At 40.4% G+C, this 115,638-nt stretch overlaps 3 protein-coding genes across 27 annotated transcripts in view; 2 read left to right on the top strand and 1 right to left on the bottom strand.

Annotated features, from left to right (window-relative positions):
* The window catches only part of alpl (alkaline phosphatase, biomineralization associated), a 16,037-nt gene extending 13,059 nt beyond the window's left edge, over positions 1–2,978 (bottom strand). Inside the window, exon 1 of one of the 3 annotated variants that reach the window (XM_022220018.2) lies at positions 2,812–2,978. The gene's annotated coding sequence lies outside the window, so the exon portion shown is untranslated. Of the gene's footprint in view, positions 1–1,739; positions 2,018–2,811 lie in introns of those variants that run through there. The other 2 variants (XM_051947816.1, XM_022220019.2) reach the window with 2 other exon arrangements.
* A 23,051-nt stretch (positions 2,979–26,029) lies between these two features.
* On the top strand, positions 26,030–43,416 carry ece1 (endothelin converting enzyme 1). Its single transcript, XM_022191204.2, has 18 exons — positions 26,030–26,583; positions 28,460–28,598; positions 31,176–31,388; positions 31,542–31,666; positions 31,796–31,942; positions 32,394–32,459; positions 32,777–32,965; positions 33,354–33,496; positions 33,698–33,812; positions 38,609–38,719; positions 38,804–38,902; positions 39,061–39,138; positions 39,265–39,368; positions 39,688–39,798; positions 40,487–40,554; positions 40,691–40,881; positions 41,494–41,589; positions 42,531–43,416. The coding sequence occupies exons 1-18, from the start codon at positions 26,455–26,457 to the stop codon at positions 42,705–42,707; spliced, it is 2,301 nt and encodes a 766-aa protein (XP_022046896.1). The 5' UTR covers positions 26,030–26,454; the 3' UTR covers positions 42,708–43,416.
* Positions 43,417–48,983: 5,567 nt separating this feature from the next.
* Positions 48,984–111,797, top strand: eif4g3a (eukaryotic translation initiation factor 4 gamma, 3a). Of its 23 annotated transcripts, none has more exons than XM_051947789.1 (35): positions 48,984–49,589; positions 58,641–58,713; positions 61,403–61,570; positions 63,629–63,721; positions 65,226–65,258; positions 70,197–70,217; positions 72,468–72,647; positions 74,956–75,067; positions 75,252–75,412; positions 76,603–76,737; positions 78,202–78,457; positions 80,046–80,828; positions 81,698–81,786; positions 83,873–84,155; positions 84,390–84,514; positions 86,269–86,388; positions 86,759–86,914; positions 87,241–87,438; positions 88,347–88,493; positions 88,661–88,897; positions 90,615–90,719; positions 92,802–92,940; positions 93,254–93,366; positions 96,316–96,406; positions 97,135–97,252; positions 97,372–97,598; positions 97,960–98,072; positions 99,215–99,387; positions 102,473–102,598; positions 102,892–102,973; positions 103,485–103,583; positions 107,842–107,988; positions 109,542–109,623; positions 109,768–109,914; positions 110,771–111,797. In XM_051947789.1, the coding sequence occupies exons 1-35, from the start codon at positions 49,426–49,428 to the stop codon at positions 110,950–110,952; spliced, it is 5,478 nt and encodes a 1,825-aa protein (XP_051803749.1). In that variant the 5' UTR covers positions 48,984–49,425; the 3' UTR covers positions 110,953–111,797. The 23 variants fall into 23 exon arrangements, with proteins under 23 accessions (XP_051803749.1, XP_051803750.1, XP_051803757.1 ...); XM_051947790.1 differs by having other exon boundaries at positions 97,375–97,598; XM_051947797.1 differs by having other exon boundaries at positions 75,309–75,412.
* The last annotated feature ends 3,841 nt before the right edge of the window (positions 111,798–115,638 follow it).

Genomic DNA, 115,638 nt, shown 5'->3' on the forward strand with positions numbered 1-115,638 from the left:
TGTACTTATATTGAACAGTGTTGGAGTAAAATACTGGTGAGCCTTGACTTTTAATGTCCAACTTGACAATGAACTTTCATCTTTTGCTTCTAAGTTCCCCCATAATAAAGAATCTTATCAAAGAGGGAAGCAGAAAAGCACTCAGAGAGCACAGTACGGTACTCTGCCAAGGCTGCTCAGTTGTTGTATGATTTCTGACAGCTGAAATCTTTAAAAACTTTGTGGATCCAGACTACAAGCCGCATCACTGCCAAAATCTAATCACTTGGTCCTTGTGTCGACAGACAGACAGACAGACAGACAGACAGCGATCGTCACATAACTCCGTCTCCTTGGTAGGGTAATAACAGTTAGCAGATCTTTGGTTTGGTTTGGTTTGACTGATTTTCAGATCCAATATTCAGCATTTTTGCAATTATTTAATTTCTGTTAAAATAAGGTTATATAAAAATGTCCTGCTTTGTCTCTGATGCAGCCACCTCTCTCTGTTTGCAGTCTGATCAGCAGCAGTAGCCAATCAACACTGAAAGACAAATGTTTAAAATTAATCTTTTTACTCCAACATGCGTAGCACCTAAATTTTGTGTTGGAAATTGTATACATCTAAATTGTGATACCAAGATTATAATTTTTACTCCAAATGTATGTCACTTCCAAATATCGATGACTGATCTTTACGATAGCTAATAATTGACATCAGTATCAACTCTGAAAAAATGTAATCAGTTGACTCCTGGCTAATACCAATCAAAAGTTGCCCACAAAATTAACAATTGGGCATCCATCTTTGAGTAAACAAGAATGTATATCATCAAATATCACAGATTCATGTCACATAATTAGTTTTAGTGGCTGCTTTGCATGCATGCTGCTGGTCTCATCATCATAAATATATTGTTTCGAAGACAAAAGAAAAGAGTAAATGCTAGATTACATGTTACCCTGGTTTGTCTAAGCTTTCTCAACAAACAGCAGGAGGAGGCAAAAAGCACAAGGAGAATACAGCTATCTGTTTACATGTCATCAACAAGGCATTAACAAAAGAAGTGTATTTCATTTGTTCACCTCATTTGTTTAAAAAATGGGACAGTTAGCCCCTGAACCTTTGGCAGTAGAAACAAAAGAAAAGCTGGGTAAAGTTAAGCTTGAGGTCTCACTGTGATTCTAAGTAGTCACAACAGGGACCCTTATAGGTCCTGGCCAGTCAGGATTTCAACTGTAATTATCCACAACCTCCTCCTTTCTTCCCCGTGCTTATGGTCAAGGTCATTTTAATGGGATTGAGCTCAATAGCAGTGAGAGGTTTAAGAGCCATAACAAAGCCGATTAACACCAAATGATTGACTGAACACATCCACACCCGAGCAAAGACCTCAACATAGTAATGATTTATCACAAAAATCAATAACATGTGCACTTACGCCAAAAGGGACCCGAATCTTTTTACACCCATAAGACCAGACCCTCTTAACGACAGCTATTAAGTACAGCCCTGAATGGATTAGTCATTCTACTTTGTTAAGCTCTGGCAATGAACTCCTTCTTTCCTACTAGCTCCAATATAATTCCAAACCGTTTACAGAGATAACATCATCATCACCTCCAAAATCTAGCTCAGACTGGAAACTGTGCCAGGGTTCAAATATGAAACAGGCAAGTTTCAACCAGTCAGGATATATAAAAGAAAACGCCAGAACCAACCAGGCAGAAGATAAATGTTAGAATAACAAGGCTAATACCAGAAGGCATTTCCTGGGATGCAGCAGGCAAAAACAGTAGCTGGCAACCCTAGAAGCGACCAGGTCCACCAACAGGCAGCGAACCAGCCAGTCTGCAGGTGAAGTAGCAGAGCAAAGCCACTACTGCCACCAGCAGCAGGCCAGTTAACACGGTGGTCAGTATCACATGAGATCCCACTTCAGTCATGGTGTCTCCAAGCATTATAATCTATCCAAAGTGGTTTCAGAAGAGGTGAAGGTTCCTCTCAGGCTCTCTTCCTGAGCAGCTACTGAAGCCCGAGGCAGGACACACAGCCACTTAAATGTGTCACTCAGGCAGGTAGCAGCTCCGAAGCGTGGATTAGACTTCTAATTAAGCTCAGGAAACAGACAGCTGACAGATAAAGGCTTCAAAATATTCCGTCTATGGCTGTGTGCTGTGCCTGGTTTTCAGACAGAGAAGATTATGTTATCTTCTCTGTCTCTGCACACCCTGCTTGGCAAAGACACTAAACACTATCGCCACTTTTAAATGGGCAACTTGTTTTCCTACTCACACCAGACTGCCTCATCCAACCTCTTGTATGCACACAGAATAACTAACATTTCAGCTGAACTGCACACACACATGGGCACACAATTGCACTTTACTGCAACCTACTATGTATTTAGGGGATTGGCCATAAATCCACTAAATGCACTTTTAACAATCTGAGTGGCTTTCTGGACTTTGCCAATAAAAAATCCTGTATTCATTTTTTATTTTTAAATGAATGAACTATGCTACTGAAGCCTACCAAGGACTTCGTGTTGGTGAAAAATTGGATAAAACTCAGCTATTCTTGGTGCAACAGTTGACAAACAACCTATTTTAAAAAATAATCAGAATGCATCAGTTCATGTTTACCGCAAAAAAAACAAAAACAAAAAAAAACTAATAGGAATATCCTATCAGATGAAAGAGGCACAAAAATGGTGGGAAAAAACACGCAGATTTCAGTGTACACTCCGGCAGCGTGGCTTCTCCTAAACCTGTTATGTGTGAGGAAAACAAAGCAGAAAAAAGAGAAAAGTTTATTCTAGTTTTACTCACTGCCGGTGTCTTTCCGGGGACAGAAATCTACGTCCAAGTGTGCGAGCAGTCCATTCAGTGCTTCACCTTGAAATGTGTGTCCTTGTTGCTGCTTTCACGGTCCTTTTTATGAGGCCACACTTGCTCGATCCGGCTTCTGGCTCTGAGAATAGCGGTCTGTATCCCACGGGGGGTGGGGGAGGAGTGGGGGTGAGACGGACGACATAACGATGCCCTGCTGCTGCTGCTGCTGTGGGAGAAGATGGACCGAGAGCTCCGCCTGCCTGACGACCCATGCGCTGCTTCAAGGACACCATGGGATAATTCAGTATCCACACTTCAGCAAATGATTACTTTAAAGGTCCTGCATTCTGACACACAAACATATACAGATTCTGTCAGTAAAATGTGTGACAGTTTACTTGCAGGATTTTTGATTCAGTTAGTGTTTTACTGGTACTGTCATTGTCTTATTACCAATTCATTATTGCCAGAGATCTAATGTTTTTGTTAATGTTTAATTAAGTTCAAGGGAAAGACAACAGCAACAAGAAAAAAGAAGAAAAAAGATGCAAAACAATGCAGAAAAAATATGTACATAAATACAAATAATAAAGCAAAATTAATATAAAAATCCTGGATAAGGACTAAAACCATTCATGGGTCATTCTAGAATTGGAGGACATTTTACATCCCACCCGTCAAATTTAAAATAATCCATGCACAAAATACTAAAACATGAAATTGTTGTTTAAATATACTTATCCTGAGATCAAATCTAAAAAAAATAAAAAATAAAAACTAGGAGAAAAGACTGTTTGAAAATATTTTTAAAGTACCAATGAAGTCTTGAGGTTCCCCCTAGAATGCCATTTTTCTCTAGTCCCACCCCCTCTGACCACCAAGTTGAATCTCAAATAAAGCAATTAAAATGAAATTTAAATCTCCTTTTTTGATATTAATTATTTCATTGTGTGTCAACATGAACACAACCCTGTTAGCATAACCTTTGTAGTTGGTAGAATTAGAAGAAAACAGTGGATTACACGACACGCTGGAATTAGCATCAACAAACAGTTTTCCAAAAGAATGGGTAGAGCAAAGCTATGTTCCCTCTTCTATTTTTCATATTTTCATAACACTGTCAGCCTTGATTGAATGTCTCACTCTACCTCATGCAACCTTGTTCTGCATATTTTCAGGATAAGACAAATTCTTTTTGCTTTTTAATTTAATTTTTCCATCAGTAGGTTCTTCCTCTTGGTCAGCAGTGATAAGCTAGCTAAATATCTAGCTTCTACTGCTGAGAAAAAGCTAACATTAGCAAGGATTAGCAACCCTGTTACAGTGATTAGAGTAGGGTTAGCAAACAACAAATAAAACATGGAATAGAGATTCTACCACTGATGTGTAAGCTAAGCTAATCAAGCCTTTGATCATTTATTATTAATGAAAAGAAGGCTTATTTTTTCCAAATTTTTGAAGGCCAAATGTCTTCCAATTCTACAATGACACATGACCAATTAACTACTGCAGAGATCTAATGTTTTTGACAAATGTTAGTTTTAAGGGAATTTAAGTTTTAACATTTAAGTTTAAGGGGAAAAAATAGGTGCAAAACAGTGCAGTAAAAAAATGAAAAGGAATACAAATGATTAAAACTAAATTCATAAAAAACTCCTGAATAAGGACCAAAACCATTCAGTTATCTCTGTTTTATAAGATTTTAAGTGCAAAATCTTTATTTGTAAGGTAAAACATCTGCGATCACATATAATCTGAATAAAAGTGCAATTTTCCTTTTTAACCCTCGCATGCATAAGTGGGTCAAAAATGACCCAGTGAAGTTGCTTTCTTGCATTATCTTTGTAATGAAAAATTTCATTTTCACTTCATTTTCCTGCTATTCCCCAAAAACATGTTTTTAAAAAAAAAAATATCATTCCATTTAAATTTTAAGTTACCTTTTATACTTTTTAAAGAAATTGTATTATTTGCATTACTACCACAAGATCTTTATCAATGATAATATCATACAAGAGGTGATGAAGTACACAAAAGAGCAAAAAAAAAAAAATGTCAAGAAAAGGAATGCTGACATTCTGCTATTGTTGTTCTGTGTAATATTCTTCTTTTGCAATTATCAAAATGTTCAAAATCTGTTACATAGTGAAAAATAAACATATTTCAAACATGAAATCATTCTTATGTGGACAAAAATACAACACAAACACTCATACAAATAAGTATTTTTAACTAAAATAACAAAATGAAAATACACTGATTCCTATATGGGTCATTTATGATCCACTTATGGAAAAGTGTAGAGTCCAATCACTCATGCATCTAAAGGTTGAATCAAGTAGAAAATTGGTGTATCAGATTATAAGTAATTGCACAAATTATTTATAGTGCTGCTAATTATAGAATATAATCTCATCAGTTGCCTCTATATTGGAATTTGATGTCAGTTGCAGGTCTACTTGTTCATGAAATATTATTTAATCTTAATTTTTGGTCTATTAAATCCTTAGACAGTTTAAATTTACTGCAGTAAGGGTAATCTACACTAGAACATGCATTTTTTTCTGCTAGATTTTTATATTTTCTGTTTGCATATCTACTGTACTTCTAAATATCTTGTCTGATTTTGTAAATGCACTGACAGGTTGGCTGTGTCATGTGCAGTGACAATAAAGGAATTCTATACTGTGCTGTGGTTTATTCTGGATGTTCCTGCTGTTTGCTGTGAGCTCCTTTGGATGTCGCTATAAGACCTGCTTCATCCACATTTCTGTTGGTTTTACCAGGTTTAGGTGAAGCTCAAGCACAGCATAACATCTCCAACTTAAGCCTTGTTTTCTGTGCTTTACTGATTTTTTTTCATGTTCTACGCTCCTTACATCTTTCCAACTCCATTAGCTAATTAGCCTAGAATTTACCAACCAAGCATCAAATAGCCCAAGCACATGAGTTTGGATGGGCTTTGCTCACTCTCCTATGGGCTATTTTAACCCACTAGTGTGTTTTAAAGCCCAATAGGATAGATTTTTTTTTTTATGTGTGTTGCCTGCCAACACATTTCGATTGCTTTTAAACCCAACATCACCCCGTGTTCTTCCAGAGTATTTAATGGTGTCTGCCTGGAAAATCAATATTTACAGAACAGGAGCAGATCCTCTAAGGCCAATCAAGAGCTTTCACTGAGCACATTGGAGCTTCTGCTTTTTTAACCCCAGCTTTGCTGGCGCTTCTTCTGAGAGGTTTGGTTTATCCTAAACTTATTTTACAGTTTATTTGGTATTCAAAGCGTTGGGAAAATGCTGGAACATAGCTAGCTAAGGTAGCAGCATGGTGGCTAACATGGACACAGGCAGCTAACGGTCAAATCCGAATTTGTCAAGTTGACGACTGTAGGCCTCGTCATTTATGTGAAGATTAAAGTAAAATAATACTATGTAAAGACCAGTAATTTAAAGATAAATTAACACTACTCTGAACAACAACCATATTATTGAATCACTAGGTAAGGCAACTAGCAGTTCAGTAAATGTTACTCGTTTAAAATAATTATCTCAGGTACAGTGTTTGAGGCACTGTTAGTTAGCTTTATAATTATCATAGGAAAATTATAAATCAAATGGACTATTACCATACTAATGTCATGCTAGTCATGTTTATCTCATTACTACAATGGACTGTAGTTTACTGTAGGGTAAACCGAGGTAAATGCCCCCTGTATATACATAGACAAGCTTTTTTCACTTTTGACATGAAAGCCCTTCAGGGCTGTCTAGTAGCCATATCTAGCATCATAGCTAACTGGTTGGAACAAAAAAAGAAATAGAAGAAAAAAAGCAGTATCTGGCAAAAAGGCCTTACTAACTGATTTTAATTCAAAATATAACTGTTTTCCTATACTAGCTTGGTCGAGCAGTGAATAATGTGACATTATTTTTATGTCAGGAATTGAAATATTAGTGATAATCAGTGAAAAATCAGTGAAAGCATAAACATATAACCCCTCCAAATGTGGTTCGTCCTTGACCTATCAACTCTAAACTAACAGGCAATAATCAAACTTTTAAAAAGCCATTTCAAAAAATAATTATAATTATATGTGTTGTGTAAGGGAACGTTAGTGAGGAATCTGTTGGGGTAACACGGGGGGATTTGAGTGACGGGATGTCCGGTTCTAGTTGGAAAAGTAAACAGTTGAAAACAATCCGATCTCTGTCGTTTCTATTTAGATAGAACCCACAGTGAGTTACAGGCGTTGTGATGTTATGGCATTTTATTGTGAAAGGTTACATGTGCAGCTATTCCCCGGAAGTGTTGTTGACTCTAGTTTTACGGCTATGTTCTGGCGTTACATTGACAGACGAAACGCTAAACGATTTGCAGATGTTATGCAGCACAATAAAGAAACTTCAAGTTGAACAGGTATGATTCCTGACTCTGCATAACACCACAGGCGTAACATAACATGGTGTCAGATCAGTGGTTGTCCGGTAGAAGAGAAAGATAAATAAAACACCGGAACCGACGAAGGACGACGAGAGAAAAAAAAAAGAGTCTAGAAGACCAACAAGTCCTGCTAGCGGCACCGTTAGCACAGCCACAGCTAGCCCAAGCGGCGCTACCTCAATACTTCCCACCGACGAAGTTTGATTTCACAAGACCCGACGAATGGCCGAGGTGGTTCAAGCGTTATGATCGCTACAGAATTGCATCAGGGCTGGACAAACAGTCTCAGGACTTTCAGGTCAATGCTTTCATGTATTCGGCGGGGGAGGAGGCTGAAGACGTTTTGAATGTGCTGCCGTTAACGGAAGAGCAGAAGAAATCATATCAAGCCGTCACGGAGGCGTTCGGAAAGCACTTCGTGAGCAAGAGGAGTGTGATATATGAAAGAGCCTGCTTCAACCGTCGGAACCAGCAACCAGGTGAGAGTGTGGAGTCTTTTATTACTGCGGTGCACACGTTAGCTGAACACTGCCAGTTCGGAGCTCTGAGGGAGGAGCTGATAAGGGACAGAATAGTGGTGGGAATTCTAGATGCCAGGCTGTCAGAACGTTTACAGCTGGATGCAGATCTCACCCTAGAAAAAGCAATAACCCAAGTCAAACAAAGTGCAGCAGTAAAGAAACAACAACCGGTGCTGAGGAGAGCCGAGCAGACAGCAGGACTGATAGAAGGCATAACAAAGAAACAGAAGGGACGTAAATTTGTGTATGACAAAACAGACAGTCAGGCAGAAAGGTGTGGCAAGTGTGGGAATATGAAAAAACACCCATGGAAAGAATGCCCGGCACGGGATGCTGAATGTCGAAAGTGCCACAAAAAGGGACATTATGCTAAAACATGCAGGTCAGCAAAAGGGGTGCACAACATCACGCAGGGATACATGAGAGAGGAGGAAGATTTTGCTTTTTTGGGAGAAGTGAGGTCCAATGGAGAGGATGAATGGGTCGGCGTAGTGCAGTTAAATGGGGAGGAGACGGCATTCAAGCTGGATACGGGGGCTGCAGTCACCGCGATTCCCAGCAGCACCTACTCCAGCCGAGTCCACGGGGCACTGCAGCAGCCAAAGAAAGTGCTTTATGGCCCAGGGCACCACAGACTTGAGGTTGAGGGGTGTTTTAAAGGGAGTCTGACATTAAAAGGCAAAACAACTAGACAAGAGGTGTATGTTGTTAATGAACTGTCCAGACCTCTGTTAGGCCTCCCAGCAATCAGGGCCCTCAATCTGGTGCAGCGCGTCTGTGCGGTGGAAGCACAGCAGAAGGACTTTAAGGCGCTGTTTCCCTCGGTGTTCAACAGGCTAGGGAAATTAAAGGAGCCCTACACTATCGCTTTGGATTCAGATGCTGTCCCACATGCTCTGTCTTCTCCACGTCGAGTGCCTCTCCCCCTTCGTGACAAGGTAAAAACTGAACTGGATCGCAAGGTCAGCATGGGGGTCATCTCCAGGGTGACAAAACCCACACCCTGGTGTGCCCGGTTGGTCATAGTGCCAAAACCCAAAAGCAAGATAAGGCTGTGTGTGGACTTAACACCGCTAAACAAGTGGGTTCAGAGGGAACGTCACATCCTTCCAGCTGTTGACCACACCCTGGGGATGCTGGCCGGGGCGAAAGTATTCACAAAGCTGGACGCCACCTCCGGATTCTGGCAAATCCCACTGGCAGAGGAAAGTAAGCTGCTGACGACCTTCATCACCCCGTTCGGGCGGTACGCGTTCAACCGCTTGCCGTTCGGGATTTCCTCTGCACCCGAACACTTTCAGCGGCGCATGTTGCAGATGCTGGAGGGCTGTGCAGGCACAGTGTGTCACGCCGATGACATACTGGTGTATGGGGACAGCAAGGCCCAGCATGATGAGAGGCTCTGTCAGGTTCTGAAGAAACTCCAGGAGGAGGGACTGACGTTGAATGGCGAGAAATGTGAGTTTAGCAAGAACAGCATTACTTTTCTGGGCCACCGCATCTCAGTGGAAGGCGTGACGCCAGACCCTGAAAAGGTCAAAGCTATACAGGAGATGCCGGCACCAACTGATGTTGAGGGAGTGAAAAGACTCATGGGAATGGCAAACTATCTCAGCAAGTTTCTGCCACACCTCGCATCGTACACTCGCCCAATCAAAGGTCTGCTGTGTGGGAAGAATGAGTGGTGTTGGGAAGCACCACAGAAAGAGGCTTTTAGAAGGCTCAAGTCTGAGCTCAGCTCTACACAGGTGCTGGCTGCCTACTCACCGACAGTGGAAACGTGCGTGTCAGCAGACGCCTCATCCTTCGGTTTGGGGGGCGTCCTCACCCAGTGGCAGCCAGATGGAGCATGGAAACCGATCGTCTTCATTTCACGAGGTATGTCAGAGACTGAAAGACATTACGCTCAGATCGAAAAGGAAGCTCTGGCAGCTACGTGGGCATGTCAACGTCTGTCCTCTTACCTGCTGGGACTGAGATTCAGGTTGGAGACAGACCACAAACCCCTAGTACCGTTACTCAGCACCAAGGCTCTGGATGAACTCCCACCGAGAGTGCTGAGGTTCAGGCTGAGGCTGCTGAGATTTTCATTTGATATTGTACATGTGCCAGGGAAGAGCCTGATAACAGCTGACACTTTATCCAGGGCCCCAATCCAACACACCTTCTCGGCGGAGGAAAAGGAGAACGAGGCTGAGGTAAAAGTGTTCCTGGACGCTGTCACTCAGAGTCTCCCCGCCACAGAACACCGTCTGAAAGAAATAGCGGCAAAGCAGAAAGCTGACCTAATCTGTGCACAACTGATCCAGTACTGCGAGACTGAGTGGCCAGAGAGACACGCACTGCCCCTCGAACTGACTCCCTTCTGGCCTGAAAAAGACAGCCTCACCTTAAATGGACAGCTACTCCTCCGAGGACAACGCATCGTCATTCCAAGTGAGCTGAGGAGGAAAATCTTAGAGCAGCTGCACAGCGGGCACCAAGGGGTCGTTAAATGCCGTGCTAGGGCCCGCCAGTCAGTCTGGTGGCCAGGACTGTTGACCCACATCAGGCAGATGGTGGAGAACTGTAACGTCTGTTCACAGCATCGTGCAGAGCAGAGAGAGTTGCTGCTGACAACAGCTGTGCAGGAGAGACCATGGCAACGTGTTGGCACGGACTTGTTCGTTTGGGAAGATAGCACTTACCTGCTTATAGTGGACTACTTCTCACGCTACATAGAAGTAGCACACATCACAGTAGCTACTGCCGAGACTGTAGTGGCCGCTCTTAAGGGTGCTTTCAGTCGCCATGGGACACCAGAAACGGTTATGTCCGACAATGGGCCACAGTACAGTGGTTCAGTGTTCCAGTCCTTCGCCACAGCATATGGATTTGCTCACGTCACCAGCAGCCCCAGATATCCACAGGCCAATGGAGAAGCGGAGCGGGCTGTTGCCACAGTCAAAGGGCTGTGGAAAGGTGGAGGGGACAAAGCGAGGGCGCTGCAGGCTTACCGTGCTACACCCCTGGAGAGTGGCTACTCTCCAGCACAACTCCTCATGGGGAGAAATATCCGCTCTGACATTCCCCAAGTCCCAGCTGCACTTCGTCCTCGGTGGCCAAGCATCAAACAGTTCCAAAAGGTGGAAAGGCGGGCAAAAGAGAACCAGCAGCGCCGGTACAACCTGCGCCACAGAGTTCGGGTTCTGCCCCAGCTGCAGTCAGGCCAAGAGGTTTGGCTGCCTAAAGAAAACAAACATGGGACTGTTGTGCAGGAAGCGTCGACACCTAGATCCTACATTGTGGACACGGAGGAAGGTTTACTTAGGCGTAACCGCACACACATCCGCCCAGTTCAAAACACTCAGACACCTATACCTGACATCACTGATACGCCTGAGATCACCCCAGAGTCAGGCAACATAGGCATACCCGCACACATCGAAACAGCAGCAGACAGATACACACATGCAGACATAGATGCATCCAACACATATGTCACAGCATCAGGCCGAGTCTCACGTCCTCCCAGACGCCTGGATTTATAAGACATTGTTGAGTTTACTGTGAAGAAAAAAAAATGGAATTGTATTCTAATGTTGTGTTGGAAAAGAAAGCAATATGTCACTCAGGGTTATACAGTTCATGGTTATGTATTTAAGAGTTAAGTACACAAGAGTGAATCTTATTAGTTATGTTCCTACAGAGTAAGTGTGTTCACTTAAGGATAAAAGGTTATATAAATACTGTGTTGGTGGAGGTGAGATCCAACTTAAGGGGGAGGTGTTGTGTAAGGGAATGTTAGTGAGGAATCTGTTGGGGTAACACGGGGGGATTTGAGTGACGGGATGTCCGGTTCTAGTTGGAAAAGTAAACAGTTGAAAACAACCCAATCTCTGTCGTTTCTATTTAGATAGAACCCACAGTGAGGTACAGGCGTAACATAACAATATGTAATATTTTATATAATTTTTCTGACCCTTTAATGACTCACGTCACGAATGACGTCACAGCTTTAGCTGGAGGCAAAAGAGGAAGCCCGCGGCCGTGACCGAAAGGCGAAAGACTGAGGGACTAGGCTCTATCAACTTTTCTAAAATGTCGTCCTGCTGTGTTTTTGGATGCCAGAAGAGGAAGAATGACATTGGCGAACGCAAATTAAAGTTTTATAGGATTCCACCGAACACTCGTGCTCAGAGGGAACGAAGACAGTTGTGGTTAAATGCAATGAGGCGAAAAGACTGGACAGAGGTGCAGGTAAGTGACGTAGGATGTGGTAAGTGACGCACTTTCTGTGAGACGGATAATTCAAACAAAGCGCGCTCACACATTTGCTTGCGGATTTACTTCCCCTAATCTTTCAACTTTAAAATAATAATAACAATAATAATTGGTAGAAAGTGGAAGTAAAGGTCTTTCAGATCCACTCTGGAGCACAGCGAGGAAGATTTGGCCAGCCTGACGAAGTTCATAGATCGCTGCTACGACACGCTCGTCATGGGGAAGCCAAACCAAACCTCAACTCCTGCCGGAGCTAAAGCTAAGAGGCTCCGGGATGATAATTCATCTGAAGCCATTTCTCCACCTGGGAACAACTCGACGGATGTTCTTCTCTCTATAGATAAGAAATTGTCCAGTCTCGACGCTCGTCTGAGCCTGCTGGAAGTGCTCCATCAGGAATTCCAAGCTATACGCCAGTCCCTGGAATTCAGCCAGCAGCAGGTGGAGAAGCTGACGACGGAGAACACGAGCCTCAGAGAGTCGGTAAAATCCCTCACGGAGGGGTTCATCCGACTATCAGAGGAAAATAAAAAAATTACAGAAACTGTGATTGATCTCCAGTCCCGGAGCATGAGAGACAACCTGGTCTTCTCTGGAATTCCGGAACAGACGGAGGAAGACCCTGAGTCGACGACGGTGAAGAATTTCATCCAGACTCACCTGAAGTTCCCGGAGGAAACCGTTAAAAACATCGCTTTCCTCAGAGTGCACCGTCTCGGAGGGAAACGACCTGGAGAGCACAGGCCGAGACCCATCATAGCAAAGTTTGCTAATTACACACGTGGACAAAATTGTTGGTACCCCTCAGTTAAAGAAGGAAAAACCCACAATTCTCACTGAAATCACTTGAAACTCACAAAAGTAACAATAAATAAAAATTTATTGAAAATTAAATAATCAAAAACAGCCATTACTTTTGAATTGTTGATTAACATAATTATTTTAAAAAACAAACTAATGAAACAGGCCTGGACAAAAATGATGGTACCTCTATAAAAGATTGAAAACTATTTGACCAGAGTGACATGATTAACTCAGGTGTGTCATTTAATTGACATCACAGGTGTTTCCAAACTCATAATCAGTCAGTCTGCCTATTTAAAGGGAGACAAGTAGTCACCCTGCTGTTTGATGAAAAGGTGTGTACCACACTGAACATGGACAACAGAAAGCGAAGGAGAGAATTGTCCCAGGACATCCGAAAAAAAATTATAGACAAACATCTTAAAGGTAAAGGCTATAAGACCATCTCTAAACAGCTTGAAGTTCCTGTGACAACAGTGGCTCATATTATTCAGAAGTTCAAGACCCACGGGACAGTAGCCAACCTCCCTGGACGTGGCCGCAAGAGGAAAATTGATGACAAATTGAAGAGACGGATCGTTGGAATTGTATCCAAAGAGCCCAGAGCAACCTCCAAAGAAATTAAAGGTGAACTCCAAGGCCAAGGTACATCAGTGTCAGATCGCACCATTCGTCGTCGTTTGAGCCAAAGTGGACTTCATGGGAGACGACCAAGGGAGGACACCACTGCTGAAAAAAACTCATAAAAAAGCGAGACTGGAATTTGCAAAAATGCATGTTGACAAGCCACAAAGCTTCTGGGAGAATGTCCTTTGGACAGATGAGACCAAACTGGAGCTTTTTGGTAAGGCACATCAACTCTATGTTCATAGACTCAAAAACCAAGCATACGAAGAAAAGAACACTGTCCCTACGGTGAAACATGGAGGAGGCTCAGTAATGTTTTGGGGCTGCTTTGCTGCATCTGGCACAGGGTGTCTTGAAAGTGTGCAAGGTACGATGAAATCTGAAGACTATCAAGGCATTCTGGAGAGAAATGTGCTGCCTAGTGTCAGAAAGCTTGGTCTCAGTCGCAGGTCATGGGTCTTCCAACAGGACAACGATCCAAAACACACAGCCAAAAACACCCAAGAATGGCTGAGAGAAAAGCGTTGGACTATTCTACAGTGGCCTTCTATGAGCCCAGATCTGAATCCCATTGAACATAAGTGGAAGGAGCTGAAACATGCCATTTGGAGAAGACACCCATCAAACCTGAGACAACTGGAGCTGTTTGCTCATGAGGAGTGGGCCAAAATACCTGTTGACAGCTGCAGAACGCTCATTGACAAATACAGAAATCGTTTAATTGCAGTGATTGCCTCAAAAGGTTGTGCAACAAAATATTAAGTTATGGGTACCATCATTTTTGTCCAGCCCTATTTCATTAGTTTGTTTTTTTAAATAATTATGTTAATCAACAATTCAAAAGTGATGGCTGATTTTGATTATTTAATTTTCAATAAATTTTTATTTATTGTTACTTTTGTGAGTTTCAAGTGATTTCAGTGAGAATTGTGGGTTTTTCCTTCTTTAACTGAGGGGTACCAACAATTTTGTCCACGTGTGTACAAGCAGAAGGAGCAGGTGAAGCGTCAGGGCCGGGAGCTGAAGGGAACCAACTTCGGCGTTAACGATCAGTTCCCTAAAGAGATCCTGGATTGGCGCAGAGCCCTGTTTCCCACCAGGAAGAAAGCTATAGCTGAAGGCTCTCGTGCTGTCATCGCGGTGGACAAACTATTTATCAACGGTCAACTGTACCGCGACCAGAACACCGCTCCGTGGCTCTTCTGATGTCAGGTGATGTGCTTGATCTCACTCACAATGTCATTATACACAACACTGCCATAAAATAATTAATACTAAAGTTAATTCCCGTCTTCACTGCACTGCTCACAGCACCAATGTCCTTTTTAAATCATATTTTATTTTTTTCACTGTTACTTGTTTCACTTTTCACTCTTTTTCTTTCTCACCTTTTCACAGTTCACCAATATTTCACCTGTTATAATCACTCAAACCTCACACACAGACATGAGAATAGGAATTTGTTGACACACATCAGCACTATACACAGCTCACATAAACACATTTACTTAAAGCTTGTTGGAACAGCACAACCACGTTTGAAAATATTAAACAGGATGATTCAGAATGCACACTTAGCTGGCATGTATGCACGTATGTGGCCCCTTTCAGATATAAGCTCTGGTAATATGCATGTAGCACTTACTTTAGTTGTTCAGTCATGAACGCACTAAGGTTTGTCACTTGGAATGTGCGTGCAGCTGGTACAGGGGAAAAGAGACTGAAAATCAATCAGCAACTGCAGAATTTGCAAGCAGACATTGTTTTATTGCAGGAAACTCATTTATCAAATTCATCATTGGATCTTCTTCCATCAGCACAGTTTCCACATGTGTACTCAGCCTGTTATAATTCCAGGCAAAGAGGAGTAGCAATCCTTATAAATAAAAGACTAACCTTTGGTATTGACAGCACAATTGCAGACCCACAAGGCAGATTTATTATAGTGGTAATATCCATCCAAAATGTTAAACTGTGCATTGTGAATATATATGGACCAAATGTTGATGACCCCTCCTTTTTTCACTCTCTCTTCACTTCACTTGATGGTTACTCAAATAACACACTGATTATAGGAGGGGACTTCAACATGGTGTGTGACCCGGGAATGGACAGGCTCAGTACCACAGGAAACCAGCGAGTGTGGCGATCCTCAGAAACAGTTCAACAATATATGAAGGATTTTGGTCTTTGTGATGCGTGGCGTTCTCATCACCCTACCGTAAGAGAATATACATTCTTTTCTTCAGCTCATCGTTCTTACTCTAGACTAGATTATTTCTTAATTAGCAACACGCTGATGAATGACATTTCAGAAATCAAAATCCATCCCATTACCATTAGCGATCATGCACCTGTATTATTTACCCTTAAAAATAAGAATAATAAACCCCCATCTACAAACTGGAGATTTAACACATCATTACTTAAAGATCCCGAATTTATCAGCTATGTTAAAAGAGAATGGTCTATATATCTAGAAGATAACGACTTGCCAGAAACATCAGCGTGTCTTTTGTGGGAAGCAGGAAAAGCAGTTTTGAGAGGAAAAATAATATCTTTCTCTTCACATAAGAAAAAGAAAGAGGTCTCAAGAATCTCAGAGTTAGAACTTCTAATTCAATCCCTGGAGGAAGCTTATCGTGTTTCTCCAAAAGAGCACACGCTGAAGGATATAAGACAAGCTAAACTTGAACTTAATGAAATTATAGATAAAAAAAACTAAATTCATGGTGCAAAGACTTCGCTTAGAGAACTTTGAACATAGCAATAAATCTGGTAAATTTCTGGCCAATCAATTAAAAGTAAACAAAGAGAAAACAACAATCTCTGCTGTCAAAGACCCAGATGGAAACATCAGCCATGACCCAGATAAGATAAATGATACCTTTAGAGATTTATATAAAGGATTATACAAATCACATATAAAGACAACAGAAGAGGACATTAATCAGTTCTTTAGTTCAATTACTCTACCAAAACTACAACATGAAAATAGATTGGTGTTGGATTCTCCTCTGTCAGTCGAAGAACTTCATAAATCTCTGCAGCATATGCCAAACAATAAAGCACCCGGTCCAGATGGCTATCCAGTTGAATTCTATAAAGAATTCTGGACAACGTTGGCTCCCACCTTTCATAAAATGGTAACAGAAATTAAAAACAAACAAAAAATACCTTCAAATATGAACTTAGCCAAAATTATTTTGTTATTAAAACCAGAAAAAGACCCCACACTTTCATCTAGCTACCGTCCAATTTCATTAATAAATGTAGATCTTAAAATTATCAGCAAAGCTCTCGCCAGTAGAATAGAAAAAGTAACCCCCCTTATAATACATCCTGATCAAACAGGTTTTATTAAAGGGAGACATTCCTCTACTAATATGCGCAGATTAATTAACATAATAGATTATTCCACAATACATCATTTAGAATCCACAATCATCTCGTTAGACGCAGAAAAAGCATTTGATCGAGTAAATTGGAAATTTCTGTTTGCAACATTAAACAGATTTGGTTTTGGGCCATCTTTTATAGACTGGATAAAAATCTTTTATAATAACCCGGCTGCTTGTGTTAAGACCAATGACCAGACTTCTCCAAGTTTCTGTTTGCAGAGAGGCACTAGGCAGGGCTGCCCACTTTCTCCATCACTTTTCGCCATCTTTATTGAACCTCTTGCAGCTGCCATAAGACAAAATACAGACATCAGAGGAATCCAAGCCAACAATATAGAACATAAAATAAGTCTTTATGCAGATGATGTATTACTTTTCCTAAATAACTCCAAATCATCTATCTCACAGACAATTACGCTTATTAATACATTTTCATTGATATCTGATTATTCTATCAACTGGTCCAAGACTACAGCCATGCCTATTAATTGTGACATACCAAGAATATCTAACATCACAATACAGTCTGGAAACCTCAGATATTTAGGCATAAATATCTCTCCCAGGATATCAGAACTTACAAAACTAAGTTATGTTCAGTTATTGAAAACAATAGAGGACGATCTTATACGGTGGAAGCACTTACCCATATCACTCATGGGGAGAGTAGCCACTATTAAAATGATGGTTTTACCTAAAGTTAACTATGTATTCTCAATGATACCATCCAAACCATCCTCCTGTTGGTTTAAATCACTGGACTCATATATATCCAAATTTCTTTGGAAAAACAAACCATCACGTATCAGTTTAAAGACTCTACAACAGACTAAAGATAGAGGTGGACTGGATTTACCTAACTTCAGTCACTACTTCCTAGCTAGTAAGTTGCAGTATATTTCCAAATGGCTAAAACCTAGTAATGTAGATTGGCGGGGTCGGCGGCCGCCGATCTTGGTCGCCTGGGGCCCGGCCCTGCTGGGCGCTGGAGGTCCTGGCCGGGTTCTCCCTCTGCCCCCTTCCGGGCCGGTCCGTGGTCGTCCTCGTGGTTTGGTGGCTCGGATCTCTGCTCTGGGATTGCTGCCGGCTCGCCTGGGTCTTGTGGGCTCTCGGGCCCGCTTCTGGCCTTCACGGAGGTCAGAGGTCATAGTTGCATGATCACAGTCACAATTGCACCGTACTCTGCATGTGAACATAGCAACCATGTTGTCTTGAGGGGTGTTAAGTTTGTCCTGGTGCCAAAATATCAAAAGCCATGTTTCCTCAGTTTGTGTGTTTCACATAGATGATTTGAATAATTACTAGCTGTATTTCGTAACAAAACCCGTAGGATGCGTTCCGGTGTGTCTTTGTTAAGGTGTACTAGCTTGTTATCTGTTGTGTCGGTTTCAATTGAAAGATAATTGTATTCTTGCACTTTTCCTTTTCTCTTCACTATCCCCTCTTGTTGTTGTTTTTTTTCTCCTTTTCTCGTTTCTTTCTTCCTGCCTTTCCCCTGTCAGGTCCGGCAAATTTATGTATATTTAACTAATCAACAAGTATTCAATCTAAATAAATTACTGTACAGTATCAAGGGGAGTCTTATACTTACGAACTCCCCTTGGAAAAGCAAACTTGTATGGCACAGTGCAGCAGCCAGATCCTCATTCTGCCTGCTCTGTTGTCGGACAGGACACACACACAAAAAAAGAAAAGACTGGACAGAGACGATCAGCTGCAGTCAATTCCAGCCATTTTCAGTACCAAAAATCGCTAATATTCTATTTGTAAATAAAAAATATTCAATTCAATTCAATTCAGTTCAGCTTTATTCCAGACACTGGGTCCAAATACACACACCATAAGAACAAGGACACAACAAGACACAGAAAAAAATACAATCAAAAACAATAACCCGTTAAATATGACGAGAAATACAGGGAATATTGGACGCGCATTGCGAGGTGCATTTCCTTGAAAACCACCGATTTGTGGATTATATACCGACTTCAAGACATGTTTTGGACAGAATAGTTTACTGGCTTGTTTCGTCTGGATGTCCATGGTTGGATTATGGCCGTTTTTTGTGGAATATTTTCATCTGTGTGTAATAATGAACCCGGAAATGTGAGTCGCGCTGTGTACGTTAAAGCCGTGTACAGAGAAAGGATGGATGGATATTCGTTGTTTGACGGACAAATGTGTTTATATTACCCGCTGTGGTAATCACATCTGAAAGTGGTTTATACCGGCGTATTCATGAGAATCTAAGCTTTCCATCGGTGTATAGTGTTTATATAATCGTGTTGCAGCCTTCGGACATTCTTTAAATTCCTATGCAAATTAGTAAGTGTACCGCCGGCGGTACACTGAAGTTTAACGGGTTAAAAATGCTCGAGTTTGCAGCGCAAACTCCCAGCGCAAACTCCCAGTCCCGCTTGACTTCTCGCTCCGCTTTTGCCTCCAGCATAAGCCCCGCCCACAAAAAACGTCACAATGTTTGTAAACAAATAAAGGGTCTATAAATCTACTGTACAATCTATGGTTTTTACCCTATGTACTGCGTGTGCTATTATAAAAAAGAAAATGGACTACATTGTTTTTTTAAATTAAACCTTTATTTATACAGGTGACTTCATTGAGTCGCATTCTCAAGACAGACCTGTCCTTAAATAATATTAAATGAAAATTAAAGACTTTCTGTCTGTTATCTATGCAGTAAAGTTACCATTTAATGTACCTAAGAACTGGTTTATCACAACTGACTGCTTTTAAAGAGACAGACATCTTGAGAGATGAGCAGCTTTAAGTTGCTATTCATTATATGCTGCTTCTACAACTGCTTCATTTCCCCCCCGTAGAGAATACGCGCTGATTTCCGGGGTAGCGGAGCAGCGGGAGACGTTTCAGTGGGATGTGAACTATCTTGACAGTGAAGCGCAGTCTCTTTGGTTGCTCGAGCTGAAGCTCGCCCACTGTCCACGATCAGAAAGCGCACCGGAGTCACGGCAGTGGCGGTGGACCGTTTGACAGCACGGTAAGATCATGTCCTCTGACTGCAAACCCTACTCTGATAAACCGTGGAGTTACTCTTTAAACGTTTAACTATACTTTTGTTGGAATCACAAATCGCCATGTGTTCTGTTGTGCGCTGGGGCTGAGGCTTGTGGGAGGTTATGGACTCTAACGAAGTTTCTCACGAAACTAATATAAGTCTGTGGCTATGTGTCACGTTACTACAAAGCAGGCTATACACAAAACCATAGGAGAAGTTCACTGACCTTAACGTTTCTGTACTCAGTTTTACTATCTTGTCACTCTGTGTCCCTATTCCAGTAGGGACTTGAAGTTTTGCTGCTATTAAAATGTGGTCGCAGTAATTTTTTGTCTATATCTGATTTATTTTTTTATGTCCATGTTGTTGTTGATTTCTGTAATTTTGGCTCCAAACTTTAATACCCATATGCCTTTAAAGGCTGTGTTCACATATTCTATTCTCAATGAGTCTTACAGCCAATATGACACTGCAGCCAATTTCAGTGACCTGTATAATGACATTTTAGTCGCCATTCCACCAGCTGTAGCCAAAAACAACTTTGATACTAATTACTCTGTACTCATATGTATTTTCCTAATTTTATTGTCAGAATGTTTATTTTCACCATCTAAATGTTAGCTTTGATTGCTGTTAACTGAATATATGGATGGGGTCTTGCTGTAAGAGTGAAAGCAGCAGCATTAAAGCAATCACTAATCAAAAATATCTTTAGGGAAACACTAACCTTGCATATACTTGCATCATTAACACATGTAATGTATCATCTGCTAGTCTGAGTTTCTTTGCTGAAGGAACAGAAGTCTGCTCAAAACAGAAGCTACAAAGTGCTTTACAAGAAGACTAAAACAAAAGAGCAGTTATAGTGACAACATGTTTTACATATATGTAAAGATTCTCTCATTTAGCAGATTCAATTTCTTCCAAAATATGGATTGCATCACTTTAAGTCAGCTTTATGAGGCTTCAGGTTTCTTGTGATCGCAGCCCTGCGTTTCGTGTCCTCTTTCTCCGTGTCGTTGCTTATTCCTTATACTTGAGGACTGGTTCTGCTTTGCTGTATCTTTTTCTAATTTATGAAGTGACTAAAATGTCAAAACTCAAGTCAACAAATTGGTTGTTAGATGTATTGAATGAGTGCCGGCAGAGAAGTTAACAGATCGCTATTTGTACAGTCTCATGCTTGAGTGATTGATTGTTTAATAACATTACGCAGCTCTGGAAGTGCTGCAGTCAGGCGGCTTGGTTTACGGTGCAGTTATTCATTATCTAGGTGTGATCGGCAGTGTGCTGCAGGGTGCCATAACAACAGCAGGAACAGGTAATCTCCTGTTATCTGTCTGTGGCTGTGCAAGCTTCCATGTGCCACTCCTTTAATCCTGACCTTATGCTGAAAAAGTCTTGCTAAGAGCTCTTTCACTATATTTGAGACACAGCTATTTCAATAAACAACCCTGTACACAAATATGTATGTAACTAAACAGTATTGTGACATGTTTTACTGTACTGTTCATTCTGGCTCGTGCTGATTGAACTTAAAACTTTTGCTACTTGCAGTAGATACATTATGTGGTGATGACACAAGACCTGGTTGGGTGAAATGAGATCATTCCACATATGTCAGGTTACCTGAAATGTGCACAGAATAATGACTTAGAGTCCTCTGCTAATGAGGCATCTGAAGAATTTCAGAGCTCCAGCCTGCATATTAAAAACCATGTGAGAGAAAATGCAAGCTCTTTATTTTTCAAATTAACAGTGCACATGGTGAAACACTAAAAATAAACCAAAAGTGTTATGATTCCGGTTAAGTCCCTCAGCTTAGTTCAACAGTTGTACTCCAGAGCAGGATAAGGCAGATTGCCTGGGAAAGTTTAGTTGTTTTTTTTATTGTGGTTATACCTTATTATCTGGGCGTTTTCTCCAAAGGAAGCATCTCAAATGAAATTTCCAGTGCTCTGTTGATTTCTAAGGTCAGGAACTGAAGCCTGAGACAACTTTCTTTTATCTGTGGCCTTCAGGCAGAAACACGGGGGACTGAATGTAAAAGATAAAGTGGTACAGCTAAATGAGTGAATGTCTACACAGTAAGTCATCATCCCATTTGTTTCTTTACTCTTTTGATATGTAAACATACATACAACTTACACACAAGCACATACTGTACATGGCACAGGGTAGAGACCTTGCATATAAGTCTACGGTGGCAGTACAAATTGTACATTCCACTTCAGTAAACAATTTCATACATGATGCAGTTGCAGCCGGTTTGTCTTCAGGCGACATAATGCTTAAGTGGATGAAATTGTTTCTACTTGTTGCAGTAAGAAGTGTAGTCATGTTTACATTTGACAATGTGGTATTTCTGGAATGTTTTTCCTATCGCTGTATTCTTCATTAGGATTAACATAAAACAGTTAGCTGTAAGCTTTAGGCCTAAAAAGAAGTTGTCTTTTCTGCTGTAGTTGTGGTCTGTGGGTCATCTCTGTAACATCGAACTTATAAACAGATTATTATTCTAAAATGATTAGCACAATTTCGATTTCAAAGGACAAGTGTCTCCTATCACAGAGGTGAAATAAGTTGTCATGGAAGATGAGGCTCAGATTGTCGCTTGTTTTCGGCATGTAGTCATTAATTACTGATCATATGTGGTCTGGGACCACATCTAGACATCTCAGCTCACTGGCTGACCATGGTGGTTGTGTGGACCGCCTTTCTTTCAATACAGAATGTGTATGCTGCCAGCTTGTGTCAAACACACCTATAAATCATCTGCAGTCTCCCTCCTTCCACTAACATATTTCAGATTTTTTCCTTTTTTCCCTGTAAATTTATGCCCTCTTCTCGTTTTTCTCTTCAGAAATAAACCATCAAACACTGTGTGCCACAGTACATGCAGCACCCAATCCCAAACACAAACATACTCTAGTTATTCTTGGAGGAATGCCTCTGCGCTACAAATAATCGTCTGGTTTGCAGGATCAGTGACGAATTACTGACGCATGTTTGAGGTTTACAGCCTCGCTCAAAGGCTGTGGCCTCACGTTGTTTCCAAGAATCGCAGGATACTAACCTCGCATACTGTCAGCTTTATCTATGGGAAGACATCTTCGGGTCCTGAGGGAGATTTAGTACATATTATCTGGAACTGACCTTGACAAGAGACCATTAATGAGAGACTTGCATCGTTTTGTGTTTTCAGATTGAGCCCACTTGACACAAAGCGTGACTTCCTGTACGTAAGGGCATCAACAGGAACTTCTTAGTCAAGTACAGCCGTTACAAATGTTATTTGACACTTCCCTCCCTCTGTCATAGCAAGAAACAGCATGCTGGCGACTTCAGATTTTTAATTTTCCTCCTTTCAGGATTGTGCAAGTCCGTACATAGTTGTGGAAATCGTGACCTATTCCATCAAGCACAGAAGTTCATTGGCATGTGTCCTAGAAATGGCTCGTATTAGTCACCAAATATTATCGACAGGAAAGGGAAACTGTGTTGTCACTAAGCAGCGACTCAGTTTAGAGGGTCAATGTGTGTGGCAACATTTAAGCACATCTGCACAGACCTCAATGCCAGGAAAGTGTTCAAAAACAGTGAATGTGTGCTGAGGAATGTGTGTGACAACAGCATGGTCTGTGCCAGTGATACCGCTATTTGTTGTGCTGCACTGTGTTACAAAACGGACCACGTGTTTGAATCTGGGGTATTTTTTGGCATATAATTCTGTGGGGTAAAAATCAGTTTAAGTGATTCAGTTAGTGCCTGTTTTGTTGTTAAATGGAACAGCTGTAATCCCTTAATGAAGTGCAGGTTAAATATTGATGGAGCATATGTGTGTCAAAAGAAAAAAAAAGTCGAGCGTCAGTGTCCCCATTAGACCGTTTGCTTTCAGCTATAGGTCAGTTGAAAGAATTTATGTAACTGTAAGTCTCCCTAAACTATTGGTGTCTGCCTACATTACCAACCCCTGCTCTCCCTCTCTGCATGTGTCATTATTTAGTCCTCCATCGGCTCTTCCATAAGCTGATTGTATGACTTGGCTGACTGGCTGCTGCCCTTTAAAAGAGTTTGTAAACACACTAGTGCAGTTAGGGTTTGAACGCACGTATGACTTTACTTGTCATTACTGTTTATGGTTAAGATAAGGTTAAAGGGTGTTCCCTCCTCGCTGTGTTACTGGGCTTGATTTGCGACATATTTTCTAATACAAAATGAGATTTAGGAGGAATCTGTGCTCCTGGTTTGCCTGGAATTCTCTGGGATGCTTGTGGTGGGAACATAACTTTTCTTCTTTGGCATGTTTACATGGAACAAGTGGGAAATAAAATAAAGCATGGATCTGTGACTGGATTGCCTTCTAGCTCTGTTTACAGGAAAATCTAATAGGTCTTTATCAAGTAAATGTTTATATTGAATCACTGATTTGTCCTGTGTTCAAGGAATTAACGTGGGAAGATGCAAGCTGAGCATGAATCGCCTAGGAGAGAGGGAGGTTATCCTGACATAACAAAGACCACATATCTGTTGTATGTGTTTCAGTCCAAGAAAAAATATACATGCTTTCTTTTCAGAGTTTTTGCAGTGTATTGCTTTGTGTTGAGCAGTAACTTCACAGGGTGCGGTGTCTCTTCTTACGCTGACTGACAGATGAGGTTAATCATTGCCTTCTTTTTAGAAATATGCTTCTCTAGTATCTCATGTTTCTGCTATTGCACCTTTTTGAGCTATTGTTACATTATTCTGTGCTTTGTTGAGTATATAAACTACAGTCATGTTATTCACTAGTGAGTAAATTGAGTACAGATCTGTTCATCAGTTTTTAGTGATAGGAAGTTCCTCCTTAGGGTAGGAAGTTTCTCAAGAATGGATTGTGCATTGTCTTCATAATAACCAGCGCATTTTGGAAATGAAGTGAAGTTTACATGAATACTTGGCTACTTTACTTAATCACTGAAATATGAAGGGTTTTAGGTGGCAGTGACAGCAGCTCTAACCTAACAACAACTTTAAAAACGAATAACACATGTGGTAGCACGTTAGAACAAGCATTTATATAAAGCAACCATTATTCAGGTTTCACTCAAGTCAAAATATGTTTCTAAACCTTTTGATTTCTGAGCGGTAAAGTATCCAAACCTTTGAAAGCCTTTTCTCCCATTAAGAAGAGTATAACGACCAAACTATGATCTCAGCTAAATTTTGACCTGAGATGCACGCACAGGAGATGAGCAGCTGCCGCCGTGAGATAATTTCTGGTGTGAAGACGTGTTGCGGGGCCACCATTTTTCTGCTGTGTTGCCTCAAAAGTCTGCTCCGAGTCGAGAGAGAGGGGATTCAAAAGCCCGTTTCCATGACGTTTCCACTGGGACTGACAGGTGTAAATGGTGTCAGTACATATACCCAGATCATAGAGTGTAACTTTAAAGTGTTTGTGTAGTGCATTTTAAGCTGTTTTTCAGTGTTCTTTATATGGAAGGTTAGTTTGATTGTGCGTTGTTGGTGTATTTGTTAAAGAGTGGGAAAGAATGACATATTATGCTGCATACTAAATAATTTTTACATTATGTAAAGTTATTTGCCTGACTTTATTAGGACAAACATGCAAACTGAAATGTTCAGGCTTAGATATTTTTTTATGGTGTTTTACATTTACTTTTCCAATGTAACAATTAAAGCGTGGCCAGCTCTGCATATATTTGTTAAACTTGATGTTGGACTCAGTGTTGTATTAGCAGAGCCTAATGTAGTTTAGTTGTGATGCTCTTTTTGCATGAAATGAGGGGTAAACTATTGAAAATTCAGTGTTTGTTGACCCTTTTGGGTAGCAAGTTCAACAGGAGAAGAAGTGGCTATCATGCCTATCAAGTAACTGTTACCACAGGAAGACGACTACAACATGTGGCAGGAGGAGGATATTTTTTGGGTGCTCCTCCCCCGAGTGCATTGTGTCCTATAGAAAAAGACGCTGGGTGTGAACTACAACTTTGTGGTTCCCTCCCCAAATCTAAGTGAAACCGCGTTGGGGAATGCACTCCCACAAACACACACACAATCACACAATCACTTCCACACACTCAGTCTCAGTCATGTAAATCGGGCAAGTCAGAGCTCCTTCCTGTTTTTCACTAGTTCCGTCTTCTCTCGTGCCCTGCTTGCCTAGACTGGGCTGAAAAGGAAGTGCAGAAAAAAGTTTACCCAGGAAGAGAGTCAGAGAGCACCCACAAGGAGATCTTACAAAACGTTCGAGAGGAGAGAGGAGTTTGTTGTTGGTGTTGGGAAGTTTTCCCCCTGGGGATATCTGACTGAAGCCATGTGGGCTGTGAGAGGTGTTGATAGGGTTGAAGGGAGCAGAAAAGTGCACTGAAAGGAGTGAGACGCAATCTCAATGAGGAAGGAGCTCCAACCAGATAAACCGGATTCCTCCAGATGGATTTTAGAGGGCAACCTTACTCTGGAGTCATAGAGACTGCTGAGGAATAGACACCGCAGACAAACACTCTCTTATACACAATTCTGGGAGAGGACAGAGGCTTAGAGAAGAATGGAAGCACTGAGAGAGTCTTTTCTTCACTTGACTTTTCAGATGTCAACATATAAGAGAGCCACGCTGGATGAGGAGGACCTGGTGGACTCCACCAGTGACGACATCTACCCTTCATCTCCCATGCAGGTAAACGAAGAAACACAGACCACAGATGGGTAGCTGTCAGTACTGTGTCATTATGTATATCATAGGGGGAAAATATTGCTCCTTTAAGGCTCTGCATCAAATTAATAAAAATGACACCTTTTCAAAAAAACATCTAAACTTAAACAAAGGAATTCAATTATGGATAAATCGCCTCTAAATTTATGTCGTAGTGGCTGTTTTGAAAAGTTCAGACTCAAGCATGAGTCTTAAATCCAGCAGAACTCATGAAGAACCAGTTCAATTAAAAATGTCAAAATCATTTTAGTGGACTGTAAACGTGACATGTTTCTTCTTTTGTTGAAATGGAGCATGTGTCTGCGGGGAAACAACCTCTATAACATGCTATATAGACCATCGAAATCTGTATGTAATTTGTCCAGGGTGGAACACAGTCAACTATTGAACCACATTTCTTGGAACAAATCAAAAAGTTTGTGTTTAAGGGTTGACCTTAAGGCTTAATCTGACTCTTAAACTCTAACAATTCTAGTCAGTAAAACTTGTTTTTTATTCATTTATTTTTCTTACTCACAGTTTTAGAAGATAATTCAGTCAACCGAAACAGTCAGCAGTCACATACACAGAAACTGATTGAATAATTTAAATCTCAGCTCTTTTAGATCTGTATATAATGGTATAGTCTGAACATTTTGTTGAGAAACAAAGTTTTTCTGAAATAAATAAAGAGCACTTTTAACTTGAGTCCCTGTTCATTTGTGTAGGTCATTTTGTAGTTCATTTATTCTTCAGATACGTCTATGTGAAAATGCTCCAACGGTGCTTGGATTTCTGCCTTCAGCATGAATCTACCCTCATCATTTTGCTGTGGTTCTCAGAATAATTAATTGCAGCCTCCAGAGAATCTGATAAGCTACAGATGGAGAGTGCACAGGCCTTAGCAATGGGATTCTCCCAGTTATGCTTAAACATACAATTTAGGTCCAAACCTACCCAAAGTGCTGAGCTCCTGAGGATTAAGAAGCCACTGTGGCTTTGGCATTTGCTTTGATCATATTAAGTTTGACTGTTGAACTCTCATCTAATCTAAAAACTGTAAATCGTATCCTTATTTATACTCTTCAGATCTAACAGATTTTTACTGTGTATGTGAGGTCCAAAATCTTACATTTATTACAGCTGGGACACTCAGACTGGTCAGAATGTGCCCAAGGAAGGATTTATGAGTGGCTCTTGGAATCATTCCTGTACACAATAAATTCCCTTGGCAGCTTTAACTGTGGCAACATTCAGTAGAAAACATTACCGGAGCATGGTATGCTTGTATAAGATTCAATGTACCACTCACTGATTAAAATTAAAGTTGATCACTGACCACAAAACATGGATGCTCTTCCAACGAATACATTCTTTGATTCTGAAGTTTTCTAAGAAGATTTGTATCATTTTTCAGAAAGGTAATAACTTTAAAGTGGTTACTTGTGCTCTGTTTGGTGTCCTTGTTTGACCTCCTCATCATTTACTGGTTCGCCATAGAAACAGCAGATATGGCTCAATGGGGCTATTGTGTCTTTTCTGTTTCTGGGGCAAAAGGAAAATATCTTTTATGATGAGGGAACAATAGAAGAAAGCTTAACCTTTTCTGTGTATGAGGGTTGAGGAGGCTGTGATAGAGAAGCCATTGTGCTCTGAAACCAAACCTGTCATCAGATCCCTGAGAAACTGTACAAAATGTTCCACACTATATTATTTCAACAAAGTAACATTATTAAGTGTGTTTACATACTTTAAAGCTCTCATTGTGATGTCATTTAACTATGATTGGCCACTTTAGAACTGTTGTCTTTTATTTGATTGTTTGAATGAGGCATTTGTGTAAGTTCGTGTTTGTGTGCAGGTTACTCTTCTGCATGGTCGTAGTCCCACATGTTGGCCAGACAGGACACAGCGAGAGAGGAGGCTGCTGTTTTTGGTGTGTGTGCTGTCGCTGGGCCTGTTCATATCACTCATCACAACCGGGGTCTTCTACAATCAGGGTGAGTTTTATTTCCACTTATTGCCATAACGACGGACACTATCAAGAAACTCTTGCAACCTCTGTGAAGTAGACTGATCACGTGTCTCAAGATGAAAACTCAGTTTGTTTTATCAACTTCATGCTGTCATTTTTGGTATACGGTCCAATTAAAGACAAAGTAGCCCAGGAAATGTATTGAAAAATAAAAACACATTAAAGTATGAATAAAAGCTCTACCCAATTCCCAAGTTCTGCAACACTGTTAAATTTGATGGAACATGTTTGAAGACCAACAATGCTGCATCAGTTTTAATCATAACACCATCTTCAGCCTTATAAAAATACTTTTATTTGAATCACATGTGCTGCCTGGTTCCGGTGCAGGGACCTCCAGAGTAGAAAAGAAATCTACTTAAAAACACCTCTATAATTCACAAGGCAACACATTATATGTTCTTTGTTTAATCAAATCTACCACAAGAAAATTACCAAAAAGAAGTAGTTCTTGGTTTTAGTGGCTAAATTGTGCACTGTTTGGACAGAGTTGTTATTTCTTGTTTACAGTCTTTGTCTTGTTACAACTCCTGATTGCAACTACATAGTCACTGTACAGATGTGAGTTGTCTTGCTTAGATGGGCTCTGCCTGTATTTATGATGATAAACAAAGTTAGGTTATGTCTATGAATGCAATGCAGGTGTGAAAACCATCAGTCTTTTAATCATCCCTGAAATTTCGGGTGTAGTTGTTGGTCCATTTTTTTAAGAATGTTTTTTTCAGCTTTTATGCTTCCTATCATTAAGACTTATTGTTTTTATCAGATGGAAACAATGAACTGTCCAAGTTAGAAGCTGATCTGTAAAAACCAAAAAACTTCAAAGGGCAGCCTTTCTGTGCTGAATGTACATTTATCTCTTAATTTACAATACAAATTAAAGAACAGTGTTGCTGAATTTTATACGCCGTACGTGGTACTTTTATTTTTTAACCAAAGCCACACTCAGCTAAGATTCCTAAAAATAACCCTAAATCTCTCCCTGGAGCGTATTCATTATGGAAGAAGGACTTGTGGATTTGCCATCACATCCTGGCGGCGTCTCATCAGTGTTAGTTTCCTCAAATTTACCATGGGAAACTTTATACCACTTCCTCCCATTCAGCAGGGCATGTCTGATCACACTTTGAAATAATAAAAGGAACAAGGAGGAAATCTCCTCGGGGTATAACCTCATCACTGCTCATAACTTTGTCTCCGTCTCTGTCTCATACCTTATATGGACAGATGGTGAAAGTCTCACAGTAAGAAGTGTTATCCCCTGTGTTATGATCCCACTCCAGCTCCTGCCCGTACCTCTGGCTCCCCCTGTCTGCCGTCTTCTCCGCCTGTCTCTCTCTCTCGGTTGCTCGCCCTCTGTCTGCCTGCACTCTGTTGGCTGATTGCTGCGATAGGCGTCAGCTGCGGTAATCAGCTCAACTCTACTCACCTGCTCCCCTCCTCAGCTATTTAAGCTCTGCTCTTTCCCCTCAGTTTTTGGTGGGTCATTGTTGGACTCACATGTTGTCTCAGACACTGTTCCCCCACATACCCTACCACCTTGAACTGCATCAGTTTTATGGATCTCTCTGCTTTTTCCCCTTTTGTGGATTTCACCTTTTTTTGGGTTCAGTTGTTTGGACGGACTTCAGTTTTGTTTGCGCCCGCTGTTATTAGTTCCCATGTGTGTGAGTACCTTCCCTTAGCACTGTTGTTTTGCAACTGCTTGGTTTTTGTTAAGCCACCTCAGTCCTGTTTGTGTTTACGTTAAAGTTTTGATTCTGGTAAATAAACCCTTTTCCTCATTATGCCCGGTTGCTTGTCTGTTATGTCTGCACCCCCCCACCCCCCACCCCACCCCCTGTAACACCCTGAAGCTGTTTTTACTACCCTGCAATGACTAGAACCTAACTTCTCTAAACAATGAGAGTTTTCTAAAGTTCTTCCCATTCAACAACTTGGTTAAAAAAAAAAAAAAAGTAGCAAAGAGCAGCTGTAAGCCTCAGTTTTGCCCCTTCTGTTGCTTCATCTTAAAATTCTTTGAAACACAAAATAGCAATTTTTGTGAAAGTAGAAGTCGAATTTAGATAACGTATCTGTCAAAATACAAACCAAGATGCAATGGCTTTTATGTGCCAGCCAGTTATATACTGGAAGAGGAAAGTGACTCACGTGTACTTTAGTCTGCATAAATGTAGACGAGGTCATCCAGGGTTCTTGATCCTTATCTGTTAATCTATCCTCTACTTATTCATCTGACATTTATCCAATCAATTGGCAATAGTTAATGTGATATTAACCCCAATTTATCCACCGTCATTGAGCTAATTATTTATATAGGATATATACAAGGACAAGTATTCCCTGCAAGTTGTATATCTTGGCTGTTACCTCTTATGAAATAATAGTTTCCAGATGGTCTGAAAATCCTCATGTGTATTTGTCCTACAGAGAAGTATTTTCCAGCCCATCCACTGCGGTAGTGTTTCCCACTGCCTGATGAAGCTGAATGTGAAGTGTCTATGAATTGAACATGTTTTTTTAAAATATTTTTCTCCTGCAGCTCACCCGGGATTGTGTCTAACAGAGCCTTGCATTACTGTGGCCAGTGCTGTTATGGGAGCCCTGAATCGATCCGTAGACCCCTGCCATGACTTCTACAATTTTGCTTGTGGGGGTTGGGTGAAGAACAATCCCCTCCCTGAGGGGAAGTCTCGCTGGGGTCCTTTCAGCAACCTGTGGGAGCACAACATGCTGGTAATGAAGCATTTATTAGGTAAGAGTCCTTATGAGTACAGCTTTGTGTCCTTTTATACCTTTACTTGAGGCAAAAATGCACTGTCTTCTCAAGCACATTTTTTTCAGTGACTGGGTAATCCAGCTTGTTGTTTCATTGACATTTTTGTCCTTTTTTTTTTTTTTTTTTCAGAAAACACAACAATGAAAGGTTTGAGTAAGGCTGAGGAAAAGGCCCAGCAATATTATCAGGCTTGCATGAATGAAACCAAAATTGAGGAATTAGGAGCTAAGCCACTACTGCAACTAATCAGCCAGGTATGCTTATTTCTTTAAATAATCAAACAGGACACAAATACAATTTCAGTGCTTCTTCACTTCAATTTAAAAAGCTAATTTCCTTGCATCCCCCATTTCTAAGTCTCTGCTTAATATTGTCTGTTTCAGATAGGAGGATGGGCTCTGAATGAACCCTGGGACAAGAACAACTTCCAAGAGGTTCTGCGAACAGTGTCAGCTAGCTTACGCACCTCTCCTTTCTTCACTGTGTTTGTCAGCACAGACTCCAAAAACTCCAACAGCAACATCATCCAGGTAATGGGATCAGAGATTTGTAAAAAGGATTCTTTTTTATATACTTGTATGGTGTTTGTCTAAAATCCTATATTTACATCTCAGAGCACCTGCTCACTGCTCATTTGATTACATCCCCACAGATCTAAATTCAGACTTTTTTACATGTCTTTTCTCAAATTTCTCTCCAACATAAGCAGCCTTTATCAGCTTGTCTAAAGAGACAGATTTTCTGTTATTCTTGGAACAAGCCACTCATTACAGTGGTGTTAGATTCACACTGACACTTTGAAAAGAGTTCATTCCTTTGTAGGGTGTCATGAGGCTGTGCCAAATGGTAAAGATGAGATCTTTGGCAAGCCAGTGTATTCAGCCTGCATGCTGGTAACCTGGGAAAGAAAACAAAAGGTTGTTTGTGAGTACTGAAATGGAGTGTGAACAGAAAATCATAAGTTGTTTCTCTTGACTCTAGGTGGATCAGTCCAGCCTGGGACTACCTTCACGCGACTACTACCTCAACAAAACAGCAAATGAAAAGGTACTGTGGGGAAAGTTTCTCACAGCATTACGTTGATTTTAGAGTTGTTAAGCAGAAAATGTGCTCACAAAGTTGGACAGTAATGAGAACAATTTTTATTATTTTTTTTTAATTTACTTTTGTTTGAATATACCCAGAGTCTCATAGCTCCAAGGAAGTCAAGAAACATTAGCTATATATTTCAGCTTCAGGGGTAAACTCTGCGTAGTAGCTTTTAGTTGCATAGTTTAGGATTACTCACCTAATTGATTTTTTTCACACACACAAATGTCATCCCCCCAACCACCCCCACCTAAATGCCTACTTGGACTTTGCAGTATCTGACGGCATACCTCAACTTCCTGGTGGAGTTAGGGGTTCTTCTGGGTGGCTCAGAGGAGACATCTCGGACGTTAATGGAAGAGATTGTGGACTTTGAAACCACTCTGGCCAACATCACAGTCCCTCAGGAGGAGAGAAGAGATGAGGAGCTCATTTACCATAAGATGGAGGCCAAAGACCTGACAGTGAGTGTTTCCTCTTTGACAGTATCAGCTAAAAACATCAGTACAACACTACGGTACATTGGAAAATTATTTTCCGCAAAATGTACCAGTTGCTGGGGCACCCAGGTAGCTGAACGGGTTGAACGGGTGACCCATAAACTGGGGCAAAAGTCCCCATTCAGCAGTCACTGGTTTGATTCCTGCCCACGGCCCTTTGCTGCAGGTTATTCCCCCGTTCTTCTTCCTTTCCTGTCTTCCTCTCACTATGACTGTCATATAAAGCTGCAAAAAGGCCAAAAAATGTATAAAATGTGCCAGTTACTAAAGAAAGGGAAAGTGCAAGTTTTGTTCAGGCCGTCCTCAACAGACTGCTGTTTGTTTTTGTGTGTCTTTATCTTTGTCACTGCAGACTCTGGCTCCTGCCGTGGACTGGATGCAGTACCTCACAGAAGTGTTTGCTCCTGTGCCGCTGAATGAGTCAGAGCCAGTAGTTGTTTATGCCACAGAATACCTCCAGAAAGTTTCTGACCTCATAACTAAAACAAATAAAAGGTGAGATACAAGGTAATTCTCTAAAGACTTCTTCCATTAATGTCTTGAACACAGGTTGTATGTCTTAGTGCAGCTATGAAAGTAAATGTTCGCTAAGATTTATGGTGATGCAGGATCCTCCTACTGAAAAGTACAATAGTAAGACTTCAGTCAGTATTGAAGACAAGTGGGAAAAAAGTCAATCTGATAATCTTTTTGCAGCCTTCTCAACAACTACATGATGATGAAGGTGGTGAGAAAGATGGTTTCCATTTTGGACCAAAGGTTTCAGGATGCTGAGCAGCGTTTCCTTGAAGTCATGTATGGAACCAAGAAGGTAAGAGATGGAGATGTAGACCTTTTACAATCATGATAATCCAGCATGACACTGATAGATGAATGTAAAGGTGGGACTAAGCACATAAGTAAAGAAAAGAGCAACATACTGCACCTGCTTGACTTGATGGGAGATTATCATCTAGAAAACATATTTTTCATGATGTTTGTGAACTACATACAAGTATCTAAGCTGCTGGTTTGTCACTGTCTTCGTGCTTAAACAAGAAAAGCTCTCAGAGAGCACAGTACTCCGCCAGGGATGCTCAGTTGTTGTATCATTTCCGGTGGATAAGTCCCGCTAAATCTACAGCGGTGGATTTGTAGTAGGATTGCAGTCATATCATCATCAAAAGGCAGCTGGCATAGCATTCATTTGTTGTCATAGTTACAGTGATGCTGTGCCACTATCTCACAATGATGCAGAAACCTTTAACAAATTCGTCGATCCAGCCTATAAGCCGCATCACTGCCAAAGGCTAATAAGGTGGTCCTTCTGTCATTTCTGACCTTCCCTGAAAATGTTATCAAAATCTGTTACATTTTTGAGTAATGTTGCACATGGACAGATGGACAGATTAACAAACGGAAGGACAAATGACTGCCGATCGTCACAGAACTCTGCCGCGTTCCTTGGTGGAGTAACGGACACTTGCATGTGTATTTGATTTGTTATCAAGCAAAGAAACACTAGAAGAATTACTAGGACATTTTTAAATAACCTCACTTCTATGCAGGCTTTGTGGAAATCCAGTATCTGCTGGGGCAGGAAATGGCCCAAAGCTAATCTACTGGGATTGGAAAGCTTTACACTTGACCCCTTGTTCTTGTGTGTGACACAAAAGGCTCATTTTACTAAACCTGGTTTTCAGGGTCGGTCAGAAATGACACAAGGACCAAGTGATTAGACTTCGGCAGTGATGCGGCTTAAAGTTTGGATCCACGGATTTGTTAAGGATTTCCCATTGAGGTCGGGGCACAGCGTCTCATAGCGGCACGGTAACCATGGCAACAAGTGAACGCTACCTCAGCGGCCTGCTGACGATCACATGATTGTTATCCTACAACAAATCTACCACTGTGGACGTATTGGAAATGATACAAGGAACAACTGATTAAATTGTGGGGGTGTCTGAGTCCCATCAATTCCCGTCGCCGGCTACATATTTAGGTCACGCAATTCGGTATGTACACATGCAGAAGGACTGCCCTCTCTCAGTGCTGTTCTTGTTAGTTGACGTGACAAGCCATGAGCGTGTGTGTGAACACGTGTGTGCCAGGATGTGAAATTAACTTTTTAAGCCACTGACAGATATGTCCGATTCATTCAATAGTCAATTAGCATTTTGTGCCGCAAATCTACCACCACTTCATGTTAAACCAGTATCTGGCTGCTGCTAATTTCCCACTGTGGTGTGCCGGCTTTTGTGGAAATGGGTTGGAACGCAAAATAATTAATTTCGGAATAAATATTGTCAATTACAGTGTTGAAACATGTTCTACAAGCTGAAAAAAATGCAGCTTTTTAGCAGTTGTCACTGTCTCCCGTAATTTCATCACAATAAATAAGCTTAAAACATCGCAACTTTTATCGCAATTTTTTAGAAAAGCTGCCACGAATTCAGGTATTTTCGGCCGCAACAATCATGAAAAACGCCCGCGAAATCCTGGAAGGATCTGTATCAGCGTTTACTTAATGTATGAAGAGCTGAGTGTTTGCTCGGGCTGAGCTTGTTCATTGTTTTCCAGTTGATTTTTGGGGAGGTGAAGCAGCATCTCTAGGACAGTAGTGTTTGTCAAAGCTGCAGAGTCATTAGTTGTAGCTTCACAGCTGGGATTCCTCTCATCCATAGACACATGGAGGTTTCCAAGTCTACCATCAGCAAGTCCCACTTTTTACAGCAGCAGACATCAGCAGTTTTATTCAGAGCATTAAGTGTGGGATCACCATGTAAAGTATGTAGTCTCCCAGGATGTCCTGTTGTCTCTCTGATTCCATCCCCGCAGTGGGAGCTTCACACATGGAAACAAACTGTTATGCGCAGTAATATACTGATGACAAAGTCATCTGGAAAGTATGCCTGGATGGAGGTATCTAAGGCAGTTAGTAAAATGTCCATTCTGGGTAGCAAATTTCAGTGTTTATCTTCACTCAGGCTTAAAACAAACATTTAAGATGATTTGCATACAAAACTTAATTTCTTTGGAAAGCTGCAGGGAACTTGTGCTGATTGCCTCACTAAATGCCATTTACAAGCGGTTTTGCACAACTCTTTACTTCCCCAAATCTTTACAACTGAGGTGAAGAGTACAATGTTTGCATGAGACTTGCAGCCACAATAGCCACAGTAATGGGGAAATATGCCAACTTAAAGTAAAACACAGTTGTCTTTTAACACTGCTAATTTCAGCCAGACAAGCCTGAGGTCTTAGCCTAAATGCTAATAAGGTGTTTCTGTTGCCACATTTGCATTACAAACGCCAGTACCAGTGACGGTGACACTGGAGCAGCAGTTTGAAAGTTTTATTGCATGTAGTTTGTATATTTCTGTGTGAGAAAAATAATTAAACCTCAACTGAAATGAACACAAATAGGGTCATTTTTGAAAAATAACACCGTAAAGAAAATCTGATTCGTCTTTTCGTAAAAAATTCCAAAAATCTAAACTGAGTCATTTTATGTCAGTCTTAAATGTCAGGCTTGATTAAAAAAAATCAAGTAAATTATATTTTAATTGTGTAGGGGTGGAATATGAATACTAGTAGTTGCTCATGATCGTAAATTTTTAAACTAACTGCTCATTAAGCAAAGACTGATTTCCCTCAACACTTTTTGTAATAACTTGTTTGTTATTTGCAGGTATATGGATAGAAGTCAGGTGTTTCGTTTAGCCTGAGGTTACATTGAAGTTAGAGGGCGAGTTCACCCAAATTACTACAAAGAAAAATGCTTCCATTTCCAAGAGAGAATATTGTTAGCCCTGCAGATAGTTTTTGTTAGTTTTGTGAAACTGCCAAGGTTTAGAGATTGACCTTCGAATTTATAGTTGCCACATCGATCCAATGGAAGGGATTGAAAGTTAAAATTTGCAAAACTACATTTACAAAACTCAGTTGTGGCACATCTCCTTAAGAAGTCACCAGGTCACTACAGATAATCCATAGAGCACATGACTGCGAGACATCACTATACTTTTACTTACTACAAGAAAAACTTTTCTTGAACCTACCTTTTCTTTAGACACGCCAATGAAGGCACGTTTACCGTTACATTGAGTCGCTCAGTAAATGTTACTTCCTCCTTTGTGATTAACTGTTTGACTGTGAAGGCTCCAGTGATCCCAGCTCTTATCTGAGTGAGATCCTGTTCCCTCTGCCTTGTTTTCCACTGGGGTCAAGCTGTAATAACAAACCAAATCTTTGTATGTGTGTCTCTTTGGGTTTCTGCTTTATTGTTAGAGTGCAGCTGTCTCTTTTTCCATCTGTAACTGTGTTCCTAAGTAGATTTTACTGCTTTGCTTGTTCAGACTACACTTCATTTCCTCACTCTGACCTTGTTCCTTTGTAACTACTTACACATGCAGCTCCGTTTGTCCTTCCTTTCATCTGATAATAAATTTGTCACATAGGAACTGTTTTTACCTACAGTTGATTCATTAACTTGATTGATTGAGCTCTATTATAAAGTTATGTTATAAAATCATTGTTTGAAGTGAAAAAATATATTATGTATTTAAAACTTTTTAAAATGTCATTTAACCATGAAAAAATACATGAAGATCTGAACTTTTGCTGAAGCAGTCAGAGATAAATTTTGCTTAAACAAAGGGAATGTTTGAGTAACTAGAAACAAGTAAAACATCATAATATAGCAAAATTAACATTGCTCAGGGCAGCATAAAGAAATAATTCATTAAATTGTGAAAACACTACTTTGCAAACTAGGATATAACTTCCCCAGTGAAATTCTTCCCTTTTATGTATTTCCACTTTGTTCATCACTTGGCATCTGGGTTGTCTCCTTGTTGCTGTCTTTTTCTTTTTTCTTTTTTTTTTTCCCCTCTAAAACGCATGACTCTTATAGAGGGAACACTGTGTCTCTAGGCCTGCAGCGAGATAACGGCTCAGATTAGCTTCAAAATGCCTGAGCTCAGGTCACGAAGATCACAACTATTTTTCTCTCATTTTCTATTCAACTGCTAACTTTTGTTAAATGTTTTCTCTGTGCACTTTTTTAAAATGCATCTATTTTTAAGAGTTATACCTCATGTTTTATGAGCTGTATGTATCCTATACCAAGTGATAACAAAAAGCAATCTAACTATACTGCTAGAGTTTTGTACAGTTAATAGAGTGCAGGTCCTTGCTTTACAATTACAGATAAACCCTTCCATCTAACAGTTTTATATCGGTATTTGTTCTGTTTAGAGTTAAGTAGTACTAGCTTACACCAGGCAGGAACAAGCTGTCCACAGAAGCATTCCATTAGTTACAATAAGCAGAACTCTTAGAAACATTGTCTTTTGCTTGCTATCACTTCCCTACAGTTTCAGTATCATTCATGTTTTCCTCACCAACACATAAAGCCCCCACGTGAATACAAACAAGTCACATTTTCCAGAGTTTGTCATGATCATTCTGGGAAACCTAGGAAGTGATTAACTCAATCAGACAAAACTGGTGGAACGCAAGCTTGCAAAATAAAAGAAAATCACATTCCAAATACAGGCAACAGTGTAAGGTTATTTGGGAATGCAGCATATTTTTCAACCTCTTGATATGCTGTGTTTTCTGTAGAGCTGCACTCCACGCTGGAAGTTGTGTGTCGGCGACACGGACAGCGCCCTGGGCTTTGCTCTTGGAGCCATGTTTGTCAAAGACACCTTTACTGAGGACAGCAAAGCCGTTGTAAGACTTTCAGGGTCCTTACCTCATAATAGTTGCTCCTACAGATTGTCATTTTGACTCATCTCTGTCTCATCTGCGCTTCAGGCTGAAAACATGGTTGCAGAAATTAAATGGGCATTTGAGGACAGCCTTAAGTACGTGACTTGGATGGACTCAGAAACAAAGAAAGCAGCAAAAGAAAAGGTGGGACTTTTTGTAATTTTTCCTTAAGTTTTGCTATTGATGCTTTATAGAGACAACTGCTAAAAGCAACTTTTTGTGCTGAAGTTGCTGAGAAATACAGCACTGCCATCTGGTGTAAAAATGCGTCATTTACAGTTTTTAAGTTTCATCTTTCACAGGCAGATGCCATATACAACATGGTTGGATATCCTGAGTTCATTATGAATGCCACAAAGCTGGACAAAGTGTTCAATGATGTAGGTAAATGTGGGGCTGTATTGTATATATGCTAACCTGTTACTTTTTTTTATTCATCATGCAGTTTTATTTTACTCCATTAAAACACTGAACTCCAATTTCTATTTTTGATTCCTCTCTTTTAGTTTATGGTGGTTTCAGACCTTTACTTCCAAAATGTTATGCAGTACTACAACTTCTCAGCCAGAGTGACTGCAGACCAGCTGAGGAAAACTCCCAACAGAAACCAGTGAGTTGCTCCATTTAACCCACCACCCCTCTTGCCACAGAGGAGGTGGCACGATCTGATGGGAACACATTCCCATTATACTGACGCAGCGGAATACTGCTGCCATCCACAAACGTTCCCAGGCAACCAGCCTCTCTGCTGCACTGATCCTTGTCTCTAATTAGACTATGGGGGAGGGGTTAGATTAGGGTTCCCATGCCTTCCAAACTGATCTGTAGTCAGCCTGGCACTGCAGGTTGTGCAGAATCAGTTTTGTAATTTTATTGTGATCTTGATATCAGCCTGATGATGTAATGGCTCTGTGTTCCTTGCTATACAGGTGGAGCATGACCCCTCCAACCGTAAATGCGTACTACAACCCAACAAAGAATGAAATGGTTCTGCCAGCAGGAATCCTTCAAGCTCCATTCTACAGTCGCTCCTGGCCCAAGTATGTCCTTCACGTTGCATTTGAAGTTCCATCTTGCATTATTTTAGTAGAACTGTGCAGACTAAAGTTTTATTGTGCAACAGAATGGACACTTGTCCTTAGTTGTCATAAGCTTAAGAGCAGCATAACAGAGATGCTATTAAAACACCAATGAAAAAAGCAATATACTGAAAAATACTCAGATCCATTTAAGAGCTGTTATTCAACAAGACAAGAGTCCTGTGGTGCACTGCTGATACACCGTACTCGAATAAGTAGAGTGAATGGAATTAGTTTCACCTCATTTATCCCTTTTTATTTAAATATTTGATTTGATTCAGTTCAATTTAAATTGCCAAATGAATCATAGAAGTGAGTGGAGATTCAAAATTGGGAAAACAAAAAAAAACTGTATCCTGCATAACTTGTAAGACAACAAATTACTGTTTTACACACAGATTAAATAAATGAGATACAGCATATTAATTAATTGGGTATATAGGTGTTGTAGGCTGGATTTGTTACCTTCAGACAGACAGGATAGCTGCTTCTCCTTGTTCCTTGTCTTTGCATTAACCTCGGCTAAGTGGCTACTGGCTACACCACACGTATGGGAGTTCTATCAGTCTTTTGTCAACTATTTCTGTCAGACTTGTGGTATGTGCGCACAAATGTTGAAAAGTATGCTTTTTTTTAAAATGTTTTACAGAGCTCTTAATTTTGGTGGAATTGGAGTAGTCATGGGTCATGAGCTGACTCACGCTTTTGATGACCAAGGTTGGTTAAAAAAATAAAAAATTAATATTTCAGAACATACAAATTGATTTAATCTTCTTTCTAAATTATTTTTAAAAAACACATTCTGTCAAGAGTAAGTTAGCGGGAAAGTAATTTTTCATATTTTTATTGAAAGGGAGGGAGTACGACAAGGATGGAAACCTGCGGCCTTGGTGGAAGAACTCTTCTGTGGAGGCCTTCAAGAAGCAGACCCAGTGCATGGTGGAGCAGTATGGCAACTACAGCATCAACCAAGAGCCTCTGAATGGAAGACACACACTGGGAGAGAACATCGCTGACAACGGCGGACTCAAAGCCGCCTACAAGGTTTGATGCTAATAGGGAGCATAGCTAACCTTAAATCATTTCTGAATATTTTACTGTAGAATTTTTTGTTAAAGATATAGGAAAATGGCTTTCTGGGGTCAGTGTAGTCAAAAAATGCCAGTGCAAGAGAGCATTTGGGTTATTATGGAATGTTTGGCTCATCGCTGTTGTTTCCCATGGCAGCATTGTCAGATTGTATGTTTACAAGGTCATAAAACTATTACACGGATCTGATGTTCATCCTCTGCGTTAGTTTGTTTGTTGGAGCAGTTGTGGATCGTGTCCATTAATCTGTATTGGAAAAAGTTGGTTGTCTGGTTTACAGTGAAGCCTGGAAATGCAACAGGTGGTTATGAGTGGCCTTGTCAGCCTCTGGTTACTACTTCGCATGCACACATTCTTTCCATGTAGTGAAAGGTCATAAGCTATGAAGTTGATGAGCAAATCATATGGAACTGAAAGAGACTTTGCATTAAGTAATACACATTTCTTACAGCAAAATAATACCACAGAGAGGCTACAGTCAGTCTATTTCTTTTGGTCTACTCTATATAGTCGCACAGAAAGACCTGTGAATGCGTGTGTGTAACATGATCATTTCTTGCTTTGAAGGCTTATGTGAACTGGATCAAAAAGAATGGTGAGGAGCCCACACTGCCTGCCCTGGGAATGACAAACCATCAGCTGTTTTTTGTCGGGTTTGCCCAGGTTTGTGTCAGTTACAATGTACACTTTCCTTTGATTTCACTGAACTGTGCACATACTAATACTACTCTTGTTTTCACTTTGTTTAAAAGCTTACCTCCAGATGTATTTTGAGATGTGAAAATACTGTTTGGAATGTTACCTTGTGTCTGATATGATTTTTTTTTTTCCATAAAATTCAATGAAGGAATGCATAATGTTCATAGATTGGTTTGTTTAAATCAGGGGTGTCAAGATCCGTTCCTGGAGGGCCACTATCCTGCATGTTTTAGATGTTTCCCTCTTCCAACACAGCTGATTCAAATGATCAGGCTCGTTATCAGGCTTCTGCTGAGCTTGATGATAAGCTGATCATTTGAATCAGGTGTGTTTGGAAGAGGGGAAACATCTAGAACATGCAGGATAGTGGACCTCCAGGAGCTGAGTTTGACACCCCTGGTTTAAATGCTTCATAAGATGTCTCTTATCTGACAAGCCCCTTCTCAATGCATGTGTCCCACTGGCTTCAAGATTCAGGATTACACTTCTGCACGTTTCATACAGGACTGTGATTGGCTCCAGAGTAGATGTTATGTCACCAAATTGTGCTCGGACATTGTGTAAAAGTATGAGTACAGGAACAAACTTTCTGCAGATGAATGTGAGCCTTCCAGTGTTGAAATCTGTGCTTTCATTGTTCTGCACAGCGAAGCCCAAACATTGTCAATGAACAAGAGGAAAAACACATTTGGTTGGAGGGATTTTGAGTTAAATATTAGAATAAAATTGGCCTGAACACACACATTTCCTTAGCAGGGAATTTAAAGTTGCTTATCTTAAATCGCTTGCAGAGCCGCAAATGGAAAAAATGAATATCTGATTAATGTAATCTGTAAAGGGTTTTGCAGCACTGTTAAAAAAATATCTCTTCACTTTGTGTGCCTTTTTGTCTTTAACTCTTGCAGGTATGGTGCTCTGTCAGAACACGGGAGAGCTCACATGAGGGTGTAATCACAGATCCCCACAGTCCATCAAGATTTAGAGTCATTGGCACCATCTCCAATTCACAAGCATTCTCAAAGCACTTCGGTTGCAAAGCAGATGCTCCCATGAACCCTAAACATAAGTGCGACCTTTGGTGATGCCTCACTTTTCAGGCCGTTTTTCAGCAAGAAGTGAAGTGGAAAAAGTAGCTTGAGATGCTGACAAAGTCTCTTCAGACGGGAATGCAAGAACCACTGAAACGCCTACTGCCTTGCCACTTGCAAAATGTGCCTGCTCTCTATGGATGATTGTAAGTTTTAGTGTTTTGTTCACAAGGACTGCTGATTTAGCGAACAGCTTTCCCCAGGCTCTCAAGTTAAATGTCGCTGTAAAGGTGGTTTTTGAACACTGTAAAACCAACACATGGTCACAGAAATGGGGAACCACTTTCAAAATTTCCTACACTGCTTGTTTGCCATGTAAAGTGATAAATAAGTAAAGTAATGTTTCTCTTTTTTCCACTGTGCTTGGATCTGCTCTGGTTTATTTTATTTGTATTTTATTTATAACCAGATTTTTATATAACAGTGAACCATGGACATGCAAGATTTATAACCTGATGAAAAATGAAAATGTGGTTCACATATGGACTGCTTTAGAGCTGTTTATTAAGAAGTGGTATAAATATATTTTACCACTATACCAGCTGTCTTTAAACCATTGCAATATTTGGAAAGCATTTGTGTACAGTCTGGTCAAACTGTGTCATTAAGAATGTGGGCATGTAGGCTAAAGCCATGATGTGCCATACCTGTTTTTATGAGTGTGCCACAAATTATTTTATATAGTAAAACCAATCTTAAAACATGTTTGTGTTGTGTCCACAGTTTATTTTGTGTTTGAAATTTTAGTTTATAACTTAAGCAGAAAAGCGTCTGACTTGGAACCAGGCATGATGTGATGTCACCCGTTGGTTTCAACGCTGAGAAAATGAAGCCTGGATTTTGCTACATCCTGGTCGCCATTTTGGACTTTTTGGAGCCAGTGATGTAAAAAGTGTCATCAAACAGGCTGGACCGGAGAGCAACTAGGGGCAGGACCAGTCTATGGGCGGGCCAGACTGCTGAAAGCCTCGCCCTAAAGGATCTGTCAATCATTCCAGACAAGACTGTCTATCAAGTATAGCCACGCCCCCTGGCTCCGCCAACTTTAATAATTTATTTAAAATTCAGTATTGATTTATTTTAAGATCGGCCACCTGATCTCTCATTTTGACTATGAAAACTAACGGGAAAAAAATCCTGAGCTGTAGAAAGGTAGTGTCTACGGATACGGCACTTTCCATTTGCCAGACAGATACGGACCCGTACGCTAGTCTCGCGAGTCAAGAAGCTGCTAACCACTGCAAACTGTTGAAAGGTAAGCAAAGGTTAAGGTTAGGGTCAGGTTTAGGGTCCGTACCTCCAGCGTCTACTGGGAGTCATGTGACCAGATCTCGCGTATCTGATTGGCAAATGGAAAGTATGGGTCCGTACCTCTAGCAACTACCCTGTAGAAAATCAGTCTATCAAATTTTATTTTTTCTAGTGATGAATTAGGGTCTATGGAGCAAAAGCTTTTTGGAGCCAACCCTAGCGGACGGCGTGATATTGCAAGTTTTTGACACTTCCGGGTGGGCTTCATTTTTGGAGCCAGATGCTACATCCATCTTTATATACAGTCTATGCTTGGAATGCTGCGCAGTTATGATCGGCGTACAGTTGTCTGTCAGTCTGTTATTCCATCTGTGTGCAACATTACTCAAAAATGGACTGAAATATTTGGATGAAATTTTCCAGAAAGGTCAGAAATGACATAAGGACCAAGTGATTAGATTTTGGCAGGGATGCGACTTGCAGTCTGGATCCATGGATTTGTTAAAGAGTTCTGTATCATTGCCAGATAGCGGCACGGCGTCACTGTAACTATGACAAGTGAACGGTACATCAGCTACCTGCTGATGATTACATGATTCCTATCCTACTACAAATCAACGACTGCAGACTTATTGAGACTTATCTGTCGGAAATCATACAAGGAACAATTGATTAAATTCTAGGGGTGTTTCTGAGTCCCATCAATTCCCACTGCCCGCTACATATTGAGGTCACACAGTTCGGTATCTGTACACAACATACACATTATTTATTAGGATCCCCATTAGCTATACCTTTCGGTTAGCTATTCTTCCTGGGGTCCTTAAAAATTCTTGTATTTACAGAGGATCATTACAATTAACATTTATAAACATCATGACTGTTTAAAATTACATCAATATCATACAATCATGCAGTTAAAATCATACAATAATACATTAACAATATATTAATGGAGTTCCCATATACTTCCTCAGATTGACTTTAAATGCACAGTGATTTTTAATAATGCACAGTGTTTTTAATTCCCCATGCATAACACACTCCAGTGCTCATTGCAAGATCATTTTGTTTGTGGGTACATCTATATTAAATGGCCACATTCTATGGTGCCGTGATTTCTGATCATCAGTAACTAAGAAACAAATACTGCATTTCAAAAAAATAAGTAAATTAATGCTGCATTTCTGACAATGCCATATGGGGATGAATGAACAGCCTTGGCAGAGTACTGCACTCTGTTTTTCTTGTTCATAATGTAACCAGTGTTTCACATTTCGTCACTTAACCCCTTACAGTAAATCTAATTGCAAAATATGTGGCTAATTTGCAGACTATGGTACTTTCCATGTGAGCAATTGTAAAGACTTCTATCTTAAAGTTTCTTAAAATTTTACATGTGTATATACTTTTTCATTTTAGCTCCGAACAGAACAAGCAGTCTCTGTAAAATCTGAAGTTCCCTTTAGTTCCAACAGGTGGAGCTGCGTCCATCACAACAAGAAGAGAACAACTTTATACAAGAAGAATTGACTCATGATCATCAGCCAAAAACAAATGTAACAAATGTATCGGTGCCGTTTTTGTTGTTTTTTGCTCTTGTCAAATTTTTCCTCACTGTAGGTTCATTTTGTTTTTGCAAAATAACAGAAACAGCACAACCATGGCTAGACGTAGAGAGTTTTACAAAAACTAAAAAAACACAAAGAACACAAATGGAAACAACAAGCAAAACATTTTTCAAAGTTCCCACAGATGTTACTGATGTTGGAAAAACAATAGTGACTTCACATATTATAAGTATATAGATATTTTACTGAATACTTTATACAGCCTCTACAAACTTGGTGTTTTTCACACCACTCTGCAGATGAACTGTAGACAGATATTTTACCAAGCTGAATGTATCTTCCAACAATTTGCTGACAGCTTCCCCCTCTGCATACCATTTCTGAGCCATGCTGCATTTATTTTGCTTTGTGTTTGATTTCATTCTGTCTCTAATTTATTTCCATCGTTGTCTCCTGTCTGCTCTTACAAAACACAGAATGCAGTTTAGCCAAGAAGTCCTTGAAGTTGTGTTATATGACTGTTGGTCACATCTGAGTCACCAATGGCTTCTTTACAGAATCTAGTCCAAACATTTGATTTAGTTTTGTTTGTTTGTTTTTTTAAATGAGACATGTAGAGGAAATTTTCTAGAGGGAACTGTGCATCATAAGAAAGTCCAAAGAAGAATTTTTATTTCATTCATTGACAAAAGAAAAAAGTACATTTGATACAATACAAAAACAAAAGTTTGCAACTTCTGAATGAAAGAGAGCACAAAGAAAAAGAAACTGCTGTAATCAGCCTCTTTATTAGCCTAGCCGCGCTAGACAACCCACGGCAACGAATTTAATTCTCTGCCAGGGAGGGTCTAGTTACCCTCCATAAGGCTCGAGGCTGGATTCTCCTAAAACTGGCCGGACCAATCACCATGAAGTGTAGAGTCAGAAGGCGGGCGTAACGAAGTGACAACACAGGCGTGACGATTCTGATAGAAACAACCAGCGCACAATAAACAGTTATCTTTCGACTCGGCTTTGGCCACAGCCCTTAAAGATTTGAAGCTAAAATTCAACTTGAAAGATAAACAAAGGACGGCACCGAAGTGTTTCATTGAGAAGAAAGACGTATTTGGACTTATGCCGACGGGATATGGCAAATCCTTAATATACCAGTTGGCTCCGCGGCTCCGCTGGTTGGGAAGCTAACGGGACTTAGCCACAATCCGCCGGTGCTCTCGGAACTACGTCAGCCTATTCGTTGCGTTGATTGGTTGTATACCTACCCAATTGCTGCAGAGGGATTTGATAGACAACCTTTTAGCCCGCCTCCCTCCCTGTCGAGCTTCCCTAGACCCTTGTGCCGTCAGAAACATGGGTGTAGCATGGCTAGGCTACCTCTTTATTACAATCAGTTTACAATGAGCGTTTAAAACAACAAACAAAATGACCATGAAATCTGAGAGGCCTGCACAGCCACTCTGACGTACCTTGTCCACTATGAAACTCTTAATTCATTACTTTGTATTTTCATAATATGCTGGTTTTAATTACATTTTTAAATTTGCATGTGATTTAAATTCTTTTGATTCCTTGTCTAGATTGCTCCATAAACGAATCCCTTTTACAGAAATGCAACGTTTCATTAATTTGGTCCCAAATCTGGGTTTTATGATTTCTTCATGAGCTATGTACATAATTTGCGGAATTTAATAATTTACTACCTCATGAATTTTCAACAATTTGAATGAATGAATGAATGAATGAAAATAAGATGTTGTTTATATGGCTTCCGGCTCTGATTCACAATTGGTTCAGTACATTTTCACACAGGAAAGATACAAATATAATAACAATTAAGCTAAAATTATTGACTGTGAAAATAGTTGGATTTGATTTATTTATATTTTTATTTTTTGAAGTATATTTTGAACATTTCAACATAAAAAGAAAACAACAGTAACAAAAGACAATGAATAACTTGATCAAGAAGGAGTGGAAAGAAGTCAAAGCTTATCTAATCCCAACCCTTCTCCTTACACGAAGGATTGTAAATCTGTTCTTCCTGTTTATTCAAGTACTACCATTTATAAACAACAACAACCAGAACAACAATCACAATCATAATACTGAACATGATTCGTAAGAAATATACACCAATATATCCATTTACATTTATACAAAAAGACAAGAAAAAGGATGTAACAATAGTAAAACACAACAGAAGGAAAAGACCCAACTAACAATACACAAAAATAAATACAGAAAACAATTCATTAAAAAAAAGAAATCATTAACAAAGCAATAACAAAACCTGTGCACACCCAGTGATTGTCACACCCTCATTTCATCCCTGTATCCTGTGACAACATTATCTTTATATTCTGTTCTAAACTGTTGCATGTTTGAACGTTGCTTTATCTTTTCACTCAGGCTGTTCCAGAGTCCCACAGAATGAAATGCAGAATCATTTTCTGTTTCCACAGATTTTGTTCATTCTGAAGTTCTTAATTGATATCCCTCTTCTCAATCCAACAGTTTCTGTATATTTTGTGGCAAAACATTATTTTTTGCTTTGCACGTGATTTGTGCAGTTTCTAATTTCACTATATCTGTAAATCTGAATCCTTGTGACTGTAATTATTACCCCTGATCTCTACACAGTTACTCTGCTGGTTGATGAACTTTGGAGAAATACACAGGAAATAGGATCCGTCTTCTGACTGAGAGCATATAAAGTTCAGAGAGTGTAGGAATTAATTTATGATATACTTTATTATTGTTTTAGTGGGGAAAGTAAAAGTACATTGACGGCTGTCTTTTAAAAAAAATATAGTCCAAAAAAATGCAAACCGTATTTTAAATTCAATTTTAAAACTGTCATTCGTTATAATATTTTGATTGCATAATTTTTTAAGTTTGAAAGCTTCCGTGTACCGCTAGAGGGAGCTCGCGGACTACCAGTGGTACGAGGGCCATAGCTTGAGAAGCACTGCTCTAGATAAAAGCAGCCCATTACACATCCAATCTAGTGTAAACCAAATTCATCTTGACACAGTAAACTTTCAGTCGCGTAAAGCATTTTTCCTTCAAACATTTTGTTTGTAGACCCCGGTTTGTTGTCGGTGGCTTTGTTGACGAAGAAAGTTTGTTTGCTTTGAGTCGATCATAAACATTTAACCCTCTGGCATTCTTTGGAAGTAGAAAAACATTCTGTTATTTTTTTTAAAACCACAACTATCAGAAGAATTTCTACTGTGCAGCTAATCCTTTCAACTTTATAAATAAAAAATGAAATGTAAACATGAGCAAAACTGAAGTAAAATGCATGTGAAAAATAAACATATGCCATTAATTTAATTTAATTTAATTTCGACAGATTGTAAATTATTGTGTAGTCCAACCTATTCTGTAGAAAATGATGACTGCTTGATCGAAGGGTCGTTGATTAGCCGAGCGATTCCGTAACTGGCCGAGAATTGCCGAATCATCTGTCCTGCCCGGACTGTTGGAAGCGGCCGCAACGCCATGTTGGCGAAGTGTCTCATCTCTGTGAGAAAAAAATGATAGAAAACATACTTGCCGAGAAGAAAAGGTAGATCGCCGAGGGAGGTCGAAGATCGCGGCGATTATTTCGTTTGAAAGAAACGAACCGAGCCGGATCCGCAGAGGTTCCGGACGGGCGAGGGAGGCTAAACCTCCCACCGTCCCCATGAATAGCACCGCTGATCCGAACAGCGACTTTCCATGAAAAAAGACGTTTGTGTTGCTATTCGAGCTTCGTTATCCCACTTCGTTAAAGGGATTTGGGGCCTGCTTCAAGAATCTGCTACGCTTGCTTTATGCATGCAAGCTAGGCGTTGTTTGTATCAGTATTTATTAAGGTATTGTTTTTATTTGTTGATTTTTTTGCGATGAGTTTGCCACCGAAAGTGGTCCCCAAACCCGCCGCTGTCGCAGTTAGCGGACCTGGAAGTGGCCCCTCTCCGTCGAGCCAACTGCGGGCTACCCTGACCTCCGTGTCTCTGCCGCCGGGAGCCCCAGCAGCTCCTCAGCCGGGCGCTGTACCGCCACCTCAGTATCCTTTGACGTGGGTAACATGGAAAATGCTTGGGATTTTATGCATTTAACTTTCTATTATGACAGTATCACACATTACTTTTGCATTAGTGACAGATAATAGGGGTTGGATGTGGGAATGATGGTTTCGTTTGGAGGGAGCAGGGAGGGGAGGGGACAATTAGCTAGCTAAGTGTGCTAACTTTAGCTTATCAAGCCGGTTGTCAAAGCTAACGGAAATACCAGTTTGATTTTGGGGAGTTGACGCCACACCATTGCTTCTACGCACATTTGTGCTTTAATATGGCTGTCAGTTGAATAAAGTCTCATCATAATGATATTACAGTAGCATTATTTGCTGTAGGGAAGCTCCACGACCGGCAAGCTTCTACACCGGTTACCGGCTTTGTTCAGTTTGGGTTGTTGACTAGCAAGGTGCATTAGCCTAGTTAATGTGCTGTGCCAGCTAGCTAAATTAAGGGTATGGCTAGCAAGTGCACAAGTCACTAGATGTAGCGTCGCAGAGCAGTAGAGCTCCATCCATTTCAGGGTGACGACCTGTGGCTTTTTAACGTAATGGGGCTAATGTTAGCCAGTACAAGGCCCGGTTTGTGGCAATTGCACGTCTTTTTCAATTTAACATAACATTAGCTTTTGAAGGGGTGCTACTATGCACCTTGACAGGCCTGTCGGTGCCAGCGTTGAGCTACCAGAATGACAGCTGCCCGAAAATTAGCTTGGCAGTTTCATTAGGGTCTTGACAGATAATAACGTATAGATTGGTACTGCCGATTTGTTAAAAGCGTAATCGTCCAAGAAACCTGCTTTAAATGCTTGTCGAGTATTACACCAACATAGTCGTTTCTGTTTTTCTGCGTTTTTTCTAGAAATGTGTCGGTATATAATATCATGCACTGTGTACTTCTGTCAGCCCTTCATGTTAAGGGCTTTTGCTAGCGCTGCCCCAAACAATACCTTTACCTTTGAGCTTACTAAGGTATGGCCCAGTATCACTCTACCCTACTTTTGGTGGGTGAAGTCACTGTGGTTATGTCACCTCCTGTTTTATTTACAGCATGGTGTCAGCAGTAGTGTGAGAGAGAGGATTAAGTTGATGTCTCCTGCCTGCCAGTGGCAGAAGGACGTGTCTTGTGATCTGACAGCTTCTGTTGTGGCTTAGCTTTGGGGTGTGATGTCTCAACCTGATTTCCTGCCACCCAAGATCACAGCCGCCCTGTGTTTTTGACATCTGTAAGGGGCAGTAGGTAGCTGTTTGCAGCAGGTGACGGTATGCAGCCCTCTCTTGTTTGCAGTATGTTGTGATGTCTTTGAGTTGTCTGTGAGTCACATGAGTAAACAAACACGGCCCGGAAGATAATGCTGTCCTTAGCTTTTGTGCCATGTCCTCTTTTGACTCTCACAGTGTTTGAGATGACTGTTAAATTTCTTTAACCTACTTTCAACTGTATGGTAATAAGTGCCTTCCATTTGAGTACAGAACTGTGCCCTCTTCATTTGCCTAGTGGATACCGATGTACAAAATTAATAGAATATTGCTAAATATTTCTCTCCTAAAGTTGGAGACATCGCAGCTCTTGGCCATTGTCATTTTATCTGACTTTTTTGTAACTTTGGTGCTAAATTGATCTGTTTTCTGTGCAACATTTTAGATTTTTTTTACACCTCTTGATGACATTGTACCAATTGTAGGTGTAAATGTCATCCAAATAACACATCTGTTTATTTCTTGAGGCTAATTCTTGTTGCCATTGTTTTATAAACTGCCAATAATAGTTCATGGTTAACTACAGTTTGACAATATTTTCTGGAGCTGGAGATATTATAAATCTTGTTCAGTGTAATTCAATCAAATACACTAGAAGATGTGTTGATATTATTTCCACAACTGTATCCTTTGGAGTTTTAGGGGAAAGTATTGTGTACTTTTGAAAGTACACTACTTTCAGGTCAATCCAAATGGTGCAGCTGGACCACAAATAAATCTTACTTTTATAAAGTTAATCATATTAGTTTTGTTGTTAACAATGCAAATAAAGGCCTTGTTGTTCCAACTGGGAGGTAATTTCAGAGCTTGTATTTGGCAGTGCTGTTGAATTATACTGGATTTTATTGAATATACACTGTGTTTCATAGCCTAGCCATGCTACACCCATGTTTCTGACGGCACAAGGGTCTAGGGAAGCTCGACAGGGAGGGAGGCGGGCTAAAAGGTTGTCTATCAAATCCCTCTGCAGCAATTGGGTAGGTATACAACCAATCAACGCAGCGAATAGGCTGACGTAGTTCCGAGAGCACCGGCGGATTGTGGCTAAGTCCCATTAGCTTCCCAACCAGCGGAGCCGCGGAGCCAACTGGTATATTAAGGATTTGCCATATCCCGTCGGCATAAGTCCAAATACATCTTTCTTCTCAATGAAACACTTCAGTGCCGTCCTTTGTTTATCTTTCAAGTTGAATTTTAGCTTCAAATCTTTAAGGGCTGTGGCCAAAGCCGAGTGGAAAGATAACTGTTTATTGTGCGCCGGTTGTTTCTGTCAGAATCGTCACGCCTCTGTCGTCACTTAGTTATGCCCGCCTTCTGACTCTACACTTCATGGTGATTGGTCCGGCCAGTTTTAGGAGAATCCAACCTCGAGCCTTATGGAGGGTAACTTGACCCTCCCTGGCAGAGAATTAAATTCGTTGCCGTGGGTTGTCTAGCGCGGCTAGGCTGTGTGTTTCATATAATCAAGTATGATTTATTCTTGCAAAGCATAACCATCTGTGCAGTGGATAGGGAGTTTACCATAACAAATTGTAGCAGTATCAATTCAGTGAAGTTACAATAAAATTAGACTATGCTAATATGTCACGAGACCTGCATCCTGCTAGCAAGATCCCCATGATGTGTTCATGGACTCCCAGTGTTGCCACTAGTCTGACCTCTTACACTCCCAAGACCTCTGAGGCCAGCAGTGTGGGAGCATGTCACTCTCTGTCTGGCCTGGACTCCTGGTGTATGGGAATTCCCTATTGGAAGATGTCGCTGTGCATGTTTGTGGAGTCCTGACATGCACAGGGGGTTGAGAGAGGCATGATGGTGAAGTGTGTGTGCATGCATTTTTGCGTGTAGTGGGGGTTTGTTTCTGTTCCTGGTTTCCAGAGAGACACCAAGCGCATGTGTCTGCTGCTGCACTTGCCAGACAATAGCACTGCTGCTTAGCATTCAGAGTGAGAGGCCAAGGTGGCGCTTCCCACCATCTGCCAACAAAGGCCCAGGTCACCCAGCCTGCCTTAGCCCTCCCTCATTTCCTTCAGTCCCCCCCAGCTCACCTCACCCCACTGCTTGCCCAGCTGGAAAAACTGAGGGCTTCTCCCCATTTCCCCCCCTCTCTCCTCTCTGTGCACCCCCTCCACCCCCTCAGCTTTCATGCTCACAGTATACTACTTTCATCTTTCTTTGAAAAGGCTTGTTCCCTTTCTTCTCACACAAACTTTGCTAGTTCTAAAAATTCTTCATTCTTCTGAGTTGTGTGCTCACAAAACTGTGAGAGCATTTTCCAGTAAAGAGGAGCAAAGTCTAATGCAACCAGTGAGCCTGGTATGCAGTCACACTCACTGATAGGTATGCAGTATAGCTACGTAACATATGTACCCAGCTGGGAGGTCACACAGCATAGTAGTCCTGTATTTCAGGACAGGTGTGTGCAGCCTGCATGAGAAGATATTCTCATGAGCATACTCACTGTGGGATGTTATAAATAAACTGCTGAGTTGTTATGAGCCAGCATGCAGGACTGTTCTTTCCAGAGAGGGAGTGGCCTGTTGAAGAAGACGTCCTGCACGCTGTCAGTTCTCACTCAGCATTTGAATCTGAAGCAAGTTCAGATGTTTTTTTTCTGTATTTACTCGAGCAAAATCGTTTTGAATGCATCCCATAATTAGTGACAGCTTCTGATGAGCAGATTGCTATCAAATAGTACAATACTCGATATTTACAATGAACAGTGTTTGGAGAGCCATCCCACCCACACAGTGATGCTGAAGTTCAGAATATGTATGTAGACTTTCCAGAAAGAAACACTCCAACCTTTTGACAGTACAGTCCTAATATTTGTCAGCTGAGGCATTTGCGTTTTGCTTTCCAAATGTAAAAATGCAATGCAGCATGAGCCGTTAGAATATGCTACAGCCGTACAGATGATTCACTTGTGTGCAGTTGTAAAGGGGTTTTCAGTTCGATAGTTTCAGGAAGTTGCTACCATGAACAGCTAGTCATGCTTGGTAACCTTTTCAATCGCATCTCTTTTCTTGCCGGTACTGATTGTTCCTTGTCATACGTTGTTCTTGTACATAGATGTCATTTTATGCTAACAGAAGGAGTGAATAGGTACTGTTTGTTAACACCATTTGCTTGTTTTTTGTCAACTGGGTTAGTATTCAGTCTTGTAGTACTGCAGTCTGTCTTCAGTGCTGCTCCTGTTTTAAACATAAACCAGTAATCGAGTGATAAAGTATTCCTGGCTGCTTTCTGACTGCTGGCCTGTGTTCCAGCTTCCGCCACAGAGTATTCCAGCAAATTCTTCATTTATTGCTTATTTTTTGATAATTTGTCTAATAAAAAAAAACACATACAGCACAAGTCATCACACATTACATTCAACAAAATGTATTTTTTTAAGTAGATGTCACTGGAAACAAGGCCTAGACTTTGTCCACTATGGTTACCAAGTAACTGTAAGTAAGGGCTGTAGTTTTCACACCTTTAAATGCACCTTGGCAGCATTTCAGAAATACAAACAAACTGTGCAGTGTTGCTACTAGCTGCTAATGGATTTTTGCCCTTCAATGAGTATACAGTGTAGACATATTGTTGAAAAGAATCCTGTTTCTTTCACAAGGGTACAATGTCTCATTTTCAGATCATTATTAAAAATGAAACCAGCAGACTGAACATCAGCAAATTTTAAAGTGACGTTAGGACTGACTCTTAAATAAATAGATGAATCCCTTTTTTGTGCAAATATTACATAACTGTCTCCTTTCGTTTATTAACCTTTTATTCTCCATCTATTCATTCATTATGACTAAGTGATTTTAGTCACTGAAATCTGCATCAAGTGGTAACTTAAATGTGGATTTGTCTTGGATTTGTCTTGAAAAGAGCATGTAGAAGTAGTAGTAGTAATGTGATATTTACATGTTTTTGCATGGATCTCCTTAGAGTTACAGGTTGACTGCCTACTCCCTTAATTTAAAATAAAAACAAATGGAGTTGGTGCTATAGGCATCCAGAACCATTGTTGCTTAAGATTTGGTTTGTTAGGGCTGAATCCACCAACCTACCACCTATTGTTCATACTCTAGTGAAAGAGCAGTCTCAGCAACAGCAGGCAGGCAGTGAGAGCTTTGTGAGCTTCGCTTTTATCCAACACTGTGCATGTGTGCGTGTGTGTGCGCGTGTGTGTGAGTGGCCAGTGAGCCAGCAGGGAGAAGCAGGGTTTGTATCTGCACCATCTGGCCCGTCTCCACTCACTTCCTGTGCCTTCACTTTGAGCCCACTGCACTGAGATTTCCAGGTAGTCTGCTTCATTCTAATGACACATAGCAGCTTCTTTCAGGTCTGTGTGAAATGTAGGCCATAGTTATGTGAAATCACACTGTTTGCCATGTGAAAGAAACTGCATATGTGTAGTCGCCATGCAGACAGACCAACTAAATCAGCAAAAGAAACACTCTCCTCTCAGTCTGACCTCTCATGTCTCTTTTTCTTGGATGTTTCATGTGATTTATTTTGAAGTTTTGTTGTTATCTTTATAGCCCTGATCCAGTCATTTATTCAGTAATAGCAGATTACAGTTTATTGAGATGTATCATCCTCTTGATCACACCCCTGCTATTTGTAAGGCTGTAACTCCTTCTGTCTACCCCTTTCTCTCTCGCACACATACTCAGCACTTAAGTGGCTTTACTGTAAGTTAATGATGAAGCAGGAGCCTCAGCAGCTTTTCCCTCTTAAATGAGGCTTACAGGTCACTGTGGGGTTAGGGGACGAGGAGGAGCGGCTGAAGCTACTTTATGATCTCCTCAGGGCACAGGTCAGCATCGGCTTGTTTTAGACCCAAAAGTTTCCACTTCAGCAACAAAGTACATGACAAGCTACATGTCTTTTTAATATGAGCAGCTCTATGAAATGTGCCAGTGTTGTAGAGTTCTGTGGAAGTTGTTTTAAAATGTTCTTTCAGTTGAAATGGCTGTCATCCTGTAGGTACAGTTGATTTAGGATTATGTGGACTGTCACCTCTGAACACGCTCCTCCTTTCAGTCTAAGCAAGGGTCAAATGTGAACCACTCATTGCTGTAATTTTGATCAGTTGGGTGTTGGAGGTAATTTTTCAGCAGCACTGACACTCTCGTGTTCGACTGTAAGCCTTAAAGTTGACATTGCGCTTGCCCTCTTTCCCAAAGCAGAAAATTAATAGAGATCAAACAAATGACTAATGTCTAATTAGTGCAGTCAGCCACTGTCATGGTCATGCCCGATACATGCAGTCCAGCCTGACTGTGTCTGCATCCATCTGGTTGCCTGGCCACACTGGCCTGATATTAATGATGTTTCACCTCAGGATATTTTTTACTTTCACAGCATGACCTCCCGCATATTACACTGCGTAAACATTCAAGCTGCCGTCATAGCAGTTAAATGTCTTTAATAGCAGCATTCAATCTTGCAACTGCAAAGAAGTACTTAAAAAAAGAATCACTGTTTGTCAGTTTATGCTAGTTAATTTTTGCGAGGCCTTTCAGGGCGTATTCAGCCTAAAATTAAGCATGCTTTCAATATCAAAGGGACACTTTGTTACAAATATTTCTGAAACCAGCTTCCTTTTTAGCCAAAGATAGAGATAAAGGGAAAAAAAACTAAATGGAATGAATTTTCTGGTTAAACAAGTCTCTTGCTGTGTCGCTTAAATGAAAATTTGCTGTGGAAAAGCTTTTCACTTTAGTGTCAACAAAAACATGACATGTGAAGTGTGGGAGCTGGTGTTGTCCCTTAACCAGCCTGCCAAAGTTGTGGCACAGCTACATTCTGCATCACTGCAGGTGTTTTCCTTCTGAGATAGCACAAGTCTGTTTTCTGGCTTTGATCCATTTGAATCATCTTTTAGGATTTGCCTGCTGTTGTAGGAAAATTAAATCTGCCAAATTTTCTCGTAGCTCTTTATGCCTCATCTTACCTGATTGTTCCTGCAGTTGCTTTTCCTGGCCTTGCCAGTGTTGAGTATAACCTGACGCCCAGGTTGAATTGCACCTGTTGCTACCAGACGGAACCCTGGTTTCGCCACTCTGTGTTTGCAGTCCCTACATTTGCCCCTGTGGAGCAGACAGATCAGGTTGTCTCACTGTCGATAGCCAAGTCCCGACTTCTTCTCTGTCTGTCACTCACCAGAACTGGGTCAAGAAATATTTTCAAGCAATCAGCATTACTGAAACTAATGATTATCTTTACTTTTCTTTGTTCTATATTAAGCCTTCTTTTTTATATTTTAGATTCTATCCAAATTTCAAAGCATGACATAAAATCGTCACATTGGAAAAATTGATATCAGAATGTTTGACATTTTTTGCTTTTTTTTGGAAATTTAACAGAGATTCAAAGGCTTACAAATATGTTAGAGTTGCTCCTTATGTTGTTGAATATCTTGGAAATAGTAAATAATGGCTTTTCAGATCATGATGGGTGACCTGTGGATTATTGTTAAATCACCCCTCTTGAAATTAGAATCATGTGGAAAATGTCCTCTGCCTGCTGCTGATGGATAAAAGGATGAAAGTTGTAAATACTATCTTCCACACAGTTTTCGTGCTCCTCCTCACCTAGCCTGTCGTATCGTTGTGAAGACGCTGAGCTCTAATTATTCCTAATTTCTGTGTGTAAGTATACAGTGTGTGTGGGGGTGGACATGTTGTTTTTCCAAATTCTCCGGCAATGAAACAGATAATATTTCCTGCTGTGCGTCTGCATTTTGAATCACTGCCCTGTTTTTAAACGATTCTTTTCTCTCTTTATCTTCCTCTCTTCCCCTTGTATTGTTGGTTACGAGTAGCGGTGCTGGTGGGGGGCCAAGAGAGATGACTGCCCCTGCAGGAAAAAGCAGAGTAAAGGAAGAGGGCTTAGGGCAGAGGGAGGCGTGATTTGGGTGAAAGGAAGAAAGCCAGACGTTCGGTTTCCCTTAAACCATGTGATCAGCAGTGTGTGAGCCTGTCTGTCGCAGACAACTGCCTGAGCAGGTTACTAACCACAGGGCTTCCCTCTTCTATATGACAGAATCCCTCTTTTGTCTCCCTTTGCATCTGAGCAATGTCTTTCAAGCGAGTCTCATTATCATGTTCCAGAAGCGTAAAGAGAGTTATCATCCGTTCTGGTGTCTCTTCAAACTGTTCCCTGAGCATTAATAAATCCTCAAGTGTTATAGATTCTTGTAAGTGTCTTGTTGAGGGTTTTCTCTCGCCTGTTTTTATTCTGCTATTAGCACAGAAGACAAGAATTAGTATTGCATGGAGTTCATGCCTTTGATATGAGCAGTTGTCTGATCTTCTGCTCTGGCTATCCCTCTGCCTCAAGTAGCCCAGAAATCCATTTCAGATTTTCCCTTTAACTCTTGCAAAATGGTGAAGGTACATAGTGTACTCTCAGAGATGGGGCATTTTGGGCGGGGTGCAGTGGTTGGGGGATCCTTGAAATCAAACTATGCAAGCCATTGGGGTTTGAGGAAAGCCCTTTGGATCTGAATAAACTGAATGTAAAAGCATAAAACTGTAGAATGAAGTCATTTCAGCAGTTATGCCAGTGTTGGGATAGTGCTGGATCCAGTGCTGGATGAGGGAAACTTTCCAACATATTAGATCAAATCTTTTCATGTGGTTTAGACAGCAGTATTTAGGCTAAATGATGAATATCTAAAACATGACAGGAATTTTACCTGTTGAACTGTTAAACTCTTCTCTAATTTGAAACTTGATTTAGTCACCAGTTGCTTTGAACATTCCTTAACACATCCTTTTCCAGAATCCCACGGGTTCAGCCATCACTGGACGAGCGAATCTTCCCTACACAGCCTGGAGTCGCTGCAGTCTACAGCGTGAGTCACTGCAGGCAGCCCCTTTTCAAACACGTGCATATCCACCTGTATATGTACTTCAGTGCATACGCAGACAGAATACACACATATAAGACTTATATCTGTAGCACAGACTGCATGTAATTGTGTATACTTTGACTCTGACTGCACCAAAAATGTACATTCATTTGGCCAGATTGATGATTACACCTGGCTAAAACTATTACTAACTATTACTACTACTACTACAAGATGCTACCTTCATAAATATTTGTTTTTGATGAAACTGTTTCAGAGAGGTTTTCATTCAGATTATTGATCATTTTAGAGACAGTTACTCGCATCCTACTCAGAGTTGTGAAATTTAGTCTACCACCATAGAGTAAAGATTAGAAACTTCTCTCAGACTAGTATTTATAAATATTCTAATCATAAAAATACAACAGCAGCAACATATTGATGGTAAATTTGTCCAAATTGTGAAAATCGATCAACGTACAAGGTCATTTTTTCGCTGTTTTTGATGCCTGGAGTGCCACAGACGTTGCTGTTAGAGAACCCAGCTAAAGTTCAGTGTAGGAGAGGTGTGCCTGTTTTTCAACAGTGTGTGTGATATAAGCCTTTCCTGATACTGAGTCATAAAATACTTTTTATTCCCCTTACCAGCATTGTAAATATGCATTTGTGATTTTAATTACCAGCAAAGACAGGCATGCTGGTTCAGACATGATGCTGTGGAAATGTTTCTCCTCAGGGGACTTCTGACATTTGCTGGATTGTCCAGAAGTTAATTAATATTTCCTTTGTCTGATCTTTGTCATTCCCATAATTCTCAGCATCTTTATTTTAAATTTGCTGGAGCATGGATGTAGTAGATAGGGGAATCAGGGAGAAAATTTGATTTGTTCACTTAAATTTGGTTGTATTTTAGGGAGGTACACCTATTGTATCTCCCTAAAGACAAAAACAGTTTTCCTCTGGGTACTGACTTAGATGTTGAGCAGTGCTTCATGCTGTTCTGCTGCCTGCTGTAGGACTCTCCTCTCACCAGTGATATGTGCGTTTACCTGGAGGCCCCAGAATAAATTTGGCATCGAGCTGAGTAGACTTTATAAGAGACTGAATGGTGACAATTCTACCATTAAAAGCAAATACACCTGTGTTTATTGATGAACACCTTGTAAATGTTTACTAGAGAATAAAAAGGTAGGGATATTGATTTTATTTTCACTTCACATTTTATTGATTTTTCTTGCACAGAATGAAACTGACAGAAAAATGCTGTGGTTCTTGCTGAGCTGTTTGACACTAACATCGTGGTAAAATATTGGATCCTCTGTTTTTGTTTTTCCTTTGGTACTGTTAATTGTTAGAATATAACAATATATTAAAATTACCATATTATGATAGCACAAAGCTGTTTTCCAGTACTGATAACATTTCTGAGTAGGGAGTAGCTGCAGAGTGCAGAAGGAATGGCACTGTATACTTGGAGATCCACTATTCAGCTGTGAGCTTGTTTATCCACCGCAACAAAACTACTGAAAACATTGGCGGTTTTATGAGATTTTTGAGCTTTGGATGTTTGTTTTCGGGGGTTAAGCTGCAACAATGATGACACTGGTAGAAATAAACAGTGTTCCCAGCATGAAACCATTGATCTTTATGGTGGATGTGAGGTTAATTCACTCACTCGTTTTTTCCCCTTGTCCTCATGTACAGCCCCCATACAGCCGCTTACCTCCCATCCCCCATCCCATCATGCTGTATGTCCTCAGAATCACTTGCCTGAAGCAGAGCAGGCTCCTCCCCTGGCAACAGCAGCTAGATTAGTTGCTTTATCCCAGGTCATCTGAGGGAAGTGGGCCGCACCGAGAAGATGTAGAGATTCAGAGGGGAGTCATACTATAGAAGCTATATAGACTATCATCTGTGGTACCTGATAGATTTAAATATGTTATACATTCAGAGATGCTAGCTTTTAAATCTTGGTGTCAGTAGCTGTCTTAAGCAGCTTTTGAATCTCGTAATGTTTAGATTTTGAAGAGAATAAAAAAGAGAAGAGGTGGTTTGCCCAGCTTTCCTTTCTGCCTCTGTGTCTGACTCTGCTTACTGCTGTCTTCCTGCAGTATCCTGTCTCATTCCCTGGTGTGTCAGCCTGCTGCAGCAACAAGCAGCACCTGCAGTGGTGCCAGCCCATAGCTGCAGCAGCCAAGGCCCAGCCTGCCTCACCACACACTAAGAGTTGAATCAAATATCTCATCCTTGCCCGATATTGCTCGTGGTTGGTGCCCAACCTCAACCCTCCACTGGTCCATATCAATGAGGCTTGTTTAGCATGACTCAGTGATGTCTGTTGTATCAGGTGCTCTCTATCTATCACAGATGAGTGGGATTGTAATATGATTACTCGACCCAGTTTTGCCATATGAGGCCCAGACATCCTTGCACAGCAGAGTCTGCCACAGTGGGCTGCCAGAACTTAGTCTTTAGCCGACCGCAGCGGGCCTCAACGGCCACGCACATCACAGGTCTTTACCTCTCCTCACATACAGGGGCTAATCCTGCTGCTTGAGCGCTTAATTTAAATTCCTCAGCAGGAGGGAGGGCTAATGACTTGTGGAATCTCACCACTGCTGTTCCTACCCTACATCACTTTGATGTAATATAGATTTTTTTGCATCTAATGTTACTGCTTCATGTCATACAGGTCCCCAGGCATGCTGGCCCTCCTTACCCTGCTCATGACATCACAAAGGGACACCCTAACTTGGCAGGCACCCCGCCTGGTCATGCCCATTCCCCGGCTCTCTCTCAGGTATCAGTACCCACAGCATCTCCATATCGCTACCCTAAGGGCTGGGAGGCAGGCGGAGGGGTGAGTTTGTCACTGTAACCGCCGTCATCCTCTCTGTTGGTTTTTCCATTTGTCTGCCTTCTTTCTGTGACTTTTTTAAGGACTGAGCACATCACTTCTCAGTATAATCCAATGAGAGAATTTCACATAAACTTTTATGTGTCGCTCAGTCATTTTTCAATACTAAATACTCTTTTAACAAATTCTCAGTTGGATGAACAGGAGTTAAATTGGTAGCATCAGTTTTAAAAAACTGTTGTATTAGTTTATCTCTGCCCATAAAGTCTACACCCGACTTCTATTCTTTTTTGTTTTGAACATCACCTCTTAAACTTCTTTTATTTTCATGTTTGTCATTTCTCTGTTTCACTCCGTTTCTATTACAGCAAGAAATTGTGTGCATGAGTGTAATATTTTAATGAAATTCAGATGAATGTGTGATCGAAACGGTCTCAAATATTTAGAGAACACTTTGTTTAGAGATCACTAACTGCCTGTAGACAAACATGCATCTACTCTATCTATATGTAGTATCTGTTTAATTCTGAGAAGGGTCCAGCAGTGACAAGCCCAGCATTTAAGTGGCAAAAGGAAGCTAAACAATGACTAGGCTACCAGTCTATCAGTCCAGGGTTAATGTATATACAGACAAACACATTCCCATTTATGTGACCTGGATTTCTTCAGACTATGAGAGGAAAGTAGAGCACAGACAGGAAACTCACATGAACAATAGGAGTGTTTTGATATGGAACCTTTTTTGCGTTTACCACAATTTGAAATCGCACTTGAATAATGGTACAGTGTGTGCAGAGTCATGATATACCAGGTCTTGTTTGTTTTTTGTTGTTACATTTTGTTATTTACCTGGTCAGTTAGCTTACTGTATGTGCATACAAATAATTGTATGTTTGGGATTCATGTTGGATTATGAAAATAGCCAGTTGTGTCAGTAGTACTGGTAAACCCGATCTCCAAGTCTGCTGCTTAGAGAATTGTAACTCAGAAGCCTCAACACCATCAGTTTAATGTTTTAAAGAGTTTTCTGTCATTTTTAGACCTACACTCTTCAGATAAAAGCTCTGCAGAAAGTCATTGTGTGGAATAATTACTTAAGTTTGACAGTATGTTAAAAGAGGATGCTTGTGTAATATTCCAGATCCTTGCAGGGTTATGGCTAGAAACACTGCAATGAGGTTAGATTTAGGCAAGACTGATTAAGTGATTTGAGTATGAGATGGTTGGGATTAGGTAAGGGTTAGATGTAGATATCTAGCAAAGGCGTCCTTTTCTGTCTGCAGTGAGATCAATACACATGTGATAGAGATTGCATGACGCAATGACAAAATACAGAGGGCCAGAACAGAAATAAGTCAGGGTTGAGCTTTAGAAAGAGATGCACTTGCCCTTGACATAATTTGATTAGGGCGTGTATTACATCTAAGTGTTACTGTTATTGTTTGGGGAAATAAACCCAGATATGTATACAGGTAACTCTGTAAAAGGTCAATCATTTATCTCAAAGCCAATGTGCCTCGCTGCTCTCATTTACAAACGTGTTGACTCGGTGACTCAGCATCTCTGGAAGTATGTGACTATGCTTGTGAGGAATCTAGTTCTTCCTCTTTACCAATATAGCTTATTGGCCCACTGCCTCACCCTAAAGCTGCTCTAGACTCTCTCCAACCTTCTGTGAATAGTCTTGTCAGCAAGGACAAACTTAAATTATCACTGCTATACCAGCAGCAGCTTGAAGAGTAAGCAGATGTGCTTAAATTCACCTCAGCTTAGCTCCACTGCACATGAGATGAAGAAAAAAGAAACACAGGATTTGTAGTTCTTGAGGGTACCAATTATCTTTGCGCAGTTCATAAACCCCAATTGAAAACACTTTCACCCAGCAACATCCAAAGTAAGTTGGTGCTGTTGTGTGTTGATATGGACTATTGAAGTCCCTTTAAGTACAAAATGTCTTAATCAAATAACTACAGCCTAATTGGTTGCATATTTTCTGGTCATTATATATACAGAAAAAAGCCTCTCATTCTCTGTGCATGTTTCCATTTCTCCTTTTGACAGTCTCCATACAACCCTGGGCAAAATGCTGGCTCCGCTCCTTTAGTGTATTCTCCCCAGACACAGCCAATGAATGCACAGCCACAGAGTCGCCCGGTGAGTGTCCCTCTGGTCCTGGATTTACAGCACATCTGCCCCAAGTAACCAAACAGTTTGTGGTTTAGTGTGAGTGCTGAAGCTTTACTGAGTAAGTCGAGAAGAGATCTTGTGTCACGAAATCACCAAGAGCTCTCGAGTTGTTGACTGATCTTAGTTTGATCATGGCAGCAAGGAATTTAACATAGGATGTATTTATTTAATGAGGTCTCCCTCAGTGTCTCCTTAGAGGCTCCTTATGGGCTCGTTGTGGGTGGTGGAATTGCTGATGGCGTACAGGATTTGAGTCTGCACTGGTGTAATTTTACACCTTCCGTCTCTACTGCCATGTAACTGTTATCTGAAAACCGTAGCACACTCAGGAGGCTTCATCCTGGACTTTTATCACGATATACACAGATAGTGTAAAAAAAATATAGCAAAACAAGAAGTCATATTCTCAAAAAAAATGTAGCATTTGACTGCAGAGAAATGAGTTAAACTGGTCTTGTGTAGTGGATTAGAGGATGAAAGATTTTTTAGCCACATTTTACTAAATGCAGATGAATAGTTGTTTGAGCAAATAATTGGGAGTTGGGAACTTCATTAAACTGAATGTCAAACAACAGCCCTTGAGCTGTTGTTTTTGCTAATTGTCTAATAGAATTAGTCAGAGGAGACAAACAACATTTGTGGTTAAAGTCAGGCTTTGTCTTTACAATGTTTGTCCAACACCATGGAAAGGAAACTGCTCAGCTTTTGTGAGATTTCTGTTTTGTTAGATCCCGATGATGTCTAAGCTCAGACATTAAACTGTCTTTGTAGACCTGAAGAGTGTATTTTGTACTAAGGGATTTATTTATTAGATTTTTTCTTTTTTAGTTTTAGTGTAGCCTAAGAAAGACCATTTAAAAATATGCAGTAACATAGAACCTTTTATGAAACATCTCCCAGCATGAAAAGCTTAGTAAAAAGAAAATAAATAAAAAATCCAAGTGTGATATTGACTTTGCATTATTTATAAATCTTGCCTGGTGCTTGCCCAGCCTCCATACAGAGAACAAGGCTAAGCAGACCTCAGTCAGTGTGTATTTACACATGCAGTAAGTCTTGTTTCAAACTTTGTGTTTACATTGGTAAGGTCTGTCACAGAAGACTGGGAAATATTTAACTTTCACTATTATTTACTGTTATTACTAGTTTTCTGTTGTATTTATATTTCAGTGTGCTTCAAAGCATTTAAATTAAATGATAGCTTCTCATCCAAATGTCTAAATTGTTCTTCAGATAGTTCTTACAGCAAGTTAGAATTCCAAGCTGCAAATACACGGTTTGACTGAGAGCTGGTACTGCGTCACATGTCTTTACAGCTTTGTTGCTCTGTGGTTTTGTATTGTATGTTCAACCGTCGGCCTCCATCGCTCATCTTATACTGTATCTGTGTCTCTCTTGTGCTCTTTCTTCTCCCTGCTTTGCCATCACTGCTTCAATCTCCTTGCTGGACCTCTCCTCCCTCCCCCACCAGTTTGCTACGGGCCCTCGACCAACCCACCATCAGGTAATTTACCCCTGCTGAACGCCCCTCCTGCTCCTTCTCTTGCATCATCATCATCAAAGCAGTTTGCTGGTCCCTGCTGGCAAAGGGCTGTTTGTGGGGCTTCTGCTGTTCCTTCAAAAAAAGTCTCAGATTTGAAAGATTATCTTGGAAACCGTTAAAGAGGTTTTAATTATCATGGGATGTTCCTGTGTTGCTAGTTAATCATGATATCCAGCCAGGTGCACATGGGTTTTTCCTGACACTATTTTTGAAGCTATTCATGTTTATTTTTGTGTTGAGATTTGCGATCATTCTAAAATAGGTATTTAGACATTTTGGGGCTTTAGTGTAATGAAACTCACGGGCTGTGAGTGGATCAATTGAAAGACTTTGCTCAGGATCTGCTCTTAGGATTGCGACTGCACCAGCCTCTCTAGTGATTTCATGATAGTACATGGTACTTCATTACACCTAGAAGCACATGCCACCCATGGTTTTACATTGTGTGCCCAACCATAAAAAACTTGCTTGTATTTGTGTTATCATACTGTATGACTTACTCAATTCGAGAATAATGTCTAGTAAGTACCGTATTTTCCGCACCATAAGGCACATCGAATTGTAAGGCGCAGTCTCGATTACGGGATTTATTTCTGTATTTAAGCCATATATAAGGTGCACCGTATAATTGGGCCCATGCTAAAACAAGGAAACTGAAGCAAAACAGTGAGTTTGGTTGGACTTTATTCTACTACGTATTTCAGAATACACAGGGTTCTCACCAGGATTTTTTTACAGTGTAACGGCAGGTCCTCCCACATGCGCACGCACGTGTGCAATAGCCTTCATTAAATCTCGTGAGCGGCCAGCCCAGATGTCAGCTAATGAGCGTCACGCAGATGCTCCAAATGCTCGTGATTGAGGTCACTATTCACCATACATGGCATCACGGAAACAACCGAGACATGCTAATTGTAACCCCGAGATTGGAAGCGACTCTTAATTTTAGACGGGAACGGGTCAATCGACAGGAAAGTACGGCTGAGGTGGGGAGACATAAATTAACCTAAATAGGCACCCAGTCGATAAAAACAAACGCACATGGCGTTATCTGTCAAAATAACAGCGTAGCGGCCCTAATCACAGCGTAATCTTTTAAACTGACAGCGTAACGGCCTAACGGCCTGTTACGCTGAAATGCGCTGGCGAGAACCCTGATACACTCACATTATTTTTTTGATCAATCTTTTGTCACACATCCATAAAAGTCCTCATCTTCTGTATCTGAATTGAGCGGGACAATTCCAGCAATGATCCCGGCTTCCGCGAAAGCTTGGACAATAGTCGGTACTGTACGTAGCTTTATGTAATGTTCTCTAATAGGTTTATCGCTGCCCAGCGTGTGTAGTGTACGTATTACGTCCCTATGTCGGCGGGAATTGGTCCGACAGTCAGATTTTGGAACTCAGTGCACACATAAGACGCACCGGGTTAAAAGGCACACCATCGATTTTTGAGAAAATTGAAGGCTTTTAAGTGCGCCTTATAGTGCGGAAAATAAAATATTAAGAAAGTTACACGTTGTCGCTCATCAGATTCGTCAGAATTTTTGTTAGAAATAAAATAATAGATGCTAACTTAAAGTGCCAAGTCTCAACTCTAATTTACCTAGGTCTACATGAATATTGAAAATTGTGTTTATGATATTTAGCAAATAGTTCCCAATGTTTAGGGGATTCAAAAGTAGTTTGACACGTATCGTCAAACAAATGAACATACTTTACAGTACAGCACCGTCAGCGACTGCCTGTAGTCTGTGATGCCTAGTTATCAGCAGAACCTCATGCAGCTACATGCAGATGTTGCTTCTTGAGAAGCCTTGTTGTCTTTGGCCTGTTCTTCAGCCAGAGGATAAGATTGAGATCAAATTGTTTGCTTGACCAGTTAACTATATCTCACCTCTTTAAATTGAAAATCCCTCACTTGCTTTGGCTGTATGTTTAGAATCATTGTACTGCTGAATGACAAAATGGTGTCTAATATGTTCTGACCCATTTGATCTAATCCTCCAAAATCTCTGCATTTATCCTCTTTTTTTTTTTCTGTCAGCAGTTCAGTCATCAATAACTGTCTGTGTAGCTGCACCACTGGTAACAATACATGCCCAAGCCGTAACAGAAACACCACCACATTTGACAAATGAGGTGATATGCTTTAGTTCATGAGCTCTTCATTTTTCTCCACTCTGTACATCATTCACACTTCTAGCACAATCTAGCATTTCCTAGTTTTCTGGGATGCACCAGATCTTTTGAGGCTGTTAAATGTAAACTGCTATCAGAACTACCTCTGATATTTCTCTGATCTCTCATTTCATCCTCTCAACTCCTTACTACTCATATTGACAGACTGAATTTGGATGAGCTGAAGTTGAAAGATAGACATTCCTCTCAAGAAACATTTACAGACCAGTGTCCAATTAATTTTAAATGCTTGCAGTTTGTGCACAATGTGTTACAAGGGCTGTCTATCCCACATATTTTTTTATTTCAACATTTACAAATACCTTCTCAAGTTAAAGTTGGGACTTGGTGCTGTAATATAGGATTCATTACTTTATTGCTAATTAAATGTACCAAAGCACATAGTCTGAAGACCAAAAAACTGTCCATATATTTACAGTTTGATGTGTATATCGGATTGCATATGCCTTGAAACTCAGTTAGCTTATTCTTGCCGGGCAGACTGAAGTGCCCTTAGAGAGCAAAAGTGCTGCATTCAGTTCTAGTATTGCAATTATGGTGTCAGCGGTCCAAATAGTTTTCTTATGTATTGAGAAGTATATCTCAAACACAATATTGGAACTAAATATCAGCTCTTGGTCCTCTGAGGAGGTGACACCATCTTTCGATGAAATTACTAGGAAGATTGATAGTCGGAAGTTAATGTAATGGTTTTTTTCCTATAGTTTATGGCAATTGTATTGTCTCATTTAATACAAAGCAAAGACATTACAGTATGCCACCAAACTTGTTGCGCAGAATATTTTATTATTGTGGTTCTTTATGCCTGAAAACAATAAGAGGGACATTGTTATTTTAGAGCTCATGTAACTAATTCTGCCAGACTTTACATGGTAATAACACCCTCATAAGACCATGGCCTCAGTTATTTCAGGTAGTAACTCCAAGGTACTGCAATTAGCTTGGCTGTTTTGTTGTTTGGGTGAGAGCTTTTGTGGTCGAGATTTGTTCACAGCCACTACCACAAACCAACATGGATGCACCTGACTGCAAGAGTTAGCCTTATGCTAATGCTGAGTTATTGAAAACTTGTGTAGTAAAGGGGTAGTCGTTTCAATTTTAGGGTTAAAGAAGGCAATGTGATTAGAGATGGCTAGTGGTTAATTAGGCAAGGAAAGAACCAAGAGCAATTTTGTGTGGACCGACCGCAGTGTCTGTGTTCATGGTGGACATTTGTGTAAAAAAACACTCAGAATCTTGTTAGACAGTTTGTAAACCAATGTCAATAGATTATGAAGGGCATGTGTTCCTGTCTGGTACTTCAGTATTTATGACGTTGTTTACACATTACCTTGTTGATGGTAAGAGTCTTAGACATGTCTGGATCCTGACATTCAGTCCATGCGGCTTCCTGCTATCTTTATGTTTGTTGATTCACACTGTAATGATTCATGCAGCTGCCCATTTTTATGATTGATGTTTTATTCACACCCAGAGTCCCCAAGATGTGCCCTGTATAACTTGTTGTCTCACATCCTCACCTTCTCAATGCTTCTGTGTGGACAAATTTCAAACAGACTATTAATAGTATGGTGTCAAAGTGTAGCGGGTGTGTTTGCTGGCATTAGTGTGTGCACAGACACAAGTGCATGCTCTGGCTGTCACAAACTGGCGCTGAGATTTCTTGTGCCACCACGGAAGTGGAATCGGAAAGCAGATGAAGCCAACAGTGGCCTTTTATACCATTGATGAAAACAACTATTGTCCTCCTGAAACACACTCAATGCACAGTAAAGGGTGCACAGAGCTCAGAAATTCATTTGGCCAAAATATAAATCTGTCTTCAAACAAGGATTCTTTTTATTTTTTTCTCATTGAACTTGTTTGGTTTTCAAATACACTATTTTTATGTGAATAAAAAGCAGCCAGTGGAAATTACCAAAATGACTGTTTGCAATATAGAGAAGTAAATAATTCTATGAATCTGAATTTTGCCAGTCAGTGCACTCTCTTTGTTGGCCCTAAACAGCAGAAGAACCATACAGTTTCGTCAGCATTATGACCTGAACTTGATGACGATGTGATTTGAATTTTCCCGAGAATTGAGTATTTGTTATTCTCAACAAGCCAAAGTAAAAGTCTCACAGGCAAGTGAAATGACACCTATTAGCTCCATAGTATAGACATGTTTCTGCAGTTTCCCTGGCATGCAGCCCTGAACACTTCTCCTGTGTTGCTAAGTCAGCTTTGCAGGTGACATCCAGATCCCACTGTCACTGGTAAATGCCAGTTTGAGAACGCAAGAGATAGACTGGCACACAAGCTCTCTCTCTGCACAATTTAAAAACAACAACAAAAAAAGGCCCATTAAAGTAAAGTGCATGTTTTGATGAGATACACTTATGTGCATGTGAATAGCTGTGCGACTGTGCTCGTAATGTCCAGGTGGCACATGGCCACAAGTCAAATACTAATATGACATTTTGACTGTGACTTTAAAGCTTTTTCCCAACTGTACCACCCACTCGATGATAAACTAGACCCTTTTTTTCTATGATGCGAGTTATTTTTCCCAGTCAAAGTGGCTCATGATCAGTCACTGTGTCGAGCAGATGGAAGTAATTGGGGAGTTTCCTGTTTATGTGTGTGCTTGCTAAAGTCTCACCAGAGCGGTCTCCTATTGGCTTTTTTCTCTTTCCTGCTTTCAATACCCAAGGGAGGATTCAGGCCCATTCAGGTAAAACTTAACTTTGTGTCAAAAGTCTCTGCAGACCTGCATGGCATGATGAGGATCATCCGTAAATGATCCCAGCCCTCCTAACGTTTAACCCTACACACCCCCTCATCTTCACTACAGTGTGCGTTCTGCAGAGAGGTCTTTTATCATCATTTTATCCCCATGTCCTGTCTCCTGTAGAGGATCATTACTGGACTTTTCAGTTCATAATTTTGTAATTTTTGCTCCATTCATTACTCATCTTTAATGAGCTTGCACAGCTAAATGAACAGCATGCCTAATGAGAGAGATACAGTATATTCCTTCTTCGGGAACATGTTTTTTAGATCCTTTTTATATCCATGTGATAAGAAAAGTGTCTGCTGGAAATGTGTAATGTTCAATGTTGCTCTACAGATACGTTATTGATGTATATATTGTTTCGTTGTCATTAGAGAGTACACTTGTTGTTTTTGTGATTGTTTTAAGCCTAAGTTGCACAGCTCCTTTTTGTTGACAGTGTTGAAAAGTTGTTTTGTCTGTTGACTCATGTTTCTTGCGCTGCCAGCAATTTTACTGAGACTGTCTTTGGGCAGCTGGTAATGAACAGTTTTCCTGGTCATTTTCCAGATTCCTACAGGGCTATTTATAATAAAGCCACTGAAGCTGATTTATTATGTTAAAGGTGATTTCCCTCCTGGGTGTTTTTAGACGGTTTTACAGCATTGTTTATTCTGCTCTCCTTCACTGGAGCATACTGTGACTGTGGTTGGGTATTCCCAGCGTGAGCCCTAGTTGTTTGGAAGTCGGTCACAGCTGTTGGTAGTGGTCTTTCTTCAGGCCCAGCACACAAAGATTCTAGCATTCCGTCTTATTGACTCTTCAAAGATAAAACAATATTAAACTTTTAAGTGCCTGTTGCATGCTGGATAAAAGTCATTGTAGCTGCAGTCATGATGAAGTATCTTTTCTATATTTTCTGTGCTCTTTGATGCACCAAAAATGCCATATTGCTTTGTGTTACACATTTTTTACTAATGCAAGGTCGGCCAGGCAGCTCAGACACAAAAAAGGTAGTGGGAGCCATTCAATAGTCAAAGACTGTGTTTTTTTTTTTTTTTTTTTTTTTTTTACAGCTGTGCAGTCCAGTGTATACAGATGTGGCAAAATAAACAACAAAAGAAACACTCAAAAAAGGGACATTTACACTTTGGCTTTTCCCTTTTAAACTTTCGGGGTTTTTACAGGAAACTATAATCACATCTATCTCCCCTCTGCTTTTTTTTTAAAAGTCTAAAGTCCTTTCTTGCTTTATTTATTAAAAATCATCTCACCAAATTTCTTTAGCTTTTTACAAATCAAACAGCTCTGTGATCGAGGCCATGATAACACAAGAGGTAAGGCAAATATCTGGAGGATTGACTCTGTGACATCTCTTCATAAAAATCAGAATATTAATCACCAAAATTCAAAAGTCACTTAAACACAAAGGCTCATTCCATGTCTGCGGAATCAGAGGGCATCACATTTTATTTTACAAATGTTCCTAAATGACCCACAACCTCGACCCTGTGTAAATGTGTCACACTTTCATGATGTCAAACATTGTGAAATGTGCCAGTGATCAAAGCAATAATGTATCCCCAAGGTTTCACTCGGTTATAGGCTGGTTACAGTTGTGTGCTGTGGATTTCTGTATCCTAAATGTTCCCTCTGTTTGAATGACTTTATCGTGCTTTCAAGGCTTCTGGTTATATGGTTGTGGGAGGAAATATTTACGACTTAAGTATCTGAAACTCACTGCTGACTGGGGCTCCCTTCTCCTAAAAAGTATTTGTATAATTCATAACTATTCTCACTATCTACAATGTAAACTTTTGAAAGATGTGTGGTAAAATAATTGCTGGAAGGGATTATGTGTTGATTAGGCAGGCTGTAGTGCAAAGTGTGAATCATACTATTGTGCCTTTTATCACTTAGAATGGGTTTAATGTAATGATCTGAATGGTTTACAGCAATGGTGAAAGCGGAGAGAAAGCTGTGGTGCTGGGCCTCTTTCTTTTTTTCTTTTTTTTTGAAGCTGCTGATAGAAACCAGGGCTCACTGTGGAGAAATGTGTAGGACAAATAGTGAAGACATCTGGAATAACTGTACTTGCTTGTATTTTAGATAAAGCATGGCAGCATGCCGAAATGAGATTGCTGCCTCTGGGACAGCATTTAATGTCTGCTGTTGTTTCTCTCTGTTTGTTTTTTTGCATGCTGCCTTCAGTTTTTTCAGAGGACTCAGATGCAGACTGCGAGGCCCACCATCCCAACGAACACGCCCTCTATACGGCCTGGCTCACAGACCCCCACAGCAGCTGTCTACCCCACTAATCAACCAATCATGATGACCATGGCACCCATGCCTTTCCCTTCCCCACAGACTGCACAGTACTACATCCCACAGGTACAACAAACACACTGAATTGTTTCTTAAAATTGTAGCTGGAGGTTTTTTGCTGCAGGCAGCTGACATAGTGTATTCTTGTTGTCATAGTTACAGTGACACTGTGCTGCTATCTTGCAATGATTCAGAAATTTTTAACAAATCCGTAGATCAAGACCATAAGCCGCATCACTGCCAAAATCTAATCAGTTGGTCCTTGTCATTTCTGACCTTCATTGAAAATTTAATCTAAAACTTTTAGTCCTTTTTTGAGTAATGTTGCTAACAGACAGACAGATGCCAATTGTCACACAACTCCGCCATTCCATGGCAGAGTAATCAATACAAATTTGCGCATTTTTTTTTGTGCAACCAGGAAGCCATTGTCTCAGCTGTCAGGACAAAAATTCAAAGACCTTTCAGCTGTAATGAAGTTCATGCTTTGTTTATACAGAGCAGAGAGCAGGCATGGATTGAAACAAATGAAATGTGTAACTAGTAAGCAATCTGTAGTTTGTTGAGCCACCACTTTTTTTCAGTATTCAAGGTTCTCGCCAGGATTTTTTTCAGCGTAACGGCAGGTCCTCCTGCACACGCGCGCTCAATAGACGGGAACGTGCATGCGCAATAGACGGGAACGGGTCAATCGACAGGAAAGTACGGCTGAGGTGGGGAGACATAAATTAACCTAGATAGGCACCCAGTTGATAAAAACAAATGCACATGGCGTTATCTGTCAAAATAACAGCGCAGCGGCCATAATCACAGTGTTAACCCTTCCTGTTCGGCCCCCGACTGTGGTCAGGAAGCCCGGGGTTAACTCCCTTCACTTCCTCAGCAGCCGTAGAGGCAAAGACACAGGAGCCCAGCCGTATTGAAGAACACTGCAGCCTTTGTCTATAAACAGTGGCTGAACCGCACACTAAGGCCAACCCAGCAACTACACACCTTCTCTACTCCTCTGACTGCATCGACTGCCCGTCTCTCTCACTCGCTCTCCCCCTCCCTCCCACACACACACGCTGCTCTCTCTCCCACTCTCATGACGGAGCCACACACTCTCATAACAACAGCGTAATCTTTGAAATGCGCTGGCATAGCGGCCCTAATCACAGCGTAATCTTTTAAACTGAGCGTAACGGCCTGTTAGACAGTGTAACGGGCCATTATGACAGCGTAACGGGCCGTTATGCTGAAATGCGCTGGCGAGAACCCTGGTATTAGTAACACCAGTGGGTACTTAGCAAAGTGTTTCACATAAAAGTCACATATAATGAATAATCAGAAAGTCAACTTTTGCTTTTTTTGTTGTTGTCATTTTTGGCATTATAACTTTGTTATTCTGTACAAAATAGATTATTTTTTCTAATCATGTTTGAGCTCTTTCCATAGACGTTCAGGACTTTATATCGCAAATGAAAAATGAGGCAACAGTAAGCAAAAATGTGATGGCAGCAAAAAAAAAAAAAAAAAAAACCTCAGAAACTGTTTGGGGTTCAGAAGGTAGATAGAGTTTCTCTCATTAGACCAAGCTGTTTGAAGAAGAAGCTAGATTTTTTTTTTTTTTTTAAATTTGCTCATTCAACCAAGAGTGTGAAGATCAATACTACATTCAGTTGCACATGAAGCTTGAACTGGTGTCTGGTTAGTTTAGCTTAGCAGAAATATTTGACATGATGAAACTCCTGAGTCTACTAAGAGGAGACTGTCCAGATCATAATCTTCTGTTAAGTCATAAATTTAGTCTTAATTTTTGTCTGAGATTAAACAAGATATAACTTGTCAGTTTGAGTGCATCTACAGAGTAGAACTCAATAGCCATGTATTTAATGGGCAGAAATGAAAGTAGTTTCTTATGTAACTCTTGGCAGGACAACATAAGTATGATAACCAAAATGGCTGTTCCCTTTTGTCTTTCACCTCAACAATTGCTTCACAAGAAATTAGGAAATGAAGTGCTTGACGCTCAAAGTGTGTGTTCTCCAATGTTTGAATAAGACCTACTTTCAAGGTTCCAACCGTAGTTATATCGGCACTATGATATTTTGTATTTGGTTTTTGTTTCTGATATTTATCTGACATTTGCAACATTATGTGTGAGTAATTTGTTTTTATGTGACTGAAAATGCACTGTAGTTGCAGTTAATATGGTTGCTTTGAAAACAGGTCATAGAACTGGTTTGGACAGAATTTAGGTGTTTATCCAACATCCAAACACTAAAAATAAAATACTTTACTGATTGCTATAATGTTCATTTTTTCAACGTGGAAAGCACACGCTATCTGTCTTATCCTCACTGATGTCTCTCCCTGTTCTCCATATTTCCAGTATCGCCACAGTACGCCCTACGTGGGACCTCCTCAGCAGTATTCTGTACAGCCCCCGGGGTCTGGCACCTTCTATCCTGGTCCAGGGCCAGGGGAGTACCCTGCCCCATATCGTGAGTCATTAATCCAGCACAGATACACATTTAGTACTATTCCCACACTCATAAAATCTAAATTAACGACACAGTAGAACAAATATACACAGCCTTGTGTTCCCACAGAGTGGGGAACTAAACGGTGTTTTACTAAAATGTCTCTTCTTCTGTTTTGTTTTTCTGCTCTTGCAAATTCATTCAGATCCCCTCAGGTACCACCCACCTGTCTCACCCTCTGTCCCTGCTCCCGTTCCCACAGCTGGTCCACCCTATTACCCAGGACAGACTGTGTACCCTCCCTCACCCCCTATCATAGTGCCTACACCACAGCAACCTCCACCAGCCAAGCGTGAGAAGAAAACAGTGAGTACCTTAGTAGTTCGTTTCACTTTTGTTTTTTGAGGAAATATTTGACACGTATATACACTGACCCTTCACTAACAGTTGTCAGTCTTTTTTATTTTGTGTGTTTGTTGACAACACAATCTCATCTCAAAATCAGTTTAGTAGCTGCTCTGGAGATTTTTATAGTATCATATAGTAAGATGATTATAAGCAGATGAATTTGACCCAGTTGATCCTTCTGTTGTGGAATTAGTTTACAGATTTCATTAAATTATGGCAATTTGGCCATAGTCCAGACTAATGCAAATTATTCACAAAACAAACATTTTCAGTCCTCTCTTCAACACACAAATGGCGTTTTAGGTCAGGATCAGCTCAGACGGCTTCAGTGCAAATTTCCAAATATTCTGGTTTAAGTGTGTGTGAGGACAATAAAAAGAGCGTGTAGAAAGATGATAGCACACTTAAGTTTGTGCATGCCCATTGCTGCTTTGTGTAATGCACATGAACCTGGAACAACAACAGTGTCATGTCATTTTAAAATCTGTTTTTATGACTGTAAGTCTATAGTGAGTTAGTGTTAGCCTGGACTGTTAGTTTCGGTTTACATTTCCAGATCCTCCACAAAAGTAAAAAAAAAAAAAAAAGTTACATTTGAACAAAACTATATTTTGTTGTTGGTTTATAGTAATACTTGAAGATATTTGCATGTATGCCATCCACTCTTTTCCTTGGAGCTAATATTAGGGCTGACATTATGTCTTGTTATAATAATATATATTTATTTGTAGTATGGTAAATGGACTTGCTCTTATATAGCGCTTTTCTACTCATCAGAGTACTCAAAGCGCTTTTACAACAATTGCTCCTATTCACCCAGACACACACTAATGTGCAGGTTGCTAATCAACCTGCAACATCAGTCAGTATACATTCATACACCAGTGGAACAGTCACTGGTAGGTTCAGAATCTTGCCCAAGGAAACTTCGGCATGCAGCACATGACTAGGCGAGAGCGGGAATCGAACCGCCGACCCTTCGATCATTAGACGACCCGCTCTTCCACCTGAGCCACAGAGTATGACGCTTACTTCATCACTCCACCTCCTATCACGGCTGATGAGCAGCATGCATAGAATGTGGCTGCTGCAGGGCTGCTCTAAGACTTGGGCGCTTTAGTGAGGTCTGTTTTTTTTTTGTGCCATTGTCCTCCCAGATCCGTATCCGTGACCCCAATCAGGGTGGCAGGGATATCACAGAGGAGATCATGGCCGGGGGTTCAGGGAGCAGGAATTCAACACCTCCTATCGGCCCCCCCTCCTCTACCCCGACCCCACCACAGGTATGACTCTCTGACACATTCACCCACCTCTCACCTGCACTAGTTATAGTTGAAGTAGCACAGCAATAAGAGACGAGGGACATCTCATGTTGCTTGGTCCCCGTGCGAGCTCTCTGCTCTAATGTCTTCTCAACCGCCATGTGTGTGACAGACAGGACATGGCCTCTGTGTCTTTGGTAATTTATTCGGACATCTTGCTCTCTCATGAGAAATTCATGATGGCTTTCAGTCCAGGATGTTACATGTCTGTAGGCTGTTGCTCAGGACATACAGTATATTTAAATGTAGACACTACTGTTCAAAAGTTTGAAAGAAAAGCAATGTTCTAACACAAGGGTTTTCATCAATTAGCCTTTCATGACCATTAGTTAACACAATGTAGCATTAGAACACAGGCGTGATGGTTGCTGGAAATGTTCCTCTGTTCCTCTATGGAGATATTCCATTAAAAATCGTCCGTTTCCAGCTAGAATAGTCATTTACTACATGAACAGTGTCTAGACTGTATTTCTGATTAACTTAATGTTATCATCATTGGAAAAAAAATGCTGTTCTTTCAAAAATAAGGACAAGTTTAAGTGACCACAAACTTTTGAACAGTGGTGTATGTTTAGATGTGAGGATGGAGGCAAAGCTTATTAAAACTGCTTTGCACTTAATTGTGGTACAGCAATAAATAAATTCACTGTAATCTAATTACCAGCTTTAGTAATCTTACGCTTGCTTTCTTCCTGTCACTGTTTCTATTCATTCTCTATATTTTACAGTAGATTGCATATGTAATGTCTGTACATTCCTGCTCCTTCTACAGAATCCACTCACATCCTCTGATTCCTCAGAGTCTGTTCAATCTGGTCTTGCAAAACAATAGAATTTGTTTGGCACACTGCTTGTAAATATGGAGATGTGCTGGTGCTCTGTCCTGGTTTTAGGTTCAAGAGTAATTAAACAGGGATTCGTTGTAAATATTCAGGCAGCCCATTTTTATATGGATAAAGTTTAAATGCTATTATATTGCGCCTGACACTATTAACCAAGTCTGTGGGCACATTTTAATAAATGAAATTACCAAACCCAAATTAGGCCGCTTGTTTGGATTCTGAAGAGGGAGTGTGTGACTTCTTCCTCCCTGTGTCCTTCTGTGGATGTTAACAGTCTCTTTCCTCTTTTTCTCTGTCTTTTTGTGCCCCCTTGATTTCATTTCTTTATGTATCTACTCTCTATTCTCTGTTACTCTGCATTGTCCTGAGCCTTTCCCCTCCTGCTGCCTTTACTCCTGCATTGATCTTCATTGTCCGTCCTGTCTTTCCTGTCTTGTCCTCCATCACTGTCCTCTTAATCTAACCATACCTCGTTGGACTCCTTATTTCTGCTTAATCCTGCATTTGGGCTTGTTTATTTGTTTGTTTGTGTGCGTGCTTGCCTACATCTCTTGTCTCTCTCTCTGGTTTTCTGTGTTGCTAGTTTTTATGGCCGCACCCTCATTATCCTCACATTTTCTACCTCAAATCGCAGCAGCTGAGCAGCAGCCAGACTCCAGAGCAGCAGCAGTCGCAGCCTCAGCCTCCTCAGCCACAGCAAGCCCATCCTGGAGGCTACTCGTTGGAGCCCCCGCAGCCCCCGCAGCCCCCGCAGCCCCCGCAGCCCCAACAGCCCCAACAGCCCCAGCAGCCACAGCAGCCGTTGACAACTGGGGCTTCAGAAATCAAGCTAGGGCCAGGTCTGCCCCAACACTCGTCTTTTTTTTCCTCTTTAAAATACATTTCCAACGCCTAATAAGTAGGGGCTCAACTCTTAACAACCTAGCCAATTGTATTTTAGCTATGATCATCGGTTTGAATTGTCAAACTGTAACATTAGACCCTCAAGAAAGTTATGCTAAATACTGGTATATTTCAGATGTATTCTTTAGTTTAATGCCTCCCCTAATGCACAGTTAGCAACCAGTGTGCCTCCGCCTAGATATCTTTTGGTGGATGATTTCCAAATATTTTATGTATGACTCGTCTTTCTTTCTCTTTTACAAACTGCACACGGAATGCTTTCATTTTCATTTCACTTGCAAATCAGAGTGTTGAATCAGCAGAACTTTCCTGCTCTTCCTGTAATTATCTGGAGCATTTTACCAGCTTTTTTAAAGTAACTGGGACACTCCCTTTCAAGTCAACCAAGGCCTTCTACCTAAGTTTTTTTTATTTCCATTCAAAGACTTACTATAATATAACAGAGAAACCTCAGATAATAAAAAATACTGGTATACTTTCTATCACACTTCAGACACTTTTACAGAAAATGTTTATTTTTCATCTTAATACAAACATTTTGACCTGTAATTGGTGCTATATAAATAAAATTGAATTAAATAGGTTAATAAGGTTAAGTGTTTTATAAATTTATGCAGGATTGCTGTCTCTTTATCAGTTTTCTTATGAGGACATGTGTGCTTTGTTTACAAACTTCCTTCAGATATTTTCTAGATTTGACACAATTTTGGGCTATTTTTGCCAGAAAACAGCCCCTCAAAAATGTTAAAATGTTGCAGATCTGAAGGGCTATTTTGTTTGTTTCTTGAAATATTACCAAATGCTGCTCAAAAAGCTGTTACAAATGTGCAGTTAATATGATCTCTTACTTGATTTTGAATAAATAAAAAAGCAAAACAAATGTAGAATGCGTTTTGTAGAAAGAGATCCATTTCTATAAAGAACTACAGAATTACATTACAAATGATGTAAAAATCACAGATGATATATGGTAGTTGACTTTTTTGATTGAATAGTTATGCCTGAAAATAATTTTGTTTGCAGTGCATAATCCTGCATTACACCGGTTACCATAGCTGAGTCCCTACAAGGCTCCTCATGAGTATCCTTTTTGACCCTGAACTTGTCTCTAATTTTGAAGAATATTTCAATTTTCACTGCTGTTCCTTTGTAATGATGCCTTTAGCTATAACTTCTCCATGACTCTCAAATTGACAGTTTCTTATTCATATTGATTCATATTCCACCAGCACTTAAATGAACAAGATAAAACAAACTGGTTGAATTGACATGGAATAGCCCAACTTTAGCAGTAAATTTCAGTTTTAAATTTCAAAGCAAAAACTTGACCTGTTTGATTTGTTGACCACTAGTGTTTTTTTTTTTTTTTAGCTAATATGACACAGAATGAAACAAAGCCATGTTTCTGTCCAAGCATCTTTATGCATGCATCTGTTTTGAAAACCGTTTAACACCGCATGATTGTTGCTTTTGACTTTGATGACTGAATTCTGCAATCATCTGCTCCTGTCTTCCTCCATCTAGATGATACGCCAAAATTGGAACCAGTTGTCCAGAAGTCTTCCTCACCTGGGCTTGTGCAGCCTGAAGCTCCCTTGGAGAGACTGGAGGCCAATGTTCCTGTATCTGAGCCCTCTCCTACTGTTGAAAAAGAGCTTCCCATCCCTTCCTCACTGACCCCCCCTGTCACTCTCCCGCATACAGTGGCCAACACCAGTGAACATCCCTCAGTCAGGGAGAGCACCGCTTCAGCCTCTTCTCCCTCCTCCTCTGTTGGGGAGAGCAAACCCTCTTTGGCACCACCTCCGACGCCCAACACAGACAAGCCTCTTTCAGACTCCCCACGAACTTTAGCTGCCTCTCCTTCACTGACTCCCAAGGCTTTGAACGGCCTTGCAGACTCTGGGACAGAGCTAGACGCCCCAGCTCATGAGCCTTCTCTTCTGTCCCCAGCTGCACTCCAGCCCCAGGCCTCTGCTCCTGCTTACAGAGAGACCTCATCCTCCGCTGAAACCCTGCCCACTGACGTGAGGCCAGAGGTGCCCATTGCTGCTGCGCTCTCACCTATGGCACCTGTGGCTGTGGTGCCTGTCACCCTGACCTCAAGTCCTATCCCGGCTCTGCCAGTTGTGCTCCCCCCTGGCCTTCCGCCTCTAGTGCAGGCCACAACAGAGGCTGATGAGCTGAGCAAGTCTTTAGACACTAAAGACCTCATTCCCAGAGTAGGGACAGAGGCACATGGTGGCATTACCGACGGCAAAGCAGAGTCCCAGACACAAGCATTCACCAGAAAGAGTCCCACTACAGGTACTGTGTCTGTGGTTCTTGATTGCATATGGCATTTTAAGTATGTACTATAGTGGAACTTTTGGTTACAGGCCAGTCTAAAATGTCTGCTGGTTTTATTTTCCCATTACCTTTTTATGGTATTCTACCCAGGTAGCTAAATTAAGTGGATCTATAGTGTGCATGGTTTGTTTATGAACATCTATACAGCACACATTGCAGATGATCTCTCTTCAGATGATGTGCTGATAAAGTTGATCCCCAGGAAGTCATTGTTAGACTAAACCCACAGAATAGTCAGGGGTAACATGAATCCAGAAAATCCTGGAAATTAGGATAAATATTTTCCATGTAAATGTTGCCTTGTAAGATTCTTTTCACATTTTGGTGTATTCATTTGCAGGAAACAAACAGTCTGCATTTAACCAACTAACAGTTCATAGTGAATGTATTCTGAATAGATCATTTATGTTTGTGATAGAAATCTATAAACATATGTTTTGGTTTGGGTCAGAAAAATTCCATAAAGTTGTGAATACATTTACCCAGGGTCACTTGCAGTCATAACATAGCACAAGACACACTGCATATTAAGGCATTTGTCATGGACAAAGTAAAATTTATTCAAGTAACCTCAGTAATTGCACTTCATGTTATTTCCTGCTGAATTTATCATACTGACAGCCACAACCATCTGTAAACTGTAACTCAAAATATTTGCCAGGACTGTTAGACCTAACAGTTTAAGGTTAGCTTCTACAAGCAAAAACATGTTTTTATTACAACCATTGGTTTTAAAAACAAATTGAAGTTTTGAATCTGCTGTGGCTTGGCTGTTAACTGAGTTTCTTTGGCTGATTGGATGGTCCCGCATTTCTGTTTCCATGCAGTTAATCAGACTGCTTCTGCTATACCAAAGACCTGGAGAAAACCAAATGAAGGGATGTCTGCTGGAGACGCACCTCAAAAGGAGGATGAGGTGAGAGAGGAGGCCTTTGGCTTCTAATGCAGGATGAGGAGCTGAGAGAAAAGTCAGCATTTAAGTTTTCAATTTAAATAATCAAGTGGGGATCATTTTATATTTAAATTATGTGTTTGTCTCTTAGCCCCTAGACACAAGTCAGCTATAGTGCTGTGATAAACACGCATGAAATGAAGTGTACATGCTTTTCAATTGTTTTGTGGGATTTTATGAGCGCTTTTAAAAAAAACAAAAAAATTTCAAAATTGTTGGTGTTATATTTTGGAACAAGACTGTGCCTCCTGTCAATAATGTTATGCAGAGAGGATGAGTGAGAAAGGAAGTGCACAATGTGGACAATAGTTCAAGTGGAAAATGTTTCTGCATGTGTGGTGAAGGAAACAGACATAAATGACTTCAGGGTATTGTCTTCATCCGACAGCGACAGCCAGGAGTTATCCATCATCTTCATTGCTCACCCAGCCCACTGTATGTAAAATCAGCTCGCCCCACTCTCGTTTCCTGTCTTTTATTGGTTCACTCTCGCCTTGCTGCTGTAGGAGAGTTTGCGCACCACTAGATACTGACTGACAGATATATGGCTCTGTTTAGTCTATCTTGAACAAGCTCTATAAGTAGTTTTACACAGAGACAAATTTTTGTGTAAAAATGCTTTATATATAATACAGAAAGATACATAGGTAGCCACTTGACGGTAGTTTTGATGATACATAGGTCTAGTTCACTTTAGTGTCTAATGCTAAATGCTGAAAGTCAAGATATTTTGTGAGTTATTCCATCTGAAATCATCAGGGGACTTCTGCTTTACCATCTCTACGTTGCTTGAAACATGTTATCATATACTACAGATATTATTAAAATGGTATCTGTTCAGTTGTAGGCTATATTTGTACAACATCTCAAGAAGAAATAGAAGATAAATGCCAAAGATTTTCACTTCTCATCTTGCCATTAATTCACAATCTGCAATATTAGAAGTAGATCAAATAGTCTTTGATTATGGGTGAGTTTAATATGTAAAAATGCAAATCTTCATGAAAAGTTCCCTTTTTGAGCACATCCAAATTCCATTGCGCAAAAAAATGTGCTGAAAGTGGGTCGACTGGGAATATGAAAAATAAAAACTATCTAAAATTTTGCAAATTCTTTATAAATGTCAATTTTTATGCTCTAAAAAGTTCTCAAAGATTAGAGGTAGTGAAGTAGAAATTGCCGTTGGCTAAAGAAAAGATTAAATCCATGATTCTGATAAAGACAAACACAGGGCGACAAAATGGGAGAGAATTGCAACTTTTTGCTTGTTTTACAAACTGAGACTCTTTGATGTTTAAACAGGACAAAATGTTCATACTGTTCACAAACCACCAAAGGGAGGCTCGGGGTATTGCATGACCTTAACAATGATGAGCAGGGAGCAGGGATTTTGAACTAACAAGCTTGAAGATTAAATCCCATACATCATCTGACGGTATTTTAATTTTATAATTTTATATCCCTTATTAAGGCCATGAGGGGAAATTCTGATTTTCGCATATCAGAGCGCAGGGTCAGCCGCAGTACAGCGCCCCTGGAGCACACACATTCACACACTGATGGCGGGAGCTGCCATGCAAGGCGCTAACCACGCCCCATCAGGAGCAATTAGGGGTTGGGTGTCTTGCTCACCTCGACATGAGCACGACAGGGATCGAACCACAACCCTCCGGTTGCGAGACGGCCACTCTACCCACTGAGCTATGCCGCCCTTCCATACTAACTATACATTTATATTGAAGAAAAACCTGGCTGATTGTTGCATTTCTTTTGGCAACCATATTCAGCTGTAGGGATCTGATGTAGCTGAAACCGCAATAATCCAGCTGGATGAGTCAGAAGGCATTCAGTGTTCCTCACTGTGCTTTTTTCCTGTGCATAGATAGTGTTGATTCTACATGATAAGGATCGCTGAATAGACTGGGCTTTTCAAATTATACTTAAATGACTGTATAATATCAACCACTGAGCAAAAAGTTTTAACTTTCTATAGAAAAGACATTGGGGAAACAAGTCATGTATTTCATAATTGAATCTTTCCTCCACACAGGATGAGCCCAAGCCCATAGATCAGCCTACTGGAGACCAGGCCCTGCAGTCAGCAGCTCTGAGCAGCAGCCAGGTGCCTCTACCATCAGTCTTCACCTCCACCCCTGCTCCTGCTAGCAGTCCCGAGGCTGACGGAAAGCCCACTGCTCCAGAGGAAAATGGTGAGGCAGAGTTGGAGCCAATGAGAAACGGAGCAGGCCACACCTCAGAGACAGAGAGCAGCGACAGTTGCGCCACCCCTGGAGACAAGGAAAACTCAACAGGGGCTCCACAAGACATGGAAGGTTAGGAGGACTCCAGTTTTTGTAGCAAAGTTTTTTAGCTAGCCCTGTAAAAACTTAACTAACAAAACTGTTAAAACAAACCACACATCTCTTTGAACTGTTGTTGCCTTTTAGAGTTGCTCGTGAATAAAATTGCTCAGTGTAGCTTCTGCTGTAATTATTTCCAGTTCTGTTTTGTCTATTTATTCTTTTTTTATTATTTCCTTCCCTCTCTAACACTGCTCGGTTGTTCAGACCTGACTGAGCCAAGTGGGAAGCGTCAGTATGACAGGGACTTCCTGTTGGGCTTCCAGTTCATGCCTGCCTGCATACAGAAGCCTGAGGGGCTTCCACCAATCAGTGATGTGGTGCTTGACAAGGTAGGTGCTGGACAGATCGCACTGCAGTCGTATGGAGTTCTTAGACGTTAAGACAAAGTAATTGTACTGTAATAAAAGGAGATAGACAAATAAATCAACTTTATTGGCTGCCTTTGCCACCTGAAGATGTAAATTTACTTTTGACATTTTACAAACATGGACAATACAGCAGTACATAAATTAGAGAAAAAGTCCCAAATGCACAGTAAAGAAAGATAATCAGCACCGATAAAAACTTCTAACAGCAGAATAAGAATAGTGAAGTCAGTGGCTGGAAATTTTCTCTACTCTGTTTCCTGACCAGATAAGAAACTGCCTTAGGAGACTATTGTCTTAATGTAGCACTTAAAATATAAAGGGCTCTATGACTGTGACTAATAATTATCTTCATTATTAGTTAATCTGATAATGTTCTTGATAGATTGTTAATCCATAAAAATGTCAGAAAACAGGCTAAGGTCTTTTAGTATGTTTTGTATTTTCTGACCATTGGTTGAAACCACAAAAATATTAGTAGTTCTTGCCATTAAAAAACGGACTTTTGATTATCATAGTTGTTGCAGAATCCTGTCAATAATCTGTTGATGGCTTCAGCCGTACAGTTGTCCATTTTGGCTGCATTGTCTCAGTAAATAGAAATACATACCCATGTGCACTAAATTTGTGTTTTCTTTAAAAAGGCTGTACCAATTATTCGATTAATCATAAATCCTCTGCAACCATTTTGATCAGGTTAGTTGTTTCAGTCAGTTCTAAAAAAAATTGTCAAACATTGTGTCACTTCAGCTTCTCAAAATGTAAAGAGAAGTCTCTGAATTTATAGTCATGCATTTAATGTCATTTGGGTATTAGATTGGTGGTTGGACACATAAGCCATTAGAAATCCTACCCTCAGGCTCTGGGGATATTGTTTGGGGAATTATTCATTATAGCATTTAATAACTCAACAATTAAGCTAATAAGTGATGATGATTAATCAATAATAAAACTAGTCATTAGTTGCAGCTCCAGTTTTGAACAAACCTCATTATCAAACTGGATTTTTCACTGTTGCCACATAGTGACAGGCAAAAGCTGACTTTGTTTTAGTTAGTTTGATTGTGTGCACTGGATCAAAGATACACCAGTTTAGTTTGTTCCTCACATCCACACATATGTATGGGTGGAGCATATGGCCTGCTGAAATGCTGTTTTGATTAAAATCACATTGCTATTATGTCACATTTGGCAGTGTTAAGAGTACATGCCCCTCCCCCACCTCTCCAAAAAGAACAACCAGCCTGGCGAACAGTTGATTGGTACAATCCCAAAGTCTCATTTTCTCTGTGGGAGAAAGTGAAATCTCACTGGAAAAGAGTGGAGAGGAAGTCAAGGACAGCTGAAAGACAAAGAGCTGGATTTGTTCTTCTCTCCTCCCCCACAACTATCTCGCTCTCTCCTGCGTTCCTTTCTTCTGTCCTTCCCTTCCACATCTGGCTCTGACTTTTCTCACTGACTGGCCCGCTGAACAAGCCAAGCATAATTTATTACTAATACAGTAGAAATACATAAACCAAATGCTGCTAATGTCGTATGACTGTCATTTACAGGGGGTCACCTTTGAAGGACCACTGCGTTAGAAATTCATCATGCACACTCATTTCAATGACTCCTTTGGCCCTATTGCTAGTATTACCAGGGAATCGCTGCTCCCCCTGCTGTTCAGCTCATCCTGGATGTATGATGGTGTAGTGTCTATGCTACATGTCTTGCAGATGAACCAAAACAAGTTGCCATCTCGAGTGGTAGATTCCAGAGTTATTTCCAGAGGACCTGACTTCACACCTGCTTTTGCAGATTTTGGAAGGCAGATGACCGTAGGAAGAGGCGCTGCAGTGAGTCATGCATGCACTCACACACTTTTCCAAGCTTCCACAGTCATTCATGAAACCACGCATACTGTGTTAGTGTCTGTTTGCTTGATTAGAATTACCCCTATCGAATGCAGGAACATATTTGAGTGTATCTGCTCCCATACACAATTTGATCAGCGTTATTGCGGCTTAAGTAAAGCAGATTTGATGTTTCAAAATATTATGAGCGGGATCTTCTGGCAGGTGATTGTCATGAGCAAATAATAGCTAAATTTAAAAGGACCTTCCTGATAGTCATGTAACTTTGTTCATTTTTTTTTTTTAAGTTAATGCAACTTGTAATCACCAGGAGTATCGAGTTTTCTCTTTTTTTCTTTCATTGCATTCACAGCTTATGAACATTGGGGCAAGGAGGCCTCCACCCAGGAAGATCATCATGAACGTGTCAGTGAATGATGATGTTCAGCTGAAAAAGTCAGAGAATGCCTGGAAGCCCGGCCTGAAGAGGGAGGGCCCCGCAGAGGATCCAGAGACGCTGAAAACACAGGCAGGGACAAATATACACATATGCAGCACCAACAAAGACACACGGGATAAATACACAAAAACAAACCATCACCATCAGATTAGCTGTCATTATTGGTTTGTAGGAATACACCTGATTTTAAAAGATTTCTATTTTTGTAGATTCAACCATTTTGTCTAGTCTGGCAAACATTTGAATAGCAAATGAAAGTTCAGATTTCCCCTACTGCAGTTTGAAATACCTCTACATGCAGAGGTATTTTTAAATGATATATTCAGATGAGTGTCCCAAAGAGAATGATCAGTGACCTCAGCGATTAACTAGCTTTTTTCATTGATTCCCTACAGGAGCTCTTCAGGAAGGTACGAAGCATCCTGAACAAGCTGACACCTCAGAAGTTTAACCAGCTGATGAAGCAGGTGACAGACCTGACTATCGACACAGAGGAGAGACTCAAAGGGGTCATCGACCTGGTCTTTGAGAAGGCCATTGATGAGCCCAGCTTCTCTGTAGCGTACGGAAACATGTGCCGCTGCCTCGCCACGGTAAGCCAGCCATTGTACTGATCAAAATATGTCAAGAGTGGAGATGTTAGGATAAAAGAGAAAAGACCTAGGCTTGTGGTTAATTTAAATGACTGTCTATAGGATCTTGGTGGGAGAGTTGCATGCATGACACTGACCTTAAATGTGGCTGTTTTTCAGATGTAAAAAGATGTCAGGGAATTTTAGTGCAGCAATCAAAAGAAAGTTTTCTACAAAATGCAGTGTGCTCATTCTAACTAAAATCTAATTTTAATTCTATAATGCCGACGCATCCCTGATAGTGTCAGTGTTTTCATTTTGGTAGATTTGTATGACTAAGTTCAGTAGTTAAAGTTGGAGTCTGATTCGTTGGTGGATAAATCATGGAATCAGCCAGCTTTGAAAGAGGTGACTAAAAATTTCATCCCTGCAAAGAAGAGTTCTGTTTAAAAATCCATGGAAATATCCTGAGAGCTTTCAGTTTGTAATCCTAGCCGTACATATAGCATGCACTCCATGTACAGCCATGAAGAAAAGATAAACTTGTAAGTTCCTGCAGTCAGTATCAACCTTTTGTTTGCTTTTTTTTTTTTTAGGTCGGAGCAGGAAGTGAGATCAGAATCGTGACAAATTTTAAGCAACTTTCTTCACGAATGATCGGCAGCGTTATCAATAATAGATTAACTGATGACAGGATTTGATTTCAGTAATGGATGCTTAAATTTTTTAAAATGCTTTTGTAGTGTAGTAGTTTCCTGCAGTATAACTTGTAGGAAACTATTTTGGGCTTGCTTGCTAAACACAAGAACTGGTGTTCCACATTAAACATTTCTAGAGGTTTACTTCTTCTCTTGATGGTCTTTATGCTAACGTTTGTGTATTGTGTTTCTTATTCACTGCTTTTTCTACTGTTGACTATTCATGTGCAGCTCAAAGTGCAGATGACAGACAAACCCAACACCACAGTGAACTTTCGCAAGCTGCTGCTAAACCGCTGCCAGAAGGAGTTTGAGAAAGACAAGGTGGACGATGTGGTGTTTGAGAGGAAGCAGAAAGAGCTGGACTCCGCTGCATCGGTATACCTCTATGAATTACTCGGTGTCATTTGCAATTTCCTTTGTGCCAAATCATTTCTAGCACAGACAAGAGAATGAAAATCCTCATTCTGTTTCAATTCTGCCAATATGGCTTTGTGAATACCTTCCTAAGCAAATGTTTAATATTTCCTATCTTTGCTGAATAGGCGACAGAGCGTGAGCGGCTTCAAGAGGAACTGGAGGAAGCCAAGGACAAGGCCCGACGGCGTTCCATCGGCAACATCAAATTCATCGGTGAGCTCTTCAAGCTAAAGATGTTGACGGAGGCCATCATGCACGATTGTGTGGTCAAGCTGCTAAAGAACCACGATGAGGAATCTTTGGAGTGTCTGTGCAGACTGCTCACCACCATCGGCAAGGACCTTGACTTTGAGAAGGCCAAGGTGAGCTGGAAAAGAAAGCTGATGTAATAAGCAGGCGGGAGTAGTTAGCACTCAGAGACACAATTAGTATGTCCTTGAGGAAAAAGCTTAACGTTTGGGAAAATAGACTTATTTGCTTTCTTCCAGAGAGTTAGATGAGAAAATTGAAACCGCTCATGTCTGTACAGAACATATGAAGCTGCATAGAGACTGGAAACAGGAGGAAACAACTATCTCATCTTAGTTTATTCCATACAATTAAACGCATGCAAGGTGTAGAAATGAGACACTATGGTTTTGCAGTGTTCTGTGCTGGAGTACAAACCAAAACATGCAAGAATTAAGTGTGCCAGTTGTGAGCTGGAGAGGTGGTATGAGGCAGATGTTTTTGTTTACCTTTGGACAGAACCATCTTGGCTCTTCCCTCCTGTTTCCAATTTTTCTGCCAAACTAAGCTAACCATCTGCTAGTTGAAATGAATTTTGCTGGACTTTTGCTTTTAGGCTTGGCATTACTACCAATCCTCTCTGCTAACTCTCAGCAAATAATTAGGACTAACTGTGGATATGACTGTCGCATGCAGAAATGTTGCATTTATTTCTTACTTACATTCTAGTTCAGTCCTGAAGGTTGTTGGTGTGATGTGCTTCACACAGTGCAGTTGTACATTATGTATTTAGAGGTGTACTGGTACCAGGTAGGACCTTGAACAAGCCAGATTTTTATATATCACTGCAGTACAAACTTAGTAAACTCAGAAATGAAAGTGAAAGAATTCAGATAGTGTTTGTAAGTATTCTTTTATAAGGTGAACATAGGAGCAACACTTTGATGTATCTTTGTCTGTGCCTATGCTAATATCAACCAGGATAATCTCCTGTTCACTGGTTGGTTACTTGGCAAATGAAGGTGACTCGTGTCCACAGCACCACAGTTTTGATAGACATAAAAGAGAGGGTTCTGGTGGGATCGGATCCCACACCAGCTGGACTACATTCAGTTCCAGAGGCAAAGGAGAACCTGTTTATGTAGGTTATGAGGAAACGGGGATATCCCCTCAGTGTCCCTTACAGTAAATGCTCTGCTTTGTTCTGTCTCACTGGCTCACCTGTAGACATCAGTGACTCACAGCTGGACACGGCAAGAGTCCTCAGATGTTTGGACAGACATAACTGGCCTAAAGGCCTTTCTGCTCTGTCTCTGCTGCACTGTGATAAGTGATTTGATCCCTGTCATCTTCCAGTCATCTAGCAAAAGGAAAGCCTTTTGACCAGCAAAGTAACTGCTATGACCTCAACATCACAACCTAAATCCTGCTTTTTTCCCTTGTCTGCTACGGGGAGATGTTTACAATGTTTGCCAACATAAAAGTGCAAATTTTGTACATTAAATCCTCAGGGGTTTGGACAGAAATTAATCATCTTGTCCTTTAGATTAATTTCATCCTTTTTAATGTGGTCATTTTTTTTGCTCATGTCCATGTTAATGGCATGCTATTTCATTGCTTTTGGCCCATTATCTTGGGTTATGACAGTTTTTGTTCCTCTGCATTCAAAAATGTTCCAGTTTAATGTTGGGTGCTCAGGACTGCTCCTGCTCCAAGTAATAAACTGAACAATCAGTCAGTGGAATGAAATAATGTGAAAGTCCCAGAAATCTGCTGTCTATTAAACTGAAAGCAGACGTAGAGAATTTAACCTTCGTGTCTGAAATTAACCTTTTCTGTCTCTTTCGTCAGCCCCGAATGGATCAATATTTCAATCAGATGGAAAAAATCGTGAAGGAGAGGAAGACGTCATCTCGGATACGGTTTATGTTACAGGACGTTATAGACCTGAGATTGGTAAGTGTGTGATTCTGGTATTTGTTTTTACTGCACAGATGTAGAGTCCAGCATCTCAGCCATGCACAGGAAGCTTCATGTTGCCCCCCCCCCAGAGTTTTATTCCATTGATTTGTCTGACCTTCTGGAACATGGTCATATTCTGCTAAATTGGTATCTACTACACATCTTGGTATTGAATTTTAACACATTTTCAGATTGGGAGAAAAAATGTTGAAAATGCAGTGTCAAAAAGAAGCAAGCCTGGACCTCAAGTATATAAATACCTTACTATTTATGTGCCTATTGACTGAGGTGCTGATCTCCTATTGCTGCTTTTAACACCTGATGAAGGTTATAATTGAGGAAAAAGACTACAGCACTGTGAAATGTTTTCTACATGTGCATCCAAAGCACATCAAACATCAGCATAGTAAACATGTCTATCAAAGTTTAAAGTAGTGAATGAATGCAGAAGATTATTAAAATGCTGCCAGTTTTTGTGTTCTGTCTTTAATTGCACATGAATGTGTTTCATTCAGTATACCACAAACACTATAGCATTAACTTTGTTGTGTATATTATGATTCTGATATACTCTGTAGATGTTAAACAACACAGTAAAATGTGATTACTTATCATTCACACAGTACTGTTTTATCCTTACTAAATGCTGCTATGCTGATTGCTGTGAAAAAATATATTTTGTATGTATAGTGTATACATAACATACTATTTGTAGGCATTTGTCAGAGAAGGACCAAGTAATAGCACCACAATTTAAATCCTCAATTTTAATCGAGCTTTACAATTTCAATCAATATCTTGTTTTGCAAAAATGCATGAAGTCTGTTGCACAAGTGACTAATTACAAAGCTGTCATCACTATGAATAAATACAGATTATGTCTTACGACTGCGTGCTGTCGCTACTGCTGCACAGCTGTTGGTGCTTCTTGACATTTGTTTTAGCAGGACACACTGAGGAACTGGCTGACCTGTGTCAGAGAGTGCTGTGAACTGCAGCAGGTGCACATTTATTCACTATGTTTTCACCAAAGTTGAAACAGCAGTCCCGACTCAAGATAACCGTAAAGCCAGATATAATTTCAGTTCAAGCCAGACATTTTATACTACAAAAAACAAGCATATGAAGTCAGTTCAATGTATCACCCCTAATTTACATGCATGTAAATGGTTTGTCCTGTATTTTAGTGGCCAATAATGTAACCATCGAAAGTGTCTTCCATTTATCTGCACATAATGTTCCCATACAATACGCCACTTTGACACTTACAGACTTATGCATATCAGTAAACGGTCATCTACATAGTCTGATGTGGATTATGAATTTAAAAACCTAACGAGACTGAATTTTAGCTTCTGCTAGATGCCCCTTATACATTGCATCTATAATGCATTGTTTTTATGTCCAACAAATTTATCATATTTTCCCAATTAAATAAACAAATAAAACAATAAATAGCAGAAAATACTTTCAGGCTTACAGCACTGACAGAACAAACAAAGGGGCCACAAGAAAGAGAAACAAACAAGGAGCAAATGACTTAACATTACTAGTGTCATCTTATGCTTTTCCAAAAAAAAAGATCAGCGTTAATTAAGCCGTTAAGCTATTAAGCTTAACTTTTACCTAGCACCAGCTGTTAAAATCAATGTCACTCTTTAATACAGAACAATGGAAACAGACTCAAGCCCTGCTGTGCAGCGCTGCTGTCAAATTTGAAATTAAAATGAGCAAGGTTACTTAGACTGTGCAAGGATCCACTTTGTTTAAAAACAAAACCTCCATAATCAGCATCGCAGACGGGCACAAATATTAATAGCAAATGATAGGTTGTCATGCAATTCCAAACTGATGACCTTGTTAGCACGTCTGCCTCTCAGGGTTGATCACTGACTGATTCATTGGTGATTTTCCTCTGTGACTGACAGCTTATGAAACTGGCAAATACTCTCAAGATGAATTGGAAATTCTTGGGGCTGTCTTTAAATTGGCTCAGAACAAGAAATCATTTAAAACTACTGAATGTGATGCTTGGCTCAGGTTGTGAAGTAACTGCATTACTCCTTTTTTCTCCAGCACAACTGGGTGTCCAGGAGAGCCGACCAGGGTCCGAAAACCATTGAGCAGATCCACAAGGAGGCTAAGATTGAAGAGCAGGAAGAGCAGAGAAAAGTGCACCAGCAGCTGCTCTCCAAGGACAGCAAGAGACGGCCAGGTCAGACCTGCAGTCTAAATCCTCTTTAAGGCTTAGAATCACATCGGCACAGCTACAGTGACTCAGGAAGCCTGCAGGCGCACAGGCAGACTTCCTGTCCCTATAGCCTGCAGAGATGCTATTGTGCCCAACAGCAGACAGGAAGCCCCCTACTCCCGCCCATCTGTCAGCTGACCTATAATATTTCATCACGTATAGCAGATACAGTAAAACTTGCCTCCTTGTCAACAACCACTTTGACTGAAATAATACCCCTTTATGTTAAAACTGTATTTTTCCTGTCTGTATGCGGTGGGTTCCTCTGGTCCCGTAGATCCGCGAGATCAGAGAGATCAGCGTGTGCAGAGAGAAGAGACCTGGAACACTGTGCCTATGACAAAGAACAGCAGGACCATCGACCCCAATAAGATCCCAAAGATCTCCAAGGTGAGACATGCTGCCAAGGCTGGTCGTGGTAAACTTTAGGCTTCAGCTAGTGGATACAGCGCAAACAGCCAAAGATAAGAAATATGTTATTTGTGCGTCACAGTGATGCTCAACTCATGCATTTAATCAAACTCCCTCGTGTCTCTATACCTTTAACTGGAAAGACTCTACAGTTTGTGAAGTAACTGAAAATGTTGTCTGCTGCTGCTACAAACACAGTTTATTTGCTCATATAGCTGCATATGAACCGCATTTACACTAGTGTGCAAAAGTTTGGGGTCACTCTGAAATGCACTTATTTTTGAAAGAAATGCCGTTTTTTTCAATGAAGATAACAAATAAATCTTGTATCCAGTCTAGATGTTGTTAATGTGGTAAATGACTATTTAGCTGGAAATGGTTGATTTTTTTTAATGGAATATCTACATAGGGGTACAGATGCCCATTTCCAGCAACCATCACTCCTGTGTTCTCATTCTACATTGTGTTAGCTAATCATACTAAAAGGCTAATTGGTAACCGTTGTGCAATAATGTTGGCGCATGAATCAATTGTTAGTTTTCATGGAAAACGTAAAATTGTGTGGGTGACTCCAAACTTTTGAACAGTAGTGTGCAATGGCATGAATATCTGGTAGTTACAAATACATAAATTGTCACAAAAAGGGATAAATTTTGTAACAGGACAGCGCGCATGTGTGAGCACAGGAGCATCTTTTTTTCTTCAAATCATACAACAGATAAAATGACAAAAGTTGTAATGATCTGCACCCTAAAATTAAATTTAGATTCCAGATTTCCCATGCTGTTGTACAGCCTTGAGATCGGAGCTATTCAGGGCATTAACAGTACAGTATTACAGCGTCAGGTGGTTGATATTTGCTGTACACTCTGACTGCACTGAGGCAATAGTGAGTGACCCACAGAGCCACAAAATGAACGAGGAGCAATTCCTGATGTGACAGTAGCATCAGTGAGTGGTACAGCACAGTGTGATGAATGTCAGAAACTATTTTGCTGTGACTCTCACTTCTACTGCTGCTATTGGCTGAACTGCAGTTTGCTGTTAATGCTGTAAAACCAATTCAGGTGTTTCTGCCACAAAAGATTCACATATGCACCACCAGTCCTAAGTTTGGACAGAACTTCTCATTCAGTGCTTTTCTTGTATTGTTTTCTGCATTATAGATTAATACTGAAGATTATCACTTTTTTGTTTACAACATAATTCCATATGTATTCTTTTATAGTTTTCATGTTTTCAATATTAATCTACAATGCATAAAATAATCAAATAAAACACATTGAATGAGAAGGTGTGTCCAACCTTTTGACTGATAGTGTATAAGCTGTAATATATAAAAAGAATGTAAATAAATATACAATCAGTAGCCTGGTCAGGATTTGTTGAGGTGATACAGATGCTCATGATTATGCATATTATTAAGGTATACAACTAACCTAAATAATATGCTTCCTGTATTTTACATAATACCCTGATTTTAATCATTTCCAAGGTAAGACTTATAAGAGTGCACTGTGCATGTAATATATTCACTGGGCACCAAGATGCCCCGATAAAACCACATATGCTGCCTCTATTGAATGCTAAATCATCCATTCATTCAACAGCTATCAGTGATCGTAATAGAATCAGAAATAACCACTGATGAGAAACCTATCACTGATCCCTAGACCAGAGGCAGCCTTTTATTGTAGCATAGGTCACAGTCAGTCTTCGCTGAATATTGTCAGGTCTGCATTAAAGTTTAGATAATTTGGTGTGGAAGCTTTTCATGCTGTGACAGGTTTGTCTCATGTTGATTAAGTGTTTTTCCATGTTGGTCCCACACTTGCTCACAGCAGGCTGTTGCTGTCTCAGTAGAAAGTGTATGTACACCAAAGACAACTGTTTACAGCACCTACATAATTCTTGTAGATCATCTTAACTGAGCTGTGTAAACAAACTTTCCCAGTTTTCGTCACATCTGCATTTTTGAGGGTTTTCATGTTCAGCAATGTACACACCAGGCGTGAACTAACCGTGATGTCACCCGTTGGTTTCAACGCCGAGAAAATGAAGCCCGGATTTTGCTACTTCCTGGTCGCCATTTTGGATTTTTTTGGAGCCAGTGACGTAAAAAGCGTTAAACAGGCTGGACCGGAGAGCAACTAGGGGCAGGACCAGTCAATGGGACTGTCAATAAAGTATAGCCACGCCCCCTGGCTCCGCCAACTTTAACGATTTATTTAAAATTCTGTATTGATTTATTTTAAGATCGGCCACCTGATCTCTCATTTTGACCATGAAAACTAACGGGAAAAAAAACCTGAGCTGTAGAACATCAGTCTATCAAATTTAATTTTTTCCGAAAATGAATTGGGGTCTATGGAGCAAAAGCTTTTTGGAGCCAACCCTAGCGGATGGCGTGATATTGCAAGTTTTTGACTCTTCCGGGTGGGCTTCAATTTTGGAGCCAGATGCTATGTCCATCTTTATATACAGTCTATGGTACACACTCCTCCTCCTCCTGCATTTATGAAATACTGCTGTGCAACAGCAGTCACTTCTTTCTTTGTCTTTTCAGAGCTCCCCCTGCTGGTGGCACTCTGTCATCCTTCACTGTTATTTGAACAGGGGGAAGCACACATTAACTGGGCCTTTGGGTATTTCACAATAAAAACTGTTTGATATGGTCACAGTATGATGACTCCTGTCAGTGTGTAACAACTGAATAACAGCACTGGCCCAATGCTTAAAAAAAAGACGCCTTTTTTATTCTGCTGGGTCTGTTGAGAGTCCAGAGTGAGTGAGAGTCGTGTATCTGTAGATTCGAGTCTGGGCATCACGTTTCCTCATCACATTTTGTACTATTGCTATGGGTTTTCTTTGTGTTCTTGCCGAAAGGAAAAATACTCAAGCCTATGTTTTTTTTAACTGATTCTGCAGCCTCAAATGGATGAGAAGATCCAGCTGGGCCCACGGGCTCAAGTCACGTGGGTGAAGGGCAGCAGTGGAGGAGCCAAAGCCAGCGACTCAGGTGAGATGGGACATGAAACATCATTACATGAACAAGATTTAGAGAAATGACACAGAACTGATTAGATGGGGAAAGCACTGGTCTTCACACAGACAACTACTTTTTATCTTGTTTCTCAGAAGTGCATTTGTTATATAAAACACCAAAACTGATAAATGTAGGCATCCAAGCTTTTCAGTTTTTCTTTAAAACATCCCTCATCTTTCAGCCTCTCACAGTCAGCTGAAGATGTGTTGACATTAAACATCTACTTAAACACTTTAAAATAATCAGCAGTTATTGTCAGATATGAACTGCAAATACTCAGGTTCATACAACATGATGTCCAACATGGTTAAGGAGCAGATTTTTCTTAATTTTGAGAACAGAGTTGGAAAAAGAGATTCAAACTCTGCTTGTTTTCTTATTTTCACACTTGAATGTGAGAGTCGGATTGTCAGTTTAGTAAAGTCAATTAAATTGTCTGAAAGCTGTAGGGGGAGTAATTTAGGCAATGTTCAACCAACAGATAGGCACTTTTTGAAGCATAATAATTCCTTGAGCTTAAAACTTACTGAAGAATTATTTTTCATGAATTTCGATTTGAAATTAAGATAAAAATGTCTTCTGCCAAAACTGTTATGTGCAGCACATACTCTGTAGTTACTCAGCATCAGCCCTCTGAATCATTTTTCTTGATTTGTTGATCATTTTTGTCATTCATGTCTCTTATATTATCCTGATTACAGAACTATCACGGACCGCTGGTCTCAACCGTTACTCGGCACTGCAGTCCACACCCTCGCCTCAACCCTCCACCACACCTCCACAGAATCCAGACTATGACTCCAGGAGAACTCTGGGAAGGTAAAGGACAAATCTAGCTCCTGTTAGCTCCTCCTGATTATTGCACTTTCTTTCACCTGAGATCCTCATGTACAGTAGCAGCCTGACCACTGATTTGTTGCTTTTCTTGTCCCACTCAGCAGTCGCAGCAGTTCAGGCAGAGAGCGCAGCGAGAAGCCCCTGATCTCAGCCCCGCCGTCGTCACGGCCCGGACCCTTCATCAGGGGAGGCAGTTCAAAAGAGCTGCTGGAAACTCAAAACCCGGAGGAGCCGCGAAGAGACCGCGAGCGAGAGGGAGCCGAGCCCCGGAGACTGAGTGTCACGGAGGACAAAGTGGAGCCAGAACGCAGCAGAGTCAGAGAGCCTGGTGAGGATACGCGTGCATACGACATAAACTGGGCAAATCACATGTTTTGATTGAGTGAAATGAGGTAGATACAGTTCCTGCAGCAAACAGACATTGAGAAACAAATCTTTATTCAAGTGCAGTGATACATTTTCCTGCATGTGCAGATTTTGCAATTTCCTGCTGTTTTTCTTTCAGATGTCTTCAAATTCTGAGATATTTTTAGTCTGTATTATATGCATAACATGGTGAATTTGCGATTTATTTAAACCAGATCAGAGTAAGTTGGTGTTTACGGGGGATTTAATCAGAGCAGATCGTGCAAAAATCTAAATCTGCAGACAGAGAGCCAAATTTATGATTCTTGTTTATGTGTTGACAGTGAAACCTGAGCCGGTGGTCCAGACCCCAGATAGACCTGCCCTGTCTGAGGAGGAGATTGAGAGGAAGTCCAAGTCTATTATTGACGAGTTCCTGCACATAAACGATTACAAGGTACTGAGATGAAGAAAAACAACTGTAGGTGAAGCTGACACCTGAGCTCAGTGAGTTTAGGTGGTTAAGTTTTGACTCAAATGAAACAGTGTTTTGTTTGTGCTGCAGATTAGTTCATGGTTTATTGAGGCAATTAATTTATTTTTTTCTTTGAATCTTTCAAGTACACATTGATAGCATGGCAATTGTTTAGCCTGTATGATTTGTTTTTTCAAGCTGTGTTTCATTAAGATTTATGAATCGCTTCATAACTGCAAAAATAGCAGAAATTAGATGCATGTATTGCTGTCATTAGGGTTATTACCTCCGCCAGGAGGTTATGTAATCATCAGAGTTTGTTTGTCTGTCTGTCTGTTTGTCTGTTAACAGCATAACTCAAAAAGTCATGGACAGATTTTCACCAAATTTTTTACAGAATGTCCGGAAGAGCAAAAGTAACAATCGATTAGATTTTGGAGGTGATCCGGATCACCGTCTGGATCCAGGATTTTTTTGAAGGACTCTGTACAATTGAGAGATGGCCGCTGGCATGGACATGTACAGAGTCCTTCAAAAAATCCTGGATCCAGACGGTGATCCGGATCACCTCCAAAATTTAATCGATTGTTACTTTTGCTCTTCCGGACATTCTGTAAAAATTTGGTGAAAATCCGTCCATAACTTTTTGAGTTATGCTGTTAACAGACAAACAGATGGCCTGGCGGAGGTCTGCGCTCTCCGAGTGTTTTTCTAGTTCTGTCTCAAATCATCAGATTTGAAGAACAATTTCTGCTGTACCATTTCAGATTTGCCTTAAAACTGTATATAATGATATCTGGATGTAAAATATTATTTAATTCTTATTTAACAATTGTCCATCAACCCACATTCACCCTGTTTTTTCACACATTGGAACTCTGGAACTATTAAAGATAAAGCCTGAAATTTTTACTGGTATTTCTCATCATCCCGTTGATCTTTCCATTATTGGACAAGTAGATCAAATAGTCCCTGATTGTGGGTGACACATTTCACAAATACCATTTTAAATATCTATAGTTTATGATTTTAAAAAACAAGTAGAAGGCCCCTAATGATTTAAGAAGACTCACCCATTAGCTTTCAGGTCAACACACTTGGTCATAATTCTTTACATTCTGCAGGAGGCTGTCCAGTGTGTGGATGAGCTTGACTTGGGCTCTCAGCTGCACATCTTTGTACGTGTTGGGGTGGAGTCGACCCTGGAACGCAGTCAGATCACACGGGACCACATGGGCCAGCTCCTCTTCCAGCTGGTACAGCAGGGAATCCTGCCCAAACCCCAGTTCTACAAAGGGTCAGTTCGCCTGCCTCATGACACTTTCTGTGGACGGGACGCTGACAGTCTGCAACGATTATCACTTGAAATACGTCATAAAAGTGACGCACTTAATAGATGTTAGATCTGTCTTGTTTAATTGTGTCCAAAGCATTTCTAATGATTACGTGGCAACAGCAAAAGAGCCTTTTTACTCCGTCAACAAGGTACGCAGCTCAGTCATGTGACAGTTGGCGTAAGTTTGTCTGTTTATCTGTGCACAACATTACTCAAAAATGGACAAAAACGATTTGGATGAAATCTTCAGGGAAGATCAGAAATGACCCAAGGACCAAGTGATTAGATTTTGGCAGTGAAGCAGCTTAGTCTGGATCCATGGATATGAAATTTGGGATGGATTAAGATTTCTGTGTCATTGCGAGATAGCAGCACACTGTCACTGTAACTATGATAGGACGTGACCACTATGTCAGCTGCATGTTGACGATCACATGATTGCTATCCCGCTACAAACTGACCGCTGCGGACCTGTCGGGACTAATCCGTTCGGAAATGATACAGTGACTGAGCTGCCTTGGTGGAGTACTGCGCTCTATGAGTGCTTTTCTTGTTATATTTGGCACCATTTTATTGAGAGTTTAAAAATTTTACAAAGTGCTGCCAGTGGGAATATGCCCATCTTGTTATTATCCAGTGTTAGGTGTCATCAGCTCTCTGTCACATTCAACCACAAATGAATAGATATCCGAAGATTCATCATTTTCTAGCTTTTTTGAGTTGAAGAGAGTTGGGGGAAAAAAAAGATATGAAGAGTTCATTTGCAAAAACAGGTAACTCTGTTTTATACATTTTCAGAAAACTTTTTTTTATTGTTTACTTGAGATAATAATAATAATAACACTAATAATTTGGTTTTTTTTCTCTAGTTTGTCATGTATTTTTCTACTGAGTCAAATCCACTCAACTTCAGTTTGATATTGTCTCAAGTAAACAATAAAAAATAAGTTTTCTGAAAATTTATCAAAACGGATTTATCTGTTTTTGCAAATGAACTCTTCATATGTTCCAACCAACTGCCTTCATGTATTGTATTTTACCAATTTGTGAATGCAGTCAGAACATGTAGGGAAGTATGGAAAAAAAAAAAAATGAATCTGTAAAGGTGAGGTTGGAAATGTGCTTTTAAACCAAGCACTCAATGAATACAGCCCTCAGGGTAAAGACCAAAACACTATCCACAATTTCAAGCAAAGTGAGCCGCACCAAAATAAATGGGTTTGTCTTTTCTTTGAGCTCCACCTCTCTACCAAACATCATGAAATTCAGTTTGGTTGTTTTTCTGTAATCTTGCTGACAGACTAACAAACAGCACTGAGGGCAAGCATCTGCCTTGGTTCATGTATTGCTGTGAAAATACTGTGATTTCTGTGTCAGCTTCAAGTTTGTTTCTTTATTTTATTCAGAAAAGGTTGTTTTTCTCTTGAAATCTAATTTATATAGAAGGAAGTATTGACCAGGGGCCTCATTTATAAAGCTTGCGTACGCACAAAACAGGGCTAGGAAGTGGCGTACGCCACTTTCTACGCAAAGGTTGTGAGTTCTAAAAACAAACTTGGCATGAGAATGTGCGCACCGGTGCGCCAACCTTGATGCTTGCTTAAGCACATTTTGGAGACAGCGGGAACGGCAGTGCCGGAGGGTGAGGTGGTGAATTGAAACCAGATTGATCTCAAACCTTTATTGTGATCACATATTAGACTTGTAGAGCCGGATAATCATAAACCCTCATTGTTGTAGATGTTCATATAGCGCGCCATTCGGCCGATGACTGTATTTGCAGAACTAAGTTCATATATCAACAGGGGCGGATTGAACGTTATTTCATTCGGTCGTTTGACCGATGGGCCGGTCCACATCTGGGCCGGTGCGCTGGTCTTTATTAAATCATTTTGTTTACTGATCAACCGGCGCCCGTATGGCTCATCGGGTTAGGCAAGTGACCCTTTGCAGGGGCTGGTCTCCGACGCAGCGGCCCGGGTTCGATTCCTGCCCGTGGTCCTTTGCTGCATGTCTTCCCCTACTCTTCTCCCCATTTCCTGTCACTCTTCGCTGCAACTATCACAGTAAAATGGCAAAAAAAAGTAAATTATTTTGTTTATTTATCCATATGCGGCCGAATGGGATGAGCGTCCAACCATTAATCACCCCGGAAAGGCACTCAGGCACTCAGGCACGCAGGCCCACATGCGTCACACCACAACCACACTCAGCCCCCCGGCGCTGCGTGAAATGCCGTGGATCCCGCAGCTTATTTATATACAGATGCATTCATGAGTTACTTTGCATTGACCATTCATGGTAAAATGTGGGTGTGTTGTGGGCGGAATGTGAGGTGGATCCACCTGGGCAATCTTCCAGCTGGTGTCTGATTTATCAAGAAATTGCGTGCAGCTGTGCGTACACACAGTTTTATAAATCAGGGGCGAGGGGCATACGCCCATTTCAGATTTTCGGCGTACGCAAACTTTTAGTATGGATCCTACGCAATGTTTTATAAATGAGGCCCCAGAACTGTTTACTCCATTTTCTAATTTCATTTTCTGTGTACTCTGCCTTTTTTTAACGTGAAAAGAAAATACTATTTGCACAAGGGTTTTCTAATCATCAGTTATCCTTTCAACACCATACGCTACAATGTAGCATTAGAACACAGGAGTGATGGTTGCTATGTAGATATTCCATTAAAAATCAGCCATTTCCTGCAAGAATAGTCATTTGCCACATTAGCAATGTCTCGACTGTATTTCTGATTAATTTAATGTTATCTTCATTGAAAAAACTGTTGTTTTTTTCAAAAATAAGGGCAGTTCTAAGTGACCCCAAACTTTTGAATGATAGTGTGTGATCAACTCTCAAAGAGTAGAAGAAAAATGACAGATGACAAGCAAAGCTGATTTTTCCTTCTCATTTTCAGTGACTTATAAACATTTTTGCTGCTTCACTGTTAACAGCAATATTATATCAGTCCTCAAAATATTGATGCTTGACTGCTTTTTCAAACAATCCCATTTCTAAACACCACTTCATCGTCGTCTTCTCTCAGGTTTGCAGACACGCTGGAGCAAGCGGACGACATGGCCATCGACATTCCCCACATCTGGCTGTACCTGGCCGAGCTGCTCAGCCCTGTGCTGAGGGAGGGGGGCTTCTCTATGAGAGAGCTCTTTAGGTACTGAACTGTGTGCTTTATTGTCAAATGAAAAGGTGGTGTCCTTTGTTTGGTAAAAAATTCCACCTTCTTATCAGTTATAGTGGTTCAATCGTTCATCCACATTTTCACCCCTTTGTGTTCACCACCACTTTGCACTGCTCTTTTCCACGAAGAGGAAAAAATAACCTTTAAAGTCACATACATTGTTGTTTTAGTTTCTTGTGTTTGTTATGTTTTACATATTTGCTCTAAACAAAGCGTTGTATGAAAAAAAATGCATGCTTCATTCTCTGTTATCTGTCTGTTTACAGTGAATTAAGCAAACCTTTGCTTCCTGTGGGAAGAGCTGGGATCTTAATTTCTGAAATACTGCACATACTATGCAAACAAATGGTAAGCAACACTTAGATCTGTAATTCTTTTTCCTACATGCATAGATTTATGTTACCCACCTTTTATTATGAAGACAGTTGAGTGTCATCAGCAGCTTTATTGTGGATATGACTGCACAGACTTAATATTTCATATATATCGAAGTTTATGATCGATTAAAAAAAATTTATTGTTATTGTTCATTGTTGGACGACAGTGGAATTTTTTTGAAGAAATTTTTGGGATCTTTTATTCACTTGAACATTTTTATTTAGCAAAAATTTAAATGTAAATCCTAGTGTAATTGACAAGGATATTTTGCTTACAAAGCAGCCACATATTGACATTGAGCACATTAGCTGTGCATTGGAAAGCTTCTTTTTAATTTTTTTTTAATTGTATGATTTATTCATTCATCAAGTAAATACCGTGCATTATATATTGATAAACATGTATGCATCTTTAATAACCATGTTAGAACTATATAAATATAGAAGACAGATGTAATGTTGTTACATCTTGTTTTCCACAGAGCCATAGGACTGTGGGTTCTTTGTGGAGGGAATCTGGCCTCAACTGGAGCGACGTTCTACCAGAAGGAGAGGATGTCCAGGCTTTCATCTCACAACAGGTTGGTGATACGTGCGTCTAGGACGACAGCTATCGATTATTTTAGTCATTGAGTATTCTATCGATTATTCTGGCAATTAATCGAGTAATTAGATTCTATGGTTGTCGTTACAGCATCAACAGCAAAAGTGAGCACGCTGTGCAACAGAAATAACCGTCGGGGCGGAACATGGGCAGACATCTGCCGTGTATTGTACATATACAGTATAGTACAGGTTTATTGTACATATATAGTATAGTACAGAGGTATTGTACATACAGTGGGTACAGAAAGTATTCCCCTGAAGTATTGTCCCTTGAAAATTTTCACTCTCTGTGTCATTGCAGCCATTTGCCAAAATCAAAAAAGTTCATTTTATTTCTCATTAATGTACACTCAGCACCCCATCTTGACAGAAAAAAGAAACAGAAATGTAGACATTTTTGCAAATGTATTAAAAAAGAAAAACTGAAATATCACATGGTCAGAAGTATTCAGACCCTGTGCTCAGTATTGAGTAGAAGCACCCTTTTCAGCTGGTACAGCCATGAGTCTTCTTGGGAATGACGCAACAAGTTTTTCACATCTGGATTTGGGGATCCTCTGCCATTCTTCCTTGCAGATCCTCTCCAATTCTGTCAGGTTGGATGGTGAATGTTGGTGGACAGACATTTTGAGGTCTCTCCAGATATGCTAAATTGGGTTTAGGTCAGGGCTCTGGCTGGGCCAGTCAAGAACGGTCACAGAGTTGTTCTGAAGCCACTCCTTTGTTATTTTAGCTGTGTGCTTAGGGTCATTGTCCTGTTGAAAGGTGAACCTTCAGCCCAGTCTGAGGTCCTGAGCACTCTGGAAGAGGTTTTCCTCCAGGGTATCTCTGTACTTGGCCGCATTCATCCTTCCTTCAATTGCAACCAGTCGTCCTGTCCCTGCAGCTGAAAAACACCCCCACAACATGATGCTCCCACCACCATGTTTCACTGTAGGGATTGTATTGGGCAGGTGATGAGCAGTGCCTGCTTTTCTCCAATCAATCAATCTTTATTTATAAAGCACTTTTCATACATTAGAAATGCAGCACAAAGTGCTTTACATAGAATAAACCACACAGAGAATAAAACACACACACCCACACGCGCTTTCCCAAAGAACTCACCCCCATTCCCACCCCCCATCCACCCGCCTAGATGAAATACAAACATAACAACATGGGTTGGCTGAGCACAGAGGAACCAGGTCGAGGAAACACCATCTTTGAGAGCCGTCTGCACCTGGGGCAGCAGACGCCGACAGCCCAAACACCAGCCTAGGGTGCACCATGGCAGGGGCAGAGGGAAAGGCAGAAGCCTCCCCACCTCCCAAAACGCCAGAGTGGATCCCATGTCAGCATCACCGGACCAAGAGCCAACCACAGCCCCAGATGCAGACAGGCCCAAACTGAGGAAACATAGGAACGTAGAATAAAATAAAATAACTAAACGCATTAAGAATATAACTAAAGACTGTGTAAAACAGGATGTTAAAACAAACGTTAAAATAAATAAAATGTATAAACAAAAGAGTACATAAAATATAAATAAGTGCATAAATGTAGATATAAATAATAAATACAGACATTAGGTAAAAGCCACTGTAAAAAGGTGAGTCTTAAGTCTGTTTTTAAAAGTCTTTACGTTCTCTGCAGCCCTCAGGTCCTCTGGCAGGCTGTTCCACAAACGAGGGGCATAGTACTGGAAAGCTGCCTTGCCGTGGATTTTTGTATTAACCTTGGGAATCATTAAAAGGCCGGTGCCAGAGGACCTCGGGGTCCGCGAGGGCTCATAGGGTAAAATTAGATCGGTAGTGTCTACAGATACGTACCCGTAGCCTGTGGGCTACGGATACGGCACTTTCCATTTGCCAGACAGATACGGACCCGTACACGAGTCTCGCGAGTCAAGAAGCTGCTAACCACTGCAAACTGTTGAAAGGTAAGCAAAGGTTAAGCTTAGGGTTAGGGTCAGGTTTAAGGTCCGTACCTGTAGTACCGATGCTACGGGTCCGTACCTCCAGCATCTGCCGGGAGTCACGTGACCAGATCTCACGTATCTGATTGGTAAATGGAAAGTACAGGTCCGTACCTCTAGCAACTACCAATTAGATCTGAGAGGTAAGATGGCGCAAGACCGTGAAGACATTTAAAAACCATTAAAAGAACTGTATAATCAACACATACCGCTTAGAATTAACACCAAAAAAGTTCAATCTTGGTCTCATCAGTCCAGAGAATCTTATTTCTCATAGTCTGGGAGTCCTTCATGTGTTTTTTGGGAAACTCTATGCGGGCATTCATGTGTCTTGAGAGGCTTCCGTCGGGCCACTCTGCCATAAAGCCCCGACTGGTGGAGGGCTGCAGTGATAGTTGACTTTGTGGAACTTTCTCCTATCTCCCGACTGCATCTCTGGAGCTCAGTCACAGTGATCTTTGGGTTCTTCTTTACCTCTCTCACCAAGGCTCTTCTCCCACCATTGCTCAGTTTGGCTGGACGGCCAAGTCTAGGCAGAGTTGTGGTCGTCCCAAACTTCTTCCATTTGAGGATTATGGAGGCCACTGTGCTCTTAGGAACCTTGAGTGCTGCAGAAATTCTTTTGTAACCGTGACCAGATCTGTGCCTTGCCACAATTCTGTCTCTGAGCTCCTTGGGCAGTTCCTTCGACCTCATGATTCTCATTTGCTCTGACATGCGCTGTGAGTTGTAAGGTCTTATATAGACAGGTGTGTGCCTTTCCTAATCAAGTCCAATCAGTTTAATTAAACACAGCTGGACTCCAATAAAGAAGCAGAACCATCTCGAGGAGGATCAGAAGAAATGGACATCATGTGAGTTAAATATGAATGTCGCTGCAAAGAGTCTGAATACTTCTGACCATGTGATATTTCAGTTTTTCTTTTTTAATACATTTGCAAAAATTTCTACATTTCTGTTTTTTTCTGTCAAGATGGGGTGCTGAGTGTACATTAATGAGAAATAAAATGAACTTTTTTGATTTTGGCAAATGACTGCAATGACACAGAGAGTGAAAAATTTCAAGGGGTCTGAATACTTTCTGTACCCACTCTATATAGTATAGTACAGGTTTATTGTACATGTATAGTATAGTACAGGGGTTTTCAACTAAAACTCAAAGCCGTGGGAACTCAACGTATATTTAGTTGGTGAAGCATAAATCACATAAATATGTTTTCACATTTGGTCCATTTAAACTGCTGCTACTGCAGCTGATAGAACACAAATCAGGAAACTGATTAGTTAATTAGTATTTAGTACAGAGAATATAATCCATAGCATTAATTTCACTTTGATTTGCCCATAAATTAAAGTGATTTCTTTCATCATGAGACAGTGTCAGATCTACATGCACTTCAATACAATACCATGTTTGAATATGTGAAGTTTGATTTTTTTATTTTGCAGCTGTCTGTTAGATATAATCGCCTTCATTGATCAGTTAAATAAATATGTTAACACACAATTAACAGTTTACTACCAGCATTCCTGTCTTTCAAAATGTAAATAATAATTACGTATTTCTCAGTAGCAGCTTTTACCGTCATATATTTTTATGTTCCTCATTGTTCTCCATTAAAACAAGCTGTTGATTGAAGCAGCTGCATGCGATCCTTTCATTTTGTGCAGAAAACGAGTCAAATGATGCATTGAACTCTCCTGTTTGTGTGACGAGTTTGAAGCAGAAAATCTGAGTTGACAAAAAAAGACAATAACCACCTTCATATCTGTTCACTCTGACTGAGGTTTTATTTTTTGTCGAGCCAGCTTGCACAAAGAAAGCCTGACTATGTCAAACTGGCTTCATAGTTCAGCCTCTGATCTGCTAAATGCCATAAACACTGGAAAAGCTGTGTCGTTTAAAATAGAAGCGTCTCATCAAATTTAAAATAAAACCCTAACTCTAACCCTTATAATTTATTGATTATAGGTCCAATCCGTAGAGGATGAAGTCTGGGTCCAGACTAGTTAGTGACCTGGGGTGGAATAAACAAAGCTTTGATTCAGAGAATTTTGTCTCGAGGACTTTTAGTAATCAAATTACTGGAATAACTTGAGGAATCGTTTCAGCCCTACAGGCCTCCACTCAAGTTACAACATTCAGTATTAGAAGAACAGTAACCTTCCACCAGCTGATAAACAGCACTTTCATAGTTTTTCTCACCTTTCTTTTTCCATTGCCTTGATTTTTCTGTTCCTCATTGTAACACGTCTTCTCGCCTTTACACCAACAGAAACTCCAGTTTGTTCAGTTGGACAGCTCCAGCTCTGAGGCGGCTCTGTCTAAAAAGGTTTTGTCCCCTGAGGAGCTGAGCCGGCAGCTGGAGAGACTCCTCTTGGAAGACATGGCCAATGACGAGCAGATCTTTGACTGGGTAGAGGTATGACACTCAATATTTCTCTGGAGCAAACATCTCTCAAAGCCTGCAAGCAGTCATTTACAATTTGTTATTAATTGTTAAACATTAAGGAGCGGCATAAGGAACAGCCATCATGTATTGATTTTTATTTAGTTTTTCCTGTTATTTGCCTTTATTAACTTCAGACAGTATTACTGAAACGGTGTCTGATACTCACACATTCGCACCTGGAAGCTTCCTAGTACAACTCTGGCTGTTGAAAGCTTCCCACAAAGGCTCCTCAGTGGTGTTATTTCACGTTTCTACTCAGATTTCCAAGATGTTTACATCCCAAACAGTGCTGGTGCTGATAGCAGCCACTTGCCGTTTGAAAATAACTTCGGAGTTGAAATATTTTTTAGATCAGATCATTTGGGCTTATTGCAGATTTGTTGGCTAAAAATAAAAAGCAGAGGAAAGCCAGACTAGTTCTGTAGTATTTTAAAAACAGTGGAGCTGTAAAATGTCTGAGTGTGTTTTTGGCCCGATTATAAAGAAACATGCATATCTTGTTGATCCATTTTAAAATGTGGTTAAGTATTTTCACATATTTTAGTGTGGATTTTCAGTCCATCACTACAATGTACTAGTACATGTGATACAAGTCCAGTGAGCTATTGTTATTTGACCTACTGTTATAGCATCGTATTCTAACCAGGTGGCAGCTGTATCAGCACACTAATACCAGAGTCAGTGGTTTGGTTGTTCAATGTGAAGTATCTTTAAGCAAGATACTGAACCCCAGTTACTCCTGTTGGTTTGACCAGCACGTTATACGGTGGCTTGCTGCCATTAAGCATGTGTGTGAATAAAATTACAAAGTACTTTGCATAAATGTTCTACATAGATGTTGTCCATTTACTCTTTTACAACTGTGCAGTCGCTGTGACTCAAACACTCTGCAGAGAGGAGTGTAACATAAGGTGTCACGGATGAAGTTGGAATATTTATGCAGAGGACATCATCTGAAAAGAATACTTCACGATGCAAATGTTAAAAACTAACGATACACTCAAATTATTTTAAGTGAAACTGGCTTTTGGCTGGTTAATGCCATTTTTATATTTTATTTTTCAATCAGTCCACTAAAGTGAAAAACCAATAATTAGATGTTTTTCTGAAATAAATTTTCTGACTTTGCCGCGGTGTTTGTTCAACCAGTTGAGTCTTGGTGAAGCTGAAATCACATAAAATGTCATTTGACTGTACTCGAAGCATTCATTAATCTTAATTCTTTAACGTCGCAGTCCACACTAGTCACAAACTAAAATGATAGATTTTTTTTACATTTTTTTTTTTCTGATTTTATTGCTCAAACCTATAGTAAACACTTTTCCTGTTGTACATGCAGTCCAGACATCCCATTTGTACCCCCTGAATGCCAACATGCTGCTCCTCTCGGGGCTCATCACGCGTTTGTAACATGTTGTGCTTCTTTGAAATTGTTTCCTGGTATTCAGCAGCATCACTGCCAAGCTGAGCCACGTGAAGCTGACAAACAGTTTTGTTCTCCCCCTCTGTGCTCCATTTCCCAGGCTAACCTAGATGAATCTCAGATGAGCTCGTCTCCCTTCCTGAGGGCTCTGATGACAGCTGTGTGTAAGGCCGCAGTGAAAGGTAAGCACTCCACCACCTGGAGGAGACGTTTTCCCCGTTCTGCTGAAGTCGCACTGCTGATTGCAATATTTACACTCTGCCAAACTCTGAGCGGCGTGGTGCAGCTCAGCACGCTTTCACTCTGCCTCCTGCTTTATTACACAGATGATAACACCAGCTGTCGAGTGGACACGGCCATCATCCAGAGGAGATTGCCTGTATTACTCAAGTACCTTAACTCAGACACTGAGCGACAGCTGCAAGCACTTTATGCACTTCAGGCGCTGATCGTTGCCCTCGATCAGCCTCCAAGTAAGTGCTGCATCATGGTTTACTCCTTCTAATGACTCTGAGATGAGATGTATTTTTTCTTTTTTTTTTAAATTATTTCCAGAGTGATTACAAGTAATTGGAAAACTGTTTGAATTCCATTTTTTAGCTATAAAAATGTAGAGAATGTAGCAGGTCTAAAGCTGTTGACAGTAACACGTGAATTTTAGCAAAAGATGCTTTGTTGTCATGGAATTATTATCCGCCAAGGAATGCGGTGGAGTTATGTGACGATCAGCGCACGTTTGTCAATCTGTTTGTCTGTCTGTTAGCAACATTACTCAAAAACAGATTTGGATTAAATTTTCAGGGAAGGTCAGAAATGACACAAGAACAAAGTGATTAGATTCTGGCAGTGAAGCGGCTTTCAGTCTGGATACACAGATTTTTTTTAAAGATTTCTGTATCATTGTGAGATAGCAGCACGGCATCACTGTATCCATGACAACACGTGAACACTATGTCAGCTGGCTGCTGCTGATCACATGGTTGCGATTCTATTACAAATCGACCGCTGCGGACTTATGATACTTATCCATAGGAAATCATACAAGGAACAATTTTGTGGAGATGTTTCTGAGTCCCATCAGTTCCGCTACACATTTAGGTGATGCGATTCAGCATACGTACATAATGTACACATGCATAACACACACCTCTGCTCAACATAAGGTCATTTTTTTTGTTAAAGATTTCATCCATCAGAAATGATACAATTGGAGCCATATTAGACTCCTGCACAACCTTCATATTAGATGAATTTCAGCTGCCTAATTACATGTGAGGAAAATCTGTCAGAAGGGTGGCAGTTAACTTTGTGTCTTCTTGTGTCTTGCAGACCTTCTCCGGATGTTCTTTGACTGTCTGTATGATGAGGACGTCATCTCGGAGGACGCTTTCTACAAGTGGGAGACGAGCAAAGACCCTGCTGAGCAGCAGGGTAAAGGTGTGGCCCTCAAGTCTGTTACGGCCTTCTTCACCTGGCTGCGGGAGGCCGAGGAGGAGTCGGAAGACAATTGACGAGGGAGACACCCGGGGACACGACGTAGTCGAACTGCATCCTTACAGTAGAACAAACTTTCAAAATGGGTGCGTGGGCAGGACGACATGTTTACGGCTGGAATTTTTTTCTGCGGTACGGTTCTGAAACATGCCGCCATTTTGAGTTTGGATTCCAACGGCGGAAGCACTAAATACCTGTATTATACATAGAAAATATTTTTGTTTTAAATTTTAACTTACTTTTCTTTTGTTACTTTTTAAGAAGAGACTTAAAAGATACATAGGTTCTGGACTCTTTAATTTATTATTTTTTTAAGGACTGCAAATATGAAAGTTATTTAACATTTGCAGATGCTCACAATGAGAACATGACAACAGAAATAACAATATAATTAATTATAATAACAAAATAATAATTGTGAAATAAATAGCCTCCCTGGATTCCACACTGTTTGGTTTAAAACAGGGTAAAACAAAATTATTTTGGGATGAAGGGGAAGCAGAGATTTAAAAAAAAAAAGGAGTGAATGCACAGGAACTATTAATGTTGTCCAAGGTCAGAGGTTATCTTGTAATAACCGGGAAGTGTTTCCCTCAGCCTCAGCTTGCTCTGCGTTGATTTGTACATACACCTCATGAGAGGTGAAGGTATGCATTCAAGAAACGATGCAAGTCAGTCCACAGAACTGTCACACAGACGCAGACGAACAAACCGGATACCTTCAGATGACATGAGCAAAAATGCAGCTTTAAAAAGCAAATGGCCAGGGTCGCTGAACATCAAATGCTTGTAATACTTAAGACCTACAGAGCAGATTAAAGCTTGTAAATACATTAAAGACAAAAAAGGTATTTAAAAAATTGCCGATTCTCATGATTTCTTCTTTTTCTTGTGAAAGATGTCTGCTTAATGTGTGGTGTGTGTTTAACTGAGCCAGTGTTTCAGTTTTCCAGAAGAACAGCTGATTGATCTGATTGGAAGGATCAGCTGAAGTCACTGGAAGCCAATGATTTGGTCTGCTGAGTCCCTGAAGCATCAACCGTCACAGTGGATTAATTTAAAATCAGTGTGCTGCCTTAGAAATTGTTCCGATGCTTCTTTTTCTTTGTATTAGTCGCATACAGTTGTATTTGCATAACAATGTCAGTGCAGTCACATACTTATGTGGTTTCAGTGACTGGACCTCCTCATTCATTAACTTGTCTCAATCAAGTTATTGACATCATTTAAGACTCTTTCTAGCATGAGGACAAATATTTATGGTAAGAGGCTTCCTAATCATGATAATTTTCTTTTTAGATTGTTGAATGGACATACCAATTTGATGAGATCACTTAGAGCTTTGATGAGCAGAATAATGTATATTTCCTCCGCCAAGGAACACGGTGGAGTTATGACAATGGGCGTACTTTTGTGTAATATTACTCTAAAATGGACTAACGGTTTTGGATGAAATTTTCAGGGAAAGTCAGAAATGACACTAGGACCAAGTGATTGGATTTTGACACTGATGCAGGTTATAGTCTGGATCCACAGATTTGTTGAAGATTTCTGTATCACTGTGAGATAGCGGCACAGCTGTAACTATGACAACAAGTGAACTCTACTGCAGCTGCCTACTGACGATCACAATTGTGATCCTGCTACAAATCGACCACTGCGGGCTTATCAGGACTAATCTGCTGGAAGTGATACAAGGAACAACTGATTAAATTGTGGGGGTGTTTCCAAGTCCCATTAATTCCTGCCGCCTGCTACATATTTAGGTGTCGCGGTTCAGTATCTGTACATAACGTACACATACATAACACACACCTGTGCTCAGCACAAGATCATTTTGTTTGTGGGTATATCTATATTATATGGCCACATTCTATGTTGCTGTGATTTCTGATCATCCCTAACTCATTTTTTAAAACGGCTGCATTTCTACAAAAAGATGCTGCGTTTCTGACAACGCCATACAGGGGAATGAACAACCTTGGTGGAGTACTGCGTGCTCTGACTGTTTTTCTTGTTAATACAGTTGTGGTCAAAAGTTTACATACACTTGTAAAGAACATAATGTCATGGCTCTCTTGAGTTTCCAGTTATTTCTACAACTCTGATTTTTCTCTGATAGAGTGATTGGAACAGATACTTCTTTGTCACAAAAAACATTCATGAAGTTTGGTTCTTTTATGACTTTATTATGGGTTAACAGACAAAGTGACCAAATCTGCTGGGTCAAAAATATACATACAGCAATGCTAATATTTGGTTACATGTCCCTTGGCCATTTTCACTTTAATTAGACGCTTTTGGTAGCCATCCAGAAGCTTCTGGTTGAATGTTTGACCGCTCCTCTTGACAGAATCGGTGCAGTTCAGTTAAATTTGTTGGCTTTCTGACATGGACTTGTTTCTTCAGCACTGTCCACATGTTTTCAATGGGGTTTAAAGTCAGGACTTTGGTAAGGCCATTCTAAAACCTTAATTCTAGCCTGATTTAGCCATTCCATTACCTCTTTTGATGTGTGTTTGGGGTCATTTTCCTGTTGGAACACTCAACTGTGGCCAAGACCCAACCTTCGGGCTGATCATTTTAGGTTATCTTGAAGAATTTGAAGGTAATCCTCCTCCTTCATTATCCCATTTACTCTCTGTAAAGCACCAGTTCCATGGGCAGCAAAACAACTCCACAGCATAATACTACCACCACCGTGCTTGACGGTAGACATGGTGTTCTTGGGGTCAAAGGCCTCACCTTTTCTCCTCCAAACATATTGCTCGGCATTGTGGCCAAACGGCTCAATTTTTGTTTTGTCTGACCACAGAACTTTCCTCCAGAAGGTCTTATCTTTGTCCATGTGATCAGCAGCAAACTTCAGTTGAGCCTTAAGGTGTCCCTTTTAGAGCAAGGACTTCCTTCTTGCATGGCAGCCTCTCAGTCCATGGCAATGCAAAACACGCTTGACCATGGACACTGACACCTGTGTTCCAGCAGCTTTTAATTCTTGGCAGATCTGCTTTTTTGGTGGTTCTCGGTTGACTCTTAACCCTCCTGACCAATTTTCTCTCAGCAGCAGGTGATAGCTTGCATTTTCTTCCTGGTAGTGGCAGTGACAACACAGTGCCATGCACTTTATACTTACAAACAATTGTTTGCACTGTTGCTCTTGGGACCTGCAGCTGCTTTGAAATGGCTCCAAGTGACTTTTCTGATGTGTTCAAGTCAATGATTCGCTTTTTCAGATCCGTGCTGAGCTCCTTTGACTTTCCTGTTGTAGTGTTTGTGGGCATTTGTAGACACTGAGCCCTATTTAAATGGTCTCAGAGAAGTAGCCAGCTGTAGTCACTCATAGTCGCTCACAAGAAGTTAAGAGGCAATGCTATGAAGCTCATTTCATTGACACAACTTTCGAAGTCACCAAAATTGCTAATTCATGTTGCTGTATGTATAATTTTGACCCAGCAGATTTGGTCACTTTTTCTGTTAACCCATAATAAAGTCATAAAAGAACCAAACTTCATGAATGTTTTTTGTGACAAAGAAGTATCTGTTCCAATCACTCTATCAGAGAAAAATCAGAGTTGTAGAAATAACTACAACCAGTTATTTCTACATGACATTATGTTCTTTACAAGTGTATGTAAACTTTTGACCACAACTGTATAGTTGCTTGTGAATCATTATTTCAGATTACTTTGCCAGCTTGAGCCTTTTTTTTTTTTTTTTTTAAATTTATGTTGTTTCACTAATCTTGGGTCGTCAGTTTGATTTTCTATGAAGGGTGTCTTTCATGTTTCTTGATCAGCTAAATCAAAATAGAATAATATTTTTCAGGTAATCTCCAAAGTTTTAATACATTTCCTACTTCACTAATTAAGCAGGACATCCCTATTTCTATCGTTTGTGTGTATAAACTACAACTGCCATGAGTTTTTGCCCTTTGACATCCAGTTGAAGTTTCATCACTACTGCAGTCTACAATGCAGATACAGTAATAACAGATCCATCGTTGTTAGAATAATGAGGACTAAACATCTCAGTATTACCTCTGAGCTTTTTAGGAAGAACGCTGAAAGAAAGAGAAGTCTTTGTGGGTAAATACATTGTTAGCTACTCTGTTTCCTAGTCAGTAGAAATAACATTAAATATATATGCAATGCATTTCTGACTTAACTTAAAATGTCTATAATTACATTTCAGAAATACCCACATAGTTAAAACTCAACTGAAAGGTGGCTTTAACTCACTTTAATTTGGATATCTCAGAACATGATCTTACTAAGTGAAAGTGAATTGTAAAACCTGAAATTGTCATTATGACTTGTCAAGAATGCAACTGAGACATCTGGAATTTCAGTCATAGCTAACAAAAATGTATAGCCTAAATCAAAAATCCTCTGAAGAGATCAGAGAGGACAGATGAAGTTCTTGCCTGCCCTTGTTGAACTATGTATTTCTAAAAAAAAGAAAAAATGTTGGAATGTTTGTATTTGCGACCAAGGTAACATCAATTAACCGTCAAATGAAGCATAAAATAGTCGAAAAACCAAAACACCGTCACAGTTTTGTTTTTTCTTGGAAATTTGTTTTTTGTTATTTGCTTGCTTTCTTTGTTAATTTAGTTTTACACTACAGGGATACGTTTTGTTGTTGTGTGCTTTCTATGATGGATTTTTTCTTGTGTTTCGAACACCATAGCATTTTTTTTCTCA

Source organism: Acanthochromis polyacanthus, chromosome 5 (genome assembly GCF_021347895.1).
Source record: "Acanthochromis polyacanthus isolate Apoly-LR-REF ecotype Palm Island chromosome 5, KAUST_Apoly_ChrSc, whole genome shotgun sequence".
NCBI classification, from domain to species: domain Eukaryota; kingdom Metazoa; phylum Chordata; class Actinopteri; family Pomacentridae; genus Acanthochromis; species Acanthochromis polyacanthus.

Bases quoted from the DNA above. Each gene is read 5' to 3' on its own strand.
- ece1 (XM_022191204.2), top strand. From the start codon at position 26,455: ATGGAAGCACTGAGAGAGTCTTTTCTTCACTTGACTTTTCAGATGTCA. The intron at 39,139-39,264 runs GTAGGTAAATGT...CCTCTCTTTTAG, and splicing joins TGGACAAAGTGTTCAATGAT to TTTATGGTGGTTTCAGACCT. The intron at 40,555-40,690 runs GTTGGTTAAAAA...TTTTATTGAAAG, and splicing joins TCACGCTTTTGATGACCAAG to GGAGGGAGTACGACAAGGAT.
- eif4g3a (XM_051947789.1), top strand. From the start codon at position 49,426: ATGAGTTTGCCACCGAAAGTGGTCCCCAAACCCGCCGCTGTCGCAGTT. The intron at 88,494-88,660 runs GTATACCTCTAT...TTTGCTGAATAG, and splicing joins AGCTGGACTCCGCTGCATCG to GCGACAGAGCGTGAGCGGCT. The intron at 107,989-109,541 runs GTATGACACTCA...TCCATTTCCCAG, and splicing joins AGATCTTTGACTGGGTAGAG to GCTAACCTAGATGAATCTCA.